We start from the raw sequence: 144,179 nt of genomic DNA, 5'->3' as shown, positions 1-144,179 counted from the left end.
TCTCTTCCCCATGTGCTGTCACCCTGCTGTAATATGACTACACACACAAAAGCTTGTCAGGCAAAGTCAATACACATTGTAAATACTTATAAGCAGGTAGAAAATGCCAACTCTCTTTTGGTCTGTTTATCTTTTAAAAGGAATATTTTATTTATTCTGTATTTTAAGAACTAGCTATAACGTTTTGCATTAAACTCCTGTAATACCAAAGTTTCTAATGGATAACTAAGCATAACTAAAGTGAGGCTGGTGTTTGTGTATTTTTAATGATTTGAGCCATCAGGTCTTGGTCAGTGTTGTATGCCCTGGTTGTCTCTGTCTTATCTGTCTAGCTCTCCAGCTCTCCATCTTGCTAGCTATCACTCTTATCACTCTGTTTCTATATCTGTCTTTCTGCCTATTTCTTGTTTTGTTTTTTGTTTTTTAATTTCCTTTCATTCTCAAAGTGAACATAAAAGCATTATTGTGGCATAGGTTTTACATAAAGCACCATTGTTTGTAATGTAAATCCTTCTTTGGTGGCAGTTGACCCACAGAGTCCCACAGATTAAAAGTTTGCGGTATTTCTAAATCAGCCCATGTCATTTCTCTAGGGGCCACAAACGGAAGCATGACGAAGCAAAGGATGATGAAAACGATGTGGACAATAAGGAAGAGGTAGAAGGATTTGCTGATGAATCCTCCAAGGAGTCCAACGAGGAGGATGAAGGAAGCAGCTCAGAGGCTGACGAGATGGCTGCCGCCTTGGAGGCAGAGCTCAATGACTTTATGTGACATGGAACCTAAAGGAACTGAACAGAATCAAACCCCAGTCATCCCTGCAAGCGGTACCTAAATTTTATTTTTCTGCTTTGGAACTTGGTGTGTAGGATGTATGAGCCATGAGTGTGTACTGTAATAAAAATGAATGTCCTGTACAGAAATGACATGTTGCTGTGTAAATAAAGGCTTAGACTTTTTGTAGAATTCATATATAGCCCTTTTGGTGTAAAAAAAACTTTGCTGTTAACATTTTATTGTAAGATAAATCGTAGGAGGCATTAAATTTGATACCTGTTTTACTTTTTCTACTTCACTTTTTATATTGAGAAAACAAAATGAAATTATAAACCATAAATTTTTGCTGGTCATAAATGCCAAAGAGTGTGGGGTAGGTTTGCCAAAGCATGCAGCTAAAACTTTTACTTCCAGTTTTATTTTTTCCTTTGATGTCTTCAACAGTTTTAGGGTTATAAAGCAACCAGCAGATCTTGACATTTGAATGTGTTTTCTCAAGTTGTTTCTTCCTTCGTGATAGTGTTTGTACATTTGATAACTACAAGCTTCTCTTTTTGTGATAACTAGTGCAGTGGTGTTCTGTCACTGTAAACTCAATCCAATTAAAATCGCAGTATATTTTCGTTTTCATGAGTGTTAATTTAGCTTCCCCCTCGTCGGCCAACTATTCTATCATATAGTTCAAAAGGACAGACTATCGATTGGCTCTGCTTATACACTCTATGAGGTCCTGTTGCTATGAGGGTAAATCCAGATTACATATTTTTTCACTTAACAGTTTTCTGCTCAGGTTTTGAGATATGCATCTCAAAGGCTTCTAACTCCACCTTAGTACCATGGCTCCTAGGATGGCTATCAAAAACATACATTTACAGTAAACATGCAAACCTGTGAACCTAAAACTAAACTAAGCAGACCCATGGCGATATATTTCTGGGTGAAAGAACAGCTTCCATCTCAGCATTCCCAACAAACATCAGTTGTTGGCAATGCCTAGTGTGAGTATATGATTGTTTGGCATCACTGAGTGTATGTCATCGAAGAATTCTAACCAGTCAATGATCTTCCTTCATCCGCAATTGAGATTTACGAATATGTTTTGTAATTACTGTAGAATAAGGCAGGAGAGAATATGTTTGAATTATTTTGTACTAAAAACTATTTTCTTTCAAATCCCTTTCACCTACTACAACCAACAAATACCACTTTTATTTTTACAGTGATTTATCCTGTTTTGTGTTCTTGGTGGTTTTATTGTGATTTTTTTGATCAAAGCAAGTGGCATGTAAAGTATTTGTAAGGTCTATTTCCTACCTGACCTTCAGAGAAGAGATAATTTCGTTAAATAAAGGTGTTTCTAAATTATCAGAGCTGAATTCTTGTCTGCATCTTCTATCACACATGAGATAATTTCTCCTGCCTACAAAGTCCATTTGCGTTTGATGTTTTGTTTTTGCTGGATTTTAAACCTTAGAATGATTATCTGAATGACACTGTTAGACTCCCACCAGGACATGCTACTTAGTGAAAGAGCTATGTGTCACGAACACAATACCAGAACCATTAGGCCTTGTTCCATCTTGCAAGCAACAGTTAGTACTTTTAAAGGCAGGAGGGAAATGAAAAGACTGAAAAAATAATTTGCATTGTCCATTAAACTGTCTTTTCACTCTAAATAGATCAAATGGGATTGTATGTACAAGTTCAAGCCGTAACCCAAACCGAATATAACCATAAATTGGTGTTAATTGTTGTAACGCCTGTGGGGTTTAGCAAGTGAAAGAAAGATATCTGTGATATTATGTTATCGTGTCATTAATAGCCCTTCAGGTATGGCTACACAGGAAGCAGGATAATTCACACACAAAATCTATTCAAAGTCCAAATCTGGTAGTTCTTTTATTGTGTAAAAGCCAGTAGTGGGCTGCCTTAAAGCCAAAGCACAGATTGAGGTCAGTCCAGTCCAGTCAGTTTTCTGATCAGAATCTACTTTTTAATCTAAATTAATACATGACGACTTTGTATTATAGCTGAGAATTAGTGTTTGAGGATCCATCATGGTTCAGTCAAACCACTGCTTTTCAGTTTACTTCAGCTGATTTGGTGTTGAGTGTTATGTTAAAGGCCTGGGTAGTTAGTGGCCTTGTTGATGCGGACCAGGCTTTTAAAATGTCCCAGGGGAAAACAAGGTAAAAAGTTCTACAGTAAATATAGGAAGCAGACCTTGAATTGATGTGTTTCGCTTACTAAGGTGGGACATGAAAAATGGTTCCTAACTGACAGCTGATCTTACTTCTGCTCAGCCTGATTTTCTTCTTTTGTCTTTATTCTGAAAGTGTCATGTTATGGATGTGACTGATGAGCTGTGAAGTCAATAAGACTCCTTGGTCTGATTGGCACTTGAGGTCAGATCTCTGCTTTGGGTGGATGGCTTCAAAAGGTTGAGTCACTTGAAAAGAAAAGGAGACCAGTGCTTGACAAATGATGTCTTTCTTTGACACAAGAAATTGAAAGAAACCCTCAGGGTCTGTTAGCACTTTACCTGACCTTCTACTGCATCCCACCTTAACAGAGGTGTCTACCACAGTGTGTTGACTGTGCTGCACATTGCTCTGCATGATGCAATGTCATGGTGAAAAACGTTGTAAAGCTTAAAGGAAACACTGTTTGTTTAAATGACCAATTTGAGAGAGGATGCAGACTCCTCATTGCTCCACGCAGTCAGTAGAGTTTTTCAAATTTCGTATGTCCAGTCATATTTATGCATAAATTGAAAATATGAAGACACCCACAGTATAAAGGCAGGTAGTTAAACGGTCACTCGGTAAGCTTGACTATGTCTCAACTTATCTGTTGTCAGACAGTTGAACGTTAATGCATTTTATGATGGATTTCTAGATTATGAGTCAGGAAAGTGCATCTCTAAAGGGAAAACAGGTCAAGAATAATAAAAGGCTCCAATTAAAGGTTGTTCAAACCTTTCACACCTTTGATTACCAGAGAGCAGACATGCAACAGCTGGGGGGAGTATGTAGGGCAGCAGAGGGAGGGAGAAATGGTTCTAAGTCAGAGAACGCCTCCATAAATAGGTGAATGAAAAGGACTAATTACTCAGATTTTACCAAGCCTTTGCTGGACCCAGCACCCAGGTTATTGTCTCAGTCTTTTAAAAAAGCATGACTTATGAAAATAAATAAGGGGAACTTTGCTGGATTATGGTATCATTCATCATTAGTTTTTTCAATTAGCAACGCTACAGGAAAATGTATTGCTAGTTGTAAGATGCACATGTCAGAAGACTGTGAAGCCTGTGAGCTTAAACTGCAGCCATGACTGACTCGCTCCATTATTATTATTTTTGTACATACCCTGCATGATGGATAAGTTTCCAACCATGTAATCTTTCACAATCTGTAGGATGGTTTTACTGGAAAGTACTTGCATAAGGACGACAAGCATGTTAATCACCCCCAGTCACCCCCGGTGTAACTGCATGGGCACAAAGCCGTAGACTAAAACATGATCAGTCAGGCTGGATGTGTGATTTGACAGCTTGAGTGCATGTTGAGAATAACAGATGTGTTCATTTTCAAACTAACTTTTAGTTGAGGCAGAGACAGACTTCTAAGCCCACTTTTAAAACAGGTCAGTAAAGTTGCTAAAAAACGAGTTTTTAATAAGTTCCAGAAATAAGTCAAGGGCACCACCTTAAATAGTGTTTAAAATGAAAGAATGAAGAGATAGTGGTAACTGGGCCAGGTCAGCATCATGTGCCAACTTTCAGTTTAATTCATTTACCATTTTTTATGATCTGACCCTTAAAATGAACAGAAAGGAATTGATCTGTTTTGCCTAGAGTCAGATAAGATTCACACTATTCTCACACTAAATGAAACTAGAGGCAGGAGATGATGAGCTTCACTTGGCATTAAGGCTGAAAGCATTAGGAACAACATCCACAGCCACTAGAATATACTTACTTATACTGAACTACATCACAGGCTACATGCAACCAGAGCCAGTCTAGAGTGTGGTGCTAATACAACCTAATATCTTTGATAATGGCTAAGAATGCCCACAGAAGAAGGATTTCTGCACTTTAGCAGTTGGGTTACAGCTGTAATTCTTAGCAAAAATGGGTAAAGAACTATCAGTTATGCACCAGTGCATGCAATCATATAGAGGAACAGATCAGCGATCAGATGAAGACAGCAATAAGCTTGATGTGTCAGCTGCATGATCCTGTGTGTTGAAATAACATTATGCTGCTGAAGGTCTTCAATGCCTCTTGGATTCAGTTACACTAAGCTTTCTGGAAGTTTTTGGAGACCAGGACCCATGAACCATATCTGTCCTGTAGACAAGGCATCAGCCAGCAGGTGATTATTGTAGGTTCACTATAGCTTCACTATATGAATTTGTTAGATTTACATTTTTACAGTCAACAGGAGAAGATTAAGAAAAATTAAGAGTAGTAAAGTTTAACTTTAATGACTTAACTGTTCTGTACCAGGAATTCGTTATGGAAAAAAGTGGACTTCAAACTCTCATCAACAAACCAAATGAGCACATTTCTGAAAAGCTGACATTTCCTCTCTCATTTGGTTTATTACAACATTTGGTTTATTACAACTAGTTTTGCACCACATCACCAGGACAGATTATGAGCAAATTTTGCTCCATACTTCCAGATGTACTCTCTGCCTCTCAGGCTTTTCCAGCTCTTATCAGACAAAAGTTCTCTGCACCCAAGTCATTAATGACTGCGAATATTAATCAAAATCCCACACCTCAGCTAATTTCCGTTCCTCCAGAAATGCAGGACTCACTAATACCCTGGGTATTTTTGTCCATTGCCATGTATTGTAGTTGATTTCTCCTGCTTCTTTTTTTGAAAACATCAAAGCCTTTTATACTGTAGCTGATATACTGTGCTGGCAGTCGTCTTTCTGGCTCTGTGTGCCATTATGCACTGTTTATGTAACAGGGATTTTCAAAACAGCACCAGATCCTTACAAAAAAAAAAAAGGGAGAAAAAAAAGAAAGAAAAAAGCTTGATTGAGCATCTTCCAGAGCAAAAATGTCGATCCTATTACATTTACATTAACAAGTCTTAAAATAGATGGTCAACAATTGGTGAATGTTGTTTTAAGCTTTTCCAATGCAAATCAGTTGTTTGTGTGTTTTTTTTTTTTCAAAAGATCTCCACGCATCCAAAAAGGATATTATTGCAAACAGGATGAGTATTTACAAAACTGGTGAAAACTGCTCCGAAAATTGCTGCAGCAAAGCTCTCCTCCATTTGTCTGAAGATTTAGGCATCCGAATTTTTCAAAAGATGACATTTTATTCTGCACATGGAGCAAAACATGATGTTTAATAACCAAATAAACAGATTTGATTGAGCAGGATGTAGGAGAGCAGACCACAAAAACAAAAAAAACAAAAAGTGAGTACATGCTTCATAGTAGCTATTCAAAGAATGCCTTGTGTTGAAAAAGAAAACAAAAAACATCAGACTTGTTTTCAGAGAAATCATTCTTGTCCCCATCTCAAGGCAAAAAAAAAAAAAAAAGCTGGTCCCTGGTTAGTTTATTTCCTTCACAGCACAATGGATTTTATTATCGGCAAGTGTTTTATTTGTTGCAGTGAAATGTGACTGTGTTCATTGATGTGGATGACTAGGTGACTTGACAGCTTTATGATGAGCCAAACGTACCTTCCATCCCTCTCTACTGGGATCACTGACTCACAGGCTTTAATGATCCAGCTTCAGATGACCTTTACATCCAGGATCAGATCAGCAATTCTGTGGGTCATTCATATTCCGATCATGTCCTCATCCCTGTGTTTGTATGGTATTGTTTCATAAGCTTACTCCCATCACTCATCTTTAATAAGACACAGGTTTTGCTCTTGCAAACAAGCATTTTGACAGTAAAGAGAGAATAAAAAAAGCTTTTTTTTTCATTAGATCTTTGTTCTTAAGTAGAGTGATGTCAGATGCCTGAAATCTAAAGGGACAACATTAGCTTTAATATAAAATGCTAATTATGATACATGGGCTGAGATGCCAAATTTGAATTGAAAAGTAAAATTTGAAAGAGAAATGATATCTGCATCATTGGTGATAGAAAAGATTATTTATTGCAGCAGCAGATGCACCACCCCAACACTGCACCCTCACAATTCTCCAATAAAAAACGAATCTTTGTGACTTTGCGAAAATTACATATCAGTGCCACTTTGATTTACAGTCCTCATAAAGCCAGTGGCCCCAGGCTTCAGTGGGAGCCACAGTGCGTCCTCTCATGTCTCAGCCATAGACAGAAAAGCATGCAGACTCGGGTTCATTGATAAGGACATGATTTTCCTGCAGCAGAAGTTAGACTTCGGCAGGTTAATTTTACTCAAACTATTTAAATCATGCCCACTGCTCAGACTGGGTTGCTTTAATGTTTGCAGGTGTTTTGGTTTGCTGTAAAATAACATTTTTCAACCCTTTAATTATAAGTTCATGCCATTGTTCTCTATCAATTATGCTGCTGAAAAAAAAAACTGCTTTAAAGGCCATTTTCCTAGTCCTCTGAGTTCAGCCTTTCAAGACTGTAAAGCGAAAGTAGGGTGAGGACATACAGCTGTTTGTGCACAGGAAAATAACTTCATATTTTCTATTTCAGCGATTGCTCAGTATGTTCTTCAAAGAACTGAAGTCACAAGGTCATTTATTCTATATGGTAGCAATTCTGAAGAAGCTATTAAAAACCAAGACTGAGAGTCAGCCAGCCTACAGAGGTAAGGGCACAGAGACGTTTTTTCACTATTTCGACCATCGTAGTTTAGCAGTAGTTACGCCTAAAACATACACTTGATGCTTATGGGAATGTCATTCATTTTGCAGGTACTGTCTCCTTTCATTTTGTGTGTTTGGTTGTTTTGTAAATGAGTGTGCATGGTGTGTATGTGTGTATATGGACTTTTTTCTTTGAGTCTGAAATAAGCTCATCTATCTATCTCTATATTAAGTCTTTCCAATAGGGTGTCATAACCTGCAAGTTAGCAACTCTCTGGTTTCCTCAAAAAAAAGCCAACTGAATTTTTCCATTGGCTTTTGCATTATTGCAAAAAATAAAGCTCTGACAAACACAAGTTTAAAGTCACATCTCATCTCACAATCGCATGACTTCAACATCACCACCACTTTACGTCTTTTTAATTTGATTTATTGCAATCACCTATTGTATACAAGTTATTCTTCTTTTATTCTTTCTTAAGACATTAAGAAATCTCCAAACGCAAAGGATGGTACCAAATTTAGTTGTTTGTTAAGGTTTTTCCCTCAAACCCACAAATATCAACCTCAGAGTAGCAGTGGTCAAGGGAATAAAAAGCTCAGTTGTTTAAATCTCTCGGGAATGTTTAAAACACATGCTGTACATACTGAGCTATTTTACTGAATAAATGTACTGATCTGCTGGTAGGGCTTGTTGAAAAGTCGGGGGAATATCAAAACCAAATAGATTCATTCTCTGGGGACCGTGAGTGTCTATTAACAATGTTATGACAATTTATCCAGTAGTTGAACTATTTCAATCTGGATCAAAGTGGTGGACTGGCTGACATCCACACCCTTAGAACCATGCATCTTTTGCTAAAAAAGGTAAGGTAAAAACATTTTAGATGAAATGTATTAATTGATTAATTCTGGAACATTTACAAAATGTCAATTTGTGCTCTCTCTAAAAAGTAAATGTGAAAATCTCTAAATGGATGAAATTCATATCAATGTATTTCTTTTAAAGCTGTCAGACTTGCAAATCATTGTGCTGTATTGTCGGCAGCCCTTACCCATAAGTAGAGCACCACTTAGCCGGGAAGGAGATAGAGTGAGACAGGTGGTGACTGTTGTGTGGTAGACACAGACCAGAAAATACTGCTGTGTTAAATTGGTCCTGAGCTGACCTCCACCTCCTGACATCCAAATAGCCTCCTGTTGGAGCTCAACTAGTACTGTATTTGCCTCAGTGCAAAGATACTGTATGTCTATTTTTATTTGTCGACAGGAATTACACTGTTTCCTGAATCATAAATTCAACACACAAAAAAATGTCTGCTACTGTCAGGTTGTTTGTTTGTAGACCTCTTTATTTGAGTTTTGAATTATTGATGACTTTCCTTTGGGACTTCTTGGTGCTTCACAGGGTTGTGTGTTTCCCAGAAATGTGTTTAATCCTTCCTTCACCTATTAGTAAATAAAATAATATAAAATGAAATTGGTTTATCGATTTTATTTCGACCAATGCACCAGTGTTATTTTTACTGTGGACAATCTATGTCAACTACTGTGTAATGAAGAAAACATCCCAGAAAAAAGTGTGGACAGTGTGGACTGTGAAACCCCACCACCCTCACTGGACAAGTACTCCCCCTCCTCAAAAATCCCAATTTAACCCCTGACGCAGTGTAACAGGATGGACATCCTCTGACACCCACAGCCCACTCCATTCATGAGATGTCTCTTGCAGGTGGTGACAGCAGTAACAAATGTGGCAGGTACTGTCATCCCATGAAACGCCACACGCTTCTGTCCGTGGATGGTTGCTGATTGTTAGTGGCACCGCAGCAGTGGTGACAGCAAACGGTATCGAAAACTGATACTCTTGACAGTCTCGGAGGAAAAACATTCAATCCTCTATGTGACTTTGAGAGATCCAAAACTTTTAGGGTCAATATAAAGTATATAGACACTAAAATCACTCTTCTGTGCCTGAGAGCTTGATGCTCTACTCATCATCTAATTTTCTTTAAGATTCTACAGTCACAATAGCATCTCCGTCAGACTGTATTTGGACAGCACAGTAGTTTGAACTAGATGCTAGTGTTTGCATGTTAACATGGTCACAGTTGTGATGTTAACATGCTTTAATTTTGTTTTTATAATATAGTTAGTAACCATAGGAAATTTTACCGAATATAGCATTTGGTGATGTTATTTAGATTTGACAGTCTGTGTAAGAAAGGAGGTTGGGGGTAGGGGGATGAAATACAGAACTTTAGAGTAAATGAGAGACACCAACTTGGTGTCCAATTTTAAATTGTTACTTGTTACTTTAGTGATTACTTTTGTAAATATTGTTTCTAAATCTTAACCCACCACCACAATCTTAGCCAAACTCCAACCATCTCATTTTAGTGACTAAACCAAACAAACATTGCAGAGCATAATATCACATGATAATGACCTGCTGAGCCTGCTAGCATGTGGAGCATGTGGACCTACTGACCCATAGCTATGGTGCTGATATCAACAGAGCACAGCATCGATCAAGACATCCGAAGCAATCTTAACTGTGTGTGTGCAACATTCATTGCAAAAGTTCTTGATTTAACTCAAACCTTAATCTCAAAGTTTGTGTTTGTGTGTGTAATCCTAACACAATTGTGACCATTGTATAATCTTAACTGCTTATTTATTTATGTTTAGAACCACTATGTCCAAGGTCCAGTACACTCCTGCTGGTACACGCTGTCTATTTATTGTAACTGTGACAGCAAACATCCATTTTAGTTTGGACAACTTGTTGTTGGCAAGTAACAAGTTACAGTATAAAGGCGGCAGTGGAAAATTACAGTTCTTTATCAGCTGGTAACCAATCAGCTCATAAACATAAAGCAAATGATGCCAGCTGGCTTCTTCTCTTTGTGAATTTGTGCAAATATTCCACTGAAACACTGGTGAATAATATCATTTATTTGAAAATAACCAGATTTCAACATATTTTGCTCAGTTTCCCTGTATTTTAACTGTTTAAATTTTTATTATCACACTATTATTACACTGCCAAATTCTCCACTTTGTCCAATCATTTAGTCTAATGAGTGTGTTTCCTCAATAAAGTAAAGATTAGCGGCTAATAAGGTGAAATTTGTTTGCCTTTGACAAAACAGTGTGTTCAAATTGTTCTCAGTGCCTTTTTCTTGTTACAAGTGTTATTATATGTTACTCATTCCTACAAATTCTGTGGAACCAGGGAAACTGTAGTGGCAGCCGGTGGGATTATCACAGTCCTAACCTTTTTTTTTTTTTGAGAGCAAATAAGTCTTCAAAGCTCAAAATGAGACTTCTTAAGATAAATGCTTTTGCAGCTCATAGATTTTTTTCTTATAAGACTTATTTTGCTGTCAGGGAAGCGGCCAGCATGTGTGTGTAAGATGAAGTTGTGCAGGTTGTTAGCGGACAGACATCCAGCTGCTGCTAAGGATGCTCTCTGATGCTGGCAAGGCTCCTCTTTGTGTGCACTCTTTGACAAGACAAGTCAGATCCTGCACGCAGTTCCTTTTTCATCTCTGACTTGTGGGATTGTTGCAAATGGAAGACATGCAAGACATGATGATGTAAACTGCAGTAAATGTTGTGTTTCCCCTTTTCTTTAGATGTGTTGTTATGTTTCCGTGTGGCCTCTTTGACATCTTCCTCCCTGTTTCGCTCCAAATCAAATCAAAACAAGCTGAAATCGAATTCCTCTGTTCTCTGCAAATCAAATCATGCATGTTACCACACATGTGTACAATTTGCACACCAATGCACATCCAGGCATTGAGTTCGGCTGCTGAAATTTTGTCTGTGGTGGACTGAAGAACTTTGTTAAGATTGGATTCTTCCATCTCAAAAATGTGGTAGTAACATAAAAGAACAACATTTTCAGTGTATTTTACTGTAGTGGTTGTGTATGAATTTCTTGCCTCCGTTCCTCTCCACTCTCTTCAATATTGCACAACTGCAGCAGTGCACTTTGCAATCTGACTGGACCAATAAAGAGACAAAAACCTGTTCTCTGATGGGATATGATGCCATGAGGAAAGCTTACCCAGAGATTCTGCATTATTTACGTTTTTCAAAATTTTCATCTTGCAACTCTTAAAATAAATAAAAAATAAAAATAATGTACTGCAAACTGGACTATTCCCATCAAATGTTGCCAAACCTAGCATGCGACTTTCTCTTCAGTTTGTTCATTCATCTTGGCTAGTAAGAACTTATTGTCGAAAAGGTTGGGATTATGGAGTGCTACCAGCAGAGTCTTCTCAGGATAAAGGCGGCTTAGCTCATCAGGCACCTGAAATCTGACATTTTACATCCGTTAAAAAAAACTCATGGCCTTGAAAGTAAGGCAACACTTTAATCTTTTCATTGTTTAAAGAATGTGGGTTAAAACAGCATTAATAGTATTAATAATATATATTAGTATAATTCTGAGCACAAAAAGCTGCAAGCTGCATTTGATCACCTTACTGTGTAAAGGTGATATGATAAATGAAACTTTGAGCAAAAAAGGTCAGATTTATTCTTTAAGCAATGATCTGCAGGTGAACAAGGACAAAATCCTTAATGAGCAAGTGGAAACAAAGGAACAAGTTGAACAGAGAACTAGGCAGCACAACGGGGCGCTGAAGCAGGGCAGAATGGCATGGCACGAAGAGCAACTGAAGTTAGGAAGCCTGGAGGAAAAAATACTGTGCCAGAGGCTGAAACATGGTGTCACATGGGTAAGCACTCTGGGCACGAGGGCCTAGAGGCCAGTGAATCTTAAAAAGGCAATGCAGGGGCTAGAGCCTGCAGATGGTGACCCATAGGTGGGTGATGATGCTGCAGGAGGCAAAATCCATTGGCAGAACATAATGAAAGCAGCTTGGTGAACAAAACAACAGCCAAACTAAGAAATAGGTCTGTACAGATGATGCATGACAAACGTACAACCCAGCATGCCTAGGCTTGCAGTAATTACAGATGCAGTCCAGATGTGAGTGATGGAGGACCTAAAAAGTCCAGGTAGTGACAATGGTGACAATGAGAAGCAAAACAAAGAATGCAGAGCAGGCAGAGCTTGGACTGTGAGACAGGTGGAAGGGAAAATATGACAATGTGGCATATTCAGGAGCTAAATGATAATGTAACTATGTTCTCCAGCTGATTGCTGACTATTATCTGGTGCAAAGTGGAAAGAGCAGGAGCATAAAAACACTAGCTCTATTTGGCTTTTTCTCCTTTCATTCTTTCATCTAGCAGCTGTTGAATTCCACATGCAGCACATTAAACAGCAACCTTGGTATTTATTATAAGTTATGTTTCTTTCAAGGTTAAATAATCATTTTAATTTAGCTCTATTTGGCTTGTTCTCCTCTCCTGACTAAATGCTTCACTATGTTCAGCAGCTATAGCTTTGTGGGCTTTTGTGCTGAACACAGCTGCCTTATACTGTGGTTAAAAATAATGCTAAGAAGAATTGTGACACAAAAACCAAAGCAGTAAAGTTAAAGATTGGAAAGTCAAAGCATCACGCAATAAAATGAAAAACAATAAAATGTCCTGTAAAACTGAAAATAACTGACATGATGACACTAAGGGCTTGTCACCTCAGCCAGGTCCTTTCACATCCTACATTTGATCCATTGTTACTACAGTAATGCTGCTTAGTGCAACTTTAATGCAGGATATCGATGCTTTAATAACCATATACCATCTTGGCGACAGAGCAGATTTCAGCACCTCTTTTTGGTCTGGTCTGGCCTTGCACCCACCTCCTGTTCAAAGCTGAATGACATTTCAGATAATGTCTATAAAGTGAAAAAGGTGCTCACAATTAGATGCATTTATATAAATGCATTTATATAATTTATTCAGCTCTAAAGTGTCTAAATGGATTTGGCCATTATAGTTCATTATCTTATTATGATTCCAGGTTGTTGGGGACTGAGACCTTTAAAGTTTCAGCGGAAGAATCTTTTCATTCAGGGTGAGGACATACAGCTGTTTGTGCACAGGAAAATAACTTCATATTTTCTATTTCAGCGATTGCTCAGTATGTTCTTCAAAGAACTGAAGTCACAAGGTCATTTATTCTATATGGTAGCAATTCTGAAGAAGCTATTAAAAACCAAGACTGAGAGTCAGCCAGCCTACAGAGGTAAGGGCACAGAGACGTTTTTTCACTATTTCGACCATCGTAGTTTAGCAGTAGTTACGCCTAAAACATACACTTGATGCTTATGGGAATGTCATTCATTTTGCAGGTACTGTCTCCTTTCATTTTGTGTGTTTGGTTGTTTTGTAAATGAGTGTGCATGGTGTGTATGTGTGTATATGGACTTTTTTCTTTGAGTCTGAAATAAGCTCATCTATCTATCTCTATATTAAGTCTTTCCAATAGGGTGTCATAACCTGCAAGTTAGCAACTCTCTGGTTTCCTCAAAAAAAAGCCAACTGAATTTTTCCATTGGCTTTTGCATTATTGCAAAAAATAAAGCTCTGACAAACACAAGTTTAAAGTCACATCTCATCTCACAATCGCATGACTTCAACATCACCACCACTTTACGTCTTTTTAATTTGATTTATTGCAATCACCTATTGTATACAAGTTATTCTTCTTTTATTCTTTCTTAAGACATTAAGAAATCTCCAAACGCAAAGGATGGTACCAAATTTAGTTGTTTGTTAAGGTTTTTCCCTCAAACCCACAAATATCAACCTCAGAGTAGCAGTGGTCAAGGGAATAAAAAGCTCAGTTGTTTAAATCTCTCGGGAATGTTTAAAACACATGCTGTACATACTGAGCTATTTTACTGAATAAATGTACTGATCTGCTGGTAGGGCTTGTTGAAAAGTCGGGGGAATATCAAAACCAAATAGATTCATTCTCTGGGGACCGTGAGTGTCTATTAACAATGTTATGACAATTTATCCAGTAGTTGAACTATTTCAATCTGGATCAAAGTGGTGGACTGGCTGACATCCACACCCTTAGAACCATGCATCTTTTGCTAAAAAAGGTAAGGTAAAAACATTTTAGATGAAATGTATTAATTGATTAATTCTGGAACATTTACAAAATGTCAATTTGTGCTCTCTCTAAAAAGTAAATGTGAAAATCTCTAAATGGATGAAATTCATATCAATGTATTTCTTTTAAAGCTGTCAGACTTGCAAATCATTGTGCTGTATTGTCGGCAGCCCTTACCCATAAGTAGAGCACCACTTAGCCGGGAAGGAGATAGAGTGAGACAGGTGGTGACTGTTGTGTGGTAGACACAGACCAGAAAATACTGCTGTGTTAAATTGGTCCTGAGCTGACCTCCACCTCCTGACATCCAAATAGCCTCCTGTTGGAGCTCAACTAGTACTGTATTTGCCTCAGTGCAAAGATACTGTATGTCTATTTTTATTTGTCGACAGGAATTACACTGTTTCCTGAATCATAAATTCAACACACAAAAAAATGTCTGCTACTGTCAGGTTGTTTGTTTGTAGACCTCTTTATTTGAGTTTTGAATTATTGATGACTTTCCTTTGGGACTTCTTGGTGCTTCACAGGGTTGTGTGTTTCCCAGAAATGTGTTTAATCCTTCCTTCACCTATTAGTAAATAAAATAATATAAAATGAAATTGGTTTATCGATTTTATTTCGACCAATGCACCAGTGTTATTTTTACTGTGGACAATCTATGTCAACTACTGTGTAATGAAGAAAACATCCCAGAAAAAAGTGTGGACAGTGTGGACTGTGAAACCCCACCACCCTCACTGGACAAGTACTCCCCCTCCTCAAAAATCCCAATTTAACCCCTGACGCAGTGTAACAGGATGGACATCCTCTGACACCCACAGCCCACTCCATTCATGAGATGTCTCTTGCAGGTGGTGACAGCAGTAACAAATGTGGCAGGTACTGTCATCCCATGAAACGCCACACGCTTCTGTCCGTGGATGGTTGCTGATTGTTAGTGGCACCGCAGCAGTGGTGACAGCAAACGGTATCGAAAACTGATACTCTTGACAGTCTCGGAGGAAAAACATTCAATCCTCTATGTGACTTTGAGAGATCCAAAACTTTTAGGGTCAATATAAAGTATATAGACACTAAAATCACTCTTCTGTGCCTGAGAGCTTGATGCTCTACTCATCATCTAATTTTCTTTAAGATTCTACAGTCACAATAGCATCTCCGTCAGACTGTATTTGGACAGCACAGTAGTTTGAACTAGATGCTAGTGTTTGCATGTTAACATGGTCACAGTTGTGATGTTAACATGCTTTAATTTTGTTTTTATAATATAGTTAGTAACCATAGGAAATTTTACCGAATATAGCATTTGGTGATGTTATTTAGATTTGACAGTCTGTGTAAGAAAGGAGGTTGGGGGTAGGGGGATGAAATACAGAACTTTAGAGTAAATGAGAGACACCAACTTGGTGTCCAATTTTAAATTGTTACTTGTTACTTTAGTGATTACTTTTGTAAATATTGTTTCTAAATCTTAACCCACCACCACAATCTTAGCCAAACTCCAACCATCTCATTTTAGTGACTAAACCAAACAAACATTGCAGAGCATAATATCACATGATAATGACCTGCTGAGCCTGCTAGCATGTGGAGCATGTGGACCTACTGACCCATAGCTATGGTGCTGATATCAACAGAGCACAGCATCGATCAAGACATCCGAAGCAATCTTAACTGTGTGTGTGCAACATTCATTGCAAAAGTTCTTGATTTAACTCAAACCTTAATCTCAAAGTTTGTGTTTGTGTGTGTAATCCTAACACAATTGTGACCATTGTATAATCTTAACTGCTTATTTATTTATGTTTAGAACCACTATGTCCAAGGTCCAGTACACTCCTGCTGGTACACGCTGTCTATTTATTGTAACTGTGACAGCAAACATCCATTTTAGTTTGGACAACTTGTTGTTGGCAAGTAACAAGTTACAGTATAAAGGCGGCAGTGGAAAATTACAGTTCTTTATCAGCTGGTAACCAATCAGCTCATAAACATAAAGCAAATGATGCCAGCTGGCTTCTTCTCTTTGTGAATTTGTGCAAATATTCCACTGAAACACTGGTGAATAATATCATTTATTTGAAAATAACCAGATTTCAACATATTTTGCTCAGTTTCCCTGTATTTTAACTGTTTAAATTTTTATTATCACACTATTATTACACTGCCAAATTCTCCACTTTGTCCAATCATTTAGTCTAATGAGTGTGTTTCCTCAATAAAGTAAAGATTAGCGGCTAATAAGGTGAAATTTGTTTGCCTTTGACAAAACAGTGTGTTCAAATTGTTCTCAGTGCCTTTTTCTTGTTACAAGTGTTATTATATGTTACTCATTCCTACAAATTCTGTGGAACCAGGGAAACTGTAGTGGCAGCCGGTGGGATTATCACAGTGCTAACCTTTTTTTTTTTTTGAGAGCAAATAAGTCTTCAAAGCTCAAAATGAGACTTCTTAAGATAAATGCTTTTGCAGCTCATAGATTTTTTTCTTATAAGACTTATTTTGCTGTCAGGGAAGCGGCCAGCATGTGTGTGTAAGATGAAGTTGTGCAGGTTGTTAGCGGACAGACATCCAGCTGCTGCTAAGGATGCTCTCTGATGCTGGCAAGGCTCCTCTTTGTGTGCACTCTTTGACAAGACAAGTCAGATCCTGCACGCAGTTCCTTTTTCATCTCTGACTTGTGGGATTGTTGCAAATGGAAGACATGCAAGACATGATGATGTAAACTGCAGTAAATGTTGTGTTTCCCCTTTTCTTTAGATGTGTTGTTATGTTTCCGTGTGGCCTCTTTGACATCTTCCTCCCTGTTTCGCTCCAAATCAAATCAAAACAAGCTGAAATCGAATTCCTCTGTTCTCTGCAAATCAAATCATGCATGTTACCACACATGTGTACAATTTGCACACCAATGCACATCCAGGCATTGAGTTCGGCTGCTGAAATTTTGTCTGTGGTGGACTGAAGAACTTTGTTAAGATTGGATTCTTCCATCTCAAAAATGTGGTAGTAACATAAAAGAACAACATTTTCAGTGTATTTTACTGTAGTGGTTGTGTATGAATTTCTTGCCTCCGTTCCTCTCCACTCTCTTCAATATTGCACAACTGCAGCAGTGCACTTTGCAATCTGACTGGACCAATAAAGAGACAAAAACCTGTTCTCTGATGGGATATGATGCCATGAGGAAAGCTTACCCAGAGATTCTGCATTATTTACGTTTTTCAAAATTTTCATCTTGCAACTCTTAAAATAAATAAAAAATAAAAATAATGTACTGCAAACTGGACTATTCCCATCAAATGTTGCCAAACCTAGCATGCGACTTTCTCTTCAGTTTGTTCATTCATCTTGGCTAGTAAGAACTTATTGTCGAAAAGGTTGGGATTATGGAGTGCTACCAGCAGAGTCTTCTCAGGATAAAGGCGGCTTAGCTCATCAGGCACCTGAAATCTGACATTTTACATCCGTTAAAAAAAACTCATGGCCTTGAAAGTAAGGCAACACTTTAATCTTTTCATTGTTTAAAGAATGTGGGTTAAAACAGCATTAATAGTATTAATAATATATATTAGTATAATTCTGAGCACAAAAAGCTGCAAGCTGCATTTGATCACCTTACTGTGTAAAGGTGATATGATAAATGAAACTTTGAGCAAAAAAGGTCAGATTTATTCTTTAAGCAATGATCTGCAGGTGAACAAGGACAAAATCCTTAATGAGCAAGTGGAAACAAAGGAACAAGTTGAACAGAGAACTAGGCAGCACAACGGGGCGCTGAAGCAGGGCAGAATGGCATGGCACGAAGAGCAACTGAAGTTAGGAAGCCTGGAGGAAAAAATACTGTGCCAGAGGCTGAAACATGGTGTCACATGGGTAAGCACTCTGGGCACGAGGGCCTAGAGGCCAGTGAATCTTAAAAAGGCAATGCAGGGGCTAGAGCCTGCAGATGGTGACCCATAGGTGGGTGATGATGCTGCAGGAGGCAAAATCCATTGGCAGAACATAATGAAAGCAGCTTGGTGAACAAAACAACAGCCAAACTAAGAAATAGGTCTGTACAGATGATGCATGACAAACGTACAACCCAGCATGCCTAGGCTTGCAGTAATTACAGATGCAGTCCAGATGTGAGTGATGGAGGACCTAAAAAGTCCAGGTAGTGACAATGGTGACAATGAGAAGCAAAACAAAGAATGCAGAGCAGGCAGAGCTTGGACTGTGAGACAGGTGGAAGGGAAAATATGACAATGTGGCATATTCAGGAGCTAAATGATAATGTAACTATGTTCTCCAGCTGATTGCTGACTATTATCTGGTGCAAAGTGGAAAGAGCAGGAGCATAAAAACACTAGCTCTATTTGGCTTTTTCTCCTTTCATTCTTTCATCTAGCAGCTGTTGAATTCCACATGCAGCACATTAAACAGCAACCTTGGTATTTATTATAAGTTATGTTTCTTTCAAGGTTAAATAATCATTTTAATTTAGCTCTATTTGGCTTGTTCTCCTCTCCTGACTAAATGCTTCACTATGTTCAGCAGCTATAGCTTTGTGGGCTTTTGTGCTGAACACAGCTGCCTTATACTGTGGTTAAAAATAATGCTAAGAAGAATTGTGACACAAAAACCAAAGCAGTAAAGTTAAAGATTGGAAAGTCAAAGCATCACGCAATAAAATGAAAAACAATAAAATGTCCTGTAAAACTGAAAATAACTGACATGATGACACTAAGGGCTTGTCACCTCAGCCAGGTCCTTTCACATCCTACATTTGATCCATTGTTACTACAGTAATGCTGCTTAGTGCAACTTTAATGCAGGATATCGATGCTTTAATAACCATATACCATCTTGGCGACAGAGCAGATTTCAGCACCTCTTTTTGGTCTGGTCTGGCCTTGCACCCACCTCCTGTTCAAAGCTGAATGACATTTCAGATAATGTCTATAAAGTGAAAAAGGTGCTCACAATTAGATGCATTTATATAAATGCATTTATATAATTTATTCAGCTCTAAAGTGTCTAAATGGATTTGGCCATTATAGTTCATTATCTTATTATGATTCCAGGTTGTTGGGGACTGAGACCTTTAAAGTTTCAGCGGAAGAATCTTTTCATTCAAAGGAAAATGCTTTTAGAAAGCTACGTGGCTCTTTATAAGTAGCTATTTTACAGGTTGTTTTTTTGTTTTTTTTTTGCTGTTCAGATCCTCATCACCTCTCTCTGGATGAACGATACTGAAAAAGGAATAGAGGCAATTCTATTTGATTATGTTTGACAAATTCTGTCCACATGTCTGCTTGTGTTTAGAATTCCATGTCTCTTGGTGTGCTGCACTGTACCATCCTAATGTGCTCATTGTTGTGTGTGTATACATAACTAATAATTAATCTGTTCTATTTCCTTGTAGCAATACTGTATTTAAACTTTACAAGTAGAGCCTGGATTTTTCTTGACAAAATAGTAAAATAATATAAAAGTTTGGAGCAATATACCACAGATTTAGAGATGGCTAATCCAATATCAAAATGAATGTTTCAAATGAATCCTAAACTTCTAGATTCAGAGATGTGGTGCAAACTAAATTATGAAATAAATCTTACTAAAAGCCACATTTTTGTGAGAGACATGAATACATTTTGACGTCACCTTTTCTTTTGCTTTAGATGCTGCACAAACAATCAAGTGTGAGACAAAATGTCCCAATTTAACTTAACCAAACATCCTATTTTAACATCCTGAAACCAGATTTACAAAGTCTGTGAATGTGGATACTTTCTACTATTGACAAGCTACAAGGGTTTGTCCTTCTTAAGACACTGAGCTCACTCTTCTTCTTTCAGCTCAAGGTCTCTGCCCTGCCTGATACTTACAATCTGAGAGCTGAGTCCCAGCGGACTGATGGGTAGATACACATCAACAGCTGGCATCATTAATATTGAAACCTTCCCTGCCAACCTCAAACCATGACAAGATCTTGCACAAGGTGAGCATTTTATTACAACAGCAGACCAAAATCTCACGGACAAACCTGATATTACCTGATTCATAATTTAAGCCGTGCGAGAAGGCTGCAGAAAATAGATGGATATTCTCAGCAGGGCCATCAACTCTTTACATCAAAAGACGTGAGTTCAATATGGATATTATGAGTAATATTTTCAAATATAGCCTGGTGTAGGGAACAAAATACAAACACCCAACCAACCAACTAACCAACAAAAGATACTCCTGCAAAACCAACTGCTTAGTTATCTACCTTAAAGTCTTGTCTCGCATAAAAGTAGTCTCGTGGTTGAATAAAATGCTAATAAAGCATACATCTCCTCTTTGTGTGGCTTGCCCATGCATATTTTTAAATAGATTCGCTTCTTTTCCAAATTGGTTCATCATACATTTGGTGAAGATGTATGAAAATCCACCAAGTCTCCACCAAGATAGAAAAGCTCCTGTTAATCATTTAAAGATTTGAAACTAATAGAGATTTGAGATCTTTGGACACTTCTGCACTTTTCAAGGTGAGAAATAACAAAGCTTTGGTCTACAGTGCTAATGTCTAAAAACACCAGATTTAAAGATGAGAGAAAGGAGAGTTTAGACATGGTTCCAAAATTTGAAATAATTATGGGCTCCAGGTCTGGCTTTTTATGAAGGACTGCACCACACTGTGTTTAAAATCACTAGGGGCAAAAAAATTATCAAGGCAATGATTAATTATAGCCAGGATTCTTGACTCAATGATTTTAAAGACCTCTTTAAGAAGGCAGGAAGGAGGAATGTTTAGAGGGCAAGCTGTAGGCTTCAGATGACTAATTATCTGAGAGAGATAACTGATTCAGTACAGCAGAACTTGTGGGAGAGACAGACGGGTCCTGAGAAGGAGGTAAAGTGTGAGATGTGATGTCAGCATCTTGTTAATGATCTAAGAGAAGACAATGCGTCTAAAGTTAGGGGGACTGATGACTGTATCCTCTAGGACTGTGACGGTTGTTTACAATCAAACAGGAAGAGTTTATCTGAGAGGTCCAAGGGACTGCGTCCAACAAAACTGGCCGGGGAGCATTAGACATTAATAACTACTATCCCACAAACCCTCAGTGGCCTAGAAATATAAAACATGGCCAAAGATCCTTCAGGACTAAAAGGCCAACACTGTTTTTGCACATTAGCAGGGACAAGCATCATTAAATGATTGCACACAATTAGTCTGGCTTTGTCTGAAGCAAACAAAGCCTTTTATTTTCTTGGCTCTTCCCATCACTTCCTCCTGTGCAGTCTCAGGCCTGAGAGGTTGGGAACATGTTGTGATCATAATTGCAGGTTTAGCAGCTTGTTACTCACGGGCCAGTCACTTCATCCACCCGCAGAGGGAAGGAGGGAGGGAGGGAGAGAGGGAGGGAGGGAGGGAGAGAGGGAGGGAGGGAGGGGGGAGCTGGGATGATGATGTCAGAGTTTATCATGTACCCATATGGCCGATGCAGCATATTCGAAGCCTGGTAATTCATCAATGTCAGGTGCTTTTGGAGAGTGGCTAATAGCTGTATCAAGGTATCTCATGGGTAACTTACTGCACCTCCTGGACATTGTGCTGATATTTTTGGTTGTTTATTGTTGTCTGCCGTGTGTGTGTGTGTCTGCTTTTTTCATGTAATGGATTATAAACCCAGAATAGCCGCCTGACTCAGAATAGTTAAATTAAATATGAATTTACACAACAACACACTTCTGTTTTCATTTCATCAAGTGACATGAACCGAGAAAACCCTAAACAACAAGTTCCTACACTGGGACAGGAAATGTTTGGAGTTTGGCTTGTGTGAGAGAGATGAGTACAACGGAGCAGGTGGCAGATTAATAATGACTGTCAGCAAACAGAAAGGGCCCGGGAGGAACTTTTATCGTGAACTGGAACAAACCTTAGAGATACAGCAACTGAAGTTAGATACAAACTAAAGAGAGGACCAGGAGTCCATAACTCATACAAGGGACATTTTGACTCTATATGGGGTGATTGTGAATCTCACAAGTTTATTAAAAAATTAAAAGTTTCTTAAAATGTAGGGACCTCTTAATATCAATTCCTTATGACTTTTTCTCACCAAACTCATCTCACTATGTTCTTTTATTTTCAAGAAAGCACTATCTTGCAGGATTCAACATCCTTTCTCCTGAGATGATTCTAAAGGGCAGACATGGTTGACACTTTCTTCAGTACTTCTCCAAGTCATCCCAGGAAGAGTGAATGTATTTGCATTTTACATTATTTTAAAATAGTTTTAACCAGTGCTTATTATTGGTGATGTTTGTTGACTGTTGCCTCTGAAGCCAGTCTATGTGACATGCAAGACAAAAACCCATAAAACACTTATTTGAAGTGAAAAACTTAAATGCACTCAGCCTGAATTCAGTACACTCAGGTTTTTTGCTGATACGGCTGATATTAACTGTTCTGTGTTGCGAAGCTGACTTTGCTGAGTCACATTTTTCCCTCCTCTGTACTCAGGCTGCTCTTACACTTTCATGTTATAGTATCAGGCTGTAAATGCCACATGACTTTGCTGTTTAGTACCTAATTTACCCACAGTAAACTCACTTTAAAGTGAGTGATTGTCAGGCACGACGGATGTAAATTAATCGAAATACAGTCAACATGTGGCCCATGGTGATGTTGACACAATTAAAGCAGATGTTTAGGTGACAGGCAGGCTGAGAGTTTGGGGATGATTAAAGGGGAACTCAGCTGATTTTGGACATGAAGGTCACTATTTTACCAGTTACTAAGACTCAGGTCTCGGGAGCTATGCTTAGTTTGGGCTCTAACGTGAATGTTTAAAAGAAGAAAGGCTGCATCGTAAGCAATGACTTTCTTACACTGATGCATTTAATTTGCAGAAGCACTTGCATTACGCTACATCAAGCTGCATTGTGAGAAATATGCTCTGTAAAACATTATACAGGAATTCAGTAGAACAACTAAGATTTTCATGTCAGCTTAAATTAAATATCCAGGCTTGGTTACTGTCAGTTTAATCAAATTTAGAATATCTAGTTCGGATTTTCAGAGTGTCTTAGAATTGTAAAAAATAATTGTTCTGACTTTAGTTTTTGAATGAAGGGGACTGCTGCTCATTCATTTAGGTTTTTAACTAAGCCAAACTATCTGACAGCACAGCATTGATTAAGCATTAAAGCTTTTCTTTTGTGCTGTTTGAAAAAAGTATTCTGTGCTTCTCTAATACATATGAAGCTACGCAAAAATTATCCTATGTACAATCTTCATCTCTCTCTCTCTTTTACACAATCACTTTGTGCCATGCTCTCCATGAGCTAGTCATCCCATAGCCGTTTAATTTATAATCTTTTCCTCAGCAGTCATTTTAATGTTGGGTCGATGTAACCCTCCTCCACGATATTCACTGCCTGTTTTCATTAGACCAATGTTCCTCCTGCCCATCAGAGCCCCTGCTCCCTCCACATCTACCTCTACCTTTCTTCCTTACATCGCCTCCTCCAGTGTACACTGTCTCCATTGGAGGGTTTTCATGTCTTCGATGACCTGACAGGATCTAATCACCAAAGACTCTAATCACTAAAGACTCCCCTCGCAAGGTGCCAATTAATTGGGAACCGGCTCAGATCCTGTCTTTCTAGTGACTGCGGTACAAAATGAGCTTAAACATGAGCTGTAAGCTCTTCATGTGAACGAAGAACTGACTATGTTAACTGAGAAATGTAAACTGGGAATTCACTTAGAAAGATTTACAATGTACTGTTGGTGTTTTGCTGCTTAACTGGCCTCAAGGACAAAATGTCAATATATCTTGGCCTCTGCTGCTTCAGTTATGGAAGTGAACACTGTCAACTTTACATAATGAATTTGCTGAATGGGTGCAAGATGTTCAGTCAAAACAGCCCTGGTGCGTGTTCAGTTTTTCGCTCAAGGATACTTCAGCATGATGAATGGGAATTTAAGTCCATGTCATGTGAATGAAGAGTAGTTTCTCTAACCAGCATGCAGTCCTAAAAATAATCACCTGTCCTTGTTTCTATTTTTAGTGAGTAAAGTTCCTCCTATTTGAAATCTGGCAGGTGCCATTTTTGATGTCACCACATTTGCAGCTCTAACCCTCAGCCTTTAGCAGGCATTTAGTAAAGTAGGTATCCAGCAAACTGATGCGTCTACTGCCATCACAGCTGTTTACATTAGCATCAATCAGACTCATGCAATTATTGTCTCGCGGCTGTCTCTCATTTTGAATGCCTGCATTTTGAAAGCTGCTGGCCTAAATTAAAGAAACTTTACAACTGCAGAGCTTTCCAAATGTATCAACTGGGTGTGTCTGCCTTGGGCTTTGTGTCCAGCATGGTTAATGGACATGTTTGCTTCAGCCAGAGTGAGAGTCCATTTACTGCAAGTCCCACCCTATTAGACACATCTTTATGTTCTCCTTCAGTTTTGGGAAGCTGTGGATCTATTAGAACTGTATTTTAGAGGGCAAATATCCACAGAAAAAGAAATATCTTTTAAAACAAGATTACATTATATGAGCATTCAGCTAAGCTATAAGAATCAGTCATGTAACTCATCAGCTTCACAAGCCAGAAATCTCTTCAGAAGACAGGGGACTGAGGACTGAGGAAAATACAAACCGAATCATTTCCAAGCCAAGAAACATCATTAGAGCTCCGGCTTATCACACTACAGTTTGAGGAAATACATAACTAACACTCCCCCTGACGCTGTGAAATTGCACTGAAGCGGCTGTGGTTTCCCAGAGACGCAGTTTGGCAAAACGCAGCGCGGAGCGGAGCGGAGCGCGCATCTGACGAGTCCGAGCGGGGTGGCCGTCTGTGAGCTGGAAACAGCCTTTCACCTGCTCTGACACACATACACACACACACACACACACACACACACACACTTCTCTCAAACAGCTGCCACGTTGACTCTGATGGGGAGAGGAAGAAACAGGCTGAGCCACTGTAGAGAGCAACATCTCTCTACCTCTGTGCCGGTTCTCGTGGAGCAAATGATTCTTTTCTGACTCATCAGACGCTTTATTTTGAACGTTTGAGCCGCGACTTTCAAGAGCCTTTCAAACTCCGTCCGTCATGTGAGCGCTGCAAATTGAGCTCAGCGGTTATTGTACTACAATGTCCCAGAGCATCTGCGTGGAAAACTTAAAGGTATGCTGCATATTGTCGGGTGCAAACGTGCAAGCAAGCTGAAACAGATGGACACAAGCCCAGCAAGATTCTGGGTAAGTCCCGCAAGTAGCGTTCTTCTCATTTTACTGCTTTGTTTTTATTCAAAGCGAACAGAAGGAAAATGTCGTGGTGTCATTATGAGGAAAACATTAGAAGACACTGGAACAAGTGGCTTTTTGTTCTTTTCTGTTTGCTCAACTTCAATTTCTCTGTTATCTTCCAATCGCTTTCTTATAGGTGGTTCTCAATTAATGCTTTCATGTCATATTTTATTCATTATCATAGCAGTCTTACATTGATTCTGATAGAAATGTCCTCTGTGGTATCTCCTTTGTGGTTATATTCCTGTGGGGAGTGTTATAGTAGCACTATTAGCTGTTTCCTGTCATTTAGGATCGCCTCCTTGCATATTACAGGCGTTTCTGTCAGTATCTTAGCCTATATGGAGATCTTTGACTCCCAATAGTGCTTCACTGTGATGCAATTAGTGGGAGGGCGGGGTAATTGTGCATCTTCCCTCTCATTAGATAAACCATACCTTTCTCATGGACTGTCTGGGGATAACTGGATTTGCCTGTCTATGTTTGAGTAAAGGAATGACACCTTATTTAGATGGGAAGCCCCCCATCCCTTACCTTCCTGAATAATTTGTTCATATACAGCTGAGTGCCAAACTTTACATCCCCACTTTGAAATGGCAAAAAGTGGACAAAAACGTTTTTCCCCATAAACACATGAAAATGTTATGCACATAATACAAATGTTCCTTCAACATTAAAAGACAAATCACAAAAAATGCCCAAGGAGTGTATGAAAAGAAAATTATAGTAATATAATAAAAAAAACACATCAGCGCAAAAGTTTGCACTGATAATTGTCATTTTCATTGATTTTTAAGTTCGGAGTCATTATTTTTTTTTTTGCTATTCCTAAGTTGATTTTCTTTTGTGCTTTGAATCATTATCTTATTGAAGAATTCACTGCCTCTTCATTTTGAGCTTTTTGACTGATGGTAGGAGGCTTTGCTTTAAAATCCACTGATATTGAGCTGCATTCATTCTTCCCTCTGCAGAGCTCCAGTACCTGATGCAAGCATACACCTCCAAAGCATTTTAGTGAGCCTTCATAATATTTGTCCCAGTTTCATTTTTGAGGTCTGCTAAAAGCACTTATCTTGATCCCAGTGTTTTAGTCCCTTAAAGTTGGTATAATGTTTTTCAATTTTACAATAACTTTTTTTTATTTTTGTTACTCCTAATGATGAAGGAACGTTTGTACATAAATATTTTTATGAAAAAAACACACTCTCGCTTCTTGTTTTAACATAAAGTGATTAAATTTTTTTTACTTTCACTACTGTTGATGTGTGGAGATGAAGCATTTTACATTGGGCCCTTGAAACCAGACATGACACACTGGAAATAGACTGCCCCTTTAATGGCAATCTGCTCTGAAACATGGAAAATGGTTTCCAATGTGTTGCACATCAGGTTTATCCTGCAATTAAACACCAAAACACCTAATTCCACTCATTATTCTCTTCCTCTGCAGCAGAAGGTAATGCAGGGGGAGGTGTTGGGTGGGTAGAGAACTTAGGCTCTTAGGCTACAGTGACACAAGATCTAAAGCTGCCTCTCTACTTCTGTTTTGCAAAGAAACGAGAAAGTGAAACGGAGAAAAGAAAATAGAGTGGTGCCACATTCTTTTTGTGCTTGTAAGTAGGCGGCTGTCTTTTTTTTGTATTCTGCTGTGATCTCTAAATGCTGTCTCTGGCCTAATAACGACACTTCCACACAAACATATTCTCCACTTTCAGTCTCACTATTAAATAGACTCTTTCCCTTGCATCAATTTATTCAACTCATTATCTCCTCCGCCCCATCTCACACTTTGTTAAATCCAACCCTTTGAATCATCTGATTGACACTGGCTGTTGGGCTCGAAGCGCAGGTTTAATTTTCAATTAGAGATTGTCATGGTACTTAGGAAAGTTTTGAAAAGGAGTACTGATGTAAAGTATGACACAGTACATTTTAAGTTCTAAAGTCTCATCGACACAGGCAGGAACTCATTTTTGGGTCGGCCCATATAAATGTTAGTGGGCCATCTTTTCCCAGAAAAATAAACTTGATGGTGCATTTTCGAAATGAACTATTTTACTTTTCCACATTGTGCATCATGTAGGCAATAACCTTGAGCAAACACTGTCTGTACAACATTCTCAGCAAGCAGAGACCGACACCTGTCTGTAACAGCCCATGCAGTTCTGCAACCACTGCAGCCAGTTTTTTATCATGCGTTATCTGTCAGAAAATATGGAGAATGCATCTAAAAATCTATATCAGTGGCTCTGCAGCACGGATTTAAACTAATACTCCCTCCACAAATTAAACACATTAGAAGACACATTAGGTGTTAAGTTAAAGCAGAAAAGACCTGTTTGTGAGTTGATGGCTTGTTTGATATAAAGTATTTCCCCTGCTTATTGACCCCGTACACTTTTAGTTTCCTGTCATTCTAAATGCTTCCAGTCGAACACCTCACGATCATGAGTGTCTTGTCAGGCGGAATGCAGAAATGTCTGCACATTTTACAGAAACTCAAGCCATTATTTATGCTTGTTCTCTTTGAAAAAAGAGTCATAACCACTTTGTGAGCAGAGCTAAAAATTAACCATGCACTTTAACTAGTACAAATATGCTACAAATATGCAAAAAATATACATGCTGTACCTTTCAGTATGATTTTGAGGTACTTATATTTGATTTTTTCACTGTATAGTTTTACTCCTCTATGTTTATTTGATAACTTGGTCATCTGTTACATTTCAGAATTATAATAATAACATAAATAAATAAAATATACCAAATAAATGATGACCTATTATTCTGACATGGGTCATGGTAATAATCAACACTTTTACTTTTGATACCTAAAGTGTATTTAGATCATCCATACTTGGCTTTGCAAGTCTACATTTTATAATTTGGCTGTTCATCAATGGTGAATACACTGATCAAGACTGAAACTGAAGGCACCACAGGAACCAATGACAGTACTGTTTTACAACGTTTCCCAGTTCATTTCATATCAGAAGACAAATATACCACAAACAACCCATGAACAATCACTCAACAATAAACAATTCTCTCTTGCTTAACTATTTTCATACAAAATGTATCTTGGCTGCTCCACTGAGCCCAGGCTTTTTACTGGCTGCTCGTAGTGTTTTCAGTGTATGGGAACAAATCTCCAAATATCTCGAAATTATACAACACACCAGACTGAGTCCAAATCCATTGTTAAGATGTTAATGCTTTTCAAAAGAAAAGTAATAGACTTTTGCATGCAGACAATCTTAACCCCATGGTTTTGACAGTTTTTATTATGGACATTCTGAATTGATTCACTAATAAATATTGTGAGACAAGAATTGCCTTGTCAATAAAACCATCAGTTTTGGTGACTCATAACTTAAAAAATGCTCTCTCCCTTTGCCCCAAGGGCATGTAGTCATGCTGTGAGAAGTACTCTTTCCATGATTATTGCAACTCAAGAGAGACATTTTGCACCAGTTTCTATTATAAAATCATTTTCTCTCATCTGATTGCCACGTTGCTTCTGCAGTCAACAAACTTAATTATCCTCTTTTTGGGGCAGGGGGGTTCAGGCTGTCACTGATAAAACTCTGGACTAAAATGACTAATCAGTCTGATTTACTGTAGCATTTGGTCAATTAATTAGTTAGTGTCATTTAAATTTGCTATTTCTTAAAACAGAATTCTGCCTTAAGCCTTTTTCAAAGAGTGGATGTGAGAAGGTGCATGTATTAATGATGCATGGGTTGCAGATTTATGCAAAGAGTCATGTAAATTAGATTTGCATCACCAACTGAGTACAAAGTACAAAGTAAAAGTACAAAGCCAATGAGCTTTTAACTACTTCATCTTCTTCAGATACTATTTTGGAAGCAATGTAAAACGTCTCTGATCCAAAGAAGCATATTTAACCTCCAGGCTTATCAAAATAATAGGAGATTGGAAATTTAACATTGATTTAACATTGATTTAACATTTAGATTTAATGGAGCCCCAGAGCCAGAATCAGCATCTGAAACGCAAGCACACAGACACTGTGAAGCAACAAAACTTCATATGCTGGACTCACTATGCCTAATGAGGAAGAGAGCGATGGGGAAATTGCTGAATAATTGGCCTGATTTGTAAAATTAAAAGATTAGTTTTATGTGTAAAAACCGTGTTTTGCTTTGTCTTAATATCAAACACAAACATAAGAGAAACATAAAATACACTAAACACATATTATAGTGTGAGCTTTGTCCTCAAAACTGTCAATCTTATAGTACTTGAAAGTAAGACTATGAGTGAACAATCAAGTGAGCAGCTGTTTTGTCATATGTGAGCTAATGCTCAAATTAACATGCTAAAATCTGTGCTCTGGCCTCTGTGCTTAAAAATCTGTGCAATCGTTGTAGATATAATTCACTCTGAACCACATGGTGACACTAGTAGAAAGGTCAGTGTCAAAGTGATTAGAGGATTTATCCTTTTGGAAATGAGATTTTGTTCGAACTCATTTTAATGCCAGTCCCTCTAATGTTTATTATTGCAATATTATTTCAGCGTGGATCAGTGGTATGCCGGCCAACACATCCCTAGAGCCATGCTGCTAGCATTGCTAAAAGTAACTCCTTGCTTGAACACTAACAACTGGGATTACTTCTTCACTTTTTGTTGGTCTGTGTTTCTTCAGATACAGGGAGTACATAACTGTGGGCAAACAGGTGTTTCAGAGAGAATAATTTTAGATACAGTAGATATAGTTTTCTGAGATCCTCCAACTACTGCTGAGAGCCACTAAATTAATGTTACAGTATTACAGGAAGAAGTAATATAGTGCCTGCTGAACGTGTGCATATTCTACCATTATGTGTGCAAACGTTTCACTTCCCAGACTTTTATTAGTATCCTCCAACTACTGCTGAGAGCCACTCAGCAGTAGTTGTGTTTGGTGACCTAACAAAGCTCAACCAGAATCAACTAGAATAAGTAACACTTTAAACTCAATCACAACTGAGGAGTAGACTCCAGAGCTCTAGCAAGCTCATGTTTTTTCTAACCGTAAACCATGACTTTGTTTAATTTACAGCCACCAGCCAATATAGACTTGAGTTCTAACTTTAGGACATTTATCAGGTGTTGAACAGCTATGTGGTGTGCTTCATTATATGCACCAGTCAACTGTAGTAGCTTAATGAGTCACCATAGCAACATGAGTCACCAGAGATGCATCCATCCCTTTTTAGTGGCCCCCTGGAAACAACTGCAATCTTTCCAAGGGTGGGGGGGGGCATGACTGGGACATGCTTGTGGTTAGCCTGCATGACACTGCCTTGGTGCAGTGTCATGCTCAATAAATTGCTTTTGTCATGAGCAATTTGCAGAGTCACTGTAGAGGTGCTGCTATTTGACCCTGTCCCTCCAAGTCAGTGGCCTGTTTAAAAATGATTGGTCTCACAAAAGAAGAGGAAACTCTGGGGATAGCTGTGTATAAATGTGTCCACTAATGCGTTGATTTCGAGAAATCAGCTAGTCTGGTATTGTCTTAAGACTAAAAACGTCCACACGACACAGAGGTGCATGCTGTAAACTGCACCTTGTCTTTTCCTTAAAATAATCATTTTTTAAATTAACACTATTTCAATAGATTAAATAGTTTAAAAACATACAAAATATTTCCTTACTACTAAGAGTCACTAAAGCCTGAACATAATCTGCACCTTTTACACCTGGATTTAGGAAATTCTAAAAGAGGTTGTCCAGATGTCCAAAGTACCCAGTCATGTTTGCAAAGAACTATTAATTCACTTAAGTAGATTGGGGTAAGACCATGAAAAGCTTTAAAAACAAACAGCAACAGTTCAAATCTAAAATGAACTGGAAGCCAATGGAGTGAGTAAAGAACGGGACTTAAGTGTTCACGCTTGGGGGTCTTGGTTAAAAGTCAAGATAGGGAAAACTGGTTGACTCCGATGTAAAGTGCATTGCAATAATCCAATCTTGAGCTGATGAAGGCTTGAATTGCCTTTTTAAGATCTTTTTGAGATAAGAATGGATAAACTTTTGGCAGGAGGTAAGGCTGAAAAAAGCTCACTTTTAAAACTGTTTTTCTGTTTATTAAATCTTAGGTCACAGTCAAAAATCACACCCAGAGTCTTCCAGATGTTCTAAGTAGCTAGGCTACCAAGATCAAGGTTTAAGCCATTATCCTTAACAGACAAGCCAAACATGATACACTCTGTCTTTCTCTCATTCAAGTTACGGACGTTTTGAGACAGACGGAGCTTTACATCATCCAAACAGTTAAACAGGGACTGCAGTACAATATTACAATTAGGCTTGACTGACAAATAGATCTGTAAATCATCTGCATAACAGTGGAAGGAGAGATTGTGCTTATGGATGATTGACCCCAGTGGGAGTATATACAGCGAAAACGGGACAAGGCCAAGAATGGAACCCTGTGGCACCCCGCAGGAGAGAGACGCACAGGAAGAGGATTTTATTTGATCATGTACAGGAAGCCATCTATGGCTTAATAAACCTTAATTGGCATCCTCTGTGGTCTGAGCCTTCTCTATGAGGCTTGAATTAAAGCTCTTTCTGCTTCTGAAGCCACCCCTGGGTACAGTGTCATGCTCAATAAACTGCTTTTGTCATGAGCACTTTACAGAGTCACTGTAGAGGTGCTGCTATTTGACCCTGTCCCTCCAAGACAGTGGCCTGTTTAAAAATGATTCGCCTCACAATAGAAGAGGATACTTTGGGGATAGCTGGAGGGGTCCCACTCTTAATTTGTTGTGATGATGTGCTCAGTGTCCCTACATCAGCTCCACTGCCAGAGGCCCACAGTCATCTTTAGCGAATAAAGCATCACTGGGCTGGTTCTGTGTTTACAGCCTGTGTTTTTTGGATTGTGTATCCAGATCCCTGTGTTGAATAAAACGAGAGATGTCTGAGCTTGTTAAGATAGTGTGGCTTCAGAAATTGGTAATTTAAACTAACTAGCCTTTTTCTGAAGAAGTGAAAAAAGTCAGTACATGCACACTGACACACAGGGAGTGATGACACTGGCCTGACTCAGCAAAACCAGCAGGGAGTCAGATAACCAGTCTCCAAAACAGGAGATGTTTTTTTGCTTGATCATCTAGTCTTACCATTCTTTGTTTGAAAAGGTTTTAGAGGTGTAAAAGTAATGTTGCTTCAGTCTTTCAAGAAGCAGAGATACTGTCTGAAAATGATGTCATCGACATATGAGCAAACACGGTGCAATGTGATGAGTTATTCTTCCAAATTCCCTCATATTTCTCCTTAATTTTACTCTGACCCTGGCACTAAATGTGTTCAAGGGGAACCTTTTTCATTTTTATTGGAAGTGGTTCCTTTTCTCCTTGTTACTTGGCCATTTTGTGCTATTAGTTAATTTTTTTATAATTTGTTGCTGGAATGTTTTCACGTCGGCCCAAAACATGTTCAGAAAATACGCTAAAAACTTTAAACTGTCACATCAGTAGTGCAGAAATATATCCAACATATATCCAAAATAGCTGTATGTTATAGATTTTATTTTGAATTCAGAATTTAATAACATATTAACATATTTCTAATGATTACAGCATTTGTCCTTTTCATGCTAGGACTCTAAGCTATTGTTTTTGACAAAATAATATTGTGATAAAAAGACAGTTTTTTTGTATGAATACATTTTAAAAAATAAACAATTACCATAGAGATTAAACACTAAACATATGTTAACATGTAGCCTATATGTACATTTGGCTTAGTGAGCTGTGATTAGGTCTAGATTGTGATGTTGATTTCCTACAGTTTGTTAAACAGTGCTTTAATTGTGTCATTTCACAGCCTGATGATGCAGTAAATAGAAAAACATTATTAATTTCCCTGCACTGAGTTCAAGCCCCAATTCAACATTGCTTTTCTTTTCTTTGAACTTCCATTTCAGTTAAATTCCAGACATTCTGGTCTTCTTCACCCTCCTGTTTATTGCAGTGTTCTGCATTCTGTCTGACACCGATGGTTGTTTAAAGCTGTGATGATGCAACTAGTGTATGTTTATCATTATACCCAAATAAGTTATTATAAGTTCTTCCTGAGTTTGGCTGGGTTTTGTCTCACAGCCTGGTGATATGAAATGTACAGTAAGTGGATTGAAAACAAGATTTAAGTCACAGTTAAGGCTGGGGTATGCTAAAACAAAAAACTTGTATGACGTGTCATTTGACCATATCTAATGGCCACACTTGCCGGACTCAAGCCACACTCGAGGTAGATTAGAGTGTAGGCCCACCAAGAAGTGGCACATCTACATAATACAGTAAATATTATGGTAATTATAGCAAAACATAGTGATTAATAAAAACTTAAAGATCAAAGGTCACTGTTGGATATGAAGTGTGTTTTTTTATAGTTGTTTATTCATAAACATATCCAAAATACAGTTTATGTTGACTGTGGCCTGTCTCACAATTATAGGAGTAAAGGAGGATTCAATATAATTGAGTAATGCAGCAGGGTTAAGTTAAAATATCATCTTTTCTTCGGCACTTTCATTTCCTTGCATCAGCACTGACAAGATCAGCTACGTTCGTTTACTAGGTTTTCTAAAGTTGCACTTGTCACAAACATTTGTCTATATTTTTGCCTCCTGATCAGAAGCAAATTTACTAATTGATTAATAACTGACTATTCCACAAAGGAATTTAAAGCAATTTGCATTTTAAAGGCTTGAAGGTGTGGTTTTACATACCTTTTTTTAACCACCTAAGAAGGACTTTATTTGCGGCATACTGTACCGAAACCTTTCCGACCCTGACACTTTAACTATGTGTATAATCACAAAATACATATAAATGTTGACTTCCTGTTATTCCTGTGTTACAGAGACGTGCTGTGTTGCTGAATGGGTGACTAACACCCAGTCACCTCCCATACTCTGTGAAGCCCTCCTCCTATTGCTTTGTGCAGGACAGGGTCCCCAGCAGAGTGGCAGGGATGTACCAAGAAGTAGCTTTCCTGGCAGGAAGCACTGAGCACCAGTTCACCACCTTCCGCTTCAACCGGGTCGAGAATCCAGAGGAGGTGACCTCCAAGAAGGGTCTCTTTTATAAACGAGCCCAACTCCTGCTCCAGCCTCAGCCCCGCCAACAGGATGGGGAGAAGATTGGCCTGACTGACGGGGCTGCCATAATCAATGTGGGGGGCATCAAGTACCGCATCCCCTGGTCAACACTAGAGGAGTTCCCCCTGACACGGCTGGGCAAACTGAGCAGCTGCAGCAATGAGGCTGAGATCATGGACATATGTGATGACTATGATCGCAGCCGCAATGAGTATTTCTTTGACAGAAGCCCATCAGCTTTCCGCACCATTGTCACTTTCTTGGCTGCGGGGAAACTGCGGCTGTTAAGGGAGATGTGCGCCCTGTCCTTTCAGGAGGAGCTGCTGTACTGGGGGGTGGAGGAGAACAACCTGGACTGGTGCTGCCTCAGGAAACTGCGGCTCAGGCAAGAGGAGTACAAGGAGCTGCAGAGGCTGGAGGATGAGGAGGCAGAGCTCACATCAGCGCAGTCCTGTGAAGAGACCCAGCTCCCCACTGGAGTAGGGGTACAGGAAGAGACCTGTTCAGGGGGCTGCATGAGGCACTTGAGGGACATGGTGGAAAACCCTCACTCTGGCCTTCCAGGGAAGATCTTCGCCTGCCTGTCAGTGTTATTTGTAGCCATCACTGCTGTGACGTTGTGTGTCAGCACCATGCCTGACCTCAGAGAGGAGGAGGAGAGGGTGAGTTTCTCCAGTAATCAGTTCCAGTAATAACTTTTTTTTCTATTTTCAATTTAATTTAAGTCCAAATTTATATCTGGTTCCACATACTTAGTTTTTGGAATGAACTTTTGAAAGTGCTGATATTATTTTATTCAGCAAAAGCAGCTGCAGTGGGCCTGAAAATCATTTAGTAGCCATGGTCATTCAAGCAAAGATGCAAAAGGCAAAATACCCCTGAATTTTGATCTCTAGACAGAATCCAATTGCGAATTATAGAAAAGTAAAAACTTCAGGCAGCATTGTCATATTCAGTTTTTCAAAACATTGCATTTGCAACAGACTTTTATAATGAAAACCATAGCAATGACTTTACATATAGACAGAAGGAACCAAAGCCATAGAATTCCATATTTTTACATCAGCCTAAGGGATGTGTGTGCTTTAGAGCTGCTGCAGGAGAACCCAGATTATGTTGATGCAGGAGCCCACATACAGCTTTATTGTAAATCGTCGTGACAGAGACAGTGGCTCAGGCACATGGACAACGAAGCTTCCTCTCCCTTCATGTGAAAATCAGATGACTGTGTTCCGCAATTCTACCCACTATTGCGGCTGCACACTTTTGTTCATAACACGAGTTCTACATTCTTCAGCGTATTTTATAATTGGCAATGCATACACAACATGGTGGTATTATAAAGACTATGCGTTCGCACATCTTTAATGAATTAATAGTGATTTCTGGATTTGGACTTCAGGTCTATATTTTTAAAATCCCACAGATATTCCCCCCATGCTGTTGATTTGACTTGACCTGCCTCCAGAAAAGAAATTATGTTATGTTTGTTATTGTTATATAACTCCATGATTATTCAAACAATGAACACTTAATCTGTATAGTAAAAGTCTTGCAAACCTAATCTAATCTAGCTGACCTGCAACAACGAGTCAACTAAGGTTTAAATTTGAACCACTTTGTGGACAAAACATATTAGATGTATTTTGACATCCTTGTTTGACAAACCAGTGATTGTAGGAAGACACATTTTACATTTTAAGTACTTCTCTGGAGCATATGGGAATGTTTGAGATATTTGGAGATGTATTCATTTGCTTTTGTCCTGTGAGTCCGACTGAAATGTTGTTCCCAATCTCAGGTCAGTGCATGAACACGCTGATCAGTGAAGCTTAGCATTATGAAGGGAGACTGCTGGAAACAGCTAGCTGTGCTCCAATCAAAGTGAAAACTGGACATATTGAATGTGCTCAGTGTTGCCAGAAAAAGTATTTTTACAGCAAAGCCTGCTTACAACATTGCTATATATTATTTATAAATGTGTCACATCATTACACTGGGATTTGGGAATTTATAAAATATATAATCTAAAAATGTTTTACATGCAATCAGTATTCATACTAGTATAACTGATTTAACATTTTTTAAATGTAGACTACTGAAGACAAGCATTGATGACTTACAAAAAAGTTGGACCCTGGGCACAGACAGGGGGAGGGCCCCCCACCCTTTCTTTTTAGTTGTTTTCAGTCTGTTTGTGGTATTTCTACATTTATATGTGTTTATTATTTTGTTTTTAAATATTTTCTTTCTGTAATACATGTTTGTTTTTAATCATTCTGCACCTGTTTTGGATATTTCCAAGTCACTGTTTAATCTGAAAAATAATTTAAAGTCATTGTTCAGCTTTATGTCATTGTTGTGCATTTATTGCAATCAAAATATATGAACAGTAACTTCAGATCCTATGGCCCATGGGTCCAGTGACCTCTCAGGCCCCTTGTCCAAAAGGCTCCATTCAATGAGCAGAGGAATAAACTCATCATCTTAAAATCAAAGAGAATGTAACCGAATGACATTCTCAATTACAAACAATATTTAAGGAGAAAATTGTGTACACATTTACAAATGTATATCTCTGCAGACAAAATTGTTGATTTTCAAAGCTGGAGCTGCTTTAGTTCTGGTCTCTAATTAGATCTGTGTGAGAGAAGTGAGAGAAGCAAATCCACATGTTGCTGCTTTCTGCTTTCATCTTGCAGGAAGAGAAATATTGCTACCTCAGGCTTTGTTACAACTAACTACACATGTTGTCATAGTTAATGACAAGGGAAACATAAAAACATTTTAAAGCTGACGATGTCTTCCTTCTGAGCCTTTTCATGTCCACCTTTGAGACTTCATAAAGCCTTGGAGATATGGCTCCAGAGTATCTTTGTACCACATTAATTTACCTGCTGAATGACAGCAGCCGAGCGAAATATGATAAAAGAAGAGTCCTGCAGGTTTGCCTTCAGCTTTCATCAGTAGCATGAGAGCTTCAGAAGGCAAGTCAATCAGAAATATGAAATGGTAGGAAGCTGAATAAAGACTGCCTTAAACAGCCTTAATTTTATCTGCAATTAAGTGTCCTCTATGAATCTGCAGCTTTATCTGTTTGCATCAGGATAGCAATGAGTCTGATTAAAGACACACTACGTTTGAAACTCTGGACAACTAAAAACACTCATTGTGGCACCAATTAACCACCTCGAGATTGTTGAAAAAGTGAGTTTCCCTCCTCCTCACAGAGAACCTTAGCTAGTGGTTGTTCATTAAGAGTGTGAAGCCAATCAGAAGCAGCCAAGGAAGGCAACCTCAAATCCCAAGTGTTTATGGGTATCACAGCTGCTATGAACAAGAGAGACGGCAAATTATGACGATCACCCTTAAATGCCAAGGTCTCTTAATATGAGATAACAAATGTCTAAACCTTTGAAAGTGTTATGACTGCACTTGTGTCCCCATCTTTTGTCTGTCTAATTAATATAACACAATCTATCCAAACAAAACGTTCACACAAATAAAATAAAGACTCGTGCAGTGATGTCATGCTGTTATGCTCCCAGCAGTCATGCCACTGAAAACGCATGTATGAGCTTTTTTTTCTGCCTGCATTGTTTCCATTCACACTGACGTCAGTCAAAGTAGTTATGCAGCTGAACACCTTCATGGAATCCAGCTGAACGTGGTGAATTGTTTTTGCTAATTAGCACATTTCTTTCAGTTTAGTCCACCCACTTATCCTCCTCTATTGCAGGGCATTCTGATGCCCATTAGCTTTGATAGCTGCCCATTTGCATCTGCACACATTCTCTATTCTAATTAAACTAATAAAATGATATTTTCCTCTCATACCCATTTCCAGATTGTAATATATATGTTTTGTTTGCTATGCTTAAAGTTAAGGCTGCAGTGTTGGCAGCAAAGATGCTATATGATGAAAGACCTATCTAAACCTGCCTTGTCTGGTTATTTGTTATTATATGACAAATAATTATATACCACATGTACATTTACTTCACAGTTACAGTACATTTGCCATTCTAAATCTAATAATACTTCTACCAAGAGCACAGTAAGAATATGAAATGATTTGTATTACAGATTCATTCAATTCATCATGTTGTGGAGAGGTGCTGTTAAAGCCTCCTGTGACCCAGACAAATTGAACAGCACTGACAGCTGTGCAGACATATAAACTTCAAATTGTTTTTGATTGAGTATCTCACTCTTCTGTGCAATTAGAGAATGTAATTATTTTTGCTTGATTAGTAGGTTTTGAGGTATTCATATTGATTTTATAATGACCTAAAACGGTGGGCAAAGGGTGTTGGGGTGTTGGGAGTGTAGCTATTTCATGGGTGGTCCAAGTAGAGTTGTTTAATAATAGGAATTGGAAACTATTGATTTACTTCTTTCATTAGTCTTTGTAGCCCTATTAACAGCACCTAATATCGGTCTCTGCCTTTTTTAATGCTGAAAATAATGTATCTATGGGACCTCTTCTGGAGTTTCTGTGCTCAGAGGACAGAGTCGGTCCATGCAAACAACTTTTATATATTGTGCCCCGCGAAATTGGCTGCAGCCAATCCCAGCTGTTATAGGGAGGTGGGTGGCAAGAGGTGGGGTCACCAGTCTATCTCAGGGCCAATACAAAAACAAGCAGACAACCATTCACACCTACGGGCAATTTAAAGTAACCAGTTAATCTAACATCTAATCATCTAATAAAAATTACTCCTCTACCGCAGCAGTTGACTGATAGAAATGCCATCAACACGCCTTCTGGCTCACTTTTAATCCTCCCGACGATTCATGACAGAGCAGCATGCTGCATGTGTGAGCTCACGATCATAATATGGACATTGTACTAGGGGATCCATACACCCCCTCCTTACAAAGTCAGGATAACATCAACCTTCCAGTGCATGTCTGAAAGGGGCTATAGTGTTAAAGACACTGTTTAACACACATCCATAAAAATCAGGTAACTGTAACAATCACCTGTTACTCCATCAAGATTATATTCATCGACACTAGTAACTAATAAACTGACTTTCTGCTTTAGTTTCCACTTGAATCAACACAGGGAAGGTTCTTTCTGTTCCATCCACATAGAGTAAAACTTGGTGTACATTTTATTTTTATTTATTTTATTACAAATGTAACTTTAACCACATTATGTTTCCTGTAAACATAATGAGAATATCTGGACATGTAATGTACAGTAAATGGCTACTTGCCAATATACATTGATAGTGAACATATGAATAAAATGTTACTGCTATGTATTTTTTACATAGCCAAGAGAATGTCAACAGCTAGACCGAGGTAATAGTAATTTCAAACAAAATGTGTTTTATGGCTTTTAAAAACATCCTCGATCTTTCTCTTGGACTGACGTCAGGGGTTTTCCTGCCTAGACTTTCCAGACTCTCACTCCTTTTGCTTTGTTACATCCACCACCCTCCCCAACCACATCATTCATTGTGCATCATTCACAAAATACGTTGCATCGGAACTTAATGAATAACTTTTTATGTTCACTACAAAAACGTAATCACGTTTGCAGTTTAGTTGTATGAGAACAGATATTTTTAGGAGACACTGAGCTGGAGGGGTCAAGGCAGTGACTTCTTAAGACGTCACTTTTTCCTCTGATCTGAACATGATGCCCTGAGTTGAGTTAATCCCAATCGATCATGGTAAAATTTTGAATTAAAAAGTTAATTTATTAAACACTGACTCAAGCAGGTATGGAGCAATGTTATTATATCTTTTGAGTTGTATTTCTGGCCATATAGCAAATTTAGATCCAATAGTGGCCCTATGTCAATATGTTCACCAGCTTATTGCTAAAGTACTTTTTAGATTGAAACACCTGCCAGCTACTGGTGAAAACAAAGCTAGAGAAGTGTGAAGACCTAAAGGCACTAAAATCTTCAGAAGAGCTGAAGAAATAATGCAAAGTTGGCCAAGTATCTCATTGAGTTTTGTCACTAAAAGTGACCTTCTTTCAAGTACAAGGACTTATTAGACTCAGTCTTATTAAAAAAATATTGATCTTTAAAACCCTGCCCAACTGGGAGTATTTTATAAAAATATGTCCGAGCATATGTGCTACGAGCATCTCAACATTTATTTTGCCAGTAAATAAAGTTATAATATGAAGCTGCCAGACATGGATTCTGGGTAAATTCAATTGCATTGTGAACCAAGAGGGCGATGCAACCTGATGCAACCAGGAAGCGGACCCCTATGTGCACTCTGTCACATGAGCCGGAGGAGAGAGTTCAGGCAGAAACCAGAAGTTTTTAAGGAGCTGCCAGTGATGGAAAGCACTTAGCCTGTCTGTCTAATCTAATGTGGCTCTTAGAGAAGCATTCATTGGCTCAAAGACGTATCTCTCCCTCTGTGTCTCACAAACACAAGCACAAAAAAAAACAAAAAGAAGAAGCTATATTGCATTTCACATTTTATGGTCCCTCATCTACACTCTCTGGATGAATAAGGGATTGCACATGTCAAGTGTTTATTTAGAGCTCTTCCCTCAGAATTGCTTACTCTGTTTATATAAGGACCTTTGAAAACGGTGCTTCTGTCCCATTTATCCTCCATGAGAGCCTCGGCCGTGGATCTCACCTCTCAGTGACTTTGCTCATGCCTCACAGCACCAAACACTCCATTCTGATGTAAATCCCAGCCACTTTTAAGTACACCCCTACCATGACCATGTATCATCACAGAAGAATGGGAGCTCAGAGGGTGTGGATAGGTGGAAGAGAAATGTGTGCAAATGTTGAATGAAAATAGAGAGAATTTTGTCTTAGTCGATGCTGAAAATAGGAATTGCACATCACTCATTCCCCCCGACTGTGAGTTAGACATACTGCTTTTCAATGCTTAGAGAAATGTACAATTCATTGCAGTGGTAATGATTTGTGCTTCTCATCCAGTGCTCTGTGAATAACTTCCAGTGATTCAAGCAGTGATTTCTTTCCCACAGAACAAACAAATGGGTTTCCATCCACCAGTTCTCACAGTGACACTGACATGAAAAATTTGTCCTACCACATTTTCAATTTGCATGAAAAATCAACCTGAATGGAAACAATGGAAAACAGGGGGGGAGAAAAACAGGTTTTAATGTATAGCTGAAGTAGAAAAAACACGACATAGTGCAAGTTCCTCAAACAAATATGCCATAATTACATCAGAATTCTTTATTTAATTTCACTATGGTTTAACTGACCCAATTTTTCTTATATCAGATTGTCTTCTTCTTAAACAGTTTAATGGCTGTAAAATTTGCACCAGCAGTTGTTCATCTGTGCAATCCAAGTCCTGCATTAATTAGCATTTGCCTTTGCATATTTCCTTAAACTTCTCACAGGTTGGCTTCAAAATGTAATACTGTAGGTGTCGCAGAGACATATGATGAGTATTATTGATATGAGCATTTAAGAATTGTTGTGATGCTGTAAATATTAACACAAAAAGCAAATAAGATAAAAATGTATCATTTTAGAAGATATTTATTATTAATTATAATTAGAGTTTATACTAACATTTGTGGCATTTGTTGTATTCTATTAAAACAAATAAAAACTGCTCTGACTAAAAACACATAAATTAGCTGGAAAGTTATTAGTTATTTATGATTAATTTAAGAAGAATGGATATTTGGAGGAGATTCATTGTTTATGTAGGCTTTAAATTTACATTTAACAATCAATACTTAACGGTGAATCAAAAGCCTCATCGCAATGCGAATGTAATGGGAATAGTACACATGTAGTGATCCCAAAACACTCAGCACCTTCCTCTGCAGCTTTTAGCAGCTTTTTGCTCACTGGTTTCCTGGCCCACACATTTACCTTATGTAGTCCAGTGGCTCTCACCCACTCTTGTACTAAGGGATGTTCACAAAGGTTTTTTCTCTGTGCATACCACAACACAATATTTACCACATCACAAGTCCTGGTGGTGCTGCATTAAAACAAGCCATTTTAGCCACAATGTTAGGATGCTGGAAGTAGATTTCCACACTTCAGAGGCTCAAACTCTGTTATCATAAGTTTTTCATCCATCTTTTTGTCAATGACTTTACTCAAAAAGTAGGGTGGACTGCAGAGATGTTATAAGAGGTGATATGTCTGAGCAATCTCTCTAAACTACAGTTAGTGTTCAAATTGGGCTGTAGCTTCGTTTGTAGAGCAGTTGGTGGTTTGACTCCTAGATGAGCACCTTGCTGCCATTGTTGGTGTGTGTGAATGAAGGAATGTGAAGCAACGCTGTAAAGCTCTTTGGATAAAAGTACAATAGGGCAATTAAGTACAGCAGCTCTGCCATGAATTCGACTTTAACAAGGTTATAAAATGTAAGGTTGAAACTGTCAGAAAGCTGATAATTCTACTATGTGTTTATTATTGAGGTCATAGTAGGTGGTGCAGTCAGAATGAAGTGCATTAAGTTTAGAAGACTTTTGGCCACATATCTACAATGAATAAGGGGGCAAAACATATCTAAATTACTCATATTGTCCACAATCCCCCTACAGATGCTGAAACCAACATTGATTCTTCTCTATTTATATTATCTTGTTTGTCTGTGACTTCCATTGTTGTCCAAAAAGATTAACAGCACATCTGTTCACATCATGATAACCTTTATTATGGTTAGTATTTTGCTTATTACTGAGTAAAGTCACAAATTAACATGTACTCAAAATATTTAAAGTTTTCATTATGTTTCATACCAAGCGTTAGAGTGTCAAACAACAAAAAAGAAGAGCCCCAAACAATTATATCATTCAACTCACTATTTCATGTTAAATTCCAACATTAAGAATTAGTTACCTTAGCTTGAAAATATATAATTTCCATGTTTGTTATGTTAATGAGTTCCTCCAGGATTTCGCAGACTTTATATTTGACTCAAATATCATATTGCAATGTTTCTATGATGGTAAATGGTGTGCTTATATAGCATTTCATCCAATGTTGCTTCTCATTCACCCATTCACACACACACGCACACACCAATAATGGTGGATGCCATGCAAGGTGCTCACCTGACCCACCGGGAGCGATTTGGACTGTCTAAACAAGGTAATGCCTATGTTTCTCTTTTTCACATTTATAAAATGACTTGATAAGTCAGGGGGTTCTTCAGACAAGATTTGCAAACTGGAAGGTAAAGTCAGATAACAAACACTTTTTTACTTTGCATGCAACATCAACCTGAGTTGAAATGGAAACAAATTTATAATGCATGGCTGAGGTAGAAATGTTACTGTTAGATAAAAGGAAAAAGTGACAGAACTGTCCCTAAGTTCCTTAAACAAATATGCCATAATACCATTATATTTACTTTCACTGTGGTTTTACTGACAATATTTTTATTATATCAGGTCATGAACTGTCTTCTTCTCAAACAGTTTAATCATCTGGATTTGCTTTTGCATATTTTCTTGCAACATTTCAAGGCTTCAAATTATGATAGATCATGTAGAGAAATAAGATAAGTGATGATAATCTATTGGCAGTAGTTGTTTACTATTTTTCAAAAAGCAAAGAAGACACACATTTGTTATTTTTTAAAAATAGTTATCACTATGGGGCATTTGTTATATCCTATATAAAAAAGCCAGGAAAAAACAATAACCTATATTGAGCTAACAGCTCAGCTAACCAATAAACAATGGGGGGTAGCAGAAGCAGGACCACTAGTGAGTAAATTGGGCTGCTAACAGAAGTGGCCTGCTTATAATTTTTTGTTAAAGAAAATGTAGAAAGACAAAAGGTCATAGTAACATAGGCTGTTAGTGCTGACCAGCCTTCTAGGTCGCAAAAGTCCTCTGAGAGTATCCGGGTTCTCCCAGAATCTCCTTTAGCTGTGTTTGAGACCTGGACAGACAGAAATGACAAATGTGCAAATAATATATGAAATCTAAGTTGATGTAATAAATGAGCCTCACAACAAGAAAAGACAGAGAATGTGAGATAGATAAAGTTGAAACATGTAGAGACAGCAAACTTGAGGCTGAAGATATGGAAGCAAATATTGCTCCTAAAAAGGCACCGTTGTTTACTCAAAGTATCAGAAAAGCAGCCTAATCGTTTTTGGAGCCTGAACACAAAGGAAGCACTTTGCTGTGTGGTAAAGATGAAGGATACTGACTGATGATTCTCTGAGGATCTGAGACAACTGTTGTGCCAAAATGTAATCAACACAAACACCGAGAGGATTCTGACTCTAAGGAGACAGAGCTTTCAATTCATGTCCAAATGTTCTGCCCAGCTGGAATGTCAGTCTAAATGTGTTATATTTTATCTTTTTCAGCCCAACTGAGTTGCAGTGGACTTGCTCATGAATGTTAATGACAATAAGAAGCAGGGTTTCCACAGCAGCAAACAACGGAGGATAAATAACGTATGGGCCTTCAGCATAAAAAGTGTTCCTATTGTTGCAGGTTAAAGTGAATGGCCAGCTATTCAGCTGTGTCAGCTGTACACATGGGACAATGCCTTAATGTGTCCTGAACTCCAAATACACACTGCGAGCTATTTGCAGAGCCGTACTGTAGGTAAATTAAATGTTCATTCTTCACAGAAAACAGCATGTTGTACTCAGAAAGCTGCTAAGGATTGCGACTCACAGGTTAAAAGAAGTAAAATATTTTAAGCCAGTGAAAAAGGTTGGAATCCCGGGCCAAATCAATTGTCATGCCCTGGCCAAAGAACCAGCCGTTATAAATGCATATCGACAAGCAGCAGAACTGCTTGGGTCAGGGCCAGTGCTCCTTGTGTGAATTATAGCAGTATTCACAGGGTATTGAAAAATGATTCAATGATTAAAAAATGTAATCACTCTCACCAGTGGTGGTGTATTAGACCACTTCTTCTCGCCACAAACCGAGTTTACTCAAATCTTTAAGAAGTTCCATACAGAGTAATCACGACAATGTAATTATTGAATCTGAGTTTAAACGGGATAATTTGTGTGCTTATCATACACACAAAAACACAAGTTGTAAGGGACCTGTACCAACTTGCAAGCTACTTTATAACTGGATTCATCGTCTCTGTCTCCACTTTTACAGGCATTCTTGCAGTATCCTCAGAATCAAATGCCACAAATGTAATACGTAATGAAAGGAATTTTAAGGTGGAATTAAGATGAGGATAGAAAAACATACTTGACTGACAGTGTTTCACTATGGCAGAGACAGGCTGAGATGTACTGATGGTGTAATAAAGCAAGTTGACTGAGTACTAGTGGTTATTAAGTACGTCATTAACTAGTGGGAGTGAGGATGTACATCATGGGCAGGTAGTCAGTTTGACAAAGGTCTAAAAATAAACAAAAACATTTATTCCTGTGTACTATGAGTTTTCATTTCATCTGGAACCAGTCCATACATGCTTAGACAACTGTGAGAATAAATCTCAGCCCAGGCATTTATCCAGGTCGATTTGCTGGAACAATTGTAGGTTAGAAATAATAATTTCATTATGTTTCTGGTTAATGTTCAGTTATGCATAATTATTGCCTTACATAATGCATGGCTATAATGCATGGTTCTTATCACTGAAGCCTTCTCTCATGTTTAACACATACACAGATTAAGCTTAAATCTCATCTCTGTGCGACCACTGCTGTTCACCACTGTTCACAGCTTCCTCACCACAGGCTTGGTTCCCATCCGCCAAAGGGACTGACCATAAACCCAATAGAACCAGAACAAGTCAGAAAAGCTAAGAGGAAGCTAGCCAGCTGGGAACTAGTGGGCATTCTCTATGGGCCCCAAAACACATAATGGCTGGAATGGTGAAACATTGACTACATGAACTGAATTTTGTACCATCATTTAATGTGCTATCCAATTCTTTGTACACAAACTCCTCTAAATGAGTGTGTGCTCTTTCTGCAACAACTGCATGAGCTGCACCTGTCTGGGCAGGAGTTGTCACTGTTTTCCAGTGTAGTATAGTGGATGCTAAGTGCAGACACGGTATGAAATTATTGCAATGGTGCAATCTTTCAAACCTCCTATTGCCCTCATTATACTGGGGTGGTGGGTCTAATAGCTTCAGAAACCCCATCCTCCACCACGACTGCAACCATTGTAATATGAACATTTACTTAGCTAGTATAACTTGTGCATATGCTTTAACAAGGAATTTCCGAGATGCTGCTGCTGATACATGGATTACATGAGTGTTTTTGTCTAGGCAGGAACTAGACTGGGTAAAAGAGCGGGCTTTTGATTCTTATATTCATTTGCTTTTATGTGGCAGAAAATTAAATAGAGCCCTTTTCATCCTGTAGCCAACTGGTTTCAATCTATTTAAATATGTATGACTGAGTATAACTTGCCCGGCAGCTTCATGTGCACAACACCCAATTATGTTAACAGTAAAACAGGATGTGCTTTTTTGAAAAACAGACATCTGCATTCAACAGTGAAACATGTTAAAACTGAAGCCTGGCAGTGTTCCTCAATCTCATGAATAAAAATAGTACTTTTCACACTCAACCTTAAAAATCCTGAGGCTTTACCCCCCAATCATGTCATTGATCTGTAATAAAGAAGAGGCATTTTAGGAGGGTAACTGGCAGAGAGGGAAAAGTGGTGAAACTCAAGTAGTAAATAAATCCATTAAAGACTGGTTGTGCCTAAGAGCTCAGTACTTGCTTGATACTTAAAAGTATTCCTTTTGAATCACGCCCACTCCAGCTTATCTTTGGGAATCAGAGAGGAACCATCCCTTCCTGCTTTTTTTGTATTACATGCTTGTCTTCAGTTGAGACAGGGTCACCCTCCCCTGATCGCTGAGATGGATAACTGTGTGCTTTTAATTTGATCCTCTGCGGTTGTGGGTACATCAGAGGCTGCCCAGAGCGGAGAAGGGACGGGAGGGGGTTGGGAAATGCACTCAGCCAGAAAGCCTCTGTTAGAGAACAATACAAATGTGCTGGTCACGTTAAAGGAAAGGCATGGACTCATTCGCAAATGTGTCACAAGCAGACAGTTTCCCTTGTGGGCGCAGAACAACAGAGGAAGTGTGAAACATACTGGTTAGCATGTGAAAATGAGTGAGCCTCTTAAGGATTTGGACAGCAGCACATGTATTTGTTTTGGCTTGAGATCCATATTACTTTGGATGTGAAATGACAGCATGTGGTTAGAGGGTGGATATTAGCTCAGATTTGAATCATCATGCTTCAACAGCACATCAAGCTTTAAGATTGCTGTGCGCCGTGGTGCTTCGGGGAAAAATATGTTTGCAGCTCCTGTAAAAAGGTATGCCACAGGAGCATGAGGACTCCAAGATGGATTTGTAACAGAGATCAAGTCAAGTTATAGCTGAGTAACGTGACATGAAAACAAAGGGTTACAGAAAATATGATAGTGATTCCACCAAAGACAGATTTTCCTATCTGACTCACATCACACAGACACAATATGATTTTATTCAGCCAAACAATGTAGCCTCTATAAACTATCCAAATGGTTTTGGATAAAAAAAAGACAAAGTGTAGAAAAAAAAGTGATTTTGTTTTTATTTTTTAGTCCAAATTGGCTGAAAATCTCCTCATGCTCACATTTACAATCTGTGCTTCTAACCTCATAGTTTACTTCTTTATATTCCAAAATAAGAGTATGAAGCCTAACTTCAGGATTGTTAGCAGCTGGCAAGAGATGATTGATTTTAACAGAGAATTTCAGTTAATAGGAGCTTTTGAATGGTGTTTTTTCTCCTCAGAAGGGAAGTACTGTACGTCACATACCAAAAGATGAAAGGAATTGGTTTCCTCCTCCTCAGCTGAGTGATACCATGAGTTACCTTACCTAACAATGACCCATCATTTTAAGATTCATAGCCTTCACACAGAGCTACTGCGCTGCAATACACCACCACAATCCCACCTTAAACAAGCAGTGTAAAAAGGGCTCCGGATTAAACATACAGTGTTCTCTTCCTGACTCAGAGTTCTGGCTTGCTTTCTACCTGACTTGTGAGTCCCTTTGGATAAACCTGCCAAATGAATGTAAATGTAAATAAATAAATAAAGGTAAATAAAACTAAAGTTCATCTTATGTAAAACTCACATTTGATCATCTTCTGTATTGCATCAGTCTCTCATCACTTGCTTTTGAGTCACATATTCCCTTTCCAACTGGAAGCATCCACAATCATTTTCCCTGACTCCTTTCGAGCTCATCATCTATGACAGCTGTAATACTTGGCTGCAGAACATATTTTCTCCCTGCTTCATTTCTGCTGGGAACATGTTGGAAGATGCTATAAGTTCATTTTCAGTCATCATGATCACAATTCTAGCAACAAAACATGTAACACAATCCTTCAGACACTCAGGTGGGCTTAAATTGGGATAATGAAACACTCTTTAAGGCTAATGCTGTGAACATCCTGTTCTCGCATCATTCTGGCTACAAATGACCCGTAATTCAACATTATAGATTCAAAAGGAACATTTCATCTTTTGATCATGTCATTGTCTGGTCATTAAATATATTGCAACCCCCACTCTTCGTAACCTAACTTTTATAGAATAAGAAAAACCATACTGTTTTATAATCAGTGCCAATGCAGTATTTTTACTGCCATTGCCAGATGGTTTAGCGCTGTGATGGCTGCCTGCAGTAAGCTGTGCTGGCCTAGAGATTTCTTGCTACAGTAGCTGGACATTGTGAGGATTTGTTTCCCGGCTGCAATTCTCCCTAAAACAGGGATTATAAATTCAAAGATTCGTAATGACAACAGGTGGCTGTTAATGGTAGATTTTCCCCAAAGCCTGCATCAAACCCAGTTTCAAAGTAGACTGACTAACATTCACATTTACTATTATGGGGGTAGCCACCTATGTTGACACTGTCCACCCAACCACCACAAAAATTCTAAAAGTAGTTTTTAACTAAACTCCAAACAAAAATGTGTTTTTAAGGGAAAAGTAATTGCAACAAGATTAAATTTCCTGTTATCATAATGAAGCTGTATTGACAAAAATGTAAACAGCCCTAGTCTTTCTCTACTTTATGCTTTTGTTGCCTACACTCAAACATACATTTGAATCTGGATTCAAAGTTGTTACAACTCCATACGCCTGCTGCTGTGATGTTATTCAAAATTAGATTGCATCAGAAGATAATCATCCACTGATGAAAATCCCCTCAAAAAAGTAATTTAGGTTGCAATTTAGCTGCATGGATATTTCATTTTTAGGAGACAGGGTTGGTCCAGCACATCATTAAAATCCACCAAATTTAATGTTGTGGCTGAAGGGTGTATTAGTACTGCTTGTCCCTTCAGGGGTTGCCACAGTGGAACATGTTCCGTACGTTGATTTGCCATGTGTTTTTACACTGGATTCCCCTTCTGCCACAACCCTCCCATTATTGTCCGAGCCACATTCAAACCCGCTGCCTTCTGCACCCCAACCCAATGCTCTACCACTGACCCATCAGGCCTCTTTTTTTTTTCTTAAACTGCAGCCCCAGGTTTGCCAATCAGTGATTTACATGGTTGGTAATGGATTCAAAGAGGTAAGATGTCTGGAGGGTGAAAACTGTGGGATATGCAAACCTAAATGTTTAAAAAAGCATTGAAAGAGCGATCAGTCGGATTGATGTCTTCATGGATGGTTTCCTTGCATTTTCACAGTTGTGCACATTAACACCTGGCGATAGCTGTAGCCCTACTGCTCGCTAATGTTATTATAATTCAGCACAGTCTCAAAAGTGTAATCATGAATCTCTGAGCAGAATAGTTAAAGCAGAAAAATGAAAAGTGTGCCCACATACTTCATTTCAGTCTCCTTCATGGGTGACTCTGACTTATTAACCGCGTAATCTGCTATAATTATTTTTTCAAATATTTATGAAAATGATTTCAACCAACTGAGAAAAAACAGTTATTAAAGGGAGATCGTTTTAGCTGTGGTAGCGTTAATGATCCACAGTACACAGTAGGCTGAGCTATGACTCTGGAAAGACAGGTAACTTCTTAAGATAAATAACCCCTGCTGTTAAAGCATTCAGCTCTTGATCACCCAGGTTTTATCTACAAGTCAGTGAAGTTTGAAATAATCAAAGCCTTTGTTTTATACTTCATGAATCTTTCAGCAGCTTCTCTTGTGTATTTTGTTTTGCTAAAGAACATCTTTTGGTTGTGAGATCAAACACAGCAGATCAAACATGGCAGACAGATCCGATAATTGCTGACTCTGTGCTGCATCTTCACCTCACCTTTACCCCAAGTTCTCCTCCACTGAAAGGTGGTATAATGAAACACAACCCGTAACACAAGTCTCTCTCTTTTTCCTCTGCAGGGTGAGTGCTCTCAGAGGTGCTATAACATCTTTGTGCTGGAGACTGTGTGCGTCGCCTGGTTCTCCCTGGAGTTCCTGCTTCGGTTCATTCAGACGCAGAGCAAATGTATGTTCCTGCGCACACCTCTAAATGTCATCGACGTGGTGGCCATCCTCCCTTACTACATCACCCTTATTGTAGACTCTCTGTCAGTTGGAGGGAAACCTGCAGGCTCAGGAAACAACTACCTGGAGAAGGTGGGCTTAGTCCTTCGAGTTCTGCGGGCTCTACGGATCTTTTATGTGATGAGGTTGGCCCGGCATTCTTTAGGTTTGCAGACACTTGGTCTGACAGTGAGGAGGTGTACACGTGAGTTTGGCTTGCTGCTGCTGTTCTTGTGTGTGGCCATGGCCCTTTTCTCCCCGCTGGTGTTCCTAGCTGAGAGCGAAATGGGCGCCAAGCAGGAGTTTACCAGCATTCCTGGGAGCTACTGGTGGGCGGTGATTTCCATGACCACGGTGGGCTACGGAGACATGGTGCCCAGAAGCATCCCTGGCCAGGTGGTGGCACTCAGCAGCATCCTGAGTGGCATCCTGCTCATGGCTTTCCCTGTCACGTCCATCTTTCACACCTTTTCTCGCTCCTACCTGGAGCTGAAAGAGGAGCAGAGCCGGGCACTGAGGCAGAAGCCAGACTCACAGGACAGCACCAAGTCTCAGAACAGCGAAGACTCTCAGGAGACAGACATCTACCATGGTATCACAGAGGTCGCAGCTTCATCCATACAGAGGAAGAAGTCCTTAGCTGTACAACGAGCTGCTGAGATAAGAGCGTCTGTGCAAACTTAGCTGCTCTGTCTGTGCGTGTTAAAGTGGCACCCAGGAAGGCTGTGACAACCAGTGTTGGGACTGTAAAGATGACAGAAGCGTGAATGTCAGCAGGGAGGGGATTTTCTTCTCTGGAGCTTGTTGTCTCTACCTTGATCAAATGATCAAAAGTTTTACACAGAATGGAGCAGAAGCCTTTTTTTATTATTTGAATTTAAATGATGGGTAACAAGACAATGTTCACTTTCAAACAGCGGAAGTCAAATTAAATTTAACTCTTATTGACTTCAGACAGATTTGTGCAAAAGGAAGGTCGAATACCAAAACATCACAGGTTCTTGTTCAGAATTTAAACTAATAATTAATGTTCCTCATGTAGTTGCTTTTGAGAAGATTGATTGCAAGGATGTCAGACATTCAGTTTGTTATTGAGGGAGGATACCATCACCATTCACTCTGTGTTGTATTTATCCAAACCAAATAACTGCTTGTTGTTCTGTTATGTGTTAGCGTATATATGTACACCATGATGTCAGCATATTTATTTGCAATAAAGCAGAGGCAATTCATGTTCAATATGATAATGCAAAATTAAATTTCCTGCTTAAGGGCTTTAAAGTGAGTTGGAAAGTTTGGCTAATGACAAGAGGATTGATACCACACTCATTGGTCTCTACATTATAGCTCACTAATGCTTATGCTTTTGACATTTTGGGAAATGCACATCTGCAATATTTCGCAGTTTGAGTTAGATAAGAAAAACCAACACCATTCTCGAGTATGTGTGCTAAAAGTGAAGGTACAGACACCATTGGCTTTGCTTGGCTTGGCCTTAAGAAATTGAGTTATTAGCTTGTTTTTTTTATTTGAGAGAAAAAATAAATGCCTATCAGGGCCTTAAAATTTTACTAAAGATCATGGGCAGCACGGTGGTGGAGTGTTAAGCTCTGCTGCCTCAGAGCTGGAAGAGTGGGAGTTTGCATATTCTCCCTGTGCTTGCATAGGTTTCCTCGAGTTTCTTCCAACAGTCCAAAGACATGCATGTTACTGTAACTGGTAACTCTAAATTGCCCATAGGTGTGTATGTCTCTCTGTTTCGGCCATAAGATGTCCCACGCCTCTACCCCAGTGACAGGCTCCAGGGGACAGGCTCCAGACCTCCTGCGACCCTAAATGGGATAAGAAGGTACAGAGGATGGATGGATGTGGTTTTTGTTAATTTAGTCTGTACGTAAACAATCTCACAGTAAAATCATGAATTTAGAACGTGACTGCACCCAGCCAGAAGAGAAAGTTAGGATATATGTGTGTCAATCCTCTTGCCCCATTTGTATGGTTGAACAAGTAAGACTAGTCAGTGAAGCAAATGCCAAAAGGTCAAACATACTTTAATTATTTTGACACAGGCTTTATATATGCAACTTAGGGCAGTGGAAACAACAGACCTGAAGTCTAAACAAATTTCAAATATTGCAAATAATTTGCCCAGTCTTATGGGATTTCCACATACAAGTGCAAATGCAGCAATTCATTTTCTTTGACTTGAGTGCCTTGTACTTTGATGTGACACATTAAAAACCCATTTACCCAAATTGTTGTCAAGCCGGAGCCAAAGCAACGCAAGCGCTCGAGAGTGCAAATCAGGTTTAGATAATTATAATATGTAATGCAGTATGTGAGGACATGTTTCATCTGCCAACACTGAATCGCTGTCACTGGATTAGCTGAATCATTATAAAGCATGAAAGTAATACTTAGAACACCATTTTAAGTTTTAGAGGTACAATATAAGGGTTTTCATAAATATATTGTTTTGATGAGGAGGGGATGGTACACTGAGATATCATTTGAATATAAAACTAGTTCAAATGGATTTGTGCTTTGCGTCATACATTTATAGTCTAGAGAACATTCCTTTTAAAAAATGTAATAAAGATTATAATGAAGACATTCTCATGTTGAGCGGCTTTAATTTAGCATCTTATTATACACAAGGTTTTTCTCAAATTTGCAAGACAGAGTATGTTTTTTTACTTCTGCACATAGAACATCTTAAATTGGTTTGACTGTGGCTCGTTTCTTATCACGTCTGTTATTATTGATAAATTAAGAGATAAGGAGTGATGTTGGCTCAGTGCACTTTAAATTTCTTATATTCTGACAGAGGTTCAATAATGTGTATAACTATAAAAAAGCACATTTAAAAACTTCTGTTCACTGTTAACACTGTGAGGCTACTATCAAAAATAGCTGAATTCTTCTTGTGGCCGAGATACTCCGCTGTTCATTTTAGCACCTGGAGTGTGTCTCCACAGGCTTGTGAAAGAAGATTTGGAAGATTCTATAGACACAATACTTTCCTTTTGTTCTAAGGTGACTGTGTGAGGGTATACATGAACAACCACAACATTAAGACCACCTGGTGGTTCTTTTTTATGACCCTGTATTTTTTATTAATTACTTTTTTAAAAGGTTTTAAAATTTAAAAGATTTTACTTCCGCTTAAGTATTGAGTTTGTGTACTACCTCTGGACAGAGTGCATCAAAGTGTGCTAGGCATGGGTCTGTGTAGCTGCAGAGTGCTCAGAGTGGACGTGGATCCTTGCGCTCCATGACATTATTAGGACCACCAGTCTTAATGTTGTGGTTTACCAGTGTATCTAATCATATGAATCCGACAGTTGCCTGCAACTATTCAATATTCACTCTTTTGTTTTGCTCTTCACCATCTCCTGAAAAATACAGTACAAAAGTGCAATGTTAAACTTGCACAACTGATTTTTTTGGCCACTTGTGGAGCAGCATTAACATTCATTTCAACTTGTTTTTCTTGCTGCGTGGTAAATATAATATTCAATCCACATTTGTCACTATAGACTCTACCCACTTTCAACCAATATCTGCAGCTTTAGCAGATAAATGATACACTTTGTTCATTAATTATCATGTTTGACTGCTGTTTAGTGCAGAATAGATTTTAGCAGAAAAGTAATGCTTAAAAGTGGTGTGAGTGAACCCAACTGTAAAATTAGTAAGAATTAATCTAGAATTAATTAGACAGTTAAACAATGAGCTGAAGCTGAGTTGAGCTGCAAAGTCAGGTGATGCTGTAACACCACAAGCCAAAACCATATACAAAATGGTACTTGATAAAAAAAAAAGAATTATTGTTGCGTTGAGGAATTTAAACCCAAATATTCTAACAGAGTCCTTGCAAGTACCTTGCATATCAGTAAAAATCCCCACTAAAGCTCATGCTTCCTTTCACAATTGATGTCTGCCAGAGCTGCATTGGTGATGGGAGCAACAGTTGATGCCATCACATCTGACACAAACGTCTCAATCGAAAAAAATGTGACCCATGAATTTCCTGTGTCCCCTTTATTAGCTGACAATGCCAAATTAGATTCTCAACAATACTTCATTTCAACAGCCTAAAGTGCTAAAGGATGTCATTTATTACAGTGGACAACTAAAAATAGAAAAATAAAAAGTAAACCAACAAATGTAACACACAAAAATGGCATTTAAACATTAAACAATGATATTTGTTGTTCAGTAACAAACCATTTAACAGATAGTACAATGAAAAACATGGCAGCTTTCTTGAAAACTACCTTCAAGTGATCCAGTAAACGAACCAAATGATACAAAACAAGGTAAAAAAGTCAGATACCAGATGAAAAAGTGGAATTCTGAGGTCATTTTTGGTCCTTTTGCGAACAGAGAACGCACATTACCCATTAAACAATCACACATGCTACGGCCTGTCCTACACTATAGCATTTAAAGATGATTTAAAAAAACTAAACAAGGAAATGCGCACCTTCACTATAAAGAAAACAAGGAAGTGTTCCACTACGCCTTTTTAAAATATATTTCTATACTATTCAGTTTCTTTTTGCTCCACTGGGAACAAAAGGGAAATTTCCGTGTCTTGAGCCATAGGGAAGGACAGAATCAGGTCTGCTCTGGTACACAGTTCACTGAAGTGCAGTCCGACACCTCCTTGTGTGGCACGTCTTCCCCTCCCCCAGAGAAAAATTACAAAACAACAACAATCACAAAGAAATCCTTCACTTTGGCTGCTTCTGCTTCTATACAGGAAATTACTTTCTTATGATAAAATGCGAACAAATACAACCTTCGCAACAAAACACCAAACAGTGATGTGGAGTCAGGATTATGGATATCAAAAAGAAGGTATTGGATTTTTATATTATATATATGTGGTGGTGAACATACAAGTTTATTGAGGATTAAGCTTCTAAAAGCTAATGGATAATTCTTGTTCATTACAGTTTGGTTGTTATTTCGGCCATCAGTCTCGTTGGTATAACCAACATGATTGCAGCAGAGATCTTTTTTTTTTCCTGAATAACCAGTGAAAAAAAAATATTTTTTTAATATACAAGAATGATGAACATCATTGCATAAAATAAGGGTGGATCCAACACTCTTTTTAGTTAACACTCACAGTTGGGGATTTAAGAAACTCTTGATAGCTAGAGTACAGTAGACACTAGTAGTCCTGTTTGGTGAAAAAGAACTACTGTACAGGAGTCTCAAACTGGTGACAAAATGCCTGTAAAGCCCCCCCCCAAAAAAAAACGGTAGCTACCATTTAGTAAAATGTTGTTTCTTACATTTAATTTAGTTAATTCAAGGGAGCTATACGCTGTATCTGTTTCACTTGTAAATACAGAGCTACAAATACAATGCAACAAGAGCTGGCCATTTTTCTTATTTAAAGAGCTCATATTGTGCTTGTCCATGTTCATGTTTAAGATGTCCAAGTTAAACAATGCCGAAGTCACAACTAAACAAATATAAAACAAAAACTTGCAGAGAAACAGAAACAAAACTGGATTGGCCAACTTGGGGACATATGCTGAAGGACTTAGCAGCACTTGCATTCTTGGCCCACCAGCAGGCTTCCACAAGCTGGCGTTAAAGATACAGGTGCTAAAACGGTTTCATACAGAGCTGAAAAAGAGCTGCATAAAGGCACATCATATAATAAGCAGTTTCTGAAAATGCTAATCGTCCAAAACCATCTCAGGAGAACCAAGGTATTAAATAAATACTTGAAGTTATTATAGTGGGGCCTCTTTAAACTGTGTGACTACAGGGCTGGCAATGGGAACAACTAACTTGGAATGATGTGAATTCCCATGTTGGAATAGTGTTCAGTTCTTCCCATGTCCTGTCATTGCATGAATGCAGCATAATGCTGGAACAAATCAGATAAACTCTGTTAAGGAACTGATAAAAATTATGTCATGATGATACTATGTGTTGTTCAGACTGAATGCATATCCATATTCTTGTGTGAAGAGTTCTTTTGCAACTCCTCTTTATTTGCATCAGACATATCATACAATATAAAGTGCAGACATTAGCTGTAACTAACTAGCAACCTACACAGTGGGCATGTGCGTGCGTATAGAGTGTTTCTGTGCTTGTGTTACAGCCCAAACTCCGACCTCACAACTCCTGTTCTTTTGTTATTGTCTTGCTTCTTTGTGCTCTTTGTTCCTCTACATTTATGGAGGGAATATATAAACTAAAAGCAAAAGCAAGGTTTTGATTAAATGTACTTAACCAACTCCAGTCACTGTTTTGTTTTGCCCTTAGTCTAAATGCATGCTCAAAGTACTGATTTCCTTATGTCCATCTTTATGATGTAAAATTATTCAAAAAGTCTTCAACAGCTTTAATACAAAAAAAACTTGGCACTGTTTTTTTTTTTTTCACAAACCCTGAAGGTCAGATACTTGTCATGGTGCTGATGCTTTCTCCTACAACTCAACACATTTGCTTCCAGCAATACTTACTTTAGACTGCTCTTATGTCTTTCACAAAACTTGATTTCCTCATTTCTCATATTTATTTCTTGTTTTTAAATCAATGCGTTGCATTTCAACCCATTTGAAAATTTTCATCTTTGGATTTCCTCCTGTGTTTTAAAGTTTCTTCCCACAAGCCTGAGCCTGTGTGTCTCAGTATGCGGCAGCCATCTGTCCAACAAGTGGTAGACTGACCAGCATTTCTCCACTGTGTTGGGAAAATCAACTAAACAACAAGTGTCATTTTGTACATTCAGTAACTTTGTATATTAACTTTTTTAAATGATTCATACATTTATATTGCTGATAATGCAGCAAGCCATGTTTGAATGCATGTATTTTAAGGCAGAGGGTCCATGCAACAATCCTCAGTGTATGTGGACATCAAAAGCTGGTCCATGTTTCCTTGAGCACAGAAATCTGCATATGAGCTGTATTTCTATGGTAAATTCCTATATGTGCATAATATTCTCCACATGCACATTGATTCAAGGATATATTCTTTGAAAAGTCTGCTTTCTAAGACAGAAATGTTCTGGTGCATTGACAAGTAGTCTGTAAAATATTAAATTAAAAAAACAGTAACAAATGTCCTTCAGGCATCATTGCAGACACTAAGACCACCAAGTGTGTGTGTACAGTGTGTTCATGCCTTATTTATAGTTGTGTGCGTCTTTATGTATACTTGGAGGTGAAGCTGAGGAACCTGCATCATCTCAAGGTGCCTTGTTACTCATGCATGTTTACACATGTCCACAGAGCCTCTAGAAATGCTTCCCCACTTCTATTTTTGAAAGCCCCTGAGAGCTTCCAGAACCTTTCAGAGGGCTTTGGCACTGGTGGTGAGGGAGACAGTGTGGGACACAGGTTTCTGTGGGTAGCGGCTGTAGTAGTAAACCTGGAACAGGATGGCAATATCAACGACCACCTGCAGCAGCCCACATGTCCAGAACTGCACGGGGGCATGGGTGAGCAGAAAGTAGCCAGTTTTAAAGGTGTCACCACTGGTCCACATCAGCACCATCTTGATACTGTAAGGGAAGAGTGAGAGAACTGAGGATGAAATAAGGACATAGATGGACCCATTAAGTGTCAATCTTTGATATACTAATAAGAACATTATGGAATAAATAATCATAAAACACTGTACAATATATAAACGAAAAAAATCTTTGTGTCACATTTCTTAATGCTCAATACTTCATTATTCAATATTCTAATTTTAAATGCAGTTTTTTGCAGTATTTTTCCCTTTTATTTCATCCTGTCACCCCATTTTTTATATTTATTTCTTGGTGTCATTATGAAGATGCAACCAAAAAAAAAGCAGGAAATATGTACACAATATAGATTTTTTTAAAAATCTGAACAAAGCAGCTTTGCACTGAGCACTTTAGAATTCTGTTAGGGAGACTATCCTGAAGTTTTCTGAAGTAATCTTCTGGTTTACTAGTCCCAGGGTTCTTCTTTAAGGCTGTCTTTTATGCCTTTATCTGTCCAGGTGATCCCATACAACCTATATGATACTTAAGTACAGACTTTGTGGAACCTAGTCTGAAAAACATCTCATTAGAGTTTGACAGTTTACTTAGTCTTCTACCAAGTGTTTAAGACATGTGCAAGATGTCACACTTAATAAGTGTCATTTTAGCATGAGCTGTTTTTCCTAATAATTTCATGTTTTTTTAATACTGTGTGCATATTTGATATTTTCTTGTATTCTAATAACCATGTACATTTCAATTTCTTTAAGATTTTGTAAAGTTGGCCTAAGATTTTTGTACATTTTATAGGAGTATAGCTGTAATAATTTCAATTCTTTCAATTTTCTTTTAATTTACATATTTTCACACTTCCATTAATTATTTTGTAATTGCTATTTATTTCATATTTGACCATTTACATACAACTGCACTTTTCATTATCATTTTCTGGTAAAATTATTTTAACAGACCTCACTGCATCTCAGATACAGTATATTGTCACCTGGTTTTGATATATTTTTGCTTTGTGTAAATTCAGTTGCTGCCAGGAGCAGATGTTAATGAAAGTAGGAAAATGGGTCTGAGAAATGCAACATCAGTTCAGGCAAGATGGGAATAGCAAATTTGCCACCATAACCACCACGGGAAATTGAAATAATGAATCTTCTCAGGGCACAAGCTTGTCATCAAGTGTGCATCCTGTGGCACACTAACTATTAAATTCATAAAAAAAAAAGCATAATCTCTGTCCTCTTGCTGCACTGGGAAGCACTGTGAACTAACTAATGAGATGAAAAAGTAACTCTAACAAGAGAAGAAGGAACATGGGAAAAGAACCAAACCCTCTGGTCCAAACACACAAATTTAGTCATACCCTTGAAAAACAGTTTGTCAGTGCAGAGCTGCACTGACAAACTATGGGGACATCACCTCTAAAAGCCCTTTTAAGGCTCTATTAAAAACATGTTTTCCATACTACCTTATGACATCATCAACACAACTATCAACTTCTGCAGTTTTTTGACAGCTTTTTTCTTCTGCCTGAAGTAGGGATACATGTACTGTAGGTAATGCTGACAGAGAAAAAGACTGAGCCAGCACTGTGTCTACAATACACATACACACACACACTGTAGATGTGATTCCGAAAGTACGGTAACCTGCCTAGAACGCAAATGCTAAAACCCTTTCACTCAAGCGTGTCGGTTTGGTTGGTCTGCACTATTTGAATAAGCTTTGATGGAGATATATTTTTGGCACTCAGCCGAGTGCCACTCTGAATTTAAAGAGTTAGGGTTTGTTTGGGATGGCGTTATCTAGACTTGCAGGTAGTTTAGATTTTATTTGCCCATTTTATGTGGTATTTTTCTCTGAGATGTCTATTTCCACACCACAATGCAGGGCTTCCCCCGGGAAGAGCATAGTAATGACTGTTCTCCTACTCCAACTCATTGCAGATTCTAATTGTGTATATTATTGAATAAATTACAGCAACTCTTACGTTATGCTCAGGTACATGTAGAACACATGTAAACTGGGAGAAGCAGAAAATTCCAATGTCTTGGGCTGATTGGAAACAATTCACGTACAGTGAGGTTGAAAAATATTGTGCATATACATCACTCACAGCCACTTTTATTAGGTATCTCTGTTCAGCTGCTCGTTAACCCAAATATCTAATCAACCAATCCCATGGAAGCAACTCAGTACATTTAGGCATTTAGACATGATCAAGACAATTTTCTGAAGTTTTCTGAGCATCAGAATGGGAAAAAAGAGATACAAGTGACTTTGAACTTTGTTGGTGCTAGACAAGCTGGTCTGAGTATTTCAGTAACTGCAATCTACTGGGATTTTTACCCACAACCTTCTGTAGGGTTTGCAGAGAATGGTCTGAAAATGAGATAATATCCAGCGAGAGGCAGTTCTCTGGGCAAAAAAGCTAGAGGTCAGATGAGAAGTGACAGATTAGTGTTAGCAGAAAGGCCGCAGTAACTCAAATAACCCCTCCTTACAACAGGGGTATGCAGAACTGCATGTGAATGCACGTGAATGCACAACATCATGAATCTTGAAGCAGGTTCGACAGCAGAAAGCACACCAGGTGCCAACCCTGTCAGCTACAAACAGGAAACTGACGCTACAACATGCAAGGGCTCACCAAAAGTGGACAACAGAACATTAGAAAGATCTTGAGTAAAATATGAAAGCATAGATCCAATGTACATAAGTCTAGGGAACAGTTCAAGCTGGTGGAAGTGGTGCAATGGTAAAGGGGAAATTTTCTTGGCACAGTTAGTTGCCCCTTTGTACTAAGTGACCATCATGTAAATGCCATAGCCTACCTGAGTATTGTTGCTGACTTAGTCCAACCACAGTGTACGTTCTAGTGTCTTCTGACCGATACTTCCAGCAGAATAATGTGCCATGTCACAAAGCTAAAATCATCTCAGACTGGTTTCTCGAACATGACAATGAGTTTACTGTACTTAAATGGCCTCCACAGTTACCAAATCTTAAACCAATAGATCAGATGAGGTGAGATATGGGATGTTATGGAATGGGATATTTGAATCTTAACAGGATTGAGTATTATCAAGCTCCATAAAATCTAGCGGATATGATACATCTTCACTTTCAAGGTTCCCGAAAAGACAATTTCAGAAAAGCCCACGATAACATGTATTCTTGAGGTCTAAAAAACATTAACGTTATAAAATATATTCAGTAGTTATGGAAAACAATCACTTTTATTTATTTTTTTACAAAACAGAATTATGGTTGATTGGTTGAATTTGGCTTTTATGCCCCCTCCCCCAAAAATAAGCTTGTAACTCTATTAGGAGTCACAGGTATCTTGGTATCATAAATGTGATATTAAATTGATGGCAGAACTAAATATTGTTCTTGAAGGAAATGTCACTGAATGTTATCAGAATATTTAGTTCCTCAACTTGTGATAAACACAATTAAATTTTTTTTTGTTGAAATATAAGTGAATCCAGACAATAACCTGCATTAATTTGACTTAAATATACTTAGACTAACACTTAAAGTATATCAAAATCGGGTGCCAAATATAACACTTGTCCAGAAGCGGAGGAGAGCAGCAGGCAAATCACAGCTGTCAGTGAACACCCACACGCCAGACATTAAAGCCTTGTATAATCCCAAAGAAAATCTTATTAAATAGGCAATAATTACCAAAATGACCACCTGTGCACTTATTAGGGGATCTGAATTTAACAATTGAGACCATAATGATTCATAGATAAAAATTATAGACTTAGTATTTCTAGAAAGTCGTTGAGGCTTTTTGAATGGAAGTTTTTGAGCCAGCATCCGGCAGCCTTCAGTGACATCGTGCTTTATAGTAGCTTTGCATTGGCTTCGCCTTCCAGCATGGTAATTGCCACTTGGTGTAACCCCAACTGTCCGTCTTTGGGGTAAGGCTTTCCAACCAAATCTCCCTTTGTATTATTTATGCTTCCAGCTTCACCTTAACCTTTTTCATTTTTAAAAACCAATTTGTGCAAACCTTGCTATTTCCTTCTACTCCCTTTCTTACTTTATACCAAGATTTCCCCTGCAGCCTGCCGAGTGTCCCTTCTGGCTTCCATTTTCACATTCTTTTATCAGAAGCCCACTCTCTACAGCAACTTCTCTCTTGCTCCCCATCTATTCATCTTCCCACCACCTTCTTCCTCGCCTCTCTATACTGTACCTGTTTGCATTTGCCTCCCCTCTGCCTACTGTCCTCACACTCTTCTCTCTGTATGGAGCTTGTTAGCTCTGTGGAAAGAGACCTTCCCTCCCCCTCCTTTCTTGTTTCTCAGCAGCTGCTGCCTGAGTTATGACATCCTGTACCAGCAAGTAAAGATGAGAGAGGTTGGTGTTTGTGTGTTTGATCAATTTCTCCACTGGTTCCCTAATAAGAGGTAACAGAGGGAGGGTAAGGAAAAGGGTGCAAACATGTCTAGATACTTGTTTGCCGCTTTCTCTCAGACATAAGCTCTTTTCAGACGTGCACTGCAATACTGAACATGCCCAGACAGTACCAAGAGATGTAGTATGAGAAAATGCAAATCTCCAAATCAGTTGGATCAAGCACTAAACAGACTTTACCCTGTTACACTGTGTAAAGTCCAATTGAGCGCATGTGTGAAAAGAACAGTTCGCTTTTCCTTGAAATTCACAGTGAGCAAGTGGGCGTGTTGATGATGTTTGGATCATGCAACTGGTGCAAATCTAAATATGCTGTAAACAAAACATTGCAATTTCTGTAGTCTACTTTTGCATCATGCTGTGTTCCCCTCCTGCTCCACCCAAGCATGACCCCTTACCTAAGCCAAATGGAGAACTTCCAGTATGTGACAGCTTGTCTGACACAGACAGATGTGTACTACATGTGAGAGGGCAAATCCAGATGATGTCCTGACTAGATTCTCGAGATACTGTATGTAATTCATTCAAGAAAATGGTCAAATACATACATAGCAAAAGCAATGAACAAAACAGATGCATTGTAGCATAGCAATACTAGCTTTAAGCTGTATTGCGTAGAATACAAGAAAGATGAACATTAACTTTTTTATAAATAAGAAGAAATACAGAAAATAAATAAATGTGAAGGGGTCATTGGTAATGCCAGCAAGAAGCCATGTGGAGCTGGTCTGAGACAGGTGCACTTTATGAAGTAAAAGAGTGAAAAGTGAACATAAACCTCTGTTCCTGTTGACTGAACAAATGGAGTTACAAGTGATACAACTATAGAAAACTATATATTTTCTGACCCGTTTGGTTTTCAATCTAGTATGTGATCTATAGGCTGCTACTTCAGGAACAACTTGATCCTTTTATCTACTGCAATTGACTTTGGTCTTTTTAACAGATGTTGAGACTGTAAATCCCAGAAATCTGACAGTGTTGTACATTACATTACATTTATGCATTAAAATAAAGGAAATAAAAAATGCGTTTCTCCTAAGCTGTGGTACCCAAAGAGTTAATAACAATAAATGCACATAAAACTATAAAGACAAAAAGAAAAGTGTATGACTCAACAATATTCCACCCCTGACATTTACTGCACCCTCAAACCAGACAGACTAGATGCAGCCCTGCTCCCTGGATCTCTTGCTGTGCCTTCAGTCAAAGTAACCAATACATTTTCTTCCAATATAGAGGGTCTGAACTGTAAGAGGATTATTATTTTGTGGACAAACCATTTAAGATGCACATACTTTGAGTTTCATATAAAATAACCAAATGCATCTTTTGTTCATGAATTATTTTGTGAAGGTTGGTGGCACTTTAATTGTTTTGAACCTTTTTGTAAATGGTCTGCACTTATATAGCGCTTTTCTACCTATTGGCACTCAAAGCGCTTTACACTGCTTCTTATTTACCCAATCACACTCACAATCACAAACACATTCATACACCGATGGGGGAGCTGCTATGCAGCTGGCCAACACTCACCGGGAGCAACTAAGTTGGGGTTCAGTGTCTTGCTCAAGGACACTTCGACATGTGACCGGAGGAGCCGGGGATTGAACCAACAACTGTGAGATTGGTGGACAACCGCTCTACCTACCACAGTCGCCCACCGTCTGTCTGTTAGCTTTAAATAGTTATGTGTCGTTTGTTCTGTGGGGAAAAATATGACCTGCAAACAACAAAACTGCTCCATTGGATTTTGACTTTGGGGGAATATTAATTTAAACAACAACAACAAAATTATTAATTTATTCATATTCATCTATTGTAAGAAAGAAAAAAGCAGGCCTCTGAGTGATGTGTGAAGATGGCGGTTGGATGGGTTGGACAGATCATCTGAAGGAGCTGAAGGGGCTCTGTTCTACAGCCCTGATAAACGCATCAGCAGTATGCATGCAGCCACAGGGGTGACAGCCCGGAACTATCAGTAGTCAGTACAGATTTACCCAAGCTTGTCGCTCTATGTGTCTGTGTGGATAGCAGCCTGCAGCCTAAATAAGGCTCTGGCAGTGTTGCCTAGCATACTGGGATGGAGCTCAAGACCACAGGCCTTATAAGGCTGGTTGGTTGGTTGTGTGGATGTCCCATCTCTCGGTTTTGTATTTGTCTCGGTGTAAACACGTGTGTGCTTTCTGTCTGTGTTGTTGCATTTTATTTGTTTTATGACAGGCTGGTCTGCATCAGAATGTACCACTGGCTCTGTAGGCTCGAGCCCTAATAATAGTTGCAGCCTAAAAACTATTAGCACAAAAACCTTTAACACCTCCACATTCTGCTCACACTCTCAGAGACACAGACCTTTCATTTGGTCTAACAGCACTGGCTGAGACAGTCTTTATTTCCAAATTTCGTTTTTGATTTATTCAGGGATTCAAGAAGTACAAGAAAAATGAAAGAATACAGAGATATTAGTTTTTGTGCTAGGCTTGGCCTACTAACCGATCAGAGAATTTCAATTGTTTTTGCTTGATTGTTATAAGGAGTGTAGCATTCTTAGACATTTTATTTCTTAAATGACTAATACCTGAAGTTGTTGTAGTGTGGGGTGCAGCATGAGAAAGCCAGGCAGAGCTGTTACACAGAGGAAGGCTGGCTTGAAGCAGATGGACTGATCCTGAGTCACATGCTATTGCCATTTTAAGTTGCATATTGTAGCTCTAATGCAAACCCCTTTGGGCCCATTATGGCAGCAGGGCAATTCTTGGTGTCAAACAGCATCAGTGAGGTTAACAGAGAATTGGACAAATGCCAAATGACCTTTAACGACGACCTTAGGGGACAAACACCTCAACACAAGACTCGCCGTCCTGCCTCTGAGCTCCACCCATATTTGATAATTAAAAACTGCTTTGCTACAGCCTGTCAGACAGTGTGTGGTGCAGCTCTAGTGTCCACACACAGAGGACATTTAATATGATTCAGTCTCCTGGCTTTTGCCCTGTTTCAACTCCATCCCCTGGGTAATTGAGGTGTTAAAGCTTCCTACTGCTCTGAATATGCAAGTATTGGTAAGCAGTCTGACACATAGTCCAGTGGGAGGGAGGTTCACTGGCTAAGCCATTAATTGGGAGGAAGTCAGCATGATGTTTTTCCACATGGATGTGCTGCATGAGATCTGATTGATTTTTATTTACTTATTTAATTTCCTGGTACTTACAGGAAATGGTAGTACGCTTTACTTTTCTATTTATGCAAAAAGCAGCTGCTTGTTCATTAACACATTTGCTCGTTCCCTATCCATTGTATACGACTTCTGCTATCTCAGTTCAAATTCATACACATGCGCACACACACACACACACACAAAACCTTGAACGAAGTGCTGAGGTAAAGTAACCTAGCAACAGCTTGCCAGACTCAACAGGTTGAGCACAGAGGGTGGAGAGAACATAAACAATAAAGAGAACTGAAAATGACAATGTCCTCTGCACTCTACGGCAGCTGTATCTGCACTGACTGATGGCTGGAAGAATATGTTGCAGGATAAAACAAAAGATCCGAAAGCAGTGCTGATGTGAAGCTTCATGTTTTCCATTGACTGAGTATTGCAATATTCTACAAAGAATTTTGCTCCATTTTAGTCAAATCTCACAGAGGAAAAAAAAAAGTCTATGAAATTAGGCGGCACAATGTGTTCATCAAAGCATATAAACATTATACAGTATTACTGGATTTGATTGTTAATTAATTAAAATAGTAAAATGTAAGTAGTTCTTATCACAAAAGTCCACAGTGACCTTTTCCTCAGCATTTTACTAACAGCATTATAACATTTTAATGTTACAATCATACTATATAATTAATTCCTAAATATGCACAGAGATCTCACAGATAATCTCACATACATACAAGGTAAATAATATTGATAATAATATAATCCTTGGGCTAATAAAGTAAGACGTTATATTCTGAGGACCGACCATGTTGTTCACTGTTGTGTAGTTTGTAGGATAAGATTTTTCAGAAATCAAACCAAAATCAATACTCAGGCCAGTCATTTGTGGAATAGCAGTCAATGTTAGTTCTGTAACTATCTCTTCAAGTGCCTGCCTAAACATGTGGGTTTCAAAAGAAATATGTGGGTTATCAACCACCGTTTTATTTAACCTTAACAGCTTTACGCTGTGTAAGTGCTCCATTAATTTACTGCTAATGCAAACTGAACATCCTGATTCACATTAAAAGTCAAAAGTAAAACACAGTGTGGTCTTTGGTGTGATGCAGACATGGGAAAAAGAAAGTGAACACTAATTTTCAGCGGTTTTTAAAAAGAATGATTAACATCACTGTTATCCCTTCTACACCAATGCAAGCAATGTGCAAAGTCAAGCAGTTTTTGGTTGTAGACAAGCAAAGATTTGATTGCACTGTTTAGTTTTGCTGGCCAAGAGCTAGTTCACTGTCAAAATATGAAAAAACTGGTTTAATGCAGACTTGAGTAGTACCGTAACATTGGTGAATTCCTTTAAGTATATAGAGGGCACAGACTGCTTCACAGACAAGGGCTGTAGACAAAGGGTGGGATGAGTGGGACATAAAATGTATAAAATAAATAAAAAATAAACAAACGAAAATAAATAAATCATAGGACAGAGAGGAATTGGGGAGTAGGTGCTGTCATGGCCGGTTAAGTGGACAGGCAGCCCTGCTGGAGCTCTGTTATCTGTCTGGTGCAGAAAGCCTACCAGCAGTGAGGAGGGGGCACACACTGCTCTGAGGCAGGACACACACTGTGAGAAAGCTTTTTAATCAGGCCTGTGTGTTCTTTGGACAATCTTACACTCACACAGAGTTTAAAACATAAAATCACTTAATGCTTTTCAGTTCCCTTTTTACAGCTACAACATTTTTCTATTAGCGTTTAATCATCGAATCAGATTCTATTGGAATCGAATTATGCGTGATTGCTTCTCTTTGACTGTAACGCTATTGAGGTTGTGTATATACTATTTGGAAAAGTGGCTTCCTTTATTGGCTACAGCTCCAAAAGCTGGTAGCATTGACTTTGAAATTGTGTATGCTTCAAAAAAAGAACACATTTTAAGTCATAGCCTCTAATTACACTTCCTCTGGAACTTGATGCAAATCAGTATTAATGAGCTGAAAATATACATTAGCAATATATACATCAAGACAGAATACCTTATTACCATATTGATTATCAGAGAAACATCAGTGGCCAAGTTGTCATTTTAGCATAATAAATGGTTGTTAAAAGCACTGTCTTTACTTCCCACTCGACAGGTGCCAAACACTTAATAAGCACGTGTCAGCATTAATAATCATTTGTGAGACAATATAATCTTTAGCCATTATTCACAAGTGAGAGCTACAGCAGAGCTCCATGTGATGGAAGAGGCACTCATAAATAAAATAGCACTCATTAGGATAGAGAAATCATTATTCAGGGATATAGCAAGCTTTGTTTTGATTTCCACCTGACTGACTCTTGGTAAATTACACCGTTTATTAGAACCAGTCGAGTGAAATTGGGACAGTAAATAATCTCTGGGGAAGGGCGCGGGTTAGAATCCCACCCCACCTGGTGTCCTAGCATAAGACGCAAATTCGATCTATTCTACTACACTCATTATGAAATTGCAATAAATAAAAATATACCTATACTACACTAATAATATCAGACTATACCTCTGATAGGTTAGGAAAAAGCATATATATATAAAGGTTTCATATTGTACAGTAGCTCAGACCCTGCGTTTTTTGAAATGTAATTACTACAGTGCTGCATTTGGGAAAAAATGAAAACCAGTATAGTTGAATATGGAAATAGAATGGAAATAGACTTACAATGGGAATTTAAGAGAGCATCCTTGAAGTTGAGTTGCCTACACTGTAGATCATGTAACTGGAAAAAAAACCCTTCACTCTTTATGCCCTGACTCACGGCCCTCACATTGTATTTGTTTCTACAGTGTCTCCTAAAGGCTGAAACCAACATAAATAAAATGGACAAGCTACGATCTACAGTACGGAATTGTACCTCATGCCCTCAGTGGACTTGTTCTGATAATTGCAGTAGAGCTGCGGTGTGCCCAGCATTGCCTCAGTGAAGACAGCCAGAAAGCCAAGGGTCTCCACAAACAGTGAAGAGTCCAGGAGGAGGTAGGTGATGTAGGCTGCCACCAGTGTGAAGGTGAGCACGCACTGCACATAGTCCACAAAACGACTCCACGACCAGAAGTAGTTCCAGTCAAAGTCTAAAAGTACACAGCATATAAAAATAGGTGAAATTAGTCTGCAGTATTAATTATATTTTTTAAACAACGTGCCACTAAAGGTAGTGTAGATAAGAACATAACCAGCTGGCCAATACTGGCACTTTAACAGAAAAGTCAACAATAATCTTGTACATAATAAGAAAAAAAATAACAATCTTTTTACCATTTGCGTGCACTCAAATTGCCTCTCTCTCCTCAGTTTTTGTTTTCCCAACAAGGTGTATTGTGAAAATTTATTTAGTGCCTTTTATCCTGCTTTCTGAACACCTTCTGTCTGGTATTATGGTCTTTTTGACTTATTTTCATAGTGAGGGTATTTTAACCATATGACTTAATCACCCAATGTTGCTAAGATTTTTTTTTAAATATATCTATAAATAACTCAGGTTGCCTTTTGTCTTTTATCAGTTCTTTTAAAATAAAATTTGCATTGTTCATGAGCCCCTACTCCGACTGGCTGGGGGAGAATGTGAAGGCTACACCCACATTCACCCCCAGCTGTAGGGTGAACGTGGGTCCCATCAATGGTTTCACAGCCTAAGGATACTAATTTTAACAAAAAAGCATATTAAAGTGTTTTCACTTTTTTTTCACAGCACTGAATGGCTGTGATATTGGCGTTGTTCACAAGGTCTTTGCAAAGCAGCTCAAATTTCAAAACATTCGTGGTTTGACCATATTCATGTTCAATGCACTGTGCAGAGTGCTGCACACCACAGACACAAAAAGAGTCTCACGCAAATGCAATGTTTTACGATAACACACTTTTATGCCGCAATTCCAGCTACATAAACGTGGCTGCTAGAAATGTAAATCATGTTCCTTTCTTTATGACAAAATAACATGTTGAATTTCAAACAAAAAATTAAACAAATAAATAAAAAAAGTGATCCATGTTGCAATGTTTTTCTGAGGTTTTAAATTGCTCGGTCGTGCAGAATTTATGGGGATCAGTTCAATTAATCACCACATAGCGACTTCTTGAATGGAGTGTTGAATATTGATCTGTAAGCTGGAGTGTGATCCTGAATGTGAAGAGAAAAAAAACTGCTGAAGCACAAATGTGACTTGAATGAGATGCTTCAGAAAGGAAGGATCATGTCCAAGTCATTTTTCGCACAGTATTAATGAGCTGGGTGGCAATCTAAACTAATTATTTAAATCCTGTTTTCCTCTGTAACACCTCTCTTGCATCTAATTTTCCCAAGCAGTTGATCTAGATAAACTTTCTGAGCAGAACAACCCTGGTTTTCACTAATAAACAAGGGGACCAGTATTAATAATACTCTGATAATATCTCCAGGCTATAAAGTTTCATTTAAGTGAGGCTAATGAGGACCAGACACTATAAGAAATAATCCGACTAAATCTGAATACGTATTGACTAAGATGTTGAAAAACATTCAGCATATCTTTACACTATGAGGGCTGTGAAAAATGGCACACGTAGTCGCTAGTTTAATGGGAAAATGAAGGAGATAAAAGAGTTAATCGTGAAAATCGAATATTGGCTGAGAGCTAGGCTGTATCTTAAATGGGATTTCTACAAGCCTCAAATGCATTCGAAGAGACATTTAATCATGTTTAAATGAGGCTTTCCTTATCTAAAAAGGCACATCTAAGCCTCCCAAAGGCCTACAGTAGAGCCATTCAGAGAGGGGCCCTCAGAGTAGATGCAAAAAAAAAAAAAAAAAAAAGAGTCTTTGAAGTATTTTCTTTACTAAATACCATCATAAACTAAGAAAACCTGATGTTTTTTGAGGCTTAATAAAATTGATAGTTTAGGAACACAAGGATTTATGACATTTAAGTTTATGAAATATGGTTTCATTAGAGGATTAACAGTGAGTGATTTTGACATTTAGGTGGCATTTCTAAATAATTATGCATTGCAGACACAAAGGAGTGCAGGACAACTTGGCTTTGCAATATTTAGCTCATCCAATGGTTTATTTCTGACAGACAAGTTAAACAAATCTCCTAAGTGTAACCGAATAAATCAAAAAGTGCAGTTCAAAAAGGTATTGTGGCTCCAGATGCCTCGTGTAGCTGTGGAGCTGTAACTTCACAGCAGAGCCATAGGGATGGTGAACCTGAGCCAGCTAGCAGCAGGCTGGTGCTGCCCGATAAGAGCTGCACATGGAGGCACAATCAAGTGCGAGCGAGCAGAGTTTAGTGCCCAGCTGGCTGCTGTAGGCATTGCATAGCTTCACGCTAAACACACAGACCATTTCATCTCATGCATCATATGTTCAGCTCTAAGTAATGGAACAAATGGGCACCAACTGAAACAGTTTCCTCCCACAGTCCAGAAACAGGGATGTTGGGTTGACTGATGACTCTAAATTGTTCATAGGTGTGAATGTGATTGTGAATGGTTGTCAGTCTGTGTATGTGTATCTGCGTTGGCCCTGAGATAGACCGGAGACCTGTCCAGGGTGTACCCCGCCTCTTGCCCAATGACAGCTGGGAAAGACTCCAGCCTCGTGAACCAAACAGGATAAGCAGGTACAGATAACGAATTCACTTCAAAATTCATACAGTATTAGCCAAGTCAATACAAACTATTCCTACCTTCCTACATTTTATTTTCCACGATCACTTTAGCATTTTGAGGTACAGCTTTTGCTGTGACAGTATTGAAGTATGCACTGATCCTGATGATGCTAATGAATGCAGAAACTTTAAAACTTGTTCATTTTACCCATCCCTGGAAGTGAGAACTGGAGGAGGAGAAACACTGCATGACGTTTTACACTGTAGTGAAATTAAAGTTTTTTTTTTCCCCCTTCTTGCAATTGAATTTGGAGGTCAGGAATCTGCAAAGTACACTTTATAAAAACTTTAGCTTTAACTAAAAAGGCAGTACATTGAGTATCTCATGCTTTTCAGTTGTTTGCACATTCCTGTATTTCAGGATTTGTACTTCTTTGTGTCAGCTCTGTACTGTCATCAACTTTTAAGCCTGCATGTGCAGACTTTTAGGATATGACTTGACACATCTCTCTCCAATTTTGAGCAACAACATCTTGTGGGCCGAATTATTATGTGGTCCACCATTTCATAGTGGCCATTAAGGGATGTTTATCACAGTACTGTGCCTCAGCCATCTCCCTGCCATACACTGTCTCCTGCTATGCCACTTGCGTACCCTGAAGCATCCTCCTCTTCCTCTTTTATCCCTGTGCTGGGAACAGACTGGTGCTACATACAACAGATTCCCTGTGGTGGGTAAACTTCTTGTGCACAGCTCATTTTAAAGTCCCACAGAGTTGTGGTACATGTGTAGGAAGAGACGGGTCAGAGATGGAGATTTCAATCGCTTGTTTACCAACTGTTCCCTGCCAACTTCAGTTAGGCCCTGGAAAAGTCCATGGGGGTAGTTGAAATAATGGTTTCCTGTCACTCAAAAGCGCCCAACGGGGAAGCAGTGATATTATTGTGAAAGACAGTTATAACAGCCTGGGAAATTGAACCTTGGTTTTCAACAAGCTTCATTTTCTGAAATTTGGACTGGGAGCTTTTTCACAGTGACTAATAGGCTTTCACTGCCGAGCCAAAGCACAGCAACCTTTCTGCTCTGCCACTAAGGCTAAATGCTATGCCTCTTCCAGAGAAGTACTGAGGCTAAAAGTTAGTCCTTTACCTGCCCCTGGGGAAGGGATAACTGCATCTAAAGGATAAGGTGATTTCTTCTGTCCTGCCACACCTAATGAAAGTACAGCAATAGACCACCATGGGACCAGAATGAGTGATGGGCCAGAGCCAAACAACAGAAAGAAATGGAGCTCTCTGGAGGCACCGCCATGTAACTTACATACTGTACTGTGCCATAATGTTACTATGTGCAGTTTCATGAAATTCTTCCTGATTTGCTTCAGAGAAAGCCACAGCCTGCAGACGGCAAGTTCATTTCACTTTTTTTTCCTCCTTCACAATTAAATCATTAAATTTTAAAAAAGACTTTACTTTCATAGGCATGGTATAGTGTACATAGTGCTTCAGATTCTCTAGTTAAGATTGGAGCTATAGAAATAGAGTTTTTCAAAAATGGTGTAATCTAAGGGCAATGGTACCTGCCAGTAATTTCTGAATCCAGCCGGCCACAAGATCAGAGTTAGTAGATTTTTACTATATTACACCTTCGTTTGGATTTGGAACCAGGTTCTTGAATTGGATTAGCCTTTTATCTGTTGACTCTTAGTTCTTACAAATGGGTTAATTTCACATTTTTTGATGGATAATTACTGTCATTTACTAAATCAATTGTGCTGTCAACAATTACCATAAAGACACTAAAACCAACACTGAGCTTTCTCCACTGTTGCTTGGTGGCCAGAAGTCTTCTTTTTGGAATTTTATTGATACTATTTACAACTGCATTATTGAAAACTAATATGAACATGGGAACATGAATGGGTATGTGCTTGTTACATGTGCTGCTTCTGAGCAGACCAGCTACCCTGCAGTCTGAATCCAGTACAGTAGACTGCATAGAAGCACAGGGACCTGTTTGAACATTTGCCTGTTTAATTTCTAAGCTGCTCGAGAATTTGAAGAATCCAATCAGGACTTCCTTTCCAGGTCTTCAAATAACTCAAAGCAAAATCTAACTCAAGTACACATTGGACAAGGTGAAACTTTCCCCACCACCACTGTCAGAAATTTCTCCACAGGCGTTTCATCTTACTCTTTCCTTCCAAACTCTTTTACCTCCAACTGAGTGATGGCCAGCATTTCTGACTGACACGGCCAAATGATCTGAACTTTTAATCTGCTTAAAAGATAGCAGGCACTCTTCTGTATAAATCCCACTGAGCTGCTATTACACCAGGATTCACCGTCTGTCTGAGAGCTAAAACTACACACAACATATACTGTACGGCAAAGATGTGTCCATTTGTGTAACTGTACTTTCAGGTGATTTTGAACATATATAAACTGTAAAGGATTTTATCTACGATACCAAAATTACATATTACAATGTAAAATGTCTACACGAAATGTCCACAGCCAGTCATGCTAAGGATTTCTATTTAAAGGCTTCCCGAATTATGTTTCTCTTTCGGGGTACAGATGCCCAGCTGCTTGATGGATGGGCCTGGTGTGATAATGACTCTGTGCTGCCTTGACAACAAATGTATGCTATGATTAAGGCTTGGAGAACATAAGAGGAACACACTGGGCAATCAGAGAAATGTACAGGTCAAGAATGTCTCCTGCTGACTAAACAACACTAGGGCAAGTCATAGCAGGAAGCCACAATGTGAAGCTGGTCCACCTGTGCTGTGCACAGTAACAGCCGTTGGATGCAGTCATATTGTGAGCTCCCTAGGATCTATATTTTCTGTAAAAACTAAGAATTTTTATCCTTATAAAAAAGGTGCTCCAGGCCATCAAGTAAAGCTGTGGGTCCAACTAACCACAGCTCTGCTTTATCTAACCAGGGGTTTTCATGCTTTATATCAACAAAGCACAACATCTTGAAATTTCATCTTGATTTTTCTTATATTTCTTCTAACAGATCAATGAACAGGCGCAGCCCGTGTTGTAATTAAAGAATTAGGCTTGTCCCCTTTTACAGAGCTGTTAAGTGACCACCCGTGGAAGCCTGAACCCCTGGTGCTGCAGAGCCAAAAACATCAGCTTCTCTTTGGATGACAAAACTAGACAAACTGGGTGAATTGCAGAAAACAGCAAAAGTTGGTAAAAACTGTATGACTGGAAAAATGACTGGAAAACCTCCAACAAAAGGCTGCACAATATCACCTCAACACCAAGTCATCTAGTGTGCATTAGATAGTGCTATGGGAGAATTTGTAAAATATTGTCACACACTGAGGCAAGTGTGCTCTGTGCCTTTTCACATTGAGCAAATATTGTCTCATTCTGCCACCTAATGTCCATTGCAAGAACAACTTTGCTGTTTCCCAGTTCCTAGGTGCACTCAGGTGGACACACTTCTAACAACCTGTTTTGTCAAGATCAGACTGATAGTTAAGACCAATCTCATTCCCATCTCAATGTTGTTAGTAGATTTTGCTTCAAAATCTACTAACAACTTTTCAACAACTACAGAAAAGGGTATCAACATCATAAGCCAATGGCTGAAATTGTTTAAATTGCCTGTTGTCTTAGAAAAGTTAAAAACCACACTATTAATAATTTTAAATTCAACTTATTAGTGGATGAAAGCACTAAAGATACAGACTGTATCTAGCTCACACAGATTTCACTGACTCAGCACATCCAAATCCTTTTTTTTTTTTTTTTACATATCCATTATAAGAGGGGTATTATGATGAAACCAAGTGTAGTTCAAAGTAAGTGTTAGAAGAAAACACTGATTACAAGCAGTTTTATCTGAATTTGGATAAAGCTGCCATTGCAATAGAAGCTGTACATCCATATTTTAGGGCATGACAAAGCAAGCATGCACAGGATTTACCAGTTCATTAACACATAAAAGGGTACTAAACAGCGTTTAGTAGTGTAAATTAGTGTAAAGTAGACTATTCCAACAAATAATAATAACCGTTCTTAAGATTTACTCCCTGTCAATTTAGAAAATGCTTATTTTTGTGATTTAAGCACAACAAACTCAAAAAAAAAAAAAAAAACCCTCAAGAGAAAATAAAAAAATTAAATCACATTCACACAGCTTGTTCAAGCAAATCAAAAAAAGAAACTTTGTTTTGTGCGGATTAGGATTAGTGTAACATGCATTGAAAGGATCACAGTGGCTACAATGGTCAGGCAGTAAAAGTGGATGCAAAAGTTGGTTAAATGGGCTCATGCTTTATTTAAATGTTTTAAATGGTATCAGTAATCATCAGTTATTATTCGGGTGGGCTACAGGGAGAGCCACATCAGGTAATCATGCATTAGACACATAGATGGTGAGGGAGGGGTAGATGAACTACAACTGATGGTTTATGGCAGACACATTAAGTTCTGTACATACCCAGAAAGAGCCTCTTAGCGATTCTGACTTCGTCGTCCTTACTGTCTGTTGCTACAGACAAAAAAAAGGAGGGGGGAAAAACAAGGAAAGAAAGAAAAAGAGCTTGGTTTTCTTTATTTTTCTGCAAAGCCTTCAATGACCCGTGATGTATCAGATTACTGAACATGGGCATGACTTTGTAAAACAAAAATGACAATTGGTTGAATAATTTCTGACATTGCAAGTTATTAATGGCACTGCAAAATTACAGATTGTCTATTTACTGCAAGTAACTGATTACAGAGCATTTGGGGCAAAAAAGGGCAACAGTGTTCCTACTAGACGAGTCAGCGCATGTATCTCAGTATCTTGTATCTTCACAAAGTTGTGTGTAAAACTTTGCCATTTCAAAATGAGGGAATGCAAACACAGTAAAATAAAGACTTTTTCCATCAACATTCTATTTTTTGCACATTCAGCTAGCACAAATGTTCTTTATTGTGAAATTAAACTTAAATTTTTAATCAATCTATGAAGAAGTATGCAAACTTTTTCAACAATGTAATTTACATTATTTTGCTACAACTTTTTTTTTGTCTCCTTTAACAATTTTGTTAGTTCTAATGATTATGGATCATTTGCACTAGCTAAATGTGCACTATTATTTTATTAGGTTTAGGGATGAGTTTGCACCCTGTTACATTGAAATGGCATTGAACGGGATGCAAATTTATATTATACACTGTGTGTGTGTGTATTAGATAGAATAGGATGCATATCTTCCTACTTTTACGTATTTTATACCCTTGTCGTTTTTCTTTTACAATTGTCTGTTTTATCTACATTATATTTTAAATGTAACTTGTTTTGTTTTCATAATGTTTCATTTATTATAATATTGAATTTTTATCCTTATTTGTGTACATTAGTCACACTGTATTTTAAGTCCCATAGTTATATGTCTCATTGCCCTCATTTGGTATGCTTCATATTAACTTCTCAGTTTTTTTGACCTGCTGTTCCCAATCTTCAGACTGCCACAGGAACAGGAAGCAAGGGAATATTGATATTGGAGAGTATACAGTAAGCCTGGAATTCCTACTCGGCAAACAACAAGTGATGCAGGTCTTAAGCGCATGACTTAGAAACAACAGAGGGCTGTTTCTTGTCCATTTGTGTACAAAAGGATGTTAATGTATGACATAGAGTCTAATGTTTCAACATGGTGGCTACCTAATAACTTTAGGAGCTAGACCCTGATACACACTAACAACAAAAACAACAGGCTTTGAACTGTGGACATTCTGAGGACACATCTGTCAACTGTCTTTAGATGGGTACCTATCTGTTATACACTTGAAATGGTGAAAAAAGTTTGTTTCAGACTTAATCTTACTTAATGGGTATGGATTTAAAGCAGAAATATACCAGTTATATACAATTTAAATTTGATTTTAAAATTCACATCCTGCTTGACAACCAACCACTTCACAAGTAATAATTTTCAATGTATTTAAAAGTGGACCACGTCTGATTTTGCAAGTTTTGAAGAAGGTTAAACTGGATTATTCAAGCAGACCTGTAAGGAGACCTGTTAACACTATGTATGCACATGCACACACAGCCCATGAACATTCATACACACATTTACATTTCAACACTCACAGATACACCTACAGTACCTACACACATTCCCCCTTTTACTCTTAGATATATACTTATACTTTATACACATTCACAGCCCTCTTACACGTTCTTTGCCACTCCCACACACTCTTTCAGGCGCATACTGTCTTTTATTTACAGTGTTTTAAAAGTTTAATAGAGGATTATCTGCATTGTAAAGAGGACCCGCAGAGGGTTTCTGACCTATGAAGGAGCGTCTCTTGGTGCTGAGCTCCGTTGCCACGCGTACGCTGGTGCACAGGTTGAGCATAATGAGCATGGTGGCGATCATGATGATGCTCTGCCACAGCAGCAGTGTCTCAAAGTAGCGTCCAAATCTGAGGGAGCAAAAGAAGGGGAAAAAAAAAAAAAAATCACCACGTTACCAAAATATTTAACAGGATTCCTGAATCCTGAATACTTGATTGCTTCTCCAGCCCAATTAGATAAAGTAGCCAAACAGCAGTTAAAAACTGATAATACAGATATATGAGTACTGACTCTAAAAATTGTCATGGTAGAATGATGTTTGTTGTGAGAGTATTTACACCTTAGCAAGGATATCTTGGATCGTTTTTTGTTAGCTTATGTGCCTTCCATGTGTAGTTAAAACTCCAACATAACTAAATCGGTAGGGTGGATGATTTCAGAGAGTACGTCTTTGATTTTGTAAACTTCCTAAGTCTTGTTTTCTGCAATGTATATATTATAGATCAAAGGCAAGAGATCTTCAAATTGGCAGAATTTTGAATGCAATTTTGTCACCAAACATCAGAAGCTGGTCTGGTGACTGGTCAGACAGATAATAGTCACCTGAAGAGTATTCGTAGGATGTTTGCCACCAGGAGAACGAGGCACACATAGGTGGAGAACCCCTCTGCATTCTGGGTCCGGCGGATGTCTCTGTACTGGGGGATGTAGGGCACCACCCCACCAAAAACCATGGCACCGGCAGCGACCCACGACACCAGACTGTTAAATATGTACACAAGCTGGTCAAACACCTCGTCTTCCATGTTCAGCTGCTGCTCACTAGCTACTCAGCCGCGCAAAGGGTTGATAACGAATGTAGGCTGGCTGTCACGGGCTCTGTTAAGTTAGTGGGTGGTTAGCCTCCTCTGGTTCCTTATAATGACTTTCTGAGTGTGGAGGGAGTCACATCCGTATTTCCTTCTTGCTCGGCTTTACGCCACCAAAGGAGCAGCTATTGCCACGCCATCGCAACCAGGGTAGTGATTGAAGAGCCAGGGGATAACGTAACAGTATCAGCAAAGAACAGTAGCGCACGCCCTGAGAACATGAAATGTTAGCTACTGTGCTGACAGAACAGGGAGGAGACGGTAGCTGATAATCTGACTAACACGTCCCATACCTGTGATTTAACACTTGTGCTGATGCTAGCTAGCGTTGTACAAAATGCTGCACTTAACGCGCAAAAAAATAAAAACACTCAGACGTCCTACAAACGGTATAAAAAGCCCTTTAAGTTGAAAGATAATCCAACTGTTTATTTGCACAACGCCCCCGTATTTCAACTATTTCTTCACTGACTGGCCGCTCAGTGTATTTATTGTGCGCTGCAGCTCACACTTCCTGGAACGTCGTGCGTTACGTTTAAGCAAAGATGTCCGACTCGGTTAGGATGATTCACACACTACTTAATAGTGTTGTCTGTACAGCACACACTACGTGCAGGAAAATATTTTTCCCATGCAGGTGGGCTGTGGAAGAATAATCACGTATGAAAATGTGCCTAATTTGTGCCTTTTTTTCTTGCTAGCCAAATTTTCAGTAACTCTGAGCTCAGTAAAAGCGTGTACCAATGTGAAAAAAGCCACTTTGACAGGTCATAGTAAGAAAAGGACGTGTAGGAAGGACGTGTAAATACACTAATAAAAATAATAACAATGGCTAATTTATATTTAGATGCTTCAGCAACTAAAGGGTTCATGGTGTCACACATTGCGTCATGCTTCATGCACACATAATTTAGCGTTTTGCTAATAAACAAAACTTTCCCACTTCTTTTTGGGTGTCATTTCTGCTGTTCCCATTAAAGCTTTCAAAGTGCAAATTGAAAATACATATGCCGTAGAAACTGATGAATAGAAAGACATTTATTGCATTGAGTAGAACCCAGATTCAGTATTTCAAAGTTTAAACAGCTTATTTGAGGCCCACAGGAGGTCTTTACTCCCATCAGCAGAGTCCCCCAATCATAGTGGATTAATAAGGCTCTGGTACAGACGCTAAATATTGTGAGGAAGGGGCTTGTTTCGCATAAAGTGAAACATCATTCTTTATTTTCTGCTCTGCCTGCTACATCTTCATTATTATTTCATATTATTTTAATTAATATTTCATATAACCCGGTTTATTTTAGTTGTTGTTGTTTAATTGTTTAGTTGAAATTATTTTGATACACAATTCAGATTATAAAGATTTGTAACGGATTAATGAAAGTTATATAACCCTGATGGGCGAGGACTTTCTCTTGTCATCTGTCACTGTCATCCAGGATAAGCCCTTATATAAAATCCAAAGCTCCAGTGTGGGGAGAGGGAACCACTTCTACTCATCTACATACACATTACACACACTGACCTGTATGACAGGATAAACCCGTTTACAGGGAGTTAACAGAAAAGCTCTTCCCATATGCAGCCAAGCATACAAATCACTATAAATGTCAAAGTCAAGCCAGTTAACATAAGAGAGAATGACACCGAAACTTTAGTAGAATTTACTTTCAAAGCAAAACCCACGTTTAATGTGTGATGTAAATACAGGGATGCATTTGTAATTATTTTCTAATCTTTAATTTCGTATCCCCTACACTGAACCAACTTTGTGACTGTAAATTGATAGATTATAGTCGAGTTCATAGGGTATTTTGCACTTCGATAGCCTAGATCTAATTTTTAGGGCACTGCTGCATTGCTATTAACGTATACAGAAAAATTGGTAAATATTTTACGCTCCTTTGGTTTTTCTCTTTGAGACTATGAAAAAGAAAATAAAACCAAGACTTTTAGTTAACATGACCTTTATTTTGAAAGAATCCATACTGCCGACGGAAGTCATTTTTTGTAGCATCTCGACTAAACGTGGGGTAAAGTTATGGGAGTCACAGCTAACGCTGAAACAGTTATTCTCTCTCTTCCACAAACAGTCAGGTCTTTTGTCCAAGATATAGATTAGCCAGGAAGTTTTATTTGGTAGTGAAGAAGCGATGTCAAAAACAGAGTGTAAGGCAGCTAAAGATATGAAAGAAGCGGTAAGTTCGTTTGATGTGAGCTAAGTCATGTGTCCTCTAACTTGGAAGCACCACCGCTATTTACGTACCACGCGTACCTTTAATACCTGAGTTTTTTTCTCCTTTTAAGATGGAGGAAACGATGCAGCGACTTCAAGGACATTTCCAGGAAATCTCTGAACACCTGGAAAGCCAAAATATCCTTTCAGTAAACGGTTCTCTACTGTAACAATTTAGACACAGACTACATATTGTTGATGTCTAGGCTGAGCTCAGAAATGACGCAGAAAAGTGTGGTGGTTACGCACGTGTTGTCTTTGCTTTGAACTTTCAGCAGCGTCCCGTTAACAACACACCTGAGAGCAGGTCCTGCTGGTAACACAGGTGGCCACTGGGGGCGTCCTAACTCAGGTTTTAATGGGTTCATGGGCAACAGGGATTGGAAATATATTTATAACCATTTATAAGGAGTTACCTTTTAGGGAGCTAGGGGCAATAAGGACTGTCTGTGCCACCTTTTATTCCTTCTACAGTAGTGTGCAGGAGTTTGTATCCTCTTATTTTTATCCCATATTTCCTTCACTGTCACACTAGATGAGATGGGAACCCTCATTGATCACTTTGAAAAGGATGTGGCTGAGCTTATGACACAAGCTGGTATGGAGGAGCAGGCCATCTCGAAGTGAAAGCCAGATGACTCCAAAAACAGTGGGGTCTGTTGCTTTGGAAGCAACAATTTCAGTTTAATAGCGACTGGAAGGTTTCACACTACACTCTCATCAAAACACTTATCTTAAAATTTTTTATCACTTTTAAATTTTGGTGTGCACTAACATTGTGCACAGTATTACAGGCTGTGGAGCGGTGTGTTAACTGACTGAAAATGTTACTTACAATTACAATTAAGGGTTCCCCTAATGTTTTACAATACAACACATGTCCAGTATTGTAATGTAAAACATTTTTTTGCATTCAGTGTTTTCTATTCAGGCACATCTTGCTTTTACCTTGAAGGTGTAACATGTTAAGTTCCTTTACTACCTCATTTAATGTAATTCTAATAATGTTGCTTCTCAAAACATTGTTGCTCTACAGAGCAACTCGTGGTCAAAGACTTGATAGGCTTAAACGATATCTAAGTATCACTTTGGTCATTGTTTAAATTTGTGAAATTTTTACCAATCCACTTACAGACATGACCAACAATGAATTGCTTCTGTTCACAGTAATTACCTCTCAGTCAGCTGCCTGCATTAATTTATTTATCTGTTACTTAGATGTTGTCCAAAAACACATCATTCCACTGGGTGAGATGTTCCTTTTATTAATATAGAAAATTATTAAAGTTATGCTTTTAAAATGTGAAGGGAAAAGAGATTTAAATTTTGCCAAAGAAAAGGTGTGGTGGTTTATATGAGCTGTTCACTGATGGCTGAGCTACACTGATAAAAACAAACTTAAACATTTAATTCGGACAAGGGTATCTTTATTTACATATATATCAATCAGCAGACCCAGTTCATTGGCTCATTGTGTACATAATTTAAAGTCTTTGTTTACACTGCAGTTAAATAATGTTATTACCTATAAACTCATTTCTATGCACTGGAGCCAATCCAGCTGTGGGTTTGGTTCTGATCACTATATACACCATATGTACGTATTAATGTAAATTCTCAAGTGCAGTTTTTGTGAAGATGTTCACTGTGACATGAGCTAAAATTATAGATAGGCTTAGTCTTAAGGGCAATTTATTTAATTTTGAACTTCCTTCTTAGGGCTCCACTTTGACAGTTCATGTGTTTGTCTTCTACCTTCTATCTCGTTTCATATCCTCTGTCATCTGGAGGAGTTGATGTTATCTTGTTGCTCATATAGTTTTGGTCAACCAACTTCTTTGGATGTTGGAATGACATAATTTTTCAACTAGAAGGAGAAACATATTTAATATAGAGAATACAGAAAGAAGTGTAGCACCATTCATATACACTATATATACCAAATTAGAACCATATGATGCAAGCTGAAAAGATCAATATTTACTCATCTTGCGTGGCATATTATAACATATTTGTCCAAAGAAATGTAGAAAAATAATTGAAATAGTAGTGTTGCTCAGTGATCACTCATCATAACGTCCACAGAGCGCTACAGTGGCCCTAAAACTCTTTGTGGTGGAAGTAGTGACCCATGATTTCCTGTACTTTACGTTAGCTGCTAACAGATACAACAGATTTTCAAACTGAAGGTTATACAGTAGAAGGATGTGTTGTTTTTTATCACTTTAACTGAATATACTGTTTATCTATGCAGTTTATTTCTGAACAACTGTATATCATCATGTGTTTACCTTTTTCCTGCTGCCTGTGTAACTAATAGTTAATGCACAGGGTGCTGCACTTGGATCCAACAGATAAACATGATGGCTAGTATATACTGTAGCTCTGTGACTGTTTATCACTGTGCACCAAAGTTAATAGACAACACCCATTAAAGAAAAGAAAACATTACAGTCTTAGTTGTCTTTTTTTGTCTCTGATATCTGTTTCTAAATTAATTCAAAAAAAATTATAAACACAATAATTATACGTTTAACATAATAATGTATTATGTAATGTAAATGTAAAAGTTTGTACAGGCTTCTCAAATCACCTGTAATTGGCCAATGATGGAAAGAACCAGGACCAGGAACATGACAGTTTTCTGATCATGCAGTAAGAGAACGTTGTAATCATGTCTACTATAAGTGAAGATTAGCAAGACAGTCCTGATGTACACGGGGAGTTCTTTTGTATTTTATTTCAGTTTTGATTCTGACTAAATCATTTTGTTATATTTTTATGTCACTTAGTTTTAGTTGTGTTTCCTACAATTTTAGTTTTTCTATTTTCCACTAGTGATGCAATAGATATGTCATAAGAAAATAAAAGTCATCAGGATTTAAATAAGTAAATTGAAAAGAGCCTTCCATGGGATAATTACTGCAGTGATATGTCTTAGATGGCAACAAGTTCTTCAACCTTAACTTAAGAAAACTTGAACATAAAGGAGAAATAAGGAATAGGAAAGCTGATTATGCTATTGCTAGACATGAAATGGAAAAGAAAAACATAGATGAGCCTCTACTCAGATTTTAGCATTTGAATGAGTTGTGACTAACCCAAGAGGGGGTGACACTTAAAGACAGCAGAAAAAATAAAATCCAAATAAAATACATTAACGTTTGTGGTTGTAACTTGTCAAAACTTTTGAGGGGTATGAATACTTTCGGACACCGTTTCTTTTTAAGTTTTGGAAATTTTGGAAATGCGTGAAAAGACAAGTTTGTCTGTTTTTGCACCGAACACAAAATTTCAGGTATGCTAGAAAAGCTCAAGTTTTTAGATTTTGCAATTTATCCTATGCTTGTTTTTGGCTGCTTCCAGTGGGGAAATTAGGAAATGTGAAAAAGGTCTATTCTGTGTTTAATACTCTCATCTTTTTTTTTATGAAAAATCAGTCTTAACAGCACCACAAAACAGGTGAGGATGAGGCTGAGGATATCTTCAATGAGAAATCATAGACAAATTGATAGCCCAATATTCCAAAATAGTCCCACTTGTACCAGGCCTGTGTTGTATTAGAACAGTGAATGTGAAAACCTATATTTTATTAAACAATAATGTAGTTACTCTGTATGTAACACACACACACAAAAATCTTTAAAATGTCTTATCTTTTATGTGTTCTGCACTGTTTTATCAGCATCCACTTTCCGTCCAATTCATCCTTACTCACCTACTAATCACTTTTACCATAAATGTGAAAGATTTACAAGCTCCAGCTCTATGTCAGAATATCCCTTGTTCAAACCATAGAGGAAGCTGCCATCAAAGGTTTGCAGGGACTGTGCAAGGATGGATACATTATTCTTGAAGATTAGAGATTGTTGGCTTCTACTTCCTCTAAGTAGGTCGACTCATTATTCCCAGTGATCAGGCTAATGGTCGTATGGTCAACAAACCTTTTCATTGCTACACAGTCACTGGTCAAGAAGGTTTACAGTTTGCATGCAAATTGTTAGGGGTTTATGAACCTCGTGTGTGCCGTGCAATCGCAAAGTTGAGTTTTTATCAACTGTTATATAGTGTCCAGTGTCCACTGGTACTCAACAGTGATGCTGGACATAAACAAAGCACTGGACATGTGCCACAGTAATATCAGACCAACAGTGATGCTGGACATAAACAAAGCACTGGACATGTGCCACAGTAATATCAGACCACAGACCAATACCTCACATGCATCCACTAAGTCTCAGGGATAAACAGTGGACCTGTTGAATGGCCATAATTGAATCCACAAAGGCTCTACAAACAATTACAACAAGAGGTAGGGACAATCTGTAAAGTCAGTAATTATACACATTTATTCATTATCTCAACCAGTTATCTAGTTCACGGGTAGAAACGCAGCCTAAGTAGGAATGAACAGTTTGATTCCAGCGCAAACGAATGCTCAGGAGAGACAGTGATGAACATGTACTACTCAAAAGGCTGCTATAATGAAGCTGTGTCTCCCTCCCATGGCAACATGTACTCATTACAGTGAGTTTGAACGTATCACTGACCTATTTGTTTCTTTGCTCAGCTTACACCTGTATACTCTCAGTGACCACTTTATCAACCTTTAGATGCATAAGTGTCAAAAAATGATAACGGCACTTACATTTTCAACCTACCATTTATACATTTTACGAAATTGTGTTTTTCATATTACTACCCTAAGTTCCAGAGTTGGGTCAAAAATGAGCCACATTCATTTCCTATGAAATTTCATGGGAACCTCCAATTCATTGACTGTCAGGAATATAAATTCTTCACAGACTATAACACATACTCTTTCACACAGTAGTCATGAAGGACAGGCACACACATTCCTAAGGTAAAAAAATGAAGCTAACAATAGTGAATGTGTGTGTGTTTGTGTGTCATTATTGACTATTTTGTGAAAGAGTATGTCTGTTTTATATCACACGTCATCAAATTTGCCTATTTTATAGTTTGCGAAACTAGCTAACATTACTGTATGCGTGTGTGTCTGAGCACTCATGCATGTGCACATTGCTTTATTTTGCTACATATTGATCAATGGTTTGCTTGTCATACAAAACATTCAAGTAACAAAGATCTTGAAGTCAGTCGATGTGGGAGATGCAATGTACAATGCACAATAACACACAGCCCGAAACAGGCAGTTTGTCACAACTGCATACAGTGATGAGACAAGAAGGCAAGAAAAGAGAGTTATCAGTGGTCAGCGGTTCAATTCCCGGACCCTACTGACTATGTGTTGAAGTGTCCTTAGGCCAGACACTGAACCCCAAGTTGCTCCCGGTGGGTCAGGTGAGCATCTTGCATGACAGCCACCACCATCTGTGGGTGAGAGTGTGTGTGAATGGGTGAATGTAAAGCACATTGTAAACATTGCAACGCGCTTTGGAAAAAAAGCTCTATATAGTAGCCCTTTACCATTTATAAGCAAACACACACACAAAATGGATGTTGGCATTTTTCTATTACTGTTCGATTTTCTTTTCAAATGTTAAAAATGTTTAAAAAGTGAAAAATAAAAATATATAAAACATGAATTCTTGGGTGGACAAAAATATAATACAGAATATGATACAAATGATTTTTATTAACCAAAATGACAAAAGTGGCATAAAAACACATTTATTCTAACACAGGTCATTTTTGACGCTCTTGTGGAATAGTGTGGGTCTAGGCATTCGTCCATCTAAGGGTGGCCTACACTTGTAAAATCTATTGCAATCGAAAGTTTGTTAATAACACCAGGGCTCTCAGTTTTAATAATGTGGTGAACACCATTTTTTGTATTCAATACTATTCATAGTATTTACTATTCTTCCTAAACAATTCTACTTTCGTTTCATGTGTCGACAAGCTATAATCCCAGTGATTTTGTGGAGTGTCAAGGTGGTTTTTGACAAACTTCAGACATGCTGTAATGTTATTTTTGGACAGCAATGGCTTCCTCCATGGTGCCCTGCCATGGATACCATGTTTATTGTATGTTTTGCATATAGTTAAGTCGTGAACAAAGATGTTAACCAACTCCAGTAAGTCCTTCAAGCCTCTATCTGTTACTCTAGGGTTCTTTCTTGGCGCTTTGAGTATTCTGTGTTGAACCTATGGCGTAATCTTGGCTGGGCACCTACTCTATGGAGCGCAGCCAAAGTAACATCTCTTCTCCATTTATAGACAATATGTTCAACTGTGGACTGATAAGTATTTAAAGTCTTTAATATTACTTTGTAACCCCTTCCAGCTTAATGCAAACCAACAACTCTTGATTGTAGGTCTTCTCCTTTTGTGACACATCAGCTGATGCTGCTTGTGAATAGCACAAGACACAGACTGAGTGGTTTTATGAGTCAAGGTACCTTTAATCCATTCTTGTTTCATCTGACTCCAGCTGGTGTTTAGTGAGATCAGAAACCTTGTATTGCCATTACTTTTTCCACCAACACATTATATATTTATCAACTTGTCTTATCAACTTAGATATATTGATTTTATTTATATTTTTGACCTTGGTGAAGATCAGATCAAATTTAAAGGTCAGTTTATGCAGAAAACCAGAAAATTGAAATAAATCTACTTTTTTTTGCCACCGATGGCTTTCTTTTCAAAACACACTTGCAGTGTGTGTGCTGTAGATGTCAGTATTTATCAGTGAGTTAAAACAATTTTAAGCCATCAGATCATCTCTAACTTTACCACAAATATTAAGCAAGATATTACACATGCTTATGCACGATTGCTTGTATGTATGTGATGTCAAGTGTACATACTATTTGACTGTGAACATGTTTGTATATAGAACTGTTACATGTGTGCATGATTGAACTTCAAATGCTGACTAGTCTCACTGTCATGCTCAACAAAACCAAAGAACAAGAACACTGCTGACCAGGTTGCCATGGCAGCAGACACTTGTCATCTCATGTATTTATGTTTTGTGTGTACAGTATGGTGTGTATATGTATTTCCCCTTGTGTGTGGCTGTGTGCAACTGAAAGACAGCTGAGACTAGGGGAGAGAGGTTGGGAGAAGAAAAGTGTTTTAAGCGGATGTAGTCTGCTTCTTGCACAGTTTCACTGTGAGCAGCTGAGACACTTTTCGCATTTCATGATTCTCTTTTAGCAGTCGAGGCAGTACAGTTGCAGTTCAGACACTCTTCTCACTACAGTGGAGTGCCAAGTGGGTGTGTAGAGAGCGGTGGCCAACAGCGAGGTGAAGCTGAGAGGTTCGGCCTTGTGGCCCACACCAGGTGCTCTTCACTTGGAGGGAGGGAGAGAGGGAGTGAGAGGGGAACAGGTTCTAATGGCTTTCTGCATGGCCAGCCCTTTGCAGTTGATAGAGAGAGGCACTTCAGTTTGTGTGTGTGTGTGTGTGTGTGTGTGTGTGTGTGTGTGCGCGCGCGTATGTGTACTGTCTGCCCTATTTTCCGCTCATCCTAATGCTGCTTTTGCACACTTCACTTAGGAGGTGAAACGCAAAGTAAATGTCAATAGCATAAAGTGCCTCCTATCCTCTCTCCTCAGATCCTTGCACCATCTACCATCCATCCATCTAATTTGAGGCTGATGCTTAAAGGTAAACACCTACATATCTGATAGACTGTTCTCAGTGTAAAAACACATATTAACATATTGAAACTGGAAAGCTGTCAGCCTTCTCTGTAGTGAGCCAAGAAAAATATAGATTAGAAATGTGTGTTATTTAATGACACACACAACCTCCACCTTTATGCTTTCATTGGTCTCACTTTCCTTCTCTGTATTTATCCTCCTCCTGTCATTTTCTCTCTCTCTCTTGATTTCTCTCTATTTTACTCTTGACATTAAATCCATTTGCTGGGCATTAACTGACATAGCCTGATGGGAAAAAGTGCTCTGTATAGATGGACCTCTGTGTGTGTATGTGCGAGCTGGAGGGTCTAGAACTACTAATTATTCTCACTTTACATCATTTTAGATGAGACTAATTTCAGCCAAATAAAAAAGCTGAAAACCAATTTGATTTTAAATTTACAAAAAGTCAAAATTCATAAAAAGTTATGAGCACAAAATATGATACTTTACACTTACCACAAATGGAGAACTTTTGTTATATCGCATTTTTGTACACCCCACAACTTACAAGGTAAGTAGAGTGAACTTACTGTGAACTTATTAGTAACACTGGTGTACCTCCACACCTATGGATACATATTTATTGTTACTTGAAAACAATAAGCAAACTTTGAGGAATAAGAAGGTAACACGATGAGAATAATAAAAAATACCTACAGTATTAAGTATTTTGTTGTACTTATTAAATCATTACATCATATGTGTGCATACATACAGTGTAACTACTGTGTAACTACAGATGAGAAGAGGTTAAGGGGTACACTTGAAATTATAGCTCTCATTTGTAGTAGGTACTGTAAAACAATAGGTAACAAAAGGGTTTAGATAATCTAGATTAATTTTGGGGAGATTAAATAGCAATCATGCTTTTATTTGTATTGCCTCATGGAAGCATGGAAAACCAATTTAAATAAGCTGAACTTTAGTAATATAAACAGGTTATTGATAAATAAATAAATATCACATAATAGGTGTGGCTTAGCACTGCCATCTCTTTTCTCCAAATCTACTATGTCTAAACCCCTTTGTTACCTGTTGTTATACAGTCGGCAAAACAGCTGGGGGCTGTAAATAAAGTGGAGCCTCTTATCCCTTCTTATCTGTAGTTACACAGTAGTTACACCATAAGTATTTGCACCTAGCATGTAATTATTTAATATGTAATTATTTAATTATATAAATATGTAATTATTTAAGTACCCCTTAAATACAAAATACTGTAGGTATTTTTCATATTCTCAGCTTGTTATGCTGTTATTCCCCCATGTTTGCTTATTGTTATCAAATAACTCCAAATATCCAAATATCCATAAGTACTGTGGAGGTAAACCATTGTTACTAGTCACAGGTTGTAATCTAAAGCATTAATTTATTTTCTTTAAAGCAAGAGGATGCAGCTTGTACTAATCTTTTTAATAGATATATGCTCCATAATTTATCTTATTGTGGAGGGGATGCAGTCGACTTCTGGTGACACAGACTCACAGAACAGCACTTGCAGCAGCACAGAGATCTTCCCATCTAAAGGTTTTTAAGTGAGGCTTATCAAACCCTGTGTCACATGTGGATGCGAGGATGTACCTCACGTGCATCTTTGACACACAACAGGCTTTGACACAGTGTCAGTATTTGACACCCTGGGGGGGTTGATTTTGAGTCTCATGCTACAGCTAACTTGATGACAAAAGCTGCATATGGTAGATTCAAGTTGTGCCTAAATTATTGTGGAAACACCTTTTACAGAGTAGTATTATAAAAGTAGTATTATAAAAGTGTTAAAGCAAAAAGCAAAAATATCCAAGTCAAGGAAAAAACTATTAACAGTTGCTATAGTGACAGTGTCTGTATAATTGTCCAATATATCAAAACAATGTGTGGGTCATCTACACATCATACATTCATGCAAATATGTCATTTGCTGCTTCAACCTTTCAGCTGTTGTGCCCCAAACTGCTGAAACAGCCTTTCAGAGGATCTAAGTGGAGCAGAAATATTTTTTAATTGGATAATTTCTTTAATAGATGGGGGACATTTTCCATTAAGACAAAAACAATGCACGTTTAGCCTAGTGTGTCATAGATGTTATAAATTTCTTTTAATGATAAAAGCTACCTCTAAATGCATAACGTTTATTTAGAATATTTGTACATCAATTAAAGTGTTTATTTTATCTGTGGTTTATTCGGTTCTTTTTATTGTCATTTAAAATTGTTTTCTCATTTATTTTTTTATCTTAATAATCCAGTTTGCTGCTGCTATAGAGCAGTGAGCCTAGTTGTGGGCTGAAAAATAAAACAAGGAACTGAAAGATGCTAAAATGCTCTGCAGAGCTCAGGTGAGCAGCAGTCAGCTCACACATTTCATCTATTGATATTAAATAAATGCTGACTAAAGCAGCTTTAAGTGCAGGTTAGATTCACTTACATTTCACTTGAGTTTCCATTTGATAGTTCTGGTAGTGGTGATGGTGGTTATGGCTGTATATGGTAAAAAACGGAAAACAGATAAATGAGATTCTGTGAGCGTGTGTCCTGATTTTTTACTAACTCGATTCTGTTGTAAACAGTGAGTGGAAATAGTTCTTTTTTTTGACACTGCTCTTCAGATATTGTGTATAGTACCCTCAGTGGAAGTCTACAAGGTCAAACACACAGAGAGCACCTCTTGTCTGTGGGAGACTTCCCTTCATCTTTGACAGCACTTCCATACAGAATTGCACAGACAATCCAAAACAAGCAAAGAGAGTTGTCAAGAGAGATAAGGGGTAAAAATAGATGGGCTCTCTTTCTACAACACGCAAGTATGCACCCACGAAAACACATGCACTGACACACACACACACACACACACACACACACACACACACACACACACACACACACACACACACACACACACACACACACACATATATAATGGGGGAACACCTGTGTGTTGCCTACCACCTGAGGCTCTTTGATTCCTGGTGTGCTTTAATCTGTGTTGTGCTCCTGTCTGCCTTTTGAAGTGAAAATCCCTGTCACCTCCTCTTCTCGCTCTCTCTCATTCTCTCTCTCTGTCCACATACACAAACAAACAAACCACAAATGACCACCACCTGGTATCTTTGTCATAGTAAACGTAGATCTACAGCTCATCCAAGAAGCCATCTCTCACTCTTCAATTCTGTTTTACAGTGTCTGCAGTGAGCTGAGCCTAAATTTACCCCAGTGGTTATTTCAGGGCCTTTGTAACATACATCACCTTCTGTCTGGTGTAATATATTTATATCTACAGGAATAGAAACACATTTCCAATTTTGTTCTGCCACAGGAGTTGTTTCATGGCAGGAGGGGAGAGCGGCCGAGGTTTGGGTAGAGGGGGAAAAGGACTGCAAGAAAGAAAGAGAAGTTTTAGGTTTATTCATTTTCTGTAACTATTCCTCTCATAATTTACATAGAGGAAAATAATTTATATTTATTTTGAACAAAATTCTCACAAATTTTGGGGATAATTTAACTTAAAGGTGTTACAGAAGTATGAAGCCATTTGTTTAGGAAACAAAGTGTGTATGATCAATAATTAAAGCACTTGATCAATGAGAGAAATGGCAAATGCATTATTTATATGAAATGATGTCAATATTTTATATTTAATGATCATCTCTTTTATTTACTTGAATATCTATAATAGATCATAATAACAATAAAAATTACTCTATTCCTCTGTCTGGATATTTCTGTGTCACTCCCAGGTGTTTACAGGGGCTTGGCAGCCAGCAACTGACCTTGTCTATGTTACCATAGAAACTAGGTCGGCTTCACGGTAGCCATGGCGGTGAAATGTGTATGTTTGTGTTGTGTGCATGCTCATGTGTGTTTCAGTCTGAGCTAGGTGTGTGTGTTTGTGTGAGTCTGTGACATGTGTGTGAAGGTTGGTGGACATTCTGGAAATAGACCAGGGAGATGAAAGGCAAGTGTGTGAACAGGTGTGTGTTCATGGGTAAATCTATATTACACGTAGCCTACATGTTGCCATGTAATGGTATAATTCCTGAGGATACTAAAATCACATGGAAATGAGATATTTAATAATATGAGAATAAATATTTCCTACAAAGTAAAAATAGTGTAGTGTGTTGGCATCACTATAATGCTGCATTAGGCTATATTCAAAATATCAAAATTACTGACCTAAACATTTTTAGCATCTATAGACAATGTGAAGTTACTGTGTTACTTGTTTTGTGTGTCCAAAAAGATGGAAATGGGGAAAAGGTTAGGTTAGTCATCTACTATGACAACAATAAACACCTTTTACAGAGTAGTATTATAAAAGTAGTATTATAAAAGTGTTAAAGCAAAAAGCAAAAATATCTAAGTCAAGGAAAAAACTATTAACAGTTGCTATAGTGACAGTGTCTGTATAATTGTCCAATATATCAAAACAATGTGTGGGTCATCTACACATCATACATTCATGCAAATATGTCATTTGCTGCTTCAACCTTTCAGCTGTTGTGCCCCAAACTGCTGAAACAGCCTTTCAGAGGATCTAAGTGGAGCAGAAATATTTTTTAATTGGATAATTTCTTTAATAGATGGGGGACATTTTCCATTAAGACAAAAACAATGCACGTTTAACCTAGTGTGTCATAGATGTTATAAATTTCTTTTAATGATAAAAGCTACCTCTAAATGCATAACATTTATTTAGAATATTTTTACATCAATTAAAGTGTTTATTTTATCTGTGGTTTATTCGGTTCTTTTTATTGTCATTTAAAATTGTTTTCTCATTTATTTTTTATCTTAATAATCCAGTTTGCTGCTGCTATAGAGCAGTGAGCCTAGTTGTGGGCTGAAAAATAAAACAAGGAACTGAAAGATGCTAAAATGCTCTGCAGAGCTCAGGTGAGCAGCAGTCAGCTCACACATTTCATCTATTGATATTAAATAAATGCTGACTAGGCTATATTCAAAATATCAAAATTACTGACCTAAACATTTTTAGCATCTATCTATTTTTAGCTTTTGGCATCTCCAGTTAAAACAATGCAATTTAATTTAAGCAACACTGGAGTTAGCAACCAAATCAACCAAAAAAAACAAACAAAAAAAACATATCAAAACTGTACAAAATATGCTGCACTATACAATATGGTTATATACTTTACTGGTAGACAAAGTGTTTTACACTGCTTATTATTTACCCATTTGCACTCAGGCACACACTCACAACCAATGGGGGAGCTGTGATACAGCCGGCCTGCACCCACCGGGGCAAGTAAGTTGGGTTTTAGAGTCTTGCGCTAGGACACTCTGACATACTGTATGACAGGAGGAGCCGGCAATAGAACCAATAACCCTGGGATTAGTAGACGACTTTACCTCCTAAGCCATATTTGCCCCACAAAGGACAAAATATAAGAATTTGAGGAAAGAGACATCAGTTTGAATCTCGTTTGATATTATTAGTCCATGGTGTTACTTCAGACATTGTTGTTATTGTAGGTTTTTGTGTCTTTTAACTGACCCACAAATTTTCCCAAACCATCTTGTTGGGGCTTAATTCCAACTAAAAGAATGCCCCCTAACACCACAAAATGGCAACAATTTACACATCATTCTTTGTTTATGTCTCAATTAGTGTAGCTAACTACAGCTGATAGAATATGCTAGCTCAAATGTCATTTCACAAGAAAAAATAGATGGCTATTTACTGAGAAAAAGATGCCTGAAATTAAATTTAAATTTAAATTAAAGATACTGTTCCCTCTCCCACACTTACTGCTTCCTGCCTCCTCCTCTCCTCTCTTACTCATTACCACAGCTAATTAAAGATCTGTCAAACTACCTTCTTTCTCCTTTCCCTCTTTTTCTTATGACCCCATTTGCTCTTCTTCTCCTTCACTGTAAAGTCACTGGAGCAGTTTGAGGTGCTTGTCATGGTTAACTGACCCCCCCCCCCCATACACTTTATCTCTCCCTGTCTGCACCCTTTTTTTTTCCACACATGATTCATTGACTCAGTGCCCAAGGTGGTACATTCATTGGTATGTTAAAAGACAGGGTCATTAACAAAAACTCCATCAACTGGGAGTCTTTAGCCTTGCGAAAAAGTGGTAGGGAAAAAGCTCACACTGTAAGATGAAGGACCAATGAAAGAAGCCTGAGGTAATATTGGATTTTTAAAACCATGTAATGTCTCAGGTGTTAAACTACATGTTTTGAAGCACAATTCAAGTTGGTTCTGGTTTTCACAAAAAGATGTAACAAATACAGACAGATTTGTACATATTTGGAAAAAGAGATATACAAAAAAGTTGGAACAGGGCGATGTTTATCATTATGTAGTATGTCCTCTGTGTTGCTTATATTAAATTCAAAATGAGCTAATATTTCCAAGAAATGGTAAATGTCTCAGTTTCAACAACTGGTATGTTCTATTGTGAATAAAATATGGGTTGATGAGATTTGCAAATTATTGCATTCTGTTTTTATTTATGTTGTACACATCATCCTGACTTTTTGAATTGGGGTTGTACTTTTTAAAATAATTTGAGGAATTGGTCAAAAAATAGACTGAATAACCTAAGTAAATCCATCAGATGAGTAGCAACAACTTTAGTTGCAATATCCAACTATTTGCTATGTTCTCTGACAGAATAGGTTTTTTCCCGAAAAAAAAAACTCTTTACAACACATGTTAAACACTGGTAAATCTTAAAAACAGACCATACTAAAAACATCTATGGGCAGATGAGACAAAGATCAACTTGCACCAGAAACATGGGAAGAGGAGTTACTATAGCAGCTGAGAAGAAACCTCTAATGGCCTGAAGGTACCACCTCATCTGTGAAGCATGGCAGAGGTAGTGTTTTTAAGCAATGTATATCTGGCAAGGAACTGGTATCATTTAATTTTTGAATGATGTGACTGCTGAGAAAAGTAGCAGCATTAATACTGAAGTTAATAGGGCTATTGTATCTGCTCAGATTCAACTGAAATGCTTTCCACTTCATTGGACAGTGCTTCATTGGAAATGGACAATGGGAAGTTAACTGAGCTGCAGTAAATTCCTGGCAGAGCATTACCAAGAAAGAAACTGAGCACCTGCTATAGCTTCCAGACCTATGGTACTCATTGCAAAGGACTTGCAAATAAATATTAACAAACACATTTTAACTTTATTTATCCAACATTTATGAGCTACCAAAATTAAAGTTCTGTGAATTAATATGGCTGTAATTCCATTAGTCCAATATTTTTGATTAAACCCTTAAAAGGGACATTGTGCACTTTGAGCATTTATTGTTTTATTTCAAATTAATTGTGCAGATACACAGAGCCAAAATTTTGAAAATTGTATCCCTGTCCAAAAATATAAAAGCCTTACTGTATATTTTAAAAAGATTAGGAAATTACACAAATGGTGATACAGTATGCAACAACTGACAGGTGAACATGCTAAAAGTTATAATGGTACAGTAGATTTAGTTCAAAAATGTGTCAATAAATGGCCAATACATGGCAGTCAATTGGCAGATGCATTTATCCAAAGCGACTTACACGTTTGGTACAAGGCAAGCGAAACCTGTCAAAGAGAAAACATCAAAGCAAAGTGCTATAACAAGAAGTATTTATTTTTCATGAGATGCAAGTGCAAGAAAGAAATATTTTATTTATTTTTTATATTTAAGTCCATAGGAAGTTGTGGAAGAGTAGCAGTAGCCTGAAGCAGATCTGTGTGGGCTCAGATGCACAGGATGGACTCCTTCGTTGTTTAGTCTGTGCTAATGTGATCTGTGTTTTCTGTGGTGGGGGCGACTGTAGCTCAGTTGGTAAAGGCAGTCGTCCACAGGGTGAGTGGTTCGATTCCCTGCCCTGGCTATATGTCGAAGGTTCCCTGGGCAAGACACTGAACCCCTAGAAGCCCATTCCCCTCCCCGGCTGTGCAGTGCTGGTCCAAGCCCGGTAGAAATTGTGGAGGGTTGCGTCAGGAAGGGCATCCAGTGTAAAAACTGTGCCAAATCAACATGTGGACATTGATCTGCTGTGGCGACCCTGAACTCACAGGATAAGCCAAAAGGACAAAAAAAAACATCTGAAATGAGAGGTATTTAACATTTTGACACATATACAATGAAATACTTTCTCTCAATAGCCGACTGAGAATATATCTCCATTTCTTTTTTCAGCTAATTAACAATGACTGCTCCATATACACTTACTATTTATTTAGAATAAGGACTTTAGTCAGAATATTGAAATAAAATCATCACTTGGTCTAGCCATGAAACTGACTTCATGTAACTTCTGAACATTTCTGCATACATAACGCACATAACTCTGTACTTCTCTAATCGGATGTATCTGTGACTCCTGACTCCCAATTTCTATCTACACCATCAAACAAAATGGCAGATGTTGACCTGCCATAGAGAGATCATCTCAAGACATTTTCCCTAATCCAATTATATCACTGCAGACAGGAGAAAAGAGGAGAAATAAAAAGGAAGGAGGGTAAAGGAGAGAAGAGAAAGGTCATTAAAAGGTGAGATGAGAGGAATCTTGCCGGTCGTCTTTGAAATGTCACTCAACAATATTATCTGACATAGCAGTAGCAACCTGAAAATGTGAAAGTTGTAACACACTGCCGGCTTGTGACTTCTTGTATAAATGATCGACAATAGCAAAATACACATGCACGCACACACACACACACACACACACACACACACAGATTGCATTTACGTTGTGTGTTTAATTGTCACTAATGGTAATTAACTGCTAGTACACTTTGCTCTGTTCTCAACACTCTCTCCCCCTCTCACATGGTCTTTGTCACCTGTGACAGCAGGTGACAAAAGGAAGTGAGAAGGAAATGCAGAAAAGAAAAAATGCAGAAAAGAAAAAATGCAGAAACCTAACAAGCCACCAGCCTATAAAACCGGTTCTTATGGAGTTCATAACAATATGTTTTACATTAATACAAATTAAAAGACTCAGACCCTAATTAGCATCTCATTGCAACAACTGACTTATGAGACTCTATTTTAACATATTTTGTATGATAATGCAGCCGGCGCTCTGAGCTGTTGAAGTGTTTACCTGATTCCTGTCATGTCATCTGTGTGGGTGTAAAAATAATCTGTGGTCTGGGTCTCTGCAGGTGAGGAAGGACTTACAGTAAATATTAATCCACTTATTATTTCAGTCAGATTGACTCACTGAAATCTCACTTTAACTTGACCATTAAGCAATAACACATTTAATAGAGCTTTAAAATGTCCCACCATAGCAATATCAAAGTGGCAATATGGTAACACTATCCATTTAAAAAAATTTTTTTTACAATATCAGAGGGATACACAAAATAGAAGCCACAAGCAGTGAGAGGAAAATTCAAAAGCAGAATGGAGGAAAGAGGGGAAGAAAGGAAATAGCAGACGTAAGGAGGTGGGTGGAGGAGTTGTCCTTGGTGGAGTGTGGAAAGGTCAATTAGACTGTTTACAGGCCACTGTTGCACAGAATTACACGCCACGCACATGCAACATCAAACACACACCCAGACATGAATGGAGATTTGAAATTCATTATCAGGCTGCCAACTTGCCCATCAATTAGCATGAATGAAAAGATTGTATCGCTTTTCGCTGAGGGAATTGGGCTGTGATCACAGCGACATACAGGGATCCACACACACTATATCTTTCTGGTGCGCTCTCATTATAATAATAATACATTGTGAAATAAATCCATAACAACCAGTTAATCCTTCTCCCCTTGAAATAGAAATGGTCAACGTGTCTTACATTTTGTGTGTGTTTGAATATTCTAAATTATATCAATAGAACAACTAGGTAAAAGAGAAGTTGTGCAGAGTACGACACCAAACTGCTAAAGTGAGAAGATTAATGTTACAACGGTGACGGAGGAGAGGCGAGATGAAAGAGAAAAGAGAGTGATGAGAGGATGAAGATAGACTCAATGGGTTGTCTCCCGTGGCAACCCTGTGTTGCAGATGGACACACATACACACATCAATGAATATTCATGGGCCTAAAAGGAAAGAGAGGCTCATGCTATATTCATGCTTTTTTCAATAAAGCATATTTCAATTAGGGGGCAAGAATTAATTTTATATCAATTAATGTGCTTTCAATAATACATATTTGAATTAGAGGGAAGAAGAGGGAAGTAGAGACAGAAAGACAAATGACAGAAAGGAGGAGAGTTTGTTGTAATATACATTTTGTGAAGTACAATTTAAATAGAGTTAGATAAAAATCATGCCTCTCTCAAGTCAGAAAGCTAATTAGCTTAGCATTGGAACTCTGCTAACAGGGAAAAACAGATAGATGGATTTGTGTGCAAAGCCACAACCTGTTTTTTCTGCTGTGCTTTAAGATAAAGACAAAGACAATGCCAGGCTAGCTGTTAGCATTAAGCTAAGCTAAAAGTAAGATAGTCCTATAATTATCCACACAAGTGTACTATCAATCTGTTCATGTCACTCTAACTTTGAGAGAACAGCATCTCTGCCAAAATATAACTTTTAAGGTATATAAGGGCTGCTTGTTTGTGGCCTGTTTTGATTTCCAGCTCCAGCTATTTTATATTTTAGCTAGAACTAGTTTATTCTGGTTATCTGAGGCTGTTTTCTGAGTAATTCTTGCTTACCTTGCATTGAAGGACACAAACACGCAATAGATAGCAATGAGCAGCGATTCCACAGGGTGATGGATGTCTACCTTGTGCTTAAGGTTATGGCACATCCAGTGAGAAGCCCTCCCAAGTCTCTAGTTTCTGTCCTTTTCAATTAAATCACCCCCACACACACACACTTTCAATGCATTTGAAATTGTAAAATAATAATCAGCAGGTAGCACATACAAATTGACTAATTTAACACATACCATAGCAGAAACTAAAGCACTGACTAATAACCGGTTTGACTTGTGAATTCGAGATCTGTTAAATTCAGCTAATCAGATCTTCTTTACTGTGATAATGGGTATCTTATATAAACTTGGATAATGATGGCTGTTATGATCAATGGATTCTGCTAACAAGTGTGTACAACCATGTCAGCACAAAAGAAATCAATAAGTGGAATACAATTACATTTTTATATAACAATGTAGGGCATTTTGGGTAAGGGACCAATGAAAATAGTAACTATGAGCTACAGAAGACAATATAATAGGGTTTTATGTATTTATAAAAAGTATCTCTGCTTTAGAATCTAACACAAAATAATGGTTGTTCTAATATTTGATTCACATCTTCTGATATTACTTATCTGATATTTGTAATAATTAGGATTACTTTTCAAATGTAAATCAGAATTTACACAATATTTGTATATAATAATTTTGTAATGTTTCTCTAGTATTAATCTTTTAATTTCCACTATGACACCTCATTGATCTGCTTTTTGTTTCATCATGTCCAAATTCTGTTCTGATTATTATTAAGCTATAGTATTAAAAAAAATCTTGATTTCAATAACACTATTACAGTATACATTCAAGGACAAACATTGGAGATCGAGTGGTAGGATTCTTTGCCAATCAGTAATACTTGAAGCCTTTGGCCTGTGCGAAATGCTAGAATTCTTTTATATTTCTTAGGTATGGTCACAATTTCCAATGATCATTATGCCGTTTTAAGTGAAATGTGGCTGGTGGCTGGACATGTAGTATGTAAGTAAGGGCTGCGACACCCCAACCCGACATCAAAGAACTAGTGGTAGTGAAGATTAAGTGCTGTGTTGAGTCCCTATGTATTTTGCCTGCACTAACAAGTGGCACTTGAACACACCACAAAGACAACATCCAGCAAGCAGTGGTAGATGAAGTACTCAACAACTGTACTTAAGTAAAAGTACAAGTAAAAATACAGCCATGTACTCTAGTAAAAGTATAGGTAGGAAGCAGAAGAACTGGGTCTGCATTTATACAAACTGCAATCGAAGCAGCGATGGCTAACTACTTTCTCACCACTTTCCCTGACCACAGATGGTTGATAGCTACTCCTAAATGAGATATTTAAATATTTAGTTTAAAATTGTAACAGCCTCGTTAATACTTTGGTCACGTTTTTTGCGTTGATTCACTAACCTAACCAGTCAACTGGCCACAGCCCTAAGGATAAAAGCTGGTGTTTCCATTGTGTCAGAAACTTGCAGTCAATTTGTTAATAATTATAACTATAGCATTTCCCTAATCAACCTTTTCTTGACCAAAAACAGTTAATCATATTATAAAACCATCTTTACTTAAGTGCTTGCACTCCTGACCCCCTCTGAAAAAATTTGGAATATGCAAAGGATGTTCACATGAATACTTGAATTGCTGTGATGTTGGCTACTTTACAAAAGATTTCATTCTCAGTGTGTTGGCGCTAGAGACTTCAAGTTTTTACATCAAACTTCTCCACTGCATATAGGACTATAACTGGCTTACAACTGGCAGACTAGTTCTGGTGTTCACATTATACACATCCTAGATTTAAGATATACACAAGAACCGTTCCCCTTTCAGCAGAAAGAATATCATGTTTAACCAGTCCAAATTATTTTCCAGTTTTATTTTACTTGAGGATTGCCATGAGTCAATAAACCATAATAAATAAACATATATATTTCTATGCAAATATTCTGTCTTAAAATAAAAAGGAAAATGCATGAATCAAGTCAGGGAACAATTACCCCATAGAGAACAAATCATGATGTAGGCTATAAAGTTTAAGCCCAGTTTGAACAACTCATTGATAAAGTAACAATAAAGATTACTTACAGGCAAAACAATGATGCTTAGGAAAACACAGCAACGGAAGCAAATAGAGATAAGGAAGTGTGGTGTTCTGCTTAACTGGCGACCAGGTGAGGAAGTGAACCAGATGTAAGGTGGGGAATTTATAAGATAGAGTTTTATATTAGCATGGGGGGAGGGGATTCATGCAAATATCTTCATTGCTTACCTTCTTCAGTCTTTCACAGTGAGCCTAACAAATTGTTCACCAACAATAAGTGTCAATCTTAGCCTCATACATCCTAGTACATTCTCCCAGTTTTATAGGCAATATAATTAAGATTCCTTAATTGTTATAAAAGATTTATAAAGAAAATGGAATGGATATTTTCCATAGCAATAGCAGGAAGTTTATATTGGTCATGTGCATATGTTGCAGTTTACTAAAACAACTTTTCAGTGATAGTAATGTTGGGTAAACAGATATGTCGTGCCCATGTGTGTTGTGTGGCTACAGTAAATGGCCGTCACAATAAAGTGACTTTTTCTTCTTGTTTTTCTTCTATCTTATTTACAAAACGTATAAACAAGAACAAAGCTTACATTTTCTTAAGTTAAGCAGTTATGATGTGTATTTTGCTGTCTTTTACTGTCGATGCTTTTCACCTGTTCCAGAGAGGACACGCGAGCACAGGCGCGTGCTTTTTGGTTTGAATGACAAGCCGCTTCCACGAATCCGATGAACGGAACCACCTTCGATCAGCAGCTTGGCTAATCGTCGCGCGGGGGAGGCGGCATATATGCAAACGTGTTGGCAAGGGAGACGCAGCGGTTCATTCATTTTCTTCCAGAGAGAGAGGCGAGTTAACTCGAAGCTGGTTTACATGAGGGAGGAACTGTTTTGGAGCAAAACACCGCCTCGACCATAGCCGGGAAGCGAAGAAGAGGCTTTTGTTTTAAGTATACGGACCTTATTCTTCCAAACATTACAGGGTGAGTAGAGGGCATGTTTAATTAATAATGTATAAATGTCTCTCTCCTCTATCATACTAGTCAATAGATGTCAAATATGCTTACAAGCTATGCAGCAAAAGCATAAAGTAGTGAGAAATGACAGAGGCATTTACACCAGGAAGGAGAAACCGAATTTGTCTTATATTTGCACTACAAACACAGTGCGCTGAGCTCTTACTGAGCAGTTAGTGGCGTCAGTGTCTTGCTCAAGGACAGTTAGTGCTGTAGCATTTGAACCAGGGATCCCGCTTTCCTGCCCTCCAGAAAAGAGGCATTGCGGTGAGCATATCAGCCATGGTAGCAACAAACACACTCATGCTGGCTTTGTGCAGGGATGTGCTACATTTGGGGAGTTGTTTATAAAATGCAAATCTCGGGTGGATGCATAAACTGCATCCGCGTGGATCAGGAAGGGGCTAGAATGTCCTTCATGGTTTTAGAGCAATTAATGGATGAACAAAATAAGCTTTACCTGTGTGTCACACTACTGTGGTCTTTACTGCACATGTAGAGCATAAATAAGCATGGTATATGCATGAAAATGGAAAAATATGTTTATTTCTGCATGTCTGTCTGGACCTAAAGGATTCAGCTGTACAGTGTGGAGACCCTCGGAGTTGGCTTGTGTCATACTAAATGTAACAAGTAGATCAAGATAGTTTCTTTGTGTTTGTACCCTGTAGCTGCAGGTCTCACTGTTATGCCTTCAAATGTATTACTTGCTAACCTGGGTGATTAAAAGGAAGGGAGAGGCAGAAAGAAATGCAGGCTGAACAAGTGGTTTAGTTCTGCTTGCATGGTCTAGTGGTCTGGGTGACATCAGAACATGCACAATCAATAAGATCAGCTTGGGTGCTGTGTGTTAGCTTGTTCACATTACTGGTGGCCTTCATGCAGCTTTGCATCGAAGGGTCATATCAAAAGAGTTATTGCATCATACTGTGTTTCTGCGTGTGTGTTTGTGTGTCTCCATCTTTCTATGACTGTCTGGGTCTACATATGGTGTAGCCAATTTTTTTCAAATACAGAACAAACTCAGTAAAGGAGTGTAATATAATAAATATAAAGACACTACCAAATGCATATTTGCAGAATGATTTCTATTGAGTTTGGCCTTTGACTTTTCCTTCATTTCTGTTAGGCCCATAAATTGTCACTCTATGTGTTGAAAGCAGGTTTGTACCTCCAGTGCTCCACGTTAAAACTCTTTTTTGAATGATAATTGAAATAACAATAATAAGACTCTCGGAAATATTTGAATACAGTAGAAACACATGGTTCCCATGTGTTCTTCAACATAATAAAAAAGCCCAACATTGCTGTAAACCTTACTGTACTTTACAGGACTGCTGCTCAGTGGTCCCTGAGTGAGTCGCTGCTGCAGACAACAGAGACACTTTTTCTTTGCCTTTTCAGTGATGTTACACATCGACAAACTTAAGCTCCCTGTTATTTAAAGAAAGAAGCTACAGCTAGACATAAAAGCTGGAACATCACTGGATTGAACAACGCTTGATTAGAGCTACTTTCTCTACTCTGGAAAGACCTATTGATCCTGTTGAGTACAATAATATCAGCTTGGAGCAACATGTTATGCCACAATTTCCTTTTTTTGGTCTACAGCGATAAATTAATGATGCTGTGACCCATACAGCCCCTTCCCCCACTTGTGTGTCTCTTTCTTTCTCTCTTTTTTTATCACTTCCATTTTATTGTAATCCTGTAGCCTGGTGTACTATGCATCTGCTCATGCATCACTGGCTTATTGTGTGTGTAGGTCTTGACTGATTGACTAAGCCATTCCTATCACATGCTTTATTATCCAACGAGACAGATGTTAGACTGTAAAGATGTGTGTGTCTGTGTGTGGCCGAGATAGTGGTTAAGCAACAACAAAGGAATGTTGAGTGAAGGAGTTTGGCATCATTGGTGGATTGCTGATGAATGCCCACAGTGATCAATAGACACCACTGTGTTTTCCATTGCCGGTGTTGCCATTGCCTTGACAGACATAATTTAGTGCAGTGAAATAGTAAAGCACACCAGGAATGGCGATGAGGAACTAAGAATAAAAGAAAAAAAATTATTAATTTGGTAATAATTAGAGCATCTTCAGGCTAGAGAATTGCAGAAAAGGACTTAGGAAAACATATCTACTTGGACCCAAATGGCATAAACAGTTTAAAAAATAAATGAATGAAGTGTAATGTTTGCCTGGGCAGACCATATGCATTATTTTCTTTTTACATTAATTACATGGGTATGAATTCCATATTGTTTCTCAAATCTAAGTTGATTAATAATAATATTATATGCTATTCCCCAATAACTTTGGCTATATGAAGGAGGATTTACTATAGGACTTAGATTAGATTGAAATTGTTATAGCTTGGTGTTCCTGATAAACTAACAACTGAGTGAAAAAAAATTAATGAATGGATTTGTACAGCAAAATCACATAGACTCAATATGTCCTTTAAATATAAAAATATGCACTGGCCCTGAAAATAATCGTGAAAGAATGAAGAAGATAGAAGTCACTTTTACCCACCGATTCTCTGTGCGGGGAGCTGCTGTCTGACCAGCAGAACATGCTCAACTTTAGGCTGAATGAGTTTCTACATACATATACAGCTTTCCTTCGTCTCTTCTCTGACAGCCCCCACTTGGACACATTCTCTTGTCATGCAGCTGTCTTGTCAGTGCAGAGCTCAGCTCAACAGATAGCATCAATAACTCAGGAACAGTTTTTTTTACACTCCCCTACACAAAAATATAGAAACTTGATATCTTGCCCAAAATCGAAAGCCAGTGCACAAAGACAAGCAAAAGAGTACGTGAGATGTCCCACCTTTTCATATTACTGAGGTATCATGACCTTTATTTAGTATTATGTCTTTACCTGCTTAATTAACCAACACATTTGTAGATATCTACAAGGAAAAGGAGACAATTTAAATTACAAGGCAGAACTTGAAAAACTGTTTCCACTGCCATTTATGTGACAGCAGAAGAAGTAATAGTTTAGATTTTGTTTCACTAAGGCATTTTCCACATCATTCATTCAATTGAATTCATCAAATTTCTTACATTTACATTTACATTTAGTAATTTAGCAGACGCTTTCAGCCAAAGCGAGTGAGGTACAAGGCAAGCAAAAATCTAAGTCAACTGTAAGTCAACATCTAAGATGTAGAATTATTAGATATATCGCCAGGTCTATTTTTAATAAGCGGATGTAGAATCAATCAGCTACTGATACTAGCATAAAGCTTTCAGAAGCAGAGGTCCTCAAAACTATATGTATTGAAGCATATTTCAACTGAGCCTACTGGAAAATAGATACATACTGTAGCTGTATGTTTGGAGCTCAGTACTGTATTTTCAGTATCTGTTTTTGAAATTTAGATAAAACCACCTTTTTCAGCTCATCCCTCACCAGTTCAACAATCCAGGACAACAGATTATTGTACAGTCATGGAAGTTGTGCAGAGTGGTTTTAGTATGTGAAAATGTGTCAGATCTTTTTACTGATGCATTACTTCTGATTTCCTGGTGGAAACGTTGTGGGAAATTATTAACTTTTTTAGTAGATAAGAAGAAAATAAAAATAAGTCAAGGCCAGTATTTAACATGTCCATGTCAGTGCCAAAACCCGTTCCAAAACAAGCAAAGACGTTGCCAAAATCAGCACAACACTCAATTTCAAAGTCATATACTCAATTGTAGAAGTGCAAGATGTTTATTTGACGCCTACCACCCGATTGTTTAAAGACACTTAAATGTAGCAAGTGAAAATGGAGCAAGGATAAATGCTGCAAACATTTGTCCCTGGTTCTCTTATACTATTTTAAGTATAATAAACAATAAACACATCATTACTGCATGTCTGTGCAAGTCTGCATGTGCTTATGGGACTTGGGTATGTTTGACCTAGGGACTGTTTTTGTATGGTGCTAAAACACCTGAGCCTTTCAACCAAATATAGGAAAGTGTGTGTGTGTGTGTGTGTGTGTGTTTATGCTGGCTTCTACCTCTTCCTGGGTTTAAAGGTGTCCCTGAAATATTAGGCACATTTTCCAAGGCTGTGTAGGTTTTCAGTGGATGCAGACCGAAACAATAGCTAACGATTAGTACGACACACAGATGTGACTCACCCCGACTTTAGCAAATGTCTAACAGTTGTGGTAATGAAAAAATGTGAAAATGATGTTTTGCAGATATGAGAGACAAAGGTTAGCTGAGAGAATGACTCATAAGGGCACATGCACAGAGCCGTTTTGTCCCCCGTGTTTCTCCCCAGGCTTAGACGTTCTGCCTGCTCTTAAATTAGAGTTTGAACTGCACTGAGGTGAGCTACGTTTCTATAGTGATGCATCCTCTTTGCTCCAGTCGCCAGAGAGATGTATGTAGATTAAAATAATATAGAGATCATGGTGATAGGAGGCAACACCTCAGCTCCAACACATCCTTTCGTATGTCTGTTAGTACTTACATAACCATCAACATTGAGTCCTTATTAACAAGGCTTTCACGGAGGCTTTTACATTGGATCTAATAGCTGATTGCTGACACTTGACTTAATAACTACAACTACTTAGTTACAGACCTTACTACTAATACAAATCCAGTCTACCCATAAAGCACTACTGCTGATATATTTGGATGATTTCCCACATGTTCGTGGGTTAAACTAGGCCTTGCAATGGAAACATCAAGTAAAATTTTTAAAAATAAGTTCATATTTTTCTAAGTTTCTATGTCTCTAAGTGTTTCCATGTTGTTACTACTCGAGGGGCAGGTAGACACAACACAACACTTCACAACATGGTTTACAACATAGTTATAGAATTCAGTCAACGCTGAAACAGTGATCTATGATAACAAGGAGATCACTGTTATTGTCACATATACCTAAATGATATTTAGCCTCTGTGATAGGAGGTGACTTTCAAAAAACTTTTAAAATGTGTAATAAAATTCCCACTGAAAGAGGTCAACATTTTTTTGTTCTTTCACTTGTAATTTACAGTAACTTCTGTAACGTTGGACATTGATATAAAAAATGTTTCAGAATGTGAGCTGAAATCAATCAAAAAAAAAAAATCATTAAAAAAAACTAAATCTTGTTTCTCTGTCTGCTCTGTTGACCATTTGTGAGACTTTCCAGCAGCTCCAGCAGAATTTTTCTGGATCGTCTTAACAGTCAAACTTTCAACGTTGTCAATTCATACACTGACCTCTGTTTTGGGTCTGCACTCCCTCAAAGTACAGTCATGCCCACCCACTCTTATATTAAATCCACAACTTACTGCTCTGCTTAACTTGCCTTCTGCAAGAGTGGACTCTTAAATATTTGTTTCTACAAAGACTTGTCACTTAAAATTTCTACCAAAGGACCAGATATTTTATAAGTTGTTAATATTTGTACTGGTGACTCAAAAAGTGCATTCCCATACAAGCTAAAGCAGTGCTCCAGATGTGAGTCATGTAACATGGTGTGTAGAGAAAATAAATGGAACTTTTTCTTATTCAAACAGAGGTGCCCAAATTACATCGCATAGAGTGGAAGATGTATGCAAAATTACATATAAAGTTTGGATGGGTATTCATTGCCATTGTCTGTATCCCACTGCCTTTATTTTGTCCAAATTAGAACAGAATTCATGGTTTGAACAGACATCCAAAGTCTGTTGTTCTATAATAAATATCTAATCAAACTTAGGGAGAGCATGATGGGGACTGAGGAAGACACTGATAAATACATAGATTTTCAATTAAACCACCATATTAAACCCATTGCGAGCAAGCCATTTGGTTAGATACGGTTGGCAGAGGGTCTGTTTCGATTGGCCAAAAGCAGCATTATCTCCTGCCGGAGGGCTGTTTGACTGGGAGTGAGGCCGCTGCTGTCAAGATGATATATTGTTCTGTTTCACTTTCAATGGTTTGTTGAACTGCCATGAAGACCATTTAGTGTGCTTTATCATTCACACATCAGTAAGGTAGCCACCTCAGATTTCTCTATCTCCCTATACTCAGTTTTCTTTGTAGTCTCGCTCTCTCTCTCTCTCTCTCTCTCTCTCTCTCTCTCTCTTTCTCTCTCTCTAACACCCACACATACACACACACAAGCACACACTCACTCACACACATACTTCATATTGCAGCCTAATTCATGGTGAGGGCTGGTATTGGACTGGTATCTCATTGATTGTTCCTCTATTTCTGCTACAGTCCATTGTACTTTTTCCACTCCCACAAAGGTTATTGCTATTACAAATACGTAACACACAACACATACACATAGGAAATGACTACTGTATGGTGGACCTAGTTTTCCATTTTTGCTCTCTTTCCAACTCAATTACAGTTTTGCCAGCTAATCATTTTGGGTTATTGGGACACCAACCTATTTTACCCTCTGGGTTGTGTTCAGTTACAGACAGAGTGCATAAACCTCATAATGATGACATTGCCTTTCAACCTTGCTTTTCAGTTGTGTAATATCCTGCTGTGAGTGTTCTGAAAGGAAACAGAGGACAGAATCCAAATGATTCTGGTATCATTTGAGTGTAGGGAATTTCCTAAAAACAAATTCCTAATTCATATTTAAATTTGATGTATAAAACCCCTGTCATTCAAGCTTAAAACAAGCTCATTAAGTTTGAAAAATCAGCTTTTAAAATGTGAAGTTTATTACTACTAGAGATGTAGATATGTATTTTTGCAATGTTAGGATTAAAGCCTTGTCGCACTGTAGGTAGGGTTCAGGCAGGATGCAATTCTGCTAGTTGCCACTGACAAGGAGCAGTATGAGAGGCCAGACTGTCCCCAGACATTAAGTGTTTCGCACACACAATGGTGTCCCAAGCAGGTTTGAGCAATCTGCCCGGCCTGTAGTAACATATCTTTTCCCACTGTTTCAGTTAACGTGTGCTGGATATCAAACAGAGAGTGACTGTACTACTGATCATGGATGTGGTCTTATGAAGTAACTTCTTGCTTGACATTCATAGAGCAGCAGTGCTGCAGCGCTGCATGACACACTCTGGACTTGCTCTGGACTGCAGACAAAATAAAAGCCACCCCCTTGCTTACTCTGTGTTCTCTTCTGTTGTGCCTCACAGGTATGATAGATTGACCTACTCAAACCAAGGAGAGCAAATGTGATTTTAGCCAGAAATGCTGGACCCCTGGTTGTGGACTTTTTCATGACACTATTGTATCATGAGTTTTTGGTATCATTTAGTCCCTACTGACTCAGACATGCAAGCATTTTAACTACTGCACCTTATGCATATCACTCACACACACACACACACACACACACACACACACACACACACACACACACACACACACACACACACACACACACACACACACACACACACACACACACACACACACACACACACACACGTAGTGAGACAGGTTAGACTTGGTGTTTAGAATCAGTCTGACAGCTGGAATGAACATGCATTAAGGTCCCTTCAGACTCCACAAGGTGCATGTCTTTCTGTAGTGAACACCTGTTGGGACAATTATCTACAAGCTCTGATTATTCGTGTGCCTCCTCCCATCTTTCTCCATCTTTCTGTCTTTATCGCCTTTCACTCTGTGTCATCTCTTTTTGTTTTTCATGTAATATTGCATGACAGTGTAAGAGTGTCTATACTTCATGTAAGCCTGTGTGATGGAACCAATATTTCCTGCTTGTCCTCAGTTAAGTGCTGGCATGTTTGTGTGTATGTGCGAGTGTGTGCTTATGCCTCTGCCGCTTTTTGATGTGAACGGACTGTGAAAGACGTCAATCTCCTCAGCAACAGCATGTTGTCAGGCCAATTGATTCCTTTTAAGGGATGTGCAGTACTGACGTTCGGGGCTGCATATTTGAGGGAAACTGGAGCATTGAGGAAATAAGGCTGTTTATGTCTCTCCAGAGAAAGTGACTTTGAAAATATTTGAAAGCTTTTATAGGGTTTCACTTGGGTTTTGTTCCTTTATTAGACTGTTAAGGGTTCACTAAACAGAAATTGGTATTGTTGAGTTAAATATGAAGTTAGTTAATATTTCATGCTTCTCCTAAATAACATTCTGTCAAAAGCTGGATGCAAAAATATGTCTTTGTACACTAAAACTCTTCTTTTTCCAAAGACCACTATCCTGGCATCATTTGCCACTGGTCATGTGTATGAGTTGGTGTAGGTGTCCTCTTGTCTGAGACTGCTGAGCAGTGTTGGCCATTAGTGCTTATGCTTAACCTTGCTGTTTTTCATTCAGTTATTCCAAACTCCAAATAAATGATAATTTTGTTTCAATTTGTGTTTAATGCTAATCAGCCAGTGGTTAGTTATACAATACAGAGTGAGCTCTACAGACTAACAAAGAATAACTTCAGTCATTTTCGAAATTACAATCCTCATACATACACAAATATTAACGCTAAATTGTCATTCTTAACTTGTGCAATAGCCGTCTGTTGTTGTCAATAAACACATCATCAAAGAGACACAAATTAACTGGTGTGACATGTTTCATCATTTCAAAACATGTGGTTGAGAAATTAAAAACTACTGTTGCTCCAAATGGTCTGAATCACCAAAAGCAGAGATGTAAGATAGTTTAGAGTGCTTTACAAAGCTTTGGCTATGTGATTTGTATTTTGATAGTCACTTGTGTCCACATAACAAATGCAATCCACACTTCTTTCTTTCTTTCTTTCTTTCTTTCTTTTTTTCTTTCTTTCTTTCTTTCTTTCTTTAGCTTTATTAACTAAGCTTTTAGTTTTTTTTAGCTTGCAGACATAGACACATTTGGTTTGTACTCTTACAAGTGAACTAATGCTTCATTTTACATGAAAAGTGATTCAATTAATGAAATGGTTTTATGTACAGTATACCTGTATGAGTTTGATCGTTTGTAGAGTAAAGCACAGTAATTGTGAAATGAGATACATTTTGTTTACAGATGTGTTCGTACCCTCTAAAGATAAATAAAAACTGATTAATAGTTAAATACCATCACACATTGGTGGAAAGTAGTCACTCTGCTATTTAGTATCACTATCTGTACCACAAGGATATGAAGAAAAGAAAGCAAAGGAGAGAGTTGTTTGAGGAGATCACAAAGGAAATTATAGACAGGCACATTAAAGGTGAAGGCTATAAGACCATCTCTCAGAAGCTTGAAGTCACTGCGGATGCAGCTGCAAATATTAACAAGTTAAAGGTCAATAATTGGGACTCTAGCCAACCTCCCTGGATGTGGTCACAAGAGGAAAATTGACCCAAGATTGATTGGAACAATAATCAAAGTGGAAGACCAATTGATCAGTTGGTGGAATAACTGGGCTGATCTTTTACATTTCTGGATAATTTGCATTGGCCGACTTTTGTGGCAGATTATCGAAGAAGGTCTGCAGACACATCTGCAGCCAGCCTTGTCAGTGTGGCTACTCTGGAACCATTTTGGCACCTGCTCTGATGTTAATCTTGTGATTCTAAAACAAGGATGAAAAATTATTGACTTGAAAATTATTATTCAAAGTTAAACAGTGATGTTATACATACGTGACAGAAGCTGGTGTTAAGATGAATTTCTTGGCTAAGGTAGTGACCATGTAAATTTTAGCTTTACATTCCTCTGTGTCGAACAGATAGGGAGTGGAGGGTAGGGAGGAGGAGACATATGGAGAAATGTGTCTATGTACACAATGCTACATGTGCAATCTAGCTTATATGATAATAGGTATTCTGTGCAGTCCAGGGTTGTTTTCTTACTATCATTTATAGCTTGATTGAAATGAATAACACAGAAGAAAACAAAGTATGCTTATTAAATTGCAATACAAAAGATCAACGTTTTGTCCCTTCAAGGGTCGCCACAGTGGATGTGTTCCACATGTTGATTTGTCATGAACTTTTACCCTGGATGCCCTTCGTGCTGCAACCTTCCCATTTTATCTGGGCTTTGGACCGGCTCTAAGGTAGCCCTTGTTAGCTGGGTGGGGCCACACCTGGATTTGATCCCGCGGTCTTTTGCTTCACAATCTTATTTCTGTTGATATGGAGTCAGGTTCAGGGTTTTAATTGTTGTTTTCTCCTCAGTTCAGTTGAAAAACTAAATTATCACTGTTTTGCTTGACAATTTGCCAAAGCTCTTCCTGATGTTAATGCCTATATTCTGGTAATAAACAAATTAAATGCTGAACAAGTGGCTACTAATATTAAACTGGTTTTATGTTACTTCCCTCAACCCAAGATTTATGCCAGGGTTGTAACATGTATACCGATACCAATACACCAATGAAATGCTCTGCTTTGATCATGTGAACAGACAGCACTTTCGGAACCAGAAGAAATTTGTAAGTTACACTTTTGCAGAATTTGTCAGAGAGAAAACTCTTTGATAAATGGTGGGGAGTATGTAAAGCCCTCACTTTACACACTTTAAATACACTCTGCACACAAAACTGAAAGTAACCACTTGGAAAGTAACAACTACCCATCAGCAGACGCAGAAATCTTATTGTCTTTAAAGCTTGTGCTTGTGGACAAGGGAGCTAGTAACAGGCTACCTGCAGGAACCTTTTCATTCAATTTTGTAATGTTTTGCAACACATGCATACCCTACTTTGAAACTGACAAGAACTCTGATCACATTCTGCAAAGCAGCCAAAATGAGAAAATGGCAAAGAAGCCGGATTCAGTTCTGCATTGATCTCACTGATTCCTTAGAAATGTGACTTATTTGCTCCGAAGTCAGCCTAAACCATGAAATGTAAAGAGACTTGGTTATTTTCTAAAAACAATTAATACTCTTCGACATTAGATTCCTGCTAACAGAGACCTAAGCACTGGCTAGAATGTTTAGGATGAACCTTTCCGGCATGAACAGGGTTTATTTTGATTATTTCTGATGGGATAAATTTTGCCCGTCTTTGCTCGGTTGGCTTGTCACACCTCTTGTTGTGTTTCACAGAAAACTCTATTATCTGGTACATTTACGTTCCTAACAGAGGGATAATATCTCATTAGCCTCTGTCGGAGGCAAGAAACAGCTCTTTGAAATGTCTGTGCATGTGTTTGACCGCCCAGAGGAGCACTGTCTCATCACATGTGGCACAAGCTAGTGCACTTGTGTTGTGCGTTTTTGTTGATACACTCAGAGATCTACAAAGCTCAGCTTTTTAGATATATGCAGTTTGAGAAAGAAAATTGTACACATTTCTGAAAGCTGTTTTCTTGAGGGTGATGAATCCTGTTGTTTTTTTAAAGGGGCATTGATCCTATGTAGCGTACAGGCATACTCAAAATTATTCAACTGAAATCGCAATTAAGGTGTATTGACGAAAAATATTGACTAATATCCAATCGCACGACAGACTTGTCCAGTGTTATCTGAGCTCGTTTGAGTTCGCTGTCCGGTACCACCAGTGGTCAGGACACACATGTTCTTGTTGTTGCAATGGCCGAGGGAGAAGTGGTTCACCATGTTTCACGGTGATGTGCAATGTGAATAGAAGTGTTGCTGGAGTATTTATACATTTTAAAAGATCACAAAGGTTTGTAAAATAATGGGAATTATTGAAACATTATTAATGATAAAAAATGTAAATGTAATATTGAATGTAAATATATTATTATTAAAAAAAACTGAATAATTGTTTGCACAAACGTGAGCATTTTCTTACAGTAAGAACAAATTTTAAGCAAACGAAAAAAAATTGCTGAATATCACAAAAACTGCATAAGTGGGTTTTACGAAGGAAAGGTTCTTAAGAATGGCTGATGAATGAGGCTGGTTTACATTTCTTCTTCAACACACTGATTTGTTCCTTTCAAAGCAGTGTAGGAGGATTCTTTAAGAAACATTTATTTTTATGTTTCAGCTTGATAAGGTCACAGTTGAGCTTTTCAAAACAAGTTAATGCTAGAATGACCTGCCTCCTATAAATACCCTTTGTTGATCTTCCCCTAAGCTCTTGGCCTCCCTTCAGTGGGTCCCACTTGTCACGGGAAGTCCAAAATATTTGTGCAGTTAGCAGTGACTTGGGGTTTTGTTGCCTCTTTCTACATGACTCACTCGCCATAAAACATGACAGGATGATATTACAGACACTAAAATGTCCCCACACTCTCTCTCCATATTTTAGAGCAGGATTAGTGCTCACTTGGCTGGGCTGCTTCAGCTCTGCCCTGATGTCAAAGTGTGAAAGCTGTCAGACAGGGCTATGAGTCAGAATGGAATCATGAAGGCAGTGCTGTGGTCCTCAGGCATGTGAATACGGTGTGTTGTGAGAAACCCAGGTAATGGACCATTTTATGGGCAAAATAGGAGCACTGCTATCAGGGTCTTCACTTACACAAGGTGATTATAGAAATAGGATCATTATGGAACTGAAAAGATCTTTTGTTGCATGAATATTTTGTCACTTCTAAAACACTTCATTTCAAGGTGAACAAAACAAAAAACTTTGTACATAACATGAAAACACATTATCAAGATATTATTTAAAATATATTTAAGCCAAATGAAGAAAGACAAGGATATAAAATGCATGCAATACAAACTAAATTGATTTCAATTTTAAGGCAATCATTTCTTAATAGTATCTCTCTCTTTCTCCCTCTGTTTCCCCACCTACAGAGGTGAAGCATCATGGGGAAGCACAACAGCAAGCTAGCTCCAGAGGTCCTGGATGACCTGACCAAGAACACAGAGTTCAATGAGGCGGAGCTCAAGCAGTGGTACAAAGGCTTCCTCAAAGACTGTCCCTCAGGGATCCTCAACCTGGAGGAGTTTCAGCAGCTCTATGTTAAGGTGAGGCTGAGGAGGAGAGCAGGATGGCGTCATGACAAGGGACATGAAGCAGAGGAAGTGAACTCCTGGGAGTTCATTGTATGTTTTAAAATGTGTCTTTATGAATGGGTCATTTTCCATACCTGGAGAGAAAATTGTGCTATTTGCCTATAAGGGTATATAAAAAGAAAACAAAATTGATATCTGGAGGCCTATTATGCCAGTATAAAGAAAAAGTCATAATAAAAATGTCATAGTAAAAGTAAAAAAGTATGGGATTATTAGTCACAATTATAATAAAAAAGGCAATTTATGAAAATAAAACTTCAAAGTTTTGACTTAAGTTGAACTTTCAGTTTTCTCTTATAAGTTTAATGTTTAATCAGATCATTTTGACTTAGTACAGCAAAATTCCCTTTTCTCATTGGAGTTTGATTTACCTTATTTTAATTATGATGGAAATAGATTTTCATACTCACAACGCATAGAATCTTATGTTACTGTAACTGCCTAATCATGCGGTGTTAGTGGGCACAGAGAAGAGGTGGAGTGTATAATTATGACAGCATCTTTGTTACTGCCTTAGTGGATGCACAGATCCTCTCTGGCTTACACTCACTTGATTATAAAGGGCTCTGAAAACAACTGGTTTATTTTTTAGTTGGTAGACTGCAAAGCCAGTCCAGCCAACAAAGTCTGAAAAGGAAATGGAATTTTATTAGTTTTGTCATTAAAATTGCACCTGCAACAATCACAGCATAATTATATTAATAGTGTAATAGTAATAAACTCAACCACATATTGAAAAACAAAAACACACGTTTTAAATACAGCCATATTTGATACTATAAAAATGTATTATCTACAGTTAAAGAACATCAAGAAAAAAGTAAAACACACACAACAGTCTGCTGAATAATTAGTAAATTATAGGAATATATATTGCGTTATTTAAATGTAATGTACGAATCATTACGCCTAATTTAATTCATTAAATGTTAAGATGTTTAGCAAGAGAATGTGAAGCACGAATCAACTTTTTTGTTACTTTGTTTTTGAAAATTGTTACTCTCCAGTTTTTCCCATATGGTGATGCCTCCAAGTTTGCCCAGCATGCTTTTCGGACATTCGACAAGAACGGTGATGGGACCATCGATTTCAGGGAGTTCATCTGTGCCCTGTCCATTACCTCCAGGGGCAGCTTTGAACAGAAACTTAACTGGGCCTTTAACATGTATGATCTAGATGGGGATGGAAAGATCACACGTATGGAAATGCTGGAGATAATCGAGGTGTGTGTTTGAAGATTTCTTTTTTATAAGTCAGATTGTAAGGAAACAAAATTCTCTCTGCTGAAGTCAAATTGATCAATATTTCCCCATTCTCACCTTACAGGCCATTTATAAGATGGTCGGCACAGTCATTATGATGCGCATGAACGAGGACGGGCTCACCCCACAACAACGTGTCGACAAGATATTCTCCAAGATGGACAAAGACCACAATGATGAGATCACCCTGGAAGAGTTTAAAGAGGCGGCCAAGTCTGACCCTTCCATTGTCCTACTGCTGCAGTGTGACATGCAGAAGTAGAGAGGAATGGGCTAAGATACAGAAGGAGGGAGAAAGAAAGGGAGGGGAGGGATGGGGCACATGTTGTACTGAATCAAGAGAAGGAAGGTGAGAAAAAGGGAGGCATATATTTGAGGAGAGAGCTAAGGAAGCTTTTTCTACACTTCTTTATTGGAGGTAGTGATGACAGGAAATGAGCCATGTTTGGAGAAAACTCAGTCTCTGATTGATGCCATTCTTTTCTTCCAGGCCATCCTGTGGTGCTGTACGCTCCTGTAATTCTTCTGATTCAGTTTTGATGGGTGTCTTAACAAATTCAGTCTGACATGTGAAAAGTGGAAATCCCTCGTGCTCCTCTTGGCACAGACTTCTCATAGGGACTTGCAGAGAAAAATATGTAGAAGTGTCACTCACACTTTCACACTGTCAGTGTCTGTGCCTAACATGTGAGACTACAAGGCTGCAGGGCGACATAAGTGCAAAACTCAGCAATCTTTACAGAGCTCTAACACATTCCTGGTATTTGACATAACTTTTGATTCATCTTAATCTTAAGATCGAATTGCAAACCAGGTTGTTTCTAGGTGACATGTTTTTATATTTCATTGGTCATGTAAAAAAATATGATAATGCCTTCATTACATACCATTACCAGTTGTCAGTACCATCATCTTATTTATCCCAAATGACACTATCAGCTATATGTTTAAAGGGATCATTTATACTTTCAGAAAATACACTAATTCGCATTCATGCAGTGTTAAAAAAGAAGATCAATATTTCTCTTCCATCTGTCTGTTAATCAAACCAGTCTGTTGCGTTTACACATGTCAGATGGCAATACAGTGGTATTAGAAAGGAAATAAAACAACAAACTGTCAAATTATTCCTTAATGTTTATTAGATGCGACTAAATTCTGGCACCAAGATTGCCAGGCAAAACACACCCAGTGTTTGGATGCTGTGCACCATGGGAGAGTTTCAAAAAAGGAATGGCATCAAACCAAACTAAGCGCCTGTTGTTTGGTCCATATGGTCCATGTTGAGGTGACAAGAGAGAAGCAAATGTTTTGCTGAAAGAGAATAATGTCAATGAACAATACATATAGGTGTGAGGCCGTTTTTCGGTTTTTGTGTGCGTGAGTATGAATGTGAAAATATAAGTGGTCACGTCAGGAGAAAAAAAAACACTTGTTGCTAGATCCTACCCAGGTCGGACTGCCCCCTCTGTGTTTCTAGTGTATTTGTGCAGTTGCATTTATTACTCCCTCAACAGCCACATACACAGCCAGTTATATGCCACTTAAAGAAAGCTCTGCTGATTACAGTGATAACAGCATGCCGTCCACATGCTTTACACTCTAAGTATGAGGCAGTCAGGTGATGAATGTCTTAGGTGGCTGCCTGCAGTATCGTGGTGATGCATACTGATGTGCTGCTCTGTGACTGAGGCTTTTTTCCCGCATATGCCAACAAAATCAATGTCTTATCAAAATGATGTTGCTTTTCATTGAAAGGATATGTAATTAGGTTAGAATAAAGCTTGTCCTCAACATAATGTTATCTGGATTCTCCAAAAGGTTAACTTGCTCTTAGCAAATATTTAAATTTGTATGGAAATATCAAAGAGGGAGATGTGTCACAAAATCATTGCATCAGCTTCTCATAATTAGAGCCACCATGTGTAGAATTTCTGTAGAATTTGTGCAGAAAGAAAGGTAAAATTTACTGTAGCTGTTATTTTCATCTTATCCATTGGTTTATTGCTGCTAGTGTCTCCTCTGTCAGAAGCATGACAGTGGGACTTTCTTATTGTACACATTGTGGCTTTAAACCTCTAAAAATCGTAATTTGTTTCCGAATGGTTCATATCCACGACCAAACCCAAACTGTTACTGATATAACCTTTTCATCCTATTTGACAACAATGCCACAACACTCCTTTTGTCACAATTAATTATTAGATTATTTTCATTAGCTCTAATACAGTAGGTGAAAGCTGGAAAAATCTCGATAAAAACCCCTCGGTAGTCCAGCATAAACAATTTACACAGAACCTGATGTAGGAAAAACATCCTGTTTTTTTTTTGTATAAAACATGGTATTGCTTTGCAAAGAGCAGCAATTGTAGCAACAGAAAGTAGAACAGTGAGAAATGGGCATAATCAGGACAGTAATTATAGCCTGTATGACAGAAACGGTATTTCACGGAAAGGCCAAACCTGCCTCCATGATTCACTGTTGTTTCACATGAAAAGCTGAAATAGATGTCCCTTCTCCTCCTCTCCCACCGTCCGGCTCTCCCTCCCTTTTTTGTCTTCTTCCTCCATAAATGTCAGAGAGGAAGTGCTTTGATAATAGGTGGAGGGAGAGGAACTTTGCTGAACTTAGCTCAGATCTAAAATCGATGTGAAAAAGAGCAAATGGCTTAAGAGGAAGCTATGTGTGTGGTGTGCGCTTACCTGTTTGCAAATGTACATCAAGAACAGTAAAAAAAAAAATCCCCAATGTGCAGATCATAATTAGAAATTTATATCAAGGGGGTTCGCTTGAAAGGATCCAACAAAAGATTAGGAGCAAGATTTACTTAGACACATGAAAGGAAAACAGTGCCTCAATATAATCTGAAAGACCGTCCCTCGAATGAAATCAGCTTGAATAAAAACATTATTGCATGTATGTAATGCAAGTTTTTTTTTTTTTTATTCTTGTCTACATTTATTTTTCTAATGGACAAACATTATTTCAGCATTGCACTTAAATAATAATAATAATAATAATAATAATTTAAAGGCACATTTTAGGTCAGGCAAGGTCACTGTACATAAGAAGTAAGAAACAACAACAAATAATAGATAGTATAAACAGAGCACAACAATAAGTAAACCAACTACATAAGGATAAAAAAAACGTCTAATAAGGCTAATTAGATAAAAAGTAACAGTGAAAAATCACAAAGAATAAGCCATTTTAAATAGTTTTAAATCGAGATTTGAAAAAGGATAAGGAGTCTCTGTTACAAATGTTGTCAGGGAGCGATTTCCAGATACAGGGCAGTATGATTGTATTGCCGTGGCAGGTAAGTCAGAATATTTCATGTCCTAAACAATATACCAATATAACAATAAACCATGACTTCATATTCTCTACACACCCAGTATTTACTGGACAAAAACAATTGAACTTGTGTGCTTGAATTTCCAATTTTGGCATTTTTGCAGCAAAATATTCAACTTCTCTCCTGTCATCTGTCAGGTTTTCTCCTTCTTCTCACCCAGTCAGTGAACATAACCCTCCCTAAAGCTAAAGGACAACCCTCCTTTGTGTGATAATGTAATGATAAAAGTAACATGTACATTATAAAACAACTGTAATCGTATTTATGAATATAAACAATATAATCTGTAAATGTTCCACTAGCTTAGACCTAATTTCATATGATTGCATACCCACTGTGTGTATGCATGTGTGAGTGAGTGTGAGTGTGTGTGTGTGTGTGTGTGTATACAGCATGTGTATGAGTGTGTGTGTTTTAAGTCATCCAGGTGTGGTTATCTGGACATTTGGTCATATCAACTGGACTTCTTTGTTCGTATTTGGAAAAGTTTTGCTAATCATCCAAGTAGCTTCTGCTTCAGCCTGAGGGAAAGTTGTAAATATCCTCCATCGTGGTCCTTTGGTTCTCACCTGGCCTAAATAGGCTTGTTAGGTGGAGGTGAGAGTCTTCCTACACAATCTGGCTCCCAGTTTCCATGCTTTCCTTTTTTCTATTCCCAGGAAGAATAAGTACCACCTAACACAACCACCAGGGAGGTCACACCTAACAATCCCATTTTAAGTGGGATGAGGGGTGTTAGAACAACTCCCTGCACTACTCTCACCTCCCCTACTGTCCACTTAAAGAGCCTATTCAGCTCAGGTGAGAAACAAAGGACCACGCTGGAGGATATAACTGGACGCCCCAGTCAACTTTCCGACCGACTTAAGGAGTTATTAGTGAGAAACTTCAGTCTAAGAAGAAAAAAGTCCAGTTGACATCACTTGAAATTCAGATAGTAAATGACAAAGTGTGTGATTGTGAAAGCTCAGTGTATGACACTTTTGTGAGTTTTCATGTGTTTTGTATTTGTATCATTTGTGTAACAAGAGATGCCTCAGTGTAGTTAAACGTTGTAAAATTTTGATTGTAAACCCCAACACTGAAGCACTGAGTATTATAACCCACTCTTACACTTGCTTTTGTTCTCTGCTGGTACACAGTATGTACTGTCTCTACTAAGGGACGTGTCGTTTCGTTTGCTGTAGCCTACTGTTGCAGATCTATACGTAATACTCACTTATAGAGGGAACATTTCACCAAATGAGAGAGTTAAAAGGTCAGCAGCTAGTGAGGGGTCATTCTGAAATGGAGGTGAGGAGAAGGGTATCAGTAATGAAAAAACTGTCCTGTGTGACAGTGTCACCATGTGGATGGAAATATAAATGTCACGCCTCACAGGAACTCAACTGTACAGCCTTTTGTTTAGTATGCTACCAACAAGCCTGGAGATCAAAGTTAGCAGCATTATAAGATGCGGACAATTCAACCAGGCTGTATTCAGCCAGACAATCTTGTTTTTCTTTAAAGAGATGCAGATATTTAATGGTGCGGTGAGAAAATCTTGCTTTCCTGCTACAGATCAACTTGTTTTGTACAGCATAGTACATTTTCTTGAACTTAGCATTATCTTCTTGATGCTAGCGGATTCAATTTGTTAAAACAAGCGAATGAAGAGGCTGTTGACTAAATACATTGCTAGTATGAAAGTAAAATGTCAAATTTAAGAATAGCTGGATTTAAAATGTTTTACATCTTGGTCAGTCACCACAGCGAGTTTTATGCAGGTTTCATCATGTTCTTGATTGCAGAATAATGCGGCACTGTAGTTAAAGTTGCACTAAGATGATATTTTATTGATAAATGTTATCAATTAGCGACACATTTTAAAATTTCAGACAAGTATCCTGCAAAGTTGTTTGTTGATTATTAAGCTTTTTAGTGAATTGTTGTGGTTTATGACCTGTGATTCCAGCAACAAAAGGACAGTTTTCATTAAGTAAACTGTCTGTATGCTCACATCACATCACAGATTGGCAACTACTGCCCAGTTTAGACTACACAATATTTTTGTCTGTTCAGAAGTTCACCGTGTCAAATTGGGCAATTATACAGTCATAGATTCTCAGCACAACATTCACCATGTCGTTGGAAGGAAGTGTCAGGGACCAACATGACATATTTTTGTCCATGTAAGCCTTCTCCATTCTTAAAAGAAGACAGTTGGCAAGAGGTGACAGATGGTTTGCCACCCCGCTCGTTTGCTGGTATCTTTTATTTTCACTGCCACTGTTAGTCTCTCAAAGACACATCAGTAAGGCAGAGGTGTTGTTTCTATAGCTCCACAGTTTCAGCATCATCATCATTCCTCTTTTGCTTTACCACTGTAGTGCATGGAAGAGCATCTGTACTCCTATTGGTCAAAATCCCTCAACAGATTATGGAAGTTGTGATACTGATGGAGAGAAGGCAACACTCTGACATGTTAGTCTTTATGTCTGGATATCCTGAGGCACTACAGATAAAATCAATAGCTGTCTCATCCAACATAGGGTAATAGTAGTGTCAGGGTCGAACTATAATCTGGCCTATATTGTGTAGTCTGAAACTAGTATAACAAGCACACATAGAGGAGCTATGGTTGTCCCAAAAAGAGTGCTTGACAAAATTCTTTTAAGAGTACAAGTACAAACAGCCCCACGTGTGTTTTGTTGCCTTCTGTTTTGACTCACTATATAAGTCATAGGCTTAGTTAAACTATCTATTTTGAATCGCAAGGTATGTGGTAACATTTTGATTAGAACAAAGTGTCGTCAAAATGGGTTCAAAATCTCCACTCTCGTCCGCCGATTAGATTCTTTCCATCCTAATTAGCACTAGTTCAAAGCGACAGAGCCACTCATGCTGCTGTCCATAACACTACACACAAATGGCTTTTATTTAGCTGTTTTATTGCTTTCACATCTGTGATTCATGCAATATTGAATTCAACATCCCACCTAAAAAATTCAACTTTGCAAATTTCATGTGCCAAAGATGGGATTGTGTTATGTTAGCTGTGTTTATCGGGTTGGGATAAGCATAAAGTGATGTTTCATTGATCACATGTGAAGCAGTTCATTTGTTGTCAGTCTTCAGAAAGCACAGAACAGATGCACTGAGCTGTGGGACATGAATATGAACATGGATACTGTAATTTAGTTTGACAGGAGATCATTTGTGCTCAGTTGTGCAATAGAATTCTATTCTTTAACAGTTCTCTATAATGTTCATGTACTGTAAATGTCTATTTGTCTTGTCAGATGATTTTGTTTTGTTTTGATTTCATATTTATAGGCTCCTAGAGCAAAGTTAGTTCATTTTGTTACATAGAATAAAACACTTGGATGTCAAGAGTTACTGTTTTCACTCTGTCAGCATCTTGAACACATGCACATACACACACACACTGACACACACTCACAAAACAGTGAGCAAAGAGGATGAGTCACTGTCTAGCAATGATGTCACACTGCCGAAGTGATGTCACCTTTCATGCTGTTCTCATGGTAACCAAGCTTAAGCCACAAGTAAGAAAGATGTGTATAAAAAAACACACTCACACCTATATGACTACATACTCCTGTAAACACGCACAGACAAACCTCATAATTCACTGTGAAATGTAATAAGTGCAGAAATTAATTTGGCCTGTGGATGTTCGTTTACTTAGCTGGACAGCAAAGAAGAAATATTTGAAGACAATGGTAAAAAAAAGAGCTTTGATTTTTGGTCTCAAAACAAACATTCAGTTTTAGACATGCACCCCTCCCCCCAATGACAGATGGAAATAATTGCATTATAAAAAGTCAAAGTAATACCAATCAATTTAAGCTGTCTCTTTACTCAATGTGTTTTCCTGGGCTGGTTATTTGTGGACATCAGTAGAAAAAGACATTTAGATTTGACATTTTATAACATTTTCTTTCTTACCCTCCTGATCTCAGTTCATTTGTCTGTCAAACTGCGTTGACTAAACTCTTTTTTTTCACCATTGCCCCCTGCCCATCGTGGATCAATATAAACCTATTCTAAGCTTCGCTGCATCAGGCTTCAGCAGCAGATGAAAACCAAGCATCACACATGCCCACACAGAGGCTAAGCATTAGAGAAATAGTGAATCACACAGCAGCTACAGAGGTCGTGGTGAAATAGATGCAGTTTGCAGAGTGGGCACAGGGTGGGGCTGTAATCATAGTCATAGTCAACTCCAGTATTACAATCATTTCAGTGATATTTCTGCAGTAAAGTTCTTGAAAAAAATATGCAAAAATCTATTTGTTTTTTACAACATTAAATGAAGAAGACTAGAAAACAACACCTTTCTCCAATCGGAGTCATCAACAAAGATAGACATGGCTGCTGAACAACCTTCTCTCGTACTGTGCATCTCCAGTGGACAAACCAATCCAACTCCTGCGTGGACAAGTAGAGAGTAATGAAAGAAAAGAAGAGAGAAGAAAACTCCACTTCCTGCTAGTGTTCCCTTACTCCATATAGTATTAACCTAGGCCCAAGTCTTTGTCTTAACCATCATTAGACTTAACATTTTTTCAGATTAACCCAGTTAGGGGCAGAGGTGACCTAGCACAAGAAAACTAAGGTTGAAATTGATCAGTATCATTATAATTAATAAATACCTTAATAAGTAATCCAGTCATTATAATCATTTAAATTGAAGTTACATTCATGTCTGGTTACAGAATAATTTTGTTGGCGTTCCAAACAGCAAAAACTTTTAATCCCTGCCTGGGATAGATCTCACCTCCTTAAAGTAGGTACAATTTCTTTATAATTATTAAATCAACTGATAGCTATGTATTTCTTATGTATTGTGTTTGTTCATGGCAGCCTCTAGTTGGTTGATTCAGATTAACTTGTTTGTAACAAGGGCTGCTGTAGCTCACTGGGTAAGGCAGTAGTCCATGGACTACAGGTTCAGTAGTTCAACTCCTGTTCCCTCCTACCTGTAAAAGTGTATTTGGGCAAGACAACAAACCCCAAGTTGCACTCAAAAAACTGTTAGTATAAAAAAATCCAGAATAAAAAAGTGAAATAAAAGTGAACTATATTTGGGAGGTTTATTTCATGATTTTTGAAATGTATTTTTCTTTATTGAACAATTAGGCCACCATAAATTAAAGCTATAGTTAAGCATTAGGGACTGCAAAGACAGTGAGAACTGTTTAGAAATTAAACTTTATTACCATGGACAACAGAGTGACTATCACACACACAACACCATGCTTCCTGGTAGCAGCATCTACTGTATATGTCCCCAGTCCCTAACACTGACCTTGGAGTCATTAGGCATGTGTCATATTTTCTTAGATTAAAACATAAATGAATTTGTAAAGCCATCTCTAAATAAAACATGAGGCTCTTGGCTGTTCTAAGCACTGACACTGTGTTGTATTCAACATGCATAAATAAGGACACTAATGGCCCTGTGTTCAGCCCTGTGTACAACCTTGGTTTTAAATGAAGGTTACATCCATTATCTGCTACCTTTAGGCTAATTTAACTCTCTGTTCTTTCATCACCCTCTCCACTACTTTCATTCTCACGGGCTTTGTCAGCCTGACATATTGTTGTTTTAGTTGAAAGTACTTTTAATTTTAACTGTTGGTCTAAAGTCAAGTACTAACGTTGAGTGAAAAGTATTGTTGATTTATATATACAAATAGGGACTGCACTACAAAAATGTCTATTTAATCCTACATCAAACTGTGGAATTAAGCGCATCAGGTTGGATAATTTCAACATTTTCATAATAATGAAATTGTGATCAGTAAAGAGGGCATTTGTATTCTATATTTTTAATATAAGAGTGTTAATCACTGTTTAATTCAATTTGCTGTTGCAGACAAGCAAAACCTAGTACATGTCAATCCATTTTACAAAAAACGATTAATTTATCTATGGATTAAACGGCTCATCGCGATGGCTATTTTTTGCTGTGGACTTAGTGTGAGCCTGAACGTCCCATGAGCCTCTTGGGCAAATTGCACCATTAACAGAGTACAGCAGGGCAGACGTGTTGGTTGGACATGCTGAATTAGGAAGCAGGGCTGTGATTGGACAGAGGGAAGTGACCGAAGCCAGGGAGCTGAGATCGTGATTGAATGGGGCAGCAAGAGAAGGAGGGAGGGAAAGGGGGCACTGAGTGGGGAAAGAGAGAGCCAGAGAGATAGCAGCAGATGGACTGGTGCATAGACTGCAACACTGACAAAGGACAGACTGCATTCGTGATAGAGTGTGTGTATGCATGCAGAACAGTGTGGTTGTGAATGACTGAGCGTCTTTTATGTGCTCTGAAATCGTATGTGGTGAGGAATAATCCTCTTGTGGAAAAAAGGATACAGACAAGTGAACAGAAGAACACCTTCGCACTTCACAGAGCAGGTACAAGCCCAGCAAACTCCTGCAGTAAGCCTGTTTTCAATGTGGGAGTATCTTGATAAATGCTACAGACTGTAGCGGGACATTCTGTTCATTTGTTACACTTTTTTTGTCTAAGACAAGATCTGTGTTTTTATCAGACCCCGGGAAGTCAGGACAGTTTGCAGGGCACCTTTGGGAGCACATGAAGAGGGATTATTTATGGTGAAGATGAGTCTGGACACTGTACAGTTGCATAGTGGACAAGTGAAAGAGCTCAAAGTTGCTCCTTCCTCCAATGGAGACAGCAGGGAATCATGGGAAGATAAAGAAGAGTTCAATCAAGACCACTTGGGCCTCAAGTCCAATCCCGAACCAGTAAGTCTTGCTCACCATTTGTTTGTTATGTCATTTCCAGATTCCCAGGTTCCGGAGACCATTTGTTAAGACATTTACTGGACAATACATGTCCTCTAAACATCCCTCTGTCCTCCTCTGCTCTGGCCTGCTGCTGCTTTTGCCAGCCTATTCTTGTGAGTCAAATGTTTATGTTGCTCACATGTAGCCCTAAGCGTAGCTCAGAAGGGGTAGAGGGTCAGGCAAGGGGGGCCAGTGTGTGTGGTGTGTGTGTGTGTGTGTGTGTGTGTGTGTATGTGTGTGTGTGTGTGTGTGTATGTGTGTGTGTATGTGTGTGACTAGTTTCTCTAAGAGGTAATTTTTCTAAGCTTCACTTACATCTGATTTTGTCAGAGCAACTTGCCGAGCAACTTTAAGTAAATTTGAATTTGCAAAGGTTAAGGTGAATCTAAGCTGACTTTTACAACAGAATTACACGCTCTTTACATTGGCAAGGTTTAGTGCTGTTTTTAGCATAGCAGGACACCAGCATACTGTACAGGACGTGCTGGGATTTTCCATGGGATCAGGAGACAGACTGCTGAGACAGTTCAAGTGACTATGAACAAGAACTGTTGCAACTGAATGCAACACATTATATTAAATAAAACAATAAAGAAAAAAGGCAGAAAAACAACAAAGAGTTTACAAATGCTGTTGAAGAAAGATAACTGAGGTGCAGGGGCTAAAAGCTGACTAATCTCTGCTGCTGGAGGATTAGTGCAGCCATGGCAGTGTGTTTTCAGATTGTAAACATTCAGTACCAGCACTGACATTCTTGACTTGTAATCAAAAATATTAAGGGATTACATTACTCTAATAAATATATGGGACTGGCCTAATGGACAGCACAAACGCATTCACCATATTTAGAGTTTTAATTCCCCTAACAATGTTAGTATGAGATTATTTAAAGTAATGGAGATGATTTGGGCTTTTATGGAGGTGACTCTCTGTAGGAATTAATAATGCAATTAGTAATTAGTATAGTCCATGCTGTATTTTTAACATACACTGATCAGCTATAACATTAACACCATCTAGTGGCTCTAATGTATAAATATTATGAACTAATAAATGCTCATCTAACGGTATGGATTAACCACCTGTCAGAAAATAAAGTGGTTAAAATCTGCTTCACCTCTAACAACAATAACCTTTGACCCTTATTTTTTAATTATTACCTCACATGTTTGCCATAATTTCCATAATTAGTATTGTTAAAAATACATAGTTTTTTTGTGGAGTCCTTTTACTTTTACATATTTTAGGCTAATACTTGTGCTTTTACTTGAGTAATGGGTTTGTGTACTTCTACCACCGTTGTACACAGTGTATAATATTTTAGTGTGTATTGGGCTGTGTAGTGGCAGACTGCTCAGAGTGGACATGCTGAACCTCGTTGTCCATGAATGTTGTGGCTGATTGGTTTATGCTTTTGTTTTTATTTTACGAAAAGGCAAAGAAATTATTCATTAAGCAACTCTTCATGCTCTTTAACATCCCAGAGAATAAATGCACAAGAAAAACCATGGATAATAATGATGGGTGTTACGTAGGATAATTTAACTTAAAGTTTTAGTCAAAGAAAAGGGTGATGAAAAATGTTTAAAAATATAAAACTATTAACAATTTTATAATTAGAAAAACAGGAATGGAAAGATACGCTTGCAGCATGTTTAAAATCTCATCAAACTGGCTTCTTTCAGGTATTTTTCCCTTTAATTTTTCACATTTCTAGAGCCGGTGGTCATGACTTTCTGACACATTGAGATTTGTTTCTTATTAAAAGACAATATTGGCAGTAATAAAAGACAATCAAACAGTACATTAACACTGCTGTAACTGGCAGTGTGTTCAGATCCACACCTACGTTGCCATATTTGCTAAGGCTTGACTGCATCATCATTGGCCTTTTACTTATCTATAAATATCAGCCACTGCTGCTTACCCTCAACCCCTTCAGCCACTGCTCACACTTTCATCCCCCAAACTCCCCCTTCCACTTTCCTTTCTCACTCTGTTGTGTGGAAATCCCTTCCACCTCGTCTTTTCATTGGGGATGTCTCACAGCCTCAGATATGTAAATAACAGATGACTCATCTGGGCTATGCATAGATACCAGTCGTGCTGATCGGGCAAAGCTCTGACAAGATTAATATATTGTGCAGGGAACAGAGAAGGGGACAGCTTCTACAACAACTTTCTTTTTTGTGCTTTTGATGCTGTATTTCAACATACATAAGTACAACTCTAAAAAAACACATGTGAATGTTTTGCCTTCATTCCCAGCATGTTTAATTACCCACACTTGACCTTGTCACCATAAAATTGAAATGTAGGTGGTGATTACAGTTAATGTTGGCTCTTGTGCTAAGGACCCTTGTGATCAATACGTTCCCAGTGGGTAACGGACCCACTGAGTGAGGGCAGGCATTTAACACTACCAGTATTGAATAACAGCAAAGAACTGGACACTTGCCCTGGGATCAGTTCCAGACTGTGTGACATGTTATTCATAGAGTAAACTGACTCTAATGGATAACAACTAAAGGTCTGGTAAATCCACATGGCTGCTTCTGAGCAGCGTTCACTGACTTACATGTGTTCTATATCAGAAAATGCAAAAAAATAGCCTTGCTAACAGGTTATTTACAGTATATCCTTTAAGGAACATTTTGAAGTGTGGCCAGTTCATTCTGATGAATAAAAACAAACTGTCATTCTGCTAAGGTGATAGGAAGACGGGCCCGGAAGGTGGAAGGAGGCGTGTTCTTTGTAAGTATGTCCCATTATCATCAGGTTGGGTTCATGGTTACTGAATGACCATTACCACTTCCCTTTCACTTTCTTTTAACCCCCTCTGTGATGGCTGTTGATGTGCCTGCATGATCACAGACACTGTACTAACCAACAACCTGACCTGATGAATTGTTGTGTGCACTGTCAAGTTGATTTGTGTTTTTCTGGACAGTCCTCATTTGGATGAGCAAATTAACTTACATGCTGGGTATTGTTAAAATGCAATTATAAAATATAGTAAACCAAAGATGCAAGTTTTTTTTTTTGACATAGTCTACTATGTGTGCTAGTACTATATGGTAAGATGTTAATAAAACACATTGTGCATTTAGGTTTTCAATCCATTTCAAAGGAAAAAAAAAGAAGATATTTTGGATACAGAAATTTGTCCCATTAATGTTTCCAGTGGCTTGTGTTCCATAAAAGGACTTCTTCAGCTTATATTGACTCAAAACTCCCCCACTTAAATCATGTGTCAACTTTAAAATGCTTTAAAAAGGCATATTAAAAATGGCCCTTTGCTTAATAGTAGAATAATGTTCAAATCAGGGTACATAAAAAAGTAAAGAAGAAGTAAAGGTCCAATCACCAAACTTAAAGGGCTGCTTCACTGATTTTAAATGCGCTGTCTGTGGTTGTAGTTTGAGGAGTAAATGATACTAGAAATCTTGTGTCCCTATAAATATTAGCAATGGAGGAGCTAAACAACTTCTCCACTTCATCATGTCATCTGCAGGATTTATTTTAATTCCAATGATGTCATACAGCAAAGGTTGTTGTCTTGGCCAACTTCCTTTTCCAGAACTCCTCTTGATGACATCTTCTGGAATGAACTCATCTGAACCTCTGATGATGAGAAACTCCTTCAGATGATGTAATCTGGGGATCTTTTCCAGCTAAAAACATATACATATTTTAAAAAGCCAGAAAGTATTTTAGAAGCATTATTATATTTGTATTCCCTAAAGCTATAGGTTAAAACTTAAGAATTGGTGAAGTTGCCCTTTAAAGCACAAGTATGAGTAACTTTTGGACTATTTGGACTTAGAATGTTGCAATGGTATATCATTTAGTTAGGCTGTCTAAAGAAATATTATTAATGTTCCATAGGTGATAAAGCCTACAGCCTCACACCCCAGTAATTTCTGTACACTGTACAGAGTCCAAACGTACCTATAACCTGAGGTAAATTGTACTCTGTAGTTCCACTGGTGCTGGAACTGTATATGTAGCTGAACATAATGCCACCTGCTTTTCTCATGATTAGAGATGACACCATTCTACCAATGGAACATCCCCACTCGTGATGCACTGTACGTTGCTCCTCCAAGATACTTGAATTGTATTATAGCACATAATCAACATAATGATCAGAAAATGTATCACATGGTTCTGCATGCAGTGTCATCTTCATCAAACCAATTTTACTTGTCTCTCTTGTGTTCTCCAGCCTAAGCCAGAGAATGCAGTGACTGTTGCCGTTTCTTCTCGAGTCTTGTTTCGGACTGAGCGTGAGCAGAAGGTGTATGAGCAGGAAGGAGTGGAGGAGTATCTGAGGTTTCAAATTGAACATGAGAATGAACCCTTTGCCCCTGGACCTGCCTTCCCCTTTGTTAAGGTCAAATTCACACAAACATACACATGCACACAACCAGTACAAACACATTCTGCTTTTGTGCTGTCTGGAGCTTCTTACCTGACTCCTCACTCCTGTATCCTGTCAGGCTCTGGAAACAGTCAACGTTCGTCTACGGGAGCTGTACCCACAAAGCGAAGAACTGTTTGACATTGTGTTGGTGACGTACAACCACGCACACGTAGGAATCCGGCTCATCAACACCATCAACCATCACAGTACGTTTCACAAGGATCATATTATAAAGTATCAAGCCGACGTTAATGATGCTGCATGAGAATTTTAACAGCAACAGTGGCTTTAAATAGCTTCCTGTCAGGGAGTCACAGCATAACGATAGGTTAATAAAATATCAGAAACACTAACTGTTTAGTGTGACACATCATTATCTGACTCACCTTAGAATAAACTGAACATAACCTCATGCCAATTTGTTTTACAACTGGCACCTTCTTAATAACACTTGTGGCACATTCTGTTGCACAGTAGCCTAATAACATTTTACATTTAAATTTACCCTAGGCGTACTTTCTGTTCTTGAATGTCTGATTTGTTAATAAAAAATTAAAACATGGAATAAATGCTGGATACATTTTTGCGAACAAAATAATATATGCAGGAAAACAATGAAACACTAACAAAAGTAACAATTATGATTAAGTTAGAAAAGAGACAGGAACTTCATGATTTTTGGCATAAATTGCTCATGAAATGTGATCTGATTTTCATCACAGTCACAAATATTACCAAACACAATATTTCTAACCTGCCAGAACACAATCAGTGCTGATCTTTTGTGTCCCATCAAAAAATATGGTGGAAAAAGTAATGGCAACACAAAGTTTCTGATATAAAGGTCAACTGGAGTGAGGTGTTAGCAAACCTAGAGTCCAGTCAATGAGATGAGAATGTGGAGGTGTGGTTTACTACCTTAAGTTATAAATACACTTAAACAGGGTTAGTCTGCTATTCACAACATCATCAGCTGATCTGAACCATGCCTCACAAAAAGACATCTCTGAAGACCTACAATCTTGACTTGTTGATGCGCATGTAGTTGGAAAGGGTTGCAGAGTAATCTTAAAGAGTTTAGATATCCATCAATCTACAGTTATACATATTGTCTATAAAAAAGACACCTTGGTAGTGACTACTCTCAATAAGAGTAGGTGAAAAGCCAAGATTTTTCCTAAGGTTCACCTAAGAATGCTAAAACAGGTAAATAGGACTGTAGAGTATCAGCTAAAAGCTTGACTTTAATTACTGGATTGGATTTTCTTTATGATCTCTATAAATGAGTAAACACTAATGGGAAAATGTTTTGTGCACAGATGAAACAAGGGTAGAATTGTTTAGTACGAACACACAGCACAATGTATGAAATAAAAAGAGAACTACATACCAACATTAAAACAATATTCCAACAGTGAAGCACAGTGGATGGAGCCTTTTTTGTGGCTGCTTTACTGCCTCTGCACCTGCACCACTTGCTATTGTGGAAGGGAAAACTAATTCCCAATTTTATTGAGGTATCCTACAGGATATTATCAGGGTGGCAATTTACAAGGAAAAGCTCAAAAGAAACTGGTTGATGTAGCAGGACAATTATCCTAAACATCAAAGTAAATCTAATATATAGAATATAGAATGTCTTCTGAGACACAAAATCCACCTTTTGGAGTGGCCCAGTCAGACCCAGACCCAAACCCAATACAGATGCTGTATTCAGCTCATGAGAGCCTTTCACACCAGATGTACTAAAAATATGGCTGAGCTGAAGCAGTTCTGTAAGGAAGAATGGTCACAAATGCTAAAATTATTTTCTATGATTTACTACTATTTGGTTTATTATTATGTATTTAATATCACATTGGCACACATACCCATCTAGTCCTAATACAATAGTCACTTTCTCAAACCCCAAACAGCCTTCTCCCATTTTTAGTAGACTCAATATTCTGTCTAAATTATTTATAAGATATACATCTTAAGTAGACTAGAGTGTTCTTACCACATTATCTTTTATCTTCTCATGAATGGGAATTATATGGACTCATGGATTAACTGATTAGATTTTGGTGTAGCTTCTCTTTCAATCCATTCTGTTTGATTTCTCTGGAAAAAACACCTTAAAGCAATTTCATTACAGAAATGGCACAAGCACTTCGAGAATAAACTAAGTGACATACATGTAAACTGTGACTTGACTGGTTGGTAGTAAGCCAGTAATTGCACCTGTCATGGGTTTTCTGTTTTCTTTTTATTGGTGCTCTTTTTATGTACAATTGAACTAAACTCAATTAATATCAATCCCTCCAGGATTTCACAGACATTTATGTGATTATTGCTGCCTACAATGCCCAATTTCACATTAAAATTTTTTAAAAATTGTGATGCAATTACATGATGATGCTTTTATGATGTTTTAAATTGCAAGAAAACACAGAATTTGTAAAGGAATTGGTTGAATATTGCTTCCAAATGCAAATTCATGTAGACTTGGGACACTGGTATGAACAATCGTCTGATAGTAAAGTCAGGGAAAGAATTAAACTTGGATGACGTCCAGTGTCTTTACAGAGACACAGAAATTGTATAAGACATTAGGCAAAACTCAGCACCTTGAACATGTCAGGATGTGGACGTTATAATGAGATAATCCTAGTTGCTTGGGATACCGACGCTGACAAAACCTCAGCTGATAGACAAACAACAATGTGTATGAACAGCTGACTGATAGGCTCCTTCCCAGGGACAGTCTCAGACCCTGTGATGACATCTTACTCACAGACCACTTCCTGTTCAGCTTTTCAAATGTTTTTAGATCCTCAGAGCTCCAGGCTGGGATGAACGCCATATGATGTCCTCTGGGATTTAGGAATAATCCAACAGGCCTGAAACAAAAACAAGATCTGAGTGTAGCCAACAAAGCAACACATGGCCTTCCAGATGCTTTCATGTTAGATCTCTCTGGTGGCTCCCTGCATGAGGGGCTAAATGCATGCACATAGTCCCCTGCCTTCTGACCTAACGTACAGAACTAAAGGAAAAAATGGCATCTCTGATATCACACAGATAAGAGTTTGTTCATCATCAGCTCTTGCTGTGCTGGCCAGCAATGGACCATCATGGGCGACAGAAACATTTGCCCGCTTCTTTTGCTTTTCACCTCAGAGAAACATTTAATTCGTTGTCTGTCACTATCTGCTTACTTGTTATTTATAACACAATATAAAGTCTCTATCCTTGCTTTTAGATGGCTGAGGGTCTATAGGCACCGGCCTACACATATGCTGTACACATAGTACCTAAGGGCAAAAATGACTAGCTGGTCCGCTAATGTGCTTCCTAAAAATCCGAACTGGAGCCAGCCCCTAATCAACATGCATAACATGATTACTATATATAATTTCACCCTGAGCTGCTGTGAGAGCAAAACATCAAACTGCACTAAGAATCTGTTCATTCTTTGAAGCGACTGAACTTTTCTTCTTCTTCTTATATTTGTTTTAGATCTAATCTATTATGATAATACTGTAGATCATATAAAAACATTATGTGGAAGAAAAAAGACACAAGGACATCAATGGCCAGCACATTTTCCCTCAAGTAAATCCCACGCTCCAGCGCCCATCTTAGAGGCAGAGGAAGCTTGGGAGGTTTGAAATGATAAGTTAGGGTGCAGAGCAGTGTGGGGGTCAAACCCACTAGGGCCTTACTACAAAGCTAAATAAACCATTTAGGAAAACTGTGGAGGTCCGTCTTTGAGTGATGGAGAGATCACTCAGGGGGCTTAAAGCAACACTGCCTCTTTGTTTCTTGTCTCCATCTGCCTCCGGCATGTTTCTGACTCATCCTGTTTCTGTGTTGGCTTCCATCTGTCTTAGTTGCTTAAAACATTTAAAAACTTTTGCCCTTTTGCAGTAAAGTTAGATACAATCAGTTTGCTTCAGTCAGAGTTTGCCTTGTTATTTGGTGATGAATACTTATTGTTCTATGGCCAAAGCCTTCCGGCAGATGATTCATGGTTAATGAAAGTGTTGCTTCTGTTGTTGTCATCCTAACAAGTTTTCTTTTGTGTAATTAAATGGCTGCTATACAATACACCAAATGCAATCACTACTGTGTGGAAACTAACAAAAAATGTCAAACAAAATATAAACGTGTTTGATACATCACCATGTCTCAGAAACAATTTTCCACCATAATTCATGCTTGACTCCAGAATTCCATTAGAGGAGGCAGTGTTTGTTTGTACAAACAAAGCATATCCTATTGTTGTTCACATTAGCATTTTCAGGGCGTTTATACAGATACCTCGGCACAAACACCCAAACAAGAAGAAAATGGTTAAATCTCTTTGCCTTCATCTCCTTCAAAAGCTGGTCTTGATAAAACCGACCTCTGGTCAGGAGTCACAGATTATTTCGGATAATTAATTTCTGCACTGCCATGCAGACAGTTGCATCAAATCACCACATAATTATGAAAAGACGCACATACAGTGACATCCAACTGACACATTTATTTCGTATAAAGATTACTAGTCATGCTCAATATTTTTCAGCCTGAAATCCGCTGTATAATTTTTTATTGACTGAACTTTGTCATGTCTAAAAGACCCTGCTGATGTCCTAGTGATGTCATCAGGGTTACCATGGCTTGGTCTTGGACAAGTGCTGGACCCATTTCCAGAAAGGTTTTGCAAATTGTAAATAAAAAGAAAATGCAACCATTTCTAAATCTGTTACATTTTTTAAAATTGATGCCAGCAAATATAAAAAAGAAGTTGGGACAGGAGCTTTACACCTGTATTGCATCACCTCTTCTTTTGACAAAATGCTGCCGCGTCATAATACACCAAATTAATGTGGCATACATGATTTCATCAGCAATCATTGCCAGACCACAGGACAGTTTTCCACTTCACCTCAGTCTATTTTAAAAGAGCTCAGTCCCAGAGTAAGCAGCAGCAACAACTTTACAGTATTTTGTTTCCACTGTCCTAACTTTTAAGAGATGTGTCACCAAATGTGGCATCAAATTAAAAATGAGCAAATATAAATGAGCAAAGCATCTCATTTTCTTGGTTTGTATAAGGGTATAGGTCTAATAAACAGATGCTATCAGTGCAAATGTAGGATCTATGCTAAAAATTAGGATTCCTGCTTTAAATTTTGCTTTTTAAACTAAGTGTCTCAAACGTAGTCCAAGTTTTTAGCAGTACAGCACTAAATTGTTGGAGTGCCCCTTTAATGTGAGTGAAGTCAAAACAAGTTCCTTTTCTTATAGCGTCATTTAATAATCAACCCAGAAATCTCTGACCCACAATCACCTTTTTGTTTTTCCATCTAACTTGGATCTGATTCCAATATAACCCTGAACCCATTCTATCACATTTGTGTTCTGATATGATCTGCAGCACTGTCATCATAGATCTAATTACCTAATATCAGTCTCCTCTTGCTCACTACATAGCGTCTCTCTGCTGCTCTCTGGATCAGGCTACAGCAGCGAGTTTAGAGGCTCCCTCTGCCAAAATTGAAAACTGTTCCCACCAGTCTTAATATCTTTTCCTTCCCGTCACCAGTCCCTTCCTTTCCTCCTACTTCTAGTTAACCCCTCTTTGGACCCTCCAAACATTTAAAGTATTCATTATTATGTTATTATTATCTTCACCCCACCAGTTCACCTCCTATGACTTCTATATGAACTGAAGTAATAACACATTTTAATAATTTGTAAGATCACCTGACATTGGCCACATCTTATAGTGTGTAAAAATAAAAATAAACACGTGATACGACTTGTACCAATGCTGTAATAGATCTGCAATGCTGCTAAAACACTGTGTGCTGGCATTTACCACTGAGCAATGTACTGAAACTAAAAACTGAAACTGAAAACTTTTTTCCTACTTGTTCCCAGACTTGTTCATTGAGAGGTTTTGCATGACTGGGGGAAGCAGTCCTATTGGCTACCTGAAGGCCTGGCAAACCAATCTGTATCTGTCTGCTGATGCTGTCAAAGTCAGGGAAGCTCTAGCTGAAGGTGAGGACATGCATACACAACATTTTGTTGCTCTTTACAAGGAATCATATGATAGCAGTGTAGGTTCTTTTTTCTTTTTGTTGTGTGATGTTTGTGTGATTTCAGTTTTGTATTTAGCTCTAAAGTATTGATATACAAATATAACAGTGCCACCCACCCTCTTGGAAATGTTTAGGTTATTTATTTTTTACAACATTGAATCATATTCTTTTTAATTTAGGTTTTATTGACAAAACAACAGTATTCAAAATTTGTTTCATTACAAAGTGAAAAAAGACCTCTAATCAACGTTTTCCAAATTAATCAAAAACATGCAACTGCAAAAAAGTGGGTAAGTAAGTATTCATCCCCTTTAAATTAACTTAAATAAATCATCACTGTTGTAGTCATCTAGTTTCAGAAATCACACAATAGGAAAAATGAACATCACCTCTTTTGTATAAATACTTTATCTGGAAGGTTATGTTACTAAAATCTACACCATCACGACAAAACAACACTCCAAGCTACATTGAAAAATTGATTAAAAAGCAGAAGTCATTGAATGAGTACATGCAAATTTCCAAGTTACAAAATATCTCTTAATGTACAGATACAACCATCAGTGAAAAGACCATGACACATGCATGACTCTGCCTAGAGCAGGCTGTCTTCCAAAAACATTTTTTATAGCCAATGTGTGTACCAGTGTATATGTACCCACTACAGATTTTATCATGCCACTAAATTGCTGTTTTCTCTTGTAATCGGCACCACAGCTATGTTTATTCTAGAGTTTTCAATTAGTACATTGCAGTAAAAGCCAAAATTGCACTTCTAGTAGTTTGTCACGTATGGATACTTGCAGGTGTCTGACACCTGTGGCAGTTCAGACAGTCTTTTGCCATATCTAGATGTGATGTATGCACATTATAACCTTAAGATGATACCCACATAGTTACACACAGTCAAAAATGTTTCTCACAATTTACACATACATTTTATAAGCCATCTTGCACAGGTTACAGACATGACCTCTCCTACAATCAGTCAAATGTGTTAAAAGCAACACTGGGGGAATCACTTTAATGATCTAGTGAAATGTGCCTCTGGTTTCAGCAACCTCAAAAGAAGCTTTATCCCAGGTTTGATAAAGCTGTTTAGAATCTAGAATATCCTCCAAAGTCTGATCACAACAATGACAGTAGTGTGTCAGGTATATATTATTTCCACTAAAGGCAGTAAAACTAAATTATCATTAAAATCCTCTAACACATTAGACTGTTTAATTCCACCACTGGGAGTATACATTATGAGTAGTTCTTCCTGTTTACATAATAAGTAGCAGTGACTGACATCCTCTCCTATGCTGCAGTGATATTACCATAAATCAGCATGTTAATTATTTCCTCTCTTTGTATTTGCTTGATGGATTCTTATTTGTCACAGCATACAAAAACACACTAAAGGAAATACTAGACAGGCAATAACAACCCATTTGCTCTGGCTGTAGCTCTGAAAATGATTCAATATACAAAAACACAGCTTGTTCTCTGCCAACGAAATACTAAATGTTAACAGGCTTTGCTAACAAGGACCTGAAAACCAAATAAATTGATGCGAAATGTGTGAGACTTGAGGCGACAACTTGAGGTTTACATTAGTTCAGTGTGTCACATTATTGCTGTCACAAAGAAAGTGCAAGGTTAAAACCTAAACGAAGGGAAAAATCCTGCAGAGCCACAAGGATAAAACATATTGCAAACTAATTTAAAACATTTGGATCTGAAAACAACCTGCAGTACCTAGTGTTGAACAATTTCCGTGTGTTGCAATCTGAAGGAAAATGAACCAGACTGCTGATTGATCTCAGCATGGCCATTAACTGTTGCAGGTCTCAAGGTGACTCCAGGGTCATTCTCTATGTGTCTTATAGTACAAGCTTACACAACATGATTGCTTAGTCAGGCAGTCAATCATCTATCCTTGCCCAGAAGGTCCTAATTTGTTGGAAAGAGATTTGCCAATACTTCTGAAGGCTAAAGGTCATGACAGGAATAACAGGAGTTTACCAGCACTGGTTACACTATTAAAAAATGTTCTGATTGGTTTATTGGTTATGACTCTAATCCTAGCAGGAAATGAAGTGATGAAATGCAGTGACAGATCCAAAATCTGATCAGGTGTAAAATTATTCAGGTTGAACACGGTTTCTTGGATGTCTGGGTTTAAAATACAGTGTAATCAGTATGGCTTTGCTCACTAGTGTCCTCTTTCATTTTTATTGATTTTTACAATTGGAAAATTGTAAAAATCAATAATAGTAAACTAAATAATTTTAGTTTACTGATAGGTCAGCAGGCATGAAGTGGGTTAAAGTGCGCCCTCTACTGGACACTTTGGGTTCTTTGTGAAGGAAAGTGACATGTATCAAAGTATACTGGAGAGTTGTTAAAGGGAAGTGAGGTGGTGTGCAGTGATGTGCAGTCAAATTAAAAGTAATAAAGTAGAGTAAACAGAGTGTAGATTATAGAGAAGTCACCACTTCTATTTAACTGCCTTCCACCAATGTATTATTAAACATCCTCCTACTGACATCTGTCTGTTTGGTTTCAGGCATCGCAGCAGCCACTATGTTCATGCCGGAGAAGATGACGGCGGTATCAGAGTCCCAGCTAAGGGTGGCCTTTGACGGTGATGCTGTCCTGTTCTCTGATGAGTCAGAGCGAATCTTCAAGGCCCACGGGCTGGACAAGTTCTTTGAACATGAGAGGGACAATGAGGACACGCTACTGGATCATGTATGTTGGTTTCAGTGGAAGTCACTGCACATTTTTCTCAGCATTTTTCCCAGATGGTCTAAAATTACTTTGGGAAAACAAATCACAGACAGAATGAGAGCTGATTTTTTAATTTATACTAGAAAAAAAAAACTGGCAACACAATGCAAGTGATCTTTAAAGCCCACTCTCTTTTGTAACAACACACTGCCATTTCTATGCAGCCTTAATTGTCTGTAAATAACTATGCAAATGTTCTTGATAAAAATCAATCTCATTAACTCATTATTCATGAATAAATTATGCAAACTGATATGGTAAATGGTTTCAAAATGCATTGGCAGTCAGTTGGTGCATTCTTCTGTTAGACAGCCAGCAATTTATAAAATTAGCTGTTAGCTTTGCAGGCTTCACACTGTGATACATTACAATAGAATGGCTCTAATTCAATAAAAGTTTGCTTGTACTGTATCCACACAAAGATGTGGCTTGACAGGGCATTAAAAACTAATGATGCAAAGCATTTAAATACACAAACAAAACATTGAAACACAAGAGAATACGCAGTCTCTCCAGCTCTGCTTTATCATAATGTCTCCTGTTCTTCACTGGCAGGGTCCCCTAAAGGGTTTCCTAGAGGCACTGGGGAAGCTCCAGAAAAAGTTTTATGCCAAAGGCCAGCGCCTGAACTGTCCTATCCGGACCTACTTGGTCACAGCACGTAGTGCAGCCAGCTCCGGTATCCGGGCACTGAAAACTCTTAGGGCCTGGGGCTTAGAGATTGACGAGGCTTTGTTCCTGGCAGGAGCACCCAAGGGCCCAATACTAGAGAAGATCAGGCCTCACATCTACTTCGACGATCAGATGTTCCATGTGGAAGGAGCAGCAGAGATGGGCACCGTTGCTGCCCATGTGCCCTATGGCGTTGCTCAACATCATAACACAAAAAAGAACCCCAGTGTGGGAAAGTAAACAGTTGGACTTCAGATGCCAAAAGCAAAATCATCCAGCAAGAAACAGAACAATGGAAGAAGAAAGGGATGAAACTGAATAGCAAAGAGAAGTTGAAGGCTTTCAGAGAGCATGGGAAGATGAACTATTGGTGTATTGTATGACTGTGTGGAAATGCATCATTTCCATACTGTAGCAATGCGTTTGTTATGTGTTCATCACTTTATCATGCTAGCAGTCAGATACAGGCCTGGGTAGAAGTCAAGTTTCCTTCAGCTTTACATGTCAACTCAGTCTACTCAAAGCTTGAGTGTTTTGTCAAATCTTTCTTTATGCAGGGACTTCAATGGTGCTTGACTGTCACGGTGACCTGACTAACTAACACTTGTCTTCATAAAGAAGACACATCCTCACTGAATCGAATGAATGGCTTCACTGACTCCTGTTTAAGAAAAGTACAGAGACTGCACGGGATTTTGCTAATAAATGAGCCCTAAGCACAATGTAGAGATACTAAAGGTTTTAGTGATTATTTATGTGTCAATAACTTTAAAGTTTGACTTCATAAGAATGTAAAACTGATTGTTTGAAGCTATATAAAAACTGTGTTGTATGTTTCAGAAGATAGCAACATTATTTTTACTATTTTACTATTATTGGAAAAAATATATACAGTAGAAAGCCATCCTTTTTATCTGGTGCCTTAGTTTCAATGATGACCCTGTTTTTGCAGAATGGCAGGGTGGTCCCTTCATCACTTTGAACATCAGCAGCTGTTGGATGCAAATGTTGGTGTAGTGGCCAGTGGTGGTTCTTCTATGTTGCACACCGGCCCAAAAAGGATTTTTCTCTGTAAAAAGAGTGGCTATAAAACAGTGAATACATTTTTCTGAGTATCACAAACTCCATGAATTAACTTTTTAATTTTATTACTGACTAATTGGATCCAGTATCATTTGGAAAGTCAAAAAAATTATTGTGTGCGTAGAGCAGAGCGACACGAGCAGAGATCACTACTGCCCATGTCACATAGGCGCAATAATGTGAAAGGTGAGGATCATCAAGGAATTTGGAAGAATGAACATTTTTTGTGAATAATTAGACATAGAGCAGCTTTCATAGTGAATAGGAATCATGTTTTGATCCAGTACCCAGCTCTCGTGATACATACAAGTGTTAAATAGACAGTATTTCATTGTACTGAAGAATGCTAATTCATTTATTATCCTGACAAAAACAGAAGGTGATATGTGGCTTAATTATATTACTTTAAATGCAAAAATTGTAAAAAAAAAATGTGTTGATTGATTTATTGCCACCATTCTTTCTTCATTACATACATGTTAAATGTAAACTACTGTATCTTATACTACTGAATGTCTGATTACTATTTTATTATTCAGTTGATCCAAACATAAGGCAGTTTTAAGTTTCAGTGGGTCTCTAATGCCGGCAGCGCAATGCACTTAGAGTCAGACGTCTGTGACAGTTCATGCACCAACATAAATTGGTCAAACCAGTAACAAATCATAAGTGCAACACTTTTGATACTGATTCAGCTGAATTCTGATGTCGTCATGCTGATGAACCTAGGCACTTGAGGCTGATGAAACACAGGTTAAAATGATAAAGATAAAGTCATTACAGCCCATGTGACAGGTGTTGCACTTCTTCAAAGTTGTTCATGAATGGATTTTTCTGCCTTCTCCCGCACATCAAGGCTACAGGTCACATTCTGCCAAAGTGGTGATTGATTCTATGAAATGAAGCAATTTAAGTACATCTGGTAATCAATACCTTCTTCAGTCACAGTATAACTTATGTTTGAATAAACAGCACAGATTTGTCTTTCACTGTCAACCTGGCAGCAGTGGCCTTTTGAAAATGTCAGTCCACTACACATCACTCTGTCACCGCTGGCAAGTCCTCAGAAATCTTCCACCTAGTGTATACTTAGAGATGCTTCATTACACCTCATCATCCTTCTGGGGCCTAAGGCGCTCAGGAAAGTGACAAGCAATCCGTGGGTTTAATTTCCCAGCCAAAACACATAATTAAACGGATGTATCTTTTGGCGGTCATTTAGCCTAAAATGACAGCTGAGTTACCGGAGAATAAAGTTTGAGCAGAATGAGCTCATCAGTCAGGGCAGTCTGGACTTTAAGGCGACATTCAGGAACAGATTAATGCAGATGAAGCAATGTTTGTGATGACTTTAACCCTTTTGAAAATAATGGCTTTAAAATAAAAAAAATGTACCTGAACAATAAATCAAGATTTTATTTTAGTGCTTGTTAAATTCATTTATAAATCAACATATCTTTGATGACATGAACCCATACTGTTAACTCCTGCAGAGAGTCAGCAACGTGCACTCCTTTGGGCCACCATGGAGTGGCAGCACTGGAATGATAAATGACCTGCAGAAGAAATTGGTCTTCATTTAGCTCATGTTGTTTTTATTCTCAATAAAAAATGTGAGGAAATGATCCCTGGACAGCAATTTAAGAACCCCATGCACATTAAAGTTATCTTTAATGATGCTGAGTTATTTCCTTATTATTTTCTTCTCCTATGTCTTCCTAATTTCTATGTAGCTCTTTCGCC

At 38.2% G+C, this 144,179-nt stretch overlaps 5 protein-coding genes across 11 annotated transcripts in view; 4 read left to right on the top strand and 1 right to left on the bottom strand.

The window, feature by feature from the left end:
• ctdp1 (CTD (carboxy-terminal domain, RNA polymerase II, polypeptide A) phosphatase, subunit 1) overlaps positions 1 to 1,403 on the top strand; it is a 58,179-nt gene extending 56,776 nt beyond the window's left edge. For 2 of the 3 annotated variants that reach the window (XM_067507851.1, XM_067507842.1), the window contains exon 13: positions 594 to 1,403. In XM_067507851.1, coding sequence (XP_067363952.1) covers positions 594 to 774 — 181 coding nt within the window. In that variant the 3' untranslated portion in view covers positions 775 to 1,403. Of the gene's footprint in view, positions 566 to 593 lie in introns of those variants that run through there. The other variant, XM_067507860.1, reaches the window with a different exon arrangement.
• Positions 1,404 to 25,212: 23,809 nt separating this feature from the next.
• kcng2 (potassium voltage-gated channel, subfamily G, member 2) lies at positions 25,213 to 53,804 on the top strand. Its single transcript, XM_067507807.1, has 3 exons — positions 25,213 to 25,879; positions 34,808 to 35,707; positions 51,387 to 53,804. Exons 2-3 carry the CDS (start codon positions 34,919 to 34,921, stop codon positions 52,212 to 52,214), a joined length of 1,617 nt encoding a protein of 538 aa, XP_067363908.1. The 5' UTR covers positions 25,213 to 25,879; positions 34,808 to 34,918; the 3' UTR covers positions 52,215 to 53,804.
• A 34-nt stretch (positions 53,805 to 53,838) lies between these two features.
• Positions 53,839 to 79,986, bottom strand: LOC137129032 (solute carrier family 66 member 2). Of its 2 annotated transcripts, XM_067507821.1 has the most exons (5): positions 79,186 to 79,986; positions 78,577 to 78,710; positions 76,729 to 76,779; positions 69,527 to 69,743; positions 53,839 to 59,073 (listed from the first exon to the last, which is right to left on the bottom strand). In XM_067507821.1, the coding sequence occupies exons 1-5, from the start codon at positions 79,386 to 79,388 to the stop codon at positions 58,863 to 58,865; spliced, it is 816 nt and encodes a 271-aa protein (XP_067363922.1). In that variant the 5' UTR covers positions 79,389 to 79,986; the 3' UTR covers positions 53,839 to 58,862. The 2 variants fall into 2 exon arrangements, with proteins under 2 accessions (XP_067363922.1, XP_067363931.1); XM_067507830.1 differs by lacking the exon at positions 76,729 to 76,779 and having other exon boundaries at positions 79,186 to 79,985.
• A 22,893-nt stretch (positions 79,987 to 102,879) lies between these two features.
• On the top strand, positions 102,880 to 123,952 carry LOC137129015 (hippocalcin-like protein 4). The gene is made up of 4 exons (XM_067507797.1): positions 102,880 to 103,060; positions 115,736 to 115,909; positions 116,965 to 117,180; positions 117,284 to 123,952. Exons 2-4 carry the CDS (start codon positions 115,748 to 115,750, stop codon positions 117,479 to 117,481), a joined length of 576 nt encoding a protein of 191 aa, XP_067363898.1. The 5' UTR covers positions 102,880 to 103,060; positions 115,736 to 115,747; the 3' UTR covers positions 117,482 to 123,952.
• A 2,807-nt stretch (positions 123,953 to 126,759) lies between these two features.
• nt5c1aa (5'-nucleotidase, cytosolic IAa) lies at positions 126,760 to 143,859 on the top strand. Of its 4 annotated transcripts, none has more exons than XM_067507766.1 (8): positions 126,760 to 127,001; positions 127,139 to 127,355; positions 130,107 to 130,151; positions 131,626 to 131,793; positions 131,900 to 132,029; positions 137,740 to 137,862; positions 140,458 to 140,642; positions 141,237 to 143,859. In XM_067507766.1, exons 2-8 carry the CDS (start codon positions 127,200 to 127,202, stop codon positions 141,591 to 141,593), a joined length of 1,164 nt encoding a protein of 387 aa, XP_067363867.1. In that variant the 5' UTR covers positions 126,760 to 127,001; positions 127,139 to 127,199; the 3' UTR covers positions 141,594 to 143,859. The 4 variants fall into 4 exon arrangements, with proteins under 4 accessions (XP_067363867.1, XP_067363875.1, XP_067363857.1 ...); XM_067507774.1 differs by having other exon boundaries at positions 126,760 to 127,025; XM_067507756.1 differs by having other exon boundaries at positions 126,760 to 127,355.
• The last annotated feature ends 320 nt before the right edge of the window (positions 143,860 to 144,179 follow it).

Source organism: Channa argus, chromosome 1 (genome assembly GCF_033026475.1).
Source record: "Channa argus isolate prfri chromosome 1, Channa argus male v1.0, whole genome shotgun sequence".
Lineage (NCBI taxonomy): Eukaryota > Metazoa > Chordata > Actinopteri > Anabantiformes > Channidae > Channa > Channa argus.
This window is presented reverse-complemented; position numbering and strand designations above follow the sequence as displayed.

What these genes read in the sequence shown, in the direction of transcription:
- kcng2 (XM_067507807.1), top strand. Translation starts at nt 34,919, where the DNA reads ATGTACCAAGAAGTAGCTTTCCTGGCAGGAAGCACTGAGCACCAGTTC. An exon ending in TCAGAGAGGAGGAGGAGAGG is followed by an intron (nt 35,708 to 51,386) that starts GTGAGTTTCTCC and finishes TTTCCTCTGCAG; the next exon opens with GGTGAGTGCTCTCAGAGGTG.
- LOC137129032 (XM_067507821.1), bottom strand. Translation starts at nt 79,388, where the DNA reads ATGGAAGACGAGGTGTTTGACCAGCTTGTGTACATATTTAACAGTCTG. An exon ending in CGCTAAGAGGCTCTTTCTGG is followed by an intron (nt 69,744 to 76,728) that starts GTATGTACAGAA and finishes GTGTACTTTTAG; the next exon opens with ACTTTGACTGGAACTACTTC. An exon ending in AAGTCCACTGAGGGCATGAG is followed by an intron (nt 59,074 to 69,526) that starts GTACAATTCCGT and finishes CTTCCCTTACAG; the next exon opens with TATCAAGATGGTGCTGATGT.
- LOC137129015 (XM_067507797.1), top strand. Translation starts at nt 115,748, where the DNA reads ATGGGGAAGCACAACAGCAAGCTAGCTCCAGAGGTCCTGGATGACCTG. An exon ending in TTCAGCAGCTCTATGTTAAG is followed by an intron (nt 115,910 to 116,964) that starts GTGAGGCTGAGG and finishes GTTACTCTCCAG; the next exon opens with TTTTTCCCATATGGTGATGC. An exon ending in AAATGCTGGAGATAATCGAG is followed by an intron (nt 117,181 to 117,283) that starts GTGTGTGTTTGA and finishes CTCACCTTACAG; the next exon opens with GCCATTTATAAGATGGTCGG.
- nt5c1aa (XM_067507766.1), top strand. Translation starts at nt 127,200, where the DNA reads ATGGTGAAGATGAGTCTGGACACTGTACAGTTGCATAGTGGACAAGTG. An exon ending in TCAAGTCCAATCCCGAACCA is followed by an intron (nt 127,356 to 130,106) that starts GTAAGTCTTGCT and finishes CATTCTGCTAAG; the next exon opens with GTGATAGGAAGACGGGCCCG. An exon ending in TGGAAGGAGGCGTGTTCTTT is followed by an intron (nt 130,152 to 131,625) that starts GTAAGTATGTCC and finishes TGTGTTCTCCAG; the next exon opens with CCTAAGCCAGAGAATGCAGT.